Here is a 144,179-nt window from a genome sequence, read left to right on the forward strand (position 1 = left end):
CGTCGGGGACGTACCAAACAGACGCTCAAACACTAGCACTTCGTTGTCGGGAGTCACGTCTTGCGGGGCACGTCCGATGCTTCGATGGTAAGATTGGTTGTACGCTTGCACCAGGTGCGGTAAGATGTCGATGTACTTCAGAGTGTGGTGATGCGTAAAATATTTCCACATGCGTTCTTTCAAAGTGCGTTGAAAACGTTCCACGATGCTGACTTTGGTTTCGGGATTCTCGGTGGTAAAAAAATGAATGTCACGTTTCTTTAATTCTTTTTGGAAGCATGGTTCAGAAATTCGGTACCTTTGTCCGTTTGCAATCGAAGAGGGTGACGACCGCTTTGTTTCAACACCCGTTGCAGGGTTCGCACTAACTCGCTGCTCGATTTGGAAGTCAAGGGTACGACCCAAGCAAATTTGGAAAAGACGTCGATGACACAAAACAAATGTTTGTAGCCACGATTGTAGCTGGCCAAATGAGAGACATCGGCTAAATCGGCTTGCCATTGATGATCGATGCCTTCCACTCGGGTGCGACTTCTGGCAAACTTGCGTCGAATGGGTTTGTGTAAAGTGTAGGTAGCTTGTTCTTGTAACCATCGTTGCACTTGAGGTAAACGGAGACTTTTCAGTTGCGTTTTGGCAGCACGATACAATTTTTGAACTCCTGCGTAACCTGCAGGATGGGAGGGATCGTAGTAAATGCTGGCTAAGACTTTTTCCATTTTTTTGTGTTGGTTGGTGTGTTAATAAGGCACCCACTCTTGGAGGAGGCTACTCTTTTTCTCTTGGGGTATTTTCTTGGATTGCAATGCTTTGCGTGTGCGACCGGCAGTAGGTGTTGAAGAGGAGGAGGATGTCTGAGCGGGGGATATCGGTTCTTGTTTCACTTCTGTCTTCACTTCTGTCTTCACTTTCTTTTTCTCTTGTGATGAAGAAGGGGTGGCCATCATCTTTTTAATCCATCCAATTCTGGAGGTAGGTGGTGTTGTTAACTTGCGTACTTTTTCTGGTGGAGTTTGAAACCCTTCTTCTTCTTCTTCTTTTCCTTTTTCTGTCTTCGTCACTGGTACTGGTGGTACTGGTACTGGTACTGGTGATGGTGCTGGACTTTTCATCAAGGTCTTCAAATCTTTCAGAGTGGGTAGAGCTGTTTCGTCTAAAGCTTTCTGGTGAAAGAGTTGCAGTCGTTGCAAGAGTTGACCGTACTTTCGCGATTTTTCTGTTTCGGACAAATCTTGGCGATCCATCAAGGACTGCAATTCGTGTTGTAACTGGGACATCTCGCTCAAATGGGGATTGGGAGGTAAATGCGGGGTGTGTTGTTCTTGCCACCGATGGTATTCCATCCATCGTTTGTAAGGCACTAAAGCTAGTTTTCGTCCTTCCATGGGGTTGTCAGGGGTCGATTCTGAGATCTTGGAACTTCCGAGGCCTTTTTATCTTGCTCCCACCAGTCCTCCCAACATGGTTCCCAAGACTCCTTTCAGTATGGGGCCTAACAAGAGAGGTAAAATACCTCCACGTTGTACTAACATCTTCTTTTTTTGACGAATGGGAATTTTCTTTTGAACCATTTGGCGAAGAACGTGACGATGTTTGCTTAAGCATTGTTTCTGGTGTTTGGACAAAGGGATCGTGCCTTTCAAAACGTTCAAACAACATTCGCACACGGTATCGATGACCTCTTTGGAGGCCGTTTGAATGAGTTTTTTTCGTAGGGGTGGAGAAGCTTTGGACAGGACAGCTAACATGTCCCCATGTTTGGCTAAACGTGGTGGCAGTCCTTTCCTTTTCTTTCCTTGGGGTTTTCTGGAGGGTGACATCTTTGAGTCTTCAGGAGCACCAAAAAACACTGATACCCGACTTGGTCACAGGCCTTTTTTATACTGGAACGCGTCGCCACTGATTGTCTTGACGTCGTATTAGTTTGAGGACAGGAATGACACGTCGTGCAGGGGTACGTAACGGACTAAATCGAGCCAGTTCTTGCTTGGACAAATCCAGTAAACCTTGTAACATGCCCGATCTTTCATGGACTTTGATTTTGGGAGAAGGTACTTTGTGAGCAGCAGCCACTGCCACTAAATTGGAGGGTCCTGCCACTGGGGAAGTTCTTTTGGGGGTCATTAACGGAGAAGTTCTTGGTGTGATCAACGTCTCCACGTACTCTTCAGTTCCTGGTGTCATCAACGGAGAAGTGGATAAACGTGAGGATGCCGGAGACGCAGTCACTGCCGTGGCAGATCGTGGTTTGCGAGTGTAAGGTTGCGTCCTGGCCGAAGTGCCTCTCTTGCGACTAGTTTTCTTCTGTGGACTTTTCTTTTTCTGGGGACTTTTTCTCTGTTTCTTTTTCTGGGGGCTTCTTTTCTTTTTCCGGGGTGGTGGTGTCTGGTCAGAGGAGGGTCCTGCCACTGGAGAAGTTCTCCTTGGGGACCTGGTCTTTTTCTTCTTGGGGCTTCGTTGGACTTTTGTCTTGGGTATAACTTTGGGGGCATTAGGATCCCATCTTAAGAGTGAGCGAATGATGACCCCTCCTAGAGTACCGCTCCCTCCAGGTTTCAAAATGATTTGTTTTTTGGTTTGAGTGTCGATGCGGGGATCGGCCAGTTGGACCAAAGCGACTTTGTTTCGATCAAAAAAGCGTTTGGTTTGATGAGGAATCTGAATGATTCCTTGGAGTAATTGATGTGCCTCACCGTGAACCATCGTAAGACTTCTTTGAGACTAGCTTCTAAGACACGAGCTCGTGTTTGTGGATCTTTTTCTCGACTGATGCCATACAAGGCACGAATCAATTTGACGGGAAGATGCGACTGAAGGGACGTCATGTTCACACTGTGTGAGACAGACGAAAAGGGTCTGAGGTTTTTTATAGATTTTTTTTATGGGGAGTGAAATGAAGTCGAGGACGGAGACGTGTACAGGACAGGCCCTCCGTCTTGGCACCAGTGGTGAAACAAGTGGGTACGAAATCGCAAATCCTCGGGAGTCGTAGGTTTCAAATCGACGAGTAAATAGGCGTGTGGCGTTTGAGTGGCATCGTCGTACGCCTGAGTCAGCCAAGGCGTTCCTAACTGTTTGGCTAAGACTTGCACTTGCGATTTATCTCGAGGGCTTTTAAACAAGACCACGTAATGCGCATTGAGACTGATGGTGCGATGGGCTTTACTTTGTTGAAACAAATTTTGGGTGATGTAAACGACACTGGCATTACGGTGATGCCCTTTGCGCGTAAACCACAGTTTAATTTCTTCTTCGTCTTCTCCTAACATGTCGTCGAAAATGACCAAATGGGTTTGACGGGAGTCAGAGACGATGCCGTCGTCTTCTTTAGGAATGCCTTCCACAAACACGATGGAATCGCCTTGACTTTCTCGCAAGAGGCTGTACGCCTATTGCCACTCTTTGTAACACCACACGATCCGTTGAGGTGGCCGATCGATCAAATGATGTTTATGTTCGATCAAACGTTTGACGAATTCGGTTTTGCCTGAAACGCTAGGTCCAGCAATGAGCATGTTAAAGGGATGGCGAAGATACAAAGCCTCCCAACTGGCACGATCTAAGTGTTCGTCGATGACTTTGACAGTAGAGGAAGAGACAGCAGAGGTAGCCATGGTGTGAGAAATGTCACTTGTGACACGAAAAACAAACAAGACAAGAGTTTATATACTTTTTCAGAACACGTTTATTGAATGTTTTTTTCAAACATGGATACGAAAGACAAAAATACATAAAAGCCAAAGGCTTAAGTACAAGAATAAAAGGCACATGATAACCATGAACGTGGAATAAAAACAAGTGTCTGTACAACAACCACATGTTTTGGGTAAAGTTGTAACCAGTTCTATAGTAGGGGGTAAGGTCACACAAGTGTCCTCCCGAAAGGGTCTTTCAGGCCTGTCCACGACAGTCCTGTCCTCGGTCACGGGTTCTTCTGGCACCGTCACTAACACGGGTTGAAAAGTAACTTTTTTCCTTGAATAACTCTCGTGCATACTGGGCCACCTCTTGTGTCCAAGCCTCAAAACCCTGGTCTCGGTGATGTCCAACATTTGACTCCTAACCAATCTGGTTTCTTCTTCGTCAACGACATGGTAAGTTACTTCAATGAACAATGAACTATCGATCTTGCCTAGGGTTCCTTTTTATATACAGACCAATACCGACGTGACCGTACGGCAACGTAAAGTGATTGGGAAGTCGCACTCGCTTCTGGTATACAATTTGATAGACTTTTTCCAAGGGTCGACTGACGATGTGGTGAGTGGGTAAACGTACAATCTTGTTCGGTTGATAGGTGGTCACTTTAAAGTTTCCATCCTCTCCCGATTGCAAGGCTTCTTTCAATACCCCAAAGATGACCACTCGACTGGTACGATGATTCAGAGTCAGTCCTTTCACTTTGCACGTCGTGTGCACTTCTCCTTGTTTGTCCCGGTATTCGTAGCCGTAATTTTTGGGGCAGCCACTGACGAAACTTAGAATCTTGTCGTCGGGATGCTCGTCTGTCCAGGCTCCTAAACGGTCTCCTTCGATGTCAGGGTGCTGTTGACTCGGGTGATGGATGTAAATGCAACTGTCCGTGTCAAAGTACAGGACGCGATCCCCTAACAGTTCTAAAGCTTCGTACAATTTTAAGCGAGCATGAGCTGTCACGTAAGCCGCAATGATGACATTTCCAAAAGGGTCGTCTTGTACAAAGTCCAGATCTTCTTCGTAATTGACCAAGATCAAATCCTCTCGAACGACGTCCACGTGTTTCATGTATTTGGTTTTGTCGTGAATCATCTGGAAGTAGCGGGAAGGTTCTGTCAAATATTCCGTCTTGGGTAAACACGGTCGTTGTGCCATTTTACCCCACAAGCAATTTAACATCACTTTGGCAAACGATCGCCTGCCTTCGTTTTTTTCGATGTGGTCTAAAGAGATGCCTTCTTGTTCGTAGTATTTCTCTTTGAATTGTATTTGGTCTTCGGGAGTGTGACACCAGGACGGATAGCCGCTGGCTTCTTGTTTCAGTTTCAAAAAGGCATCCACGTAGTCGGCGAAAATGCCTTTCTGAGTAGGGTCACCCTTGTGGTACTGTTGTGTCTTGGGAAAGTGGCAAATTTCGTACACTTCTAACAGTTGGTATCCCATGTCCAGAGCTTTGAACAATTCCACGCTGACCCAGGTTCCCGTCAAGGCACGTTCTTCCTGGCTGTGATGGCAAGGTTGGTCCTGGTTGCACGTTTCGGCACAAGTACGGCACAAGGGAAACATCAGTTTGCCTTGACAATGGTGAGGTAAGACGGGATGGTATAGGTTCGTGGGAGGCAAAACTTTACACTTGATCAAGCCTTCGTATTGTCGAATGTTTTTCAGGTCGATGTGTTCCGTCAGCAATCGCGGGTGCCCTACAGGAAAGCGACAATATTTGCACACGTAGGGATACAGCGAACACACATCCAAGTATTTGATTTCTTCTCCTTTCTCTTCGTCGGCTTGGTACAGCAAACAGGTGGCATTGGTCCTTCCTCCGTACAAACTATCCCTCGGGTTCAACGGGTCCATGAACTGGTAACTTTCCACGAGGCGTTTAAACTCGGGATTGGTTTTCATACGGTGATCGTACTCGTGTTCCCACATTTCCACCACTTGATATCCTTGCTGTTCTAACTTTAGGCGCCGCTGACAAGTGTCCTGGTACAAGTCTTCCATGGTTCGTTGTAAAAACTGATTTTTAGTGCTACGGTCAGGGTAACAGACGGGACATCCGTGAAATAAGCAGCCGTTAAACTCGTACACGATCTTGGGGTTTTCTAAGTCCCAGCCATCGACCGAATACGTTCCGATGGTCTTTTCGCCCCCTCCGTTGCGGGCATGCTGAATCCACTTGTCTTCCTTGTCGCACAAGTAATGTAATCAACATAGGGCTTTGACCGAGTATTGACGTTTGACAAAGTGGGTCGTTTGAGGACTGATGACAGCTACGGTGTTTTCAGGCATGAATCGTTGTCGATACACTAAGGAACACGCTTTGGCAATGGTGCAAGCTTCTTTCAAAGGATCGACCCCTCCGTGTTCCATGAACAGTTCTCGAAATTTTCCACAGCAACGCCGTAAAATGTCCACGTCGGAACGACAATACTTTAGCATTTCTTCCTGAAAGTCGAAAGGGTCCGAGGCGTGAGCTTGGTACCAAGCGTAGAAAGCTTCTCGTTGTTCGGTACGCATGTTGTCGGGGTCGTAATAGTGAGCCTCAGGTAAATGGGGTAGAACGGCATGTTGATTGGCTTCCGTATTGAAAAAGTGAGGAAAGTACCCTTTAGCCATTTCTGTCATTCCAAACGTTTTAGGCATTCGACTCAAAGGCATGGCCAAGTAACTGATCGAATCTTTAAACTGCACTTGTCCCACTTGCATGATAATGATTTTGGCTCCGTTCAAAGTCACTTTAGGACGCTCGGTGCCTTGTTCCGTATAGTATCTGAGAAGAAACTGTCCATCGTATCCGGAGAAATTGTGAGCCATCACTGTGGCATGACGATGACAATCTCCGTAACGTTCGATGTCCTCTTGGCTCCACGTCTTGTCGATGGGGTTTAAGACCCATTGGGCAAAATCGGCTAACGTGTTCGGTCCTCGAAAGATTTTTTCACGCCCTCCAGGAATCTTGCTGCAGTGAGGGCAATGACTGAAGATAGGTTCTTGAATGGACTTCTCGCACGCTCGATGAGCCACGCAGAAATTAGGAATGTGAATGCCGGTCTCTTGCATGCATTCGAAATCGAAAAAGATGAAATTGCCTTTCTTCTTGTGACCGTCCTCTTTCTCTGGTGGGGGTTGGTATTTTTGCACGTAGCATTCGTGTTCCAAGTCCACGATGTGGTGACAAATGTGACATTTTTTCTTTCCTCGACATACGTGTGCCTTGGTACTGTTGGTACGTATGCCTTGTCTACACGTAGGGCACAATCTCAAGAGTTGACAAGCACATTTCTTCTGTGAACCTTGTGTTTTCAAATGTTGTTGGTAACAGGTAGGGCTGACAAACGTGCGCAGACAAGTCGAACAAGGCACTGGTTCTTCGCTCAGACAGGGTGGAGAGGCCAAACATCCTGGGCATTTCCATCCACAATGCTTGTGTTGTTCTCGATTATTATAACCATAGTCACATTTCTCACAGTAATATCTGTATCCCAGGAATCCGGTGATACTGGTAATGGTATCGAAATGGTCATCGTGATGATTAACATGAATGTATTTTCCGTCCTTAAAGTCTTGGCCTCGAAACAACAGAGGTCCGCGCATTTCTTGAGGGTGCACTTTCAAGGTGTATCGTGGAGCTAGGGCATCTTGCAATTTTTGCATCTCAGAAATGCCACAGGTTGTGTCTTTGGACAGGCCAGCTTGTTGCAACAGGAGTTCTGCTTCGTTTCGTTGTTTGGTTCGGTTCGATTTTCGAATGTTCTCCCAGGTTCTTTTCCATTCTACCGTGTCGTTCTTGTTGGCATAGGTTCGTCCCACCACGATGGCACGGGCTAAGCACATCTGGTCTTGAGGGTTGTTAATTCGGACGAAACTTGTTTTGGTGTTGCGAAGGTCGTCCACCAATAACATCTTTTTGCGTCCTGTCCCTTGAGGAAGAGAGACGTGAGCCATTTTCAGTGTGGCTTTACCATCGGTGATGTCAAACTGGTCATTAGATTGTTGTACGTGTTGAATCTTGTCCATGATTTTGGAAGGGGTTAGTTCTGCGGGTCTGCTAAACTCGATCCAAACAGGGGATTTCAAACCGTCGTGATCTATGGATAGTGTCAAGCGATCGTCTTCTTTGGGTTGACATTGTCGCTTGAGTGAAGTGAGCAAAGAATCCCACATCTCGGTGATAAACCCTTCTGCTTTCTCCAAGGGTACGTCGGCCTTGAAATCTTTAAACTTCACCGTGTAGGTGTAAGCCGTGGTTCTAAATTTTCTAGAGGAGCGCTTTTCCGTCTCTCGAATGGAATAGTACTTTTCAGGGTTGACTAAGGGTGGTGAACTTGGTTTAGAGGGTTCGGATTCTGGTTCACTCATGTCCTCTTCAAAATCACTGGCATGAATTTGTGCCAAGATTTCAGCCCTGGTACGAGGCGATAGATCACGTTTCTGCCTCTTACTTTCTTCTTCTTCTTCTTTCTTCTCGAATGAATAGGATCGTTTCATCTTGAGTGCAAAACGTCAAATGACTCAAGTTTAAACACCATAGACTAATTTATAGTCATGACAAACCAGCGTATATAAAAGGGCGTGTGTCTTGTCCTTTCACTATTCATTTCACTCTCAAACCGAGCACAACGATGGAAGAGACTACCCAGATGGAACGTTTCGTCAGAGCTTTGCGAGGGGTCATTAGAAAATTCTCTTCAGACCAGCCTACGGACTACTCTCCTTCCTTTCGAGATAAAAGTCAGGATACTTGCTATATCTGTCAGAAGAAAGGGCATTGGTCTTCAGAGTGTCCAGACCGTCAAAAAAGAAAAAAAAACAGGGGCTAAAAAAGACAAAAGTCAAGATACCTGTTATTATTGTAAAGAAAAAGGACATTGGTCTCCAGATTGCCCAAAAAAGAAACAAGAGGAGTCAGAAGAAAAGAAGGATTCTTCAGAAGAAGAAAGGGATTCTTCGGAAGAAGAGAGGGATTCTTCGAAAGAAGAGAGGGATTCTTCAGAGGAAGAAGAGGAAGAAAGAGGACAATTCTATTTAAAAGAGGCAAAGTAACAGGAGAAGAAAAGAAGAAGGGAAGAAAATGAGGAAAAAACGGTGAAGATTTTCAAAAAACAGAGAGACTAAATAATGAGAAAGAAGAAGTGTACGAACTTTTTAAAGTGTTCTGTGGTGAATTGTGAATTGGATTGTAAAAATTGGATAAAAGAATACATGAATGATATAAGGTAAGTGTCTTTGAGTTTTGATTTTAAAATAAGAAGCTACACTCACGCACTCATACACAGACACGTACTATAAGGGTAAAATGGGTGGGTTTTTTTTTTTTTTTTTTTTTTTTTTGAGTTATTGGCAAATTGAAATTGTATTTCTTTTCGAGAAATGTGGGTGTCCCTGAAAAGGGCCTTTTTTCTTTATGGTGTAGGAGTGAGTTTAACCAATCAACTTTAACTGCCTTAAGCCTTTGCCACGGCCAAGGCCTACTTCTGATGATTGGGTTGAAATCACTAAGGGTGGTACGACAGGCTTAGTCACAGGGTTGGTGTGTTTAGCTCGGGAAGGTCGTATTCTCTTCGGTCGTGATAAAGAAGTCTGATACATTTGTTTCAGACTTCTTAACTCCGCTAAACTGTCCAACAGTACCGTAGCCGTTTGATTTTCACCTTCTTGTTTCTTTGCTGCTACTTCTTCTTGCTGTTGTTGCTGTTGTTTTTTTCTTACCTCTTCTTGTTGCTGTTGCTGTTGCTGTAGGAGAAAAGCTTGTTCCGCTTCCTTTTGTCGTTGCATAAATTTCTCCAATTCTTCTTTCTGTCTCTGTCTTAAATTCTCCACTTGCGGTAATGACGAAGGTTCCGGAACAAATTCTTGCGAGGTAAGAAAATCCACAAAATCCCAATGTACCTCTTCTGAAAGTAAGCCCGGGTTCCCTTGGGCGGTCTCCCCTGCTGGTGCACCCCAATGGATCGTTTTCTGAATTTCCGTCATGTTGAATCACTGTCGCATAGATTGACTGCACACAGGCGCTAGCCAATCTATATAGACCAACTGACGTCACAGACTAATCTCTTCGGATTGGATGCGGGCTGACTGAATTTTGTAACGCGTGTTTGGATTGGAGAATGAACTCAATCCGTTTCAATCCTACCTCTACCTATAAATAAGCGCAGTTCAGTGCATTGATTCACCTGTTCTCGTCGCTTCAAGATGTGGACCGATGTGCAATCTTCTACGCTTGTGTCTTCCATGATGTTCCGGACGGACATACCCATGTATGTCCGATCCAAGTGGACCGTTGTCCACAGGACAAACACCAGTCTGTGGATACGTAGGATCTACGTAGAAAGTCAAGGATGCCTGTAAAGAGTCCTGATTTACGGTCCTACAGTGAAACGTAGCCTAAGGACAAGAAGAAGACCAATGCGGTACCCTTTATGTTAATGGATACATTAACATAAACCCAAAGGCCCTTTTCAGGGCCAGCCATATTTCTCGAAAGGAGATAGCCTTTCCATTGCCTACCCTTTTTTAAATTTAAATTTAAATTTAAATTTAAAATAGCTTTTAAAAAATAAAATCCCATATTCAATTCCCCTTGTCCCTAGACAAACCCAAACTCTGTTCCCATGTTCAATTCCCCTTGTCCCTAGACAAGCCCAAACTCTATGTTAAATTCCCATTGTCCCTAGAGTGACCCACGATTTTTCTCCATGTTAAATTTCCATTGTCCCTAGAGTGGCCCAGGGGTGTTTTTAATGCTAAGTCCCATTGTCCCTAGGGTGGCCCCATTTACTACTAACGGAGGATTCAACAGTAGATGGTATGGAAACGTTAATGTCTATGGGTGACTTCAATTCACTTCCGTAGGCTATGAACTTGGGTATGGTGTTGGGTCATACACGTATAATAGGTTGGGATATGGATATCGAGTCCTGAGTCTCTAAGCATATGGTGGATACGGTTTTGGACACGGAATTGGGTATGGTCACAACGGGTACGGAAGTGTCCTAGGATACTCGGGACTTGGTGGGTCGTATTCCGCTTTAGGCAACTACTATGGTAATCCTATTATATAAAAGAAGCACCACTGACCAAATAAAAACGAAATATAATAATTTAAGAAATAATTAAACTCTGTATCTCATATTTACATATTTAGACCATATATATGGAAAACAAAGAAAAATACAGAAGCTTATAAAGAAAATCACAAGTGGTAAATTGAAGAAGAACGCAACTAAAGGCAATAAACCAATACACATCTGAGCTATTGTCACATTCAATATTGGCTGCTGCGCACCAATACAGTTTGTGTGTCCATATTGCATACGTATGTAGATATTAAATTTCATCATGCAATTCACTAGAAACAGTGAGAGGAATAATGGGTTAACATATGTCTATTACATGCATATATTTATACTCTTTCAGGTAGAAAGACTGGTTACTAAATGAAGATAAGTCAACGGCTCATATGGTCTCCAACGTAAAATAACGCAAATCTAACTACCGAATTGTCAAGTGTGTGTTCTCATTCTCTGATATTAAGGACATATCTGTTCAGTTCTTCTATATGTTTATTTTAATTTCTATGTTAACAAGTAAACAAAATTATGTCGACGTCATATGACGTATTCTATCTCTCTCTCTCTCTCTCTCTCTCTCTCTCTCTGTATTTGTGTAAATACACAAATAAGGCAATTTTTTAGATGCCTGTAGATGTATATTTGTGTTACTAATACTGATTTTATCCTTACTCGCGCTGCCTTACGTCACAGAGGTAGCAAACGTACCTCAGGGTTGGGAATGCAATCCAAGCAGCATTAACAATATTTGCATTCTGGAATAAATACTAATGTTTTGTATTATTCTTGAGACATGTACTGCTTTTGCTGAAAATATTATAACCATTAGCTACAAAAGGACTATGTCTGCTTTTCTTATAAGAAATTTTAAAGGGTTCTTCTATTTCAACAAACACCCTGAATACACAATAATTTCGACGTTTGAATATTACTAAATATGTTCGATTTTGATCAGTCATTTTTCTCAAATAAGTCCTCTCATCAAGAGAAGTATAAACTATAATAACAATTTTAATTCGAAAGAGTTCAACTTAATGATTGCCTGCTTTCCCATCTCTTTGTCTCTCAGAGAGTTAGTGTCCCAGATTTGAAATTTGCATTTTGTTTGAAGGTTATGTGTCATGCTTGAATTGTGATACATCACAGAAAAGACATTGATATACGTTTTGCAGTATATTGTAATATACTTTCCACTACCTTGGAAAGCGCGGCAAGGATATAGCAATATGTGGTTAGTACTATTCATCGTCATTGGTCTAACGGAACCAAACCACCGACAGAATCCGCAATGTCAATCACTACCATGAGGCTGTCTTAGGTTCGATTTTTCCACTACGTTCAATGATCTCAATACAACCGTTGTTGTCAGCAAAAGGGTTCCAAAGCGCACTAACGCCATACATATTGATACTCCAATAAACGACAACTACGCATTTCCGAGACTCTCATAGTACACATGTATCTTTTGTTGTTTCACATTCGTATGATTTAACATTACCAGTTTCAAGTCTCCTGATCAGGTAGTTCTTGCTAAATACTCCACAACATAATCCAAACATCTAAAATACATTCTCATTCTTATCAGAATTCACATATTTATATTAGAAGATTTGGAGTGATCCCAATCTTAAAAGAAATTGTAGGATGTATTTAACGCAAGTAATCCATGGTACTATAAAGTCTCTTACATATTGGGTATTTTGACGTATCCGATTAAACGAATTGTCATATTATTCGGTTTGAGAAATATCGTTCAAAAAAAAAAAGATTCCACATATTCTGAAAACGTTGTTAAAATCTAACAAAACTCTAATGTTATAGTTATAGTCATGAATCTCAATTGATTGCTTCCTCAAAATTAACTTTATCGATACAACCCTTTGAATAGCATTGAGTCGTCTACACCACAAACGTTCAATAGCCAACCCTTTCTTTTCTGCTGAGAAATAAAAATACTATGTCTATTGAATTGTGCCTGCTGATGATTACTATTAAAGAGTTAGTCAATATATGTGGGAGCGTTGTCAGAATTACAGGGCTTTGAAAATACAATACGAAAGTACTGAAACTTCCACTTAGAAAATGAGGGGTGGGTGGTCGGGTTTAGAAAAAGTCCTTTGAAATCTTCCATGGATGAAAAACTAAGATAATAATGTTTATTCCAAGTCCAGATTCAACTTCAATATGTTGTGGATTAAATTGAAAATGTAGCGACAGCGATACAAGTTCTACCTTCGGAGGACTAGAATCGTATCCGGTTATTCTGTCTCTCACCACTTGATCACTTGATCAAAGGTGCGAAACAGCCAGACTGGTAATTGTTATCACATATGTCACCTCTATAAACGTCTCCACTCCCAACAAGAGTCGACACCAATTCTCGACCGGATAAATGTTACTAAAATAGAGCCTAAATATAGCGCAATCATATGCAAAGTCTACTTGTGACAGCCGAGAATGGAAGCCAGTTCATCTGGCTCACATTCGCGCGCACAGATCAATATTTTTGAAAGTCTTGACAAGCTTGGCTGCCTTGCAAATGTTCATATACTGGACGACCTTAGTATATCATTGCCACACCCCATATTATAAACAGCTGTTCGTCATGTTAGAACGTATTTCTACGCTTATAAAGTTGGAACCCAGTTCATACCTGTTAAGACTTTTTGGTCTTTTACTTAGTTACAGAAACCAATGAGATTAGAAAAATTAAAACTACTTTATATCTCTATGTTACAAGGAGAAAATTTAAAAGGACCTATCAGCGTTGTGAACTAAGTTCCATATCTTCGTAACTGTTCTATCATAAGTCCAAATGCTTGGATGTTTCAAATGAATTCCAATATTGAATCTGCTGAAGCACTAATAGTATTAATGTTCTAATATAATAATAGTCTTCATGTATCACTATGATATAATCCAGAATGTCTTTGAATTCACAATAATCCGAAAGTAGTGTTTTAGTGTCAAACGTTAAATTCAATAAAGATCTTTCAAAAATGACAAGAGCTAAGTATACAAAACCTTCCGTCATGACATTAGTCAGGTAGGCCACAACTTTACCTCAATCACGTTCAAAAGAAAAACGCATACTATAAATAAATATACAAAACAATATATTTAATACATAAATGTTGTATTTTTAATTTACATCCAGAGTCATCTAGTACTTAGGAGCAATTTACTGTTCATACATTAATACAATTAACAATGCATGCAGATTATGCAGTCCTCTCTTGCAAAAACGAAATTCAGAAAGAAATTTAGATAAACGTAGTAAGGGACTTGTCACGTAGTTTCAATAAATCCCAGCATGAAAAGATAAACGGTATTCCTATCATGTAGTGTTCTTACGGCACATAAATGTTGAAGTTTTTAAAAGACGGGTGTAAATGTTGTTACATGGAGCCATATTTTAAAATTATTATTACTGGTATTATTGTTAGTATTAGTATTATAGTAATATTCTTATTACCGTAAATAAATACTGCACGCCATTGTTTCAACAGGGTCATTTCAAGCATAGATTGAATTTCATTTATCACTTATGCCATGCTGATGTAGTGTAAATTGATGAAATTCAATTAATTGACATGTACGCAATATCTCCGTCACTTTTAAATTCATTTTCTAAGGCTGTTACTAATAACCATCTTGCTTTCTCTCTCTCTCTGTCTGTCTCTCTCTCTCTCTCTCTCTCTCTCTCTCTCTCTCGTGCGATACATCTGTAAACATTCTTTGCAGCTGGTTGAATAAATACAAATGTGCCATCCGAAAAGGAGCAAGATGATGAAGCATCCATATGTCGACTAAAGGGTGAGTTAGTTTAAGAATAATGACAAATTTTACTTGTAATCGTAATGGGCAATGGCAAAAATTTGGCAAAAAAAGAGAAAGTCTTCCGGCACAGAAAAGAAAAGTGCGATTGCAAATCTAAAGGAAAGGGAAATCAACCCCATAATAGTCAACCACCTTCAGATTTAGAAATACAATTCTTGAATAACAAAGACCGATGGAGACGGACGTATCTGAATATAGTGATAATACGTTATTGCTTATACCTCAGTGCAGAGTTTTCCGAGAAGGGGGACCGAAAGTGCAAATGAAATAAGAGAATATTATACTAAATCACAGACGTGAACACGGTGAAAGGCAGAGAAAGAAACGAAATGAAGACAATTTGAAAGACATCATGGTTGTTACTCTTAGACTGTGCTGAAACAAAGCGAACCACAAAAAATATAAATTCCTATCTCAGAAATGCACGCAGAGCCACCGGAAGCTTTATTAAAGCTCCCTCTATATTGCATCCAATCCTTAGCTGATCACAGATAGAAATCGAATGGGTTAGGAAAAAAGTCGGAATTAACAAAAAGTGATGCATGGTGAAACGAATGCAATAAAAATGCTAATATAACAGATGTAAAGAAATTGACAAACATTAGCAGGAGGAAGTAGCTAATTCAATCGTTCATTCACAAAGGTATTCCACAACTGACAGTTTGCAAGTTTCAGACCACACTGAAGTACATTTCATATATAGCTACTCAAATATCATTGATGAACAACAACAATATATACTCTGCCGGGGAATGATGATGTCAACATCTAACCTCGCAACAAAGATATTTCAAACTGCACTGTGACATTCTAGGCATGTAATATACCACAGAGGTATATCATGAACAACACATTCTATAGTTCAACTAATTTATTAAACATGTTATGAAACTCCAAAAGAACAACGTAAATGAGATTCCTAGAAGGGCAACATGTTTCTACATCCGATTACTCATACAGAGGAACTACAACCAAAATATAGAAGAATTAGGGAAAAGCACAATGTCAGTCAGTAGGAAGAGTAAAAGATAGACAGTCACGACATTTATAAACTGTAATTATTTGAAATATGTTCTATTACGTCTTGTTTCTTATTTGCCTTTGTGGTTTCTGGTTCCAATCTACAAGCCTTGCAGCTCGATACAGATAGAATTGTTATCATTCTTTTGAAATGCAGTGCTGTAAGTTCAATATTTGCATTTATTAAAACAATTTCAATGTTAAACATCAGCCGTGTATCTTTAGTAAAATTATTAAATGCACAAAATCATTACTGCATTTTTACATTTTGCAAATATATTAAACAGTTATATTAAAGCAAGTGCCGGCGTTTGGGTAATTTTGAAGTATCTTAACATTATTCTCCTAGCAAAGGTGCATCTTTCCAATTCTGCGCAATTTTTGTTAAAATTATATTTCATTACAATAAGATGTTCAAATGTAGTCTTCAATTTCTTAATCGACTCAAGACAAGATTGTCAAAATAACTGAAAAGTACATATTGAAATTGTGTACCATTTGGGGCCAAACATTCAAGTAGCTATGTAGAAGTAATTCAAAAACTACATATAAAAAACGAAAATAATTTAGATTTAAACTATCTACAGTGTCATTTTAAACTACAGCTTGCATATAGCAAAGCATTGAATTTTGTCCGTTTAATCACTGATCAATATTGTTTTATTATGCTCAGTATGTCGTCTTTCATCAAGACGTATTCAGCTCTTCACCAGCACTATGTCAATAAGAATTAGCCTCAAAGACTTTCGTCTTAGTTATATTTGTTAGTTAGGAACACGAATTTCTTATTCAGAAGATTGCTTTATTTTTGCAACTGATCATTAGAGACCTACATTTATTACAATGCACACTCAGATTAATGGTCGTTTTGAACTGCTGGCTGACCACGTGAACAATTTAATGTACAGTTTACAGATTAGGTGGCTGCATGCTTTCCAAATACATTTTTCAAGAACCTATTGGTTATATCATGACAAAAAATGGGCGCAATTTACGTTTCCGAAGAACACACTGAGTCAGCCGACGCTCCGTGGCCTAGGTGTTCTCCACAGATTACGATTCTGGCTTGGCTGCTGCCATATTATGGTTCCCAGTTCACTTGAACGAAGCGGCTGCTTTTACTTACCTATGCACCAATAGCACGATAATATATCATAGTACAACCGATTATCATTGCAAAACGTAATTAAAAATGTAACCGAATTGCATTATTGGAATATGCGTTCTTACAATTATCGAATTCCAACTGAAAATGTATGGGGCTCAAAACAGATCTTCTCATATCTATTTCTTAGATTTAACTCAAGAATTGCTATAAAGTACGGTATGCTAACATCATTAAGAATACATTCTGAGACCTTCACTTAATTGATTTAAAGACTGGCCGTCTTAAATATTTCCTGAATGATTTTCAGTAATGATTATTTCCTATTTATATGTAGACATAAACAAAGATATTTTGTGATATGTATGTATCACCTTGATTAAAACATACTCAAGCTAACCCACACATGCGTACTGGCACAACCACTGAATCCTCTAATGCAGATAAGATTTGTATGTACATTACTAATAAATTACTGCCATATGTAGCTTGTTGTTGCGAAATAAACAATATGAAGTATGTATGTCAATTAATGTAGCAAACGAAACAAATGCATTTTAAAGACCCAGACATTTCCTTATTTTAAAAAAAATCATTTTTGTTTTAAGCGATTTAACAGGCTTAGACATTTTAGCTTCATTCTGAGTCATGAAGTTATGTGCAAACGGGGTAAACTAATAATAGGAAGATGATTATGGATGTCTCTTTCAAGGTTTCATGGAGTAAGGTCCAATAAAAAGAAAAGTGAAATGACCCCTGTAAGCAAAGAAATTTAGTTGAATATCATAAGATTTCCAGCTCTTAACCAGGAGAATCTATCATTAAACATGTGCTCTCTGTCTGTATGTCTCTCTGTCTGTCTCCCACCTGTCTTCGTCCTGCAGGATGCAATAAAATACACCTGAAAATACAATGCACAATGTTCATAGTATCGGTCAATGGATAGTCCACTGCAAAACCTAAATCATTTTGTGTGTGTGTGTGCGTGTGTGCGTGCGTGTGTGTGTGTGTCCGAGAGAGAGAGAGAGAGAGAGGCATAAATAAAGAGAGATAAAAAGTAAATATTAACAATTCCAAACTGAGGTGTCTCGCCGAATCAAATCAAATCCATGCTGCATTTATATATTGAAAATAACAATGAAATATACATTTAAAAAACTATCTTGACCGTCTAAACGAGGTTTGTATGCCCACATCTGCAACACAATGGAGACATTTAAGTTTTTCATACAAAGGTAATGTTGTTTTCGGTTCGTGTAAATTACAAAAATGCTATCATCTCCAGGCCCCCATGCCACGATAAACAAATATTGCTCAGATTAGGTAGTAACGATGAGGATTTGTGTTCGGTTGGCTTTTATACATTTCCTGATGATAATAAATAATAATTCATAACAACTTCTAGTTAAGACTAAGTGGCAGATATACAATACAAACACAACATCTATCTTAAAGATGATTCGAAATTCAGGTCTTACTGATTTCATCTCATATCAATATTAATGACACAATAAACATTTTCTGGGGTTGTTATTGAAATTTTTGTTGGAAGAGGTTCTAAAGCAATCTTGACTCCATTATTACTCTGTTCTGCAAAAAGTGAAAGGAATAATTATGAAACAGATGTGTGTCAATCATACATTATTCCCTGTTGTTTCTGCAGAAAACAATGCTTTAATTATTTCCAGACCCACGATCAAGATGAAAACGGTTGCCGTCCTTTTACTGCTCTTGTTTTCTGTTGCTATAGCAACACCTGGCTACTATGGCGGATAACATTCACGCGGTGGCAGTGGATACTCACGAGGTAGATATAGCCGAGGTAGACCTGGTTATTCTGGATACAGTAGAGGTGTATACAGTGGATATCGTTGACTTGGATACAGTGGATATAGTAGACTTGGATACAGTGGATATAGTAGACTTGGATACAGTGGATATAGTAGACACTATTATTAAGGTAGCAATACAGCGATTAATTTATGGATTACAACATAATCAGGTATGTGATTCACCGCATATATTTTCTTTCTCCCAATACAACTAAGGGTATATCGTTATTTTGTTTGGTTCATGATAACTGTTCTAAACAATTGCCGCTCTTATGTACTTTATAAATTGCATATCAATCGATACAATTATTTGTGGGATCTTAACTTAAAAATGTCATTTTTAAACTTCCTATTTGGCAACCATTTTGCCTTTACAATATCATATTATATTTCAAAAAGCAAAAACAAACTTTTAAGAACATATATTTAAGCAATCTTGATTGTTTTGTTTTCTTTGTATCTATCAAACAATTAGCATCATCTGAACTACTGAAATAATGTCGACCTTGACGATATTTGAGGACTTGTAAATTTTCATCTCCAGTGTTATTTGCCACATACCTAAGTCGACCAATATGTAATTGTCTATCTTCTTGGATTGTTTGAATTACACAATTATTTCACATGTATTATAGTTCAGTTTAATTATGGTAAAAGGAAGTAGATCCCTGTAACCTGGAAGCTTATATTATATAGCTAAAAATAGATATTTAGTATTCTTATCGTAGAGATATACAATAAACACTTTAAAGTGTCAAAATATCGTATCGGTATGGAAATCATAACATAGGGAGAACTTTATGTACGAATTTTTCTCATGTAAATATTTGTGAAAACGCAACGGTTAAAATGCTTCAAATGATGTCATAGAAAATATGACATCCATCGAAATGGCAATGAGAAATGTCTGTAGTATTTGTTATATCTTTCAATGATATTTATTACCGAAACACCTGATACATAGCCAGATGTATATGTATATATCTAGTATGACTCACTACCTGTCATGTTCCCACAAAACAATTTGAATCATCAACCACTGTGCGTGTACTATTAAAGAACCATATGAATAAAATACTCTGTTGACTTCTTTCTGCTTGCGAACAGAACTACCCACTTAGCCACTCATAGCATTTATATTCCTATTTATTATCTCTCTACGTAAATGATGTTTTATATCAAGATTTCATTTTTTCATATTCCCGATTTCCGGATGTTAATCATAAATCAGAAACCTTTATCCTAATTATTTCGAGCACACAAACTATTATCAGTCACCAGTGATGTAAGCTAAATTAAACAATCACTTTAAAATTAAATATTCAGTTTATTCCTTTAATTGGTGTCCACAGAATACAACCAGATCGTCTTTTATATTCGTGATTGCTGGATGGCGAAAATTCTTCTTTGTTACCACTTCGAAAAAGGGCAAGGCTTATATTAAGGTTTCTACGTGTTTGAGATTAATGCCTAACCCTTTCATGTGATTAAAGGATTATCTGGGTTAAAAATTAAGGTTATCTGACAAAATAATATGTGTGAACATTATATGTGCATACGGCTGGTCATCCATCCAAACGTAGAATGCATAGTTCGTTAAAGTCAAACTGTAATGCCTATGTTTCTAATATCTATCTTAATATAATTGAGACTAATAAGGAATTATATCAGGCAAATATAATATTCCTTTAGAAAGGGTAAGATTTTGCAAAACTGCATGTAAAATGTATGAGCATTTATTTAAAAAAAGGTTTTTTTTTATAGTGGTTAGAAATTACTAAAAATAAAATTCACGGTTCGGTAATAATAATTAAAATGCAACGTTTAAACTCTTGATAAACTGGATTTCTCCTCCAGTAAAATTAACATTTTATTTGGCCTCCTGTGTGTTTTCCAATCAGCAATCATTTTGTTCACGATATACGACTTTCGTGTTGGTACCGTTGACTCTATGGGTAAATCTCAAAGTAAAGAAAACTATCATGATAACGAAATTTATTATTCTTCTAACGTTTTTAGAGAAAAGAAAAAATATAATGTTTATGGGGTTGTATAATATTGCCTTTCATGAAGTAAAAAGGCAAAATAATCAAACACATCTCATAACAATATTCGTATTCCTATGTTTATGGTTGATAACAGGTATACTCATAGATATTTAACCTTATCACAAAGTTTTCAAAAGATACCGATACAAAAATAGTTCAACTATCTAAATTTCCGTCAGCTCCAGCTCATTCTTGCATGCATTATACAATATAGTCTGTAACACACGAGGAAATATGAGATTTACTTACTTAAGCTAATAGGACGACGTCTTGAAAACTAGAGGAAAGTCAAGGAATTTTTTATGAGATAGTTTGATTGAAATTTACAATATATTTCCTATATTTAAATACCGGTTGATGGATCGTTTCCGACATGTAATCCAGCATGTGTGAATTGATGCAAATTCTGACTCAAGATTTAATCTGAGAGCTCTAGCATCTGCCATTGATAATTAGATAAGCAGATGCTATGCATGATCGAATGATAATATCTGAGGAGCAATTTCATTCTTTGTTATTATGCACATTATATGGTTCCTTGCGCATTTTTGTAGCCGTGCTTTCAGGCACGTCATTGACATATTACTGCATCATTTGTGTAAGTGAGACAAGCTGTTGTCTCAGTGTAATCAAAGACCAAAGATCTCACCGGCGAAAGATTATTTGAGGTGTGAGGAAAGTGATCAACGCCACTCGATTTTTTTTACAGCAGAAGGACAAACATGTCAGGTGAGAAAGTGTGTCTAGGTTATGGACGGACAATAATGTTCCAGTTTGCATTTTCTGGGCAGTTTTGTCATACCTTAATTGTATTTGCGGACAAGTTATTTATGTAATACACATGATAATCACATTTTACGTGTCTTTGAATTTTTGGTTTATAGCAACACGATGGCAACGAAATTGTTGTTAGACAACTATCCTAAATCTGCAGTAGAAGAACAAACTAAGAAGTAAATACCAGTCGAAGGTATATGCAATCTCTGTTTTTAACATCACTTCACATTATTCGGAAGGTTTATCCAAAGAGTTATATTTGGTCTATGCTGCTGCACCAATAGAAAAATGTATTTTCCAAAGAACATGCTCTTGACACAAATTCATACATCTTAAACATTTTAACTTAAAATGTTTTGCATATTTAGAACATATGCTTATGCGTATCATCTGCGTATGTGAAACTTTGGTTCTATTTTCAATGATTTTGTATTATTCTTATTCTGAAAAGTTCTCAGGAAAATAATTTTTTCATGTGATTAAACTACAAATTAAAGATTGAAATTAAAGGACAGGTCATGGGTACATTCTCATAAAATAATCATAGCAAGTGAAATAGTCTCATAAAAAATGCAGAAAATAAATGATAATGTATTTTAGTCTCTTATAGAAATGATTGCATTATGGCGACATAATGAAAATAAATTATAGTTTCAATTCGGTTCACGTTATTTTTGTTGTACTGATAATTGTAACTTTCAAATGGCAGAACAGCTATTGAAAATCTCATTGACCTAAGATCAAGCATAAAAAGGTGGGTTAACACTGCAACTTTCCATGCCATTTAACACATTATAGCCTTCCCAGAAAAGTAGGTTCATCAGCTACAGTAATGATCGAAGCACTGGAACTGAGCACTGCGCCATGATAACAAATATGAACAGGTACAAAAAATGAAGTTCACTTCTATCCATAAGATTAATCAAACCGGACAAAATTATTGCAATTGTCCTCAATTCAACTTTGATCTAGAATTGATTTACCTTTTAAACATAATAATGCAAATGTGAATATGTAACAATTACAACTGCTTTTTAAAAAAATTGAAATGGACTAGAGAAACCATACATATACTGTTAAATAGGTCAGTTAGTGGAAACAGCCTGTTTGTGGAACACCTGCTCATATAGTACACAAATGTGTTACAATTACTTTTAATCTTGATTATTGTGTAAGAAGGTTCAAATGATGATTGAAATTTGGAAATTTTTGCTACTTCGTCAACAGTATCTGTATGTTGGAAGCTGAAATAGTCCACAAATCAGGATAAAGGTTACGTGTGCAGTCATGATATAACTTTCCACACTGCAAAACGTGATCAGATATTTTTGGGTGACACTCAGAGCATAGTAAAATATTTTACATAATCTTGCTGTATACTTTCAGGTCATTTTGCAGCTTGACTAAGTCGTTCTTTATCGACTTGATTGAAATTTGGTATATTGGAAGGTCAAAACGAGGATCCAGCAGCAAAATAATATACGTTCTTTGATTGCAACTTGCAGCTTGCAAGTATCTAGTTGTAACTAGATTGCACGAAAACATAGAAGCACATCCGAGACTGTGGCCTGGTTCCATCCGCTACTATGAATAAATACTCACCAACGTTTGCATGCTAACTATATTTAAACTATGAAAGAATAATTGAAATAAACCCATGTTTTAGATGAGCTGAGTTTAGAGTGGGGTGGGGGTGGGGGGACATAAAATGAAATGCCAAACTCAAATAATGACTTCTGTTTCAGATTTCCAAACTCAACTGTAATGTTTCTATCTATCTTAGTGGAGTGAAGGTTATCGTGGATAAACAACTTGAAGAATAAAAGTTAATTTGGTCAACTCCGAGAACTAAAGACCTTTGTGGCGTTTTGTTTTAGGATCAATATAGGTCACTGCTACATGCTTAATAAGAATAAACACGTCTGTATATCATGGAAAACACCTCTGTGACTGGTAGAATCATATTTTATTTGTTGTTTTTTGTTAGTTTGTTTTTCTTGCTATTGATTAAGAACTTAACGTAAAATTCACAAAATAGTACAATATGTCCTTGTGCGATGATTGTAAGTTTTATGGGACGCGTGTTAATACTTTGCACGTTATGATTAAGGGGAGATAAGCATGACATATCATTTACATTGTCACTTGTTTGCAGTTGCTTCCTAATATATCTATAGATATGCTGCATTTTTTAAATAACACACCACAAGGAAGAAAAATAGAACAAAAACCTTTCTCAAAAGTTTTTATTGTAGCAACAAAAATAAAACGTATCTATCAGGACAAGATTTCTCAAAAATGAATTTTTATTTTTCATCCCCACTCCATCAGTAAGACAGTAAATAAGCAAGTTAACAAAATAGCTTTGATAAAATCTGGCAGCTGCGAAAGGACTTATCTGATCTAATAAGGAACGATTTCAAAAATTTCTATAAATTCTGGGAAAGCATAACCCTGGCTCCTTTACTCCCAACACAGTGATGCCATCAAACTTTAGTAAGACTCGGATTGTTTAAGGTGTGTGTGTGTGTGTGTGTGTGTGTGTGTGTGTGTGGATACACTCCCAGGATACCTCACTACTTTAGAAAGGCTCCTTTTGTTTGGTTTGTTACATAACTGTATGGATTAAGAAAATATACATGCCTATTATATCTTAAGTCATTATCTACCAAACGTAAATTATATTTAAGCGACTATTCAATACAGCCTTAAAGAATGTCTGCCACTAATGTACCTATATTGAGAAGTTTAGATAACCGACGATGTTTCAAACTGAGACTGCAGAACACAGTCTGTGGAAACCAAAATTGTAATGTTAACTCCAGCGATTTAGTTTTTCTAAACCCATCAAATAGGTATCAACCTTTTAACACCCAAATCAAAAGATGTCTGCCTCTTCGTATGTATGGTTCATCGTTTAAATTAGAATTGGATCCAGGATCTTTAAATTAAAATGCAGAAGCACAAATCACTGCTTACAAGCTGGGATCTAGTAATGTTTGACTATATATCTGTTTGGTGCTGCCTCTCCGTAAATGTTGAGCAACTTTAAAAGTTTCGAAAAATGGTTCCAAAAGGCATTCCTATTATTGTCCAAAACAATATCATTAATTGAAGCTCAATTTATCTTCATCTTTAACTTTTTTGCTCGTCAAATCAAAAACATCTTTTTCAACTCAAGTGTAATCTACTTGGTAAGTCAAATGATATTTGGTAAGCTTAATTTATCTACCTGGAAACAGTAAACACTATGGGCTTCTGTGACTGTGAATCTCTCTCTCTCTCTCTCTCTCTCTCTCTCTCTCTCTCAGTAACATTGTTTCCTCAAAGGGCTAACTACCTCTGCGGTTCAAGTCAACTTGGCGACAGGAAACTCTCTCTCCAAAGATTTTCACGTGAGAATGAATGATACTGCTATCACTGTCCCCTTTGGGTCGGAAGTATTAAAAAGCATGTATAATAATTATGATAATAACAAAATCACCATCATAATATGCTGGAGTCTTTCCTATCGAATGCGTTATTTTCGTTGAATTCTATAGCACCTACAAATGTGGTAATAACAAGATGGTTGGATTGTTTCTAGGCTCTGTATATGCCGTGATTTGCTCAGTGCAGAACTTGATTTGCGTAGCGCGGGATTCTCAAGTTTTAGAAAGGTCTACCTATCATTGAATGAATTTCTACATATAAATTAAGAATTCTACGCTTTTTTAAAAATTTGTTTTCTCATCCGATGCAGAATTATGAAAGGAATTATGTCTTTTTGTGACTCAGGAAGATAAATTTATACAATCAAGGCAAAATATAAATGTATACTACAGCTATGTCGATGGAATCGAGTCCCAAAAACTGGTTGTGGAATTTACAAAAGAACTAAAAGTAATGGACTCAAGAAATCCTGGATTATGTTGGCAATTCCTTGCATCTTTCGCTTTCAATTTTCTTTTGATGATTTATATTTTTGGTTCATTGTTTTCTGTTCATGTTTTTTGTTGGTATCCTTTTCTTGGGTGTTTTCTCCTCTTTCCGTTCTCCCTTTTTCATTGGTTTTTAATCTCTATTATGATTTTCATCGTTTCTTTTCTTGTTTTCTATCTTTTTCGGTTTTATGGTTTTATCTTTATCTTGTCTTTCTTGTTGTTTGAAGTATGTAATAAGATGTCGTGGGGAGCGGTCCTTGTCAAGAGGAGGATCCCTCACACTGTCTTGTTCAGTCCTTGGAGTATTGCGTGGACCTCGTTGTTTCCAGTATGCCTCTCTGTTCATGATTGTTTCGCCATGTTCACTTTCGTCTCTTTTGTGACGTACGAAGCCTTTAACCTGCAAAAAGCAGCATGGATATTGTTAACATTTTGATGGGAATGGACCATAGTTTGACAGTGTTAAGTTTATTTCTGTTCTGGCGTAACGACTTCCTTTTGAAACATCTTACGAAGACGAGAGAAAATCCATATGTCGGAGAAAATTATCACAAACATAAAAATAAAGCGTTTAATTTATGACTTTTATTTGAACAAACAAAATCTGATACCGAATTGCAGATTATGTTTGATCTAATTCTATGCAGGTGGTACTTGGGCCATTTTGGAACTTTTCTGATATTGTGAACAGAAAAGGCAAATCAAGAAGACACTATCAGGTCTCCAACCAAAATTTTCCAAATGTGATAAGAAATAATTTCTATTAACTTTTTTTAAGTTTTATAATGGATGTAGAATTCCAAATAGTCAAAGCTGTTATAAAAGGACAAAAAGGCACGTTCATAGAAACGATGCTCATGTTCCCAAAATCGGACGCGAATCTCAGGCCTGTTCTATGTACACAGTGCATATTCGCACCACCTTCGATGGTACGCATTTAAGAATGCGTTATGTAATTGTCCAGGGACTAAATTAGATCTATTCAATTAAGGGGGGGGGGTAAATCTGTAGGTGTTATATCAAGTACAAATCATGAATTATGCCATATTCATAATTTTAAATGCGAACATCGTATCAGACACAGACGTTTTTTTTTAATAAAAAAAATAACTAACCCATATTAAAACCCCAACAAGTTCTTTTAGTGTTTTCATGTTAAAATTAGTATGCAGGAATCTGTTGCTCACATTAAAATTCTTTACACATTATCCATAAATAATATGTTTGTCTGTATACTTGGCATTTCCCCATCTTTAGATTACAGTTGTTAATATTTCTTTGAAAGCCATGTGATAGATTTCCGCTAACAGCTATAGTTACATTGATTTGACAATGTCGGTTGTTGGCTCATTGACGTATTTTATGTAAAGGATTTATTATGACTAGAACCCTTCCCCCCATGGCATTATTACAGGAGTCTGCATTTTCCACACACACACACACACACACACACACACACACACACACACACACATTTACAATCATTCCACTCTAAGATAAGAAAACGTTCAGAACTTCAGATGGGTAATCTAGGATTTGGTCCGACTGGTAAACAATTGAGGGCATTTTTAAAAAGCAAACACGTTTACGTTTACTCAGAAAATGAAACAAGCTTCGCGTTAGGCTGGGCTCAACGCTGCTAAAATCAGAATTCTTTCCGTTGACCGCATTAGCGATGGTGGCCGCAACGTTGTATTCGATATAGTCCGATGTTCACTTGCGTCTTTGACGAACATCATAAGCGAGCCAGTAGAGCTGGTGTAGTCATAGCTGTAACGTGAGAGTCCCAATATCGTCGTAGCGACGTGTCATTGTCCAAACAAGCTTCGATTTCCTTGCACTGTTGAACAATAATATGATACCGTTGTTGTCAAATCTGATTTCGTTGTTGGAGTCGTATGCAGCATCGATACTGGTGCGTATAAGCTTTCCTTGAACTAACAAAAATGCTTCCGACGGAAGAAAATACTGAAATTTGTCCAGAACCTAGAGTTATATTGGCTCTGTTGGTTTGGCTCCACAACCTCGTGCGTGTAATACTGGTAATCTTTAAAACTTCTATCTCGCAACACAGACGCAATTCAGTATATCTTTGAATTGAGCCATTGGTTATACATTAGTGGTTTCGTCTAATACTTTGTTCTGAGACGGCTTTGTCGTCCATACCATATCCACAACCGTAATCCACTCCACAATGACATATTAGCAATCATCGCATTGGTACGTGCTTGTGCCAGACGTTGTTGAGCGGAATTCATTGATAACTTTACGAACCGGAGTTGACATTGTTGCTGTCCATGGAAATTTAACCACCTTGGTTGTCAGGTGACTAATCGTCGTAGCTGTTCTCGAACTGAATCGATCGCATGCAATCCCAGATTTTTCAACCGATCATCAGCAGAGATTTTGACTGATATCAAAGACTCGCATCGCAAATTGTTTAGCCATCGGTGCAGCGCGTGAGTCCAGAACCACTACAACTTTTGTCGCTCTTGCGAACAATCTCCGGACGACATCGGTCATTTCCGTATTATGTAGCGTAAGCGGGTCTTCGCGATGAAATACGGCATTATTTATCAGCTTGAAGAAATCCTTTTCAAATTCGTTCCTGGCGAACCATCGAAGATCTATATTCATTTAAATGTAAAGAGCCATCCACGCACCTAAGCGAATGAACATAAACCGGTGCATTTTACACACGCATTTTCAACAGCAGATGAAAATGATGCAACTGTGAGTTTCATACTTTGAAAGCATAGCTGAGTTTGCAGCGCAGGCTTGGGACAAGTTTGATGCATTTGGTACGGTAACAACCATTTGCAGGGCACCAGCAGCGCTTTCAGAGCTAGTGGATACTCATTGTGGATGTGGTGAAGCTCGCCCGGGTACTCCAGGTCAATTTTGAAAAAATATCCATTGTCGTTGTTTCTATAGTACACGTGTTTGTGTATTGTACTTTTAGATCTGCAGGGTCGATCTACTGTAACTCGCCTACAGGCATTGGTTACATTAGTGCCCTAATTAAGTGAAAATACATAATGTAACTATTCGGAAGGGCATGGTCATTTCCATAAATGAGCGAGTTATTTGCACGAGCAAAACGCAAAACGGTGACTCGCCATAGAAATCCCATCACGGGGATATATATATATATATATATATATATATATATATATATATATATATATATATATATATATATATATATATATATACCACACTCAAAATTGTGTACTTTACATACATATATTTACCACACTCAAAATTGTGTATTATACATATATGTATTTACCACGCTCAAAATTGTTTACTATACATGCATGTATTTTCAACACTCAAAATTGTGTACTGTGCATACATGTATTTACCACTCTGAAGTCTTTAGTATTCATGGATGTATTGACCACACTCAAAACTGCGTAATATGCATTCATAAAATTACCACACTGGAAACTGTGTACTATGCATACATGTATTTACCACTCAAACTGTGTAGTATACTTACATCCATTTACCACACACAAAACGTGTACTATGCATACATGTATTTACCACACTCAAAACTGTGTACTATACAAGTTTACATGTATGTATTTATCACACTCAGAATTGTGTAATATGCATGCATGTATTTACCACACTGAAATTGTGTGCTATACATACATGTATTTACCACACACAAAATTGTGTGCTATACATACATGTATTTACCAGACTCAAAATTGTGTACTATACATACATGTATTTACCAGACTCAAAATTGTGTACTATACATACATGTATTTACCACACACAAAATTGTGTAATATGCATACATGTATTTACCAGACTCAAAATTGTGTAATATGCATACATGTATTTACCAGACTCAAAATTGTGTACTATACATACATGTATTTACCACACTCAAAATTGTGTAATATGCATACATGTATTTACCAGACTCAAAATTGTGTGCTATACATAGAAGTATTTACAACACTCAAAATCAATAAGAACTTAACTCGAATATCTGTACAGTATATTTTAAGAATTTTGTCTGCAGTCCTTTTTTTTTGGCGTCTTTGTGTCATGTGACAGAGCAGGTCATTAGTGTCTGGCTGGTCGTGTGAACTAAAGCCACTAATTTTCACGACTACAGCCGATTTCGAGTGCGTGCATGCAGGAGAGGCGTTTATGAATACTTATTTATGTTAGATATGAATTGATACACGGAAATTAAAAACCTGGATTTAAAAAATCCTTTGGGTCTACAAAACACAGGAAAATATATTGAGATTTTACGAGCTGTTGAGTTTTATTTATGCGATCGCACGCTCGTGTGTGTGTGTTGGTGTGTATGTGAAATCGAGAGCAGTGATGGAAACGTTTATCCTAACTCTCCTGTGAGATTTTTTAAAATTTCTAATGGTGATACACAACATTTCCGGTTCGGCTAATCCCGTTTTAAGGTGTTTATGTACCCATTATGATCAGTACACTATATATTTTGGCCGAATAACTTCAGCGGAATACAACAGAAACTGTATATTGTTTTAATTATAACTGCTTAAAGTACTTATATTACTAAATCGTAATTTCCCCCCGAACTAATAATTTGTTCTCCTTTGTTTCCAAATCTTCACAAAAGCTGTTTCTGTTCAAAATATTTACATTTATTTTTTGTCTGAATCCTAAAACATGAAGTTGTAAAGCTGAGGTTGGCCACACATAATATCATTGTCCACTACAGTTTGAATGCATGGCTGCTATTGTATGACGACATATGTGCATGTTTTCTCCTGCTCATTAAAGGATATCGTTTCAAAATAGTTTTTAAATGTTTTGAAGGTTGTCATTTGTTAGTAAAGTTTTAGACACCAAACCCCAACAATCTGATTATTCTTGTGGCAGACTATTATATTTTTGTACCTATCAGCAATTAGTATACTGTAATCTAATTACTCCTGTCGGTAATAATGACTTACAATTGTAAGTTTCTGCAGTGCTCCTTTACCACACTCAAATTTTACATAAACCGTGGACTGTTTTATCGAGTTGCTTCTGTTTAAAGTCATATGATCCAAACGGGTACATAAACCATTAAGTGTTTTGCCCAGTGGATTATGTTCTAGTCACATGACCCAAATGGGTACATATACCTATATGTGTTTTGCCCAATGGATTCTGTTTATATAAACACACACACACACACACACACACACACACACACACACACACACACACACACACAGAGGTTCCAATATTAGACGTTGTAAAATTTGATGTTGGAGTCTGGGTATGACTAAAATTGATACAGTGTTCGTGATTCATTGTATATGCAATGCAATTTGTGTAAATGTATCACGTTCATATATATATAGATAGATATATAGATATTTAGATAGACGGATGAATGGATGGGTGGACGGATGATATTTTTGGATCATACATAAAACCCTAAGAATAAGACCTGATTGTGCTATTTTAATTGTTTCCTCACTTGTCTCTTTTCTGTGCTTTACTATTTTTTTTTATTTCTCACTGAAAAAATGTTGCACATAGCGATATTTAAGACTAAAATGGTCATTACATATATTTGTATAAATCGGATGGAAATAATTTTAAAATTGTGCCACGCGATTTAAAGTTGTCAAACAGAGTAAAAATAATGGTCATTTTCTGTTCACGATGCCAGTCATTTGATTATTACCTATCAATTTCCTACTATATATTGGTGTTTTAATTATTTAATTCTTGATGGGGGAAGGTCTTCGATTTGTTTTTATGTTCTAGTGAGAATTTTAAAATACAGAGGAAATAAATTAACTGGTATGCATTTATTTGTTCATTTATTTATATCATCTATTGAAATTTCTCTCAACACATTTAAATATTATTTATCAATTTTGTTTTGTCAAAAAGTATTACTTTACGGACTTTTCCTGTATGATATCAACAACCGAATGTCAAATGTTTTATTGCAAGACACGTCACGATATTTGGGTGAATTTAACGTTCGTACTTGTTTAGATAAAAAACATTGTAATTTTTTAAATACATGGAGACTGATAATAGAAAATTGGACTCGTATTTCAGTATAGCCACGGTTCATTAAAAAAGGAAAATAGATATGCAGTTAAAAATATTGCCTCTCTTGAACGATTGCATTATACAGAAAGTAAACTTTTAAGGAAAACAAATTAAACTTGCACGTACACATGCACACCTTGGCTTCTCCGACATCGTTGCTACACCTTTGTCTTTTGGCCGTATCAATTACAGAAATATATTCAAGATACGTAATATATGACAACATTGTCCTAAGCATAAAACACAACAAACTTCGCACGTTTCAACTCTTTAATAAACAACTAACTTTATATAATTTATGTAATGTAAAAATAATGTAACATAATAAAAAACAAGAATAAAATAACAATAAATGTATATAATTGTATAAGTGAGTGTATACAATATTGAGTCATTAGCTTGTCGGGCAGACATACCCATACACGTATAACTGTTGTACAATATCACAGTATACACAACAACAAAATGATTATTAGTTGACATGTACACGAATACACATTTGCTGAATAATTCTGTGATATTCCGTACTGACGTTTTCTTTATAATTCTCAATCATTAATTGGTTGTCGTGTCCGAATATCTATTAAAAAAAATTTGAAATAACAAAGAGAATAAAAACAAATATTGAAAGTGTAAGACTAAAGTCCCAAAAATGACATACCCCAATTTTACCAATATAGATGAACTAGTTCACTTTTTAGAATCACATCCATAAATATATATATATAACAGGAATGGTTTAGTTTTGTTGTTTTAACGCCATTTTTGAGCACATGACAGCCTATACATGACGACTGGTGTATTTAGTGGAGGAAGAATTCGGGTACACCCAGGAAGAATAAGCAGCCCATGGGAAGCTACTGGCAAGCCTTTTCACATACCCACGTTGGCCGAGCTAAAACTCTAACCTAAGTGGACAGAGGTGAGTTGTGACTGATCTGTAAAGATAACGGGTATGTATTTGGTATGGCATGAGATCACAGACTTCGAAGAAAAATAGCTTTATTCTGAAATTTTAGTCCTTAAAAAACCCAGATATAAGATTATTACTATTTAGTCTGCCATAAAACCAATAAACGAACATACATGTAGACGGACATGTGAACGAAAAATACAAAAACTAATATGTGAAGCAGAAAGTCATGAAATATCCTTTAGACCTTAAGAAGTTAAGAGTTACTTAGATATACACCCCTTTCAATCAAACTTGTTTGAAGATTATTTGAACTATAGCTTAACATAAGTTGACAAATCTTCTCAGCAGGAAGCAGATAAATAAAACTATAAACAACGACAAACTACAAATTTGAGCAACAGAAATAGCACCCTGAAAGATAATGAATCTGTCTGTCTGTCTGTCTGCATGCATGCATTATGTGTGTGTGTGTCTATGTATGTGTGTGTGTGTGTGTGTGTGTGTGTGTGTGTATGTATGTATGTATGTATGTATGTATGTATGTATGTATGTATGTATGTATGTATGTTTGTATGTATGCATCATTATATAGATTATTAACTAAGCCCACATAAAAAACAACTATAGCAACAACAACGAAAAAGATGAAAACAAACAAAACAGCTACTGTCTCACAAAGCAGGTGTCACTGAATACTGTCAAGTTATGCATACTGGTAGACATTGACGGGATATGCAGACTGGTGGATGACTGTCAATGTATGAATAGTGATGGAAAACTGTCAAGTATGCAGACCGATGGAAGACTGTCAAGGTCTGCATGCTGGTAGACACTGTCAAACTACGCAGACTGATGGACATCTGTCAAAGTACACACACTGGTCGAGTCCGTCATACTCAAACGTACCGATTTTGCTTTTCTTCTCTGTAGTGTCAGCTAAGGAGTCTTTTTTTTATTTGCAGAATATGAGAGTTCATTTCTTGTCTGTAATATGGATATATCGTCACATCTTATATGGCCGCAAATAGAAACTCGAATCATTGATAGACCTTGTAGCATCCATTAATGTCATAAAATTGTAAATTGTGACAATTAATTTTTTATACATTTTAATCTCGTTGGAATTTCCTTAATAGAAAGATGCTGTCGTAATAAGGATTGAAATCACATCCAATCGCTACAACTGTTTGAATGAAGAGAACCTTATTAAAAATGCATAATGAAAGCAGGCGATTGTAACCCAATTGTAATAATTAATACAGTTATTAACTTTAGTACAATATAGTACGGGCTGATTCAGTGATTCTTCCAACATGTTACTTCATTCTTACTCTGAGTAATACATATGTAATAAGACTATTTTGCCTAATGTGTACGATATATTTTGTAAGCACCGGCTAGTAGAGATCAAAGAAGTAGTAACTGTGCGATCGAATTGGTGCAGGTTGATCCTTTTCTTTCTCTGACTTTTTCTCACTCTTTTGTTTTTCTTCCCTGTCTCGTTTTTCTTTTTCCTCTTTTTGTTGCCTCTCTTTATCTCTCTTCTCCTTCCTTTCTGTATCTTCTTTTTCTTTCTTTTGTTTTGCTTCGTTTTTTTTCTTTTCTTTGTCCTCTTTATCTTTCTTTTCTTTGTCTTCTTTTTCTTTCTTCTCCCGTTCCTCTTTTTCCTTTTCCTGTTTCGCTTTCTCTTTCCTTTCGTTATCCATTCTTTCTCTCTTTTCCTTTTCTTCCTTTTCTTTTAACTGTTTTTCTTTCTCTTTCCTTTCTTTCTCCTCTTTTTCTTTGTTGTCTCGTTCCGCTTTTTCTTTCTTTTCTTTCTCTTTTTTTTCCTTTTCTTTCCGTTCCATTGCCTCTTTATCTCTCTTGTCTTGTTCAGCCTTCTCTTTCTTTTGTTTATCTTCCTTATCTTTCCGCTCTTTGTCCTCTCTAGCTTTCTTGTCTGGTTTCTTATTTTCTTTCTTCTGCTTCTCTTCTTTTTCTTTCCGGTCTTGTTCCTCTTTTTCTACTTTGTCTTTTTTCTCCCCGTCTTTCTTTTGTCGTTCTGCTTTCTCGTTCCCTTCATTTTCCTCTTTCTCACGCTTGAGCTGTTCTTCTTTCTCCCTCTTTTGACGTTCCTTTTGTTTCCGTTCATTCTCTTCGTTTTCTTTCTTGACTTTTGCATCTTTCGCAAGTTCTCGCTTTTCCTTATCCTTTGTTTCTTTTTCCTCTTTTTCTTTCTTGAGCCGATCTTCTTTTTCTCTCTGGCGTCGCTCCTGTTCTTTCGCTTTTATCTCTTGCTTATTCTTTTCTCTCTCTTCCCTGTCTGCCTTTTCTTTCTCTTCCATTTCTTTCTTCAGCTTTGCTACTTTTTCTTTGTCCTCAATCTTTTGTCTTTCGTTATCTATCATTTCTTTTTCTTTCTTCTCTCTCTCCTTTCCATATATTTCTTTATTTACTTTCTCCCCTCTTTCTTCATTTTCTCTTTCATCTTTCTTCTTCTTTTCCTCGCTGTTCTTCATTTCTTGTTTCTCATTCTTCTTTTTATCTTGTTCATCTCTGTCTGATTTTAATTTTTCAACCTCTTTCATTTGACGGTCATCCTTATCATTCTTTTGATTCCTCTCTTTTTTCGGAACATCTTCTTTTCTCTCTCCTTTTTCCTCGCTAACTTCAGTCTGTATCCTTGGCTTTGCTTCCCTGTCCTTTCTGCTCCCTTCGTGAATTGGCTTCTTAATTTCGTCCCGTTTTTGGGCAGGTATAATTGGTTTTTGTTGCAGTTGGTCTTTTTCTTTCTGGATTTTTTTCTTTGCTGTCACTTCATCTTTTGTCTCTGGTGTTGCATCCCTGTGCTTTACATCCTCACCGTTTGGCTGTTCGTCTGTTATATCCTCTATTTGTTTATCTACCGTTGTGGGGTTCTTCTTTTTGGGATATTGTTTCTGGTTACCAGTGCCATCAACTGATTTATCCCTTTGTTCTGGTTTTAGTATTGATACATTCGATTCTCTGTGAATAGGTTTTTCATCAAGCGAAGTTTTGGGCGACAGTTTATCAGTCTGTTTGCTTCTTTTTGATCCAGTATCGTTGTATACAGGTGATGGTTCTGGTTTCCTGTCATCTGGTGTCACCTTCCTCTGAAATCGTCGCGGAGAATGACTCTGATACTGCGTATCTTTAGGTGCAGAACTATTTTCCAAATCGTGGTTTGTATTTGGTACTTCGTTCTGCTCCTTTGGATCTTGGAGGGATGGCTTCTCAGTCTGATGAGCTTTAGTGTCTTGTTTGCGCTCAGGAGAACGACAAGTGTTCAGGGTAACTCTGGGACTGTCGTATTTGTGCCTTTCGAATTCTATGTGTTCATGATGCCTATTTACTGAAATACCGTATGTTTCTCTGTATGTATCTTTATCCAGAATACCTTCTTTGTGGTAGGAATTATCTGGGGAACGGGTGAAATGTATAAATTCCTTCGCCTGAAAAAAAGGTAATAGAGACTTGTCATTTACTGTCCCAGACCCAACATGTTTCTGGCATATTTAAAGGACGCGAGGCTTTATTACTTTGATTTATTTTACGATTATGGCTTACTGCGGCCAAAATCAACTTCACAAAGTTGCAAAGTTGGGTGTTTAATTTTTGGGTCTGTTACATGAGCCGACTGCACAGTAGATCATTCATTATGCATACATTTTGCAACGTAACTCGTTGATACGTTGATCCTGTTTACATAAACCTTTAGTTATTCAAAACAATACACTGGTATTTTATGTATTTGACTATCTTTTATGTCAGGCTATTATCATTAGTTGTACACCTATACTTTTCCTTTGATGGAATAGGTAGGGGATCTTTTCTGCCTTTGCTTGATGATTTGTATCCTCTCACTGTTAAAATTAAAGTCGCGGGATATTTTATCTTTCTTACGACATCTCGAGCTCTGCAAAAGTTACTATCTTGGCTGTCATCCGCATATTTACAAACATTCCCATGTCCCCAGTTTTATTATTATAATTGTCTTGTGCATTTATGGGATATAATAATTCTAAATTTAGGGGATATAATAATTCTATATTTAGGAGATATAATAATTATATATTTAGGAGATATCATAATTCTCTGTTTAGAGAATATAATAATTCTTGATTTATAGGATATGATAATTCTGTATTGAGCTTTTGCGAAAATCGATTCTCCTTTTCATGTCACATATTCAGTTGATGATGCTGACATACCCAAGACGGCAATGAGCTCATTCCCCGAAAACGAGCGAGCAAGGTCAAAGGTAAGGACAAGGGGTGTACGAAAATTCACTCGTAAGGCAAACGGAGTTTAACACGAGAATTCACTCGTAAGGCAAACGGAATTTAACACCCAGCTATAAGCAAAATCCACTGGTTTAGAATTATAATTACAAAGTGGCACATAAACCAATTCGCACACAGAACGATACCGTTATGGAATCATCTGCATAAAGCACCTTGAAATAATGTTCTTTATTCAGTTCATGTTTTACAAAAGAAACTTGTCATTATTTGGGCCAAAACTAGTCAGCTCAGTCTAGTCCCCAGTGATGAAAAGATAAAATAAGAATTTGTTCTTTAGGCTGCATGTTCTATACGTCTAAATTAAAGAGTAAATGTATCCTTAAACATAACATATCATAGATGTCTTATTCACAAACATTGAAACACCTATAAAACTAATGAATGCGTCTTTCGTTCTTAAGGAGATTAATTCGCTCCATCTATCTATCATACCTCCAGATTTCAAGACAGAGTTCTAATAATATACTATTCTCGTCATCATTTAAAACACATACTTTCCCATTAATTCTTCAAAATCCAAAAATATATATAATCTACAAGCATTTTATATGCATTGTTCCATTTTGTAAGGTTGAACAATAAACGAACACAAGTGTTATAGCCAATGACACTGATTGTGTGTGATGTGCACATGACGTCATTTGGCACGGAATGTACGCATGTATATAATGGCGGATACTGTATTAGGTTCCACTCTACAGTTAGGCCAGAACGGCCTTATCAAACGCGGGGCCCGATTTGAATCATATTACCCCACCCCCACCTCTGGATTTACGCGTGGGGTCTCCTGTGAGCACGGCATTCGGAAAATAAACTTTTAGACAAGTTTTATATGATACTGAACTTAAAATTTGTCTTCCATCGCTTTAAAATTACTTTCTCTCTATAGATATATTTTTAGAAATAACTAATGCACGGGGCTCTTATGAGCGCGGGGCTCAATTGGGCCAAGTCGGTGCGATCGGCCTAAGGCCGGCCATGCATTTAGGGCGTACTTTAAAAAAAAAAAAAACCGACAGCAATAAGGTGTAGTTGCTTGCATTTGCGATATGCACATTTGAAAGAATGTCGGTATATCTTTATGTTGTTTTCGTGTACTTTGACTGAAACTTCTTTTCAAGTGGTAATTATAGAAATGATGCGCTACCTAAAGCAGACAGCTGATCAAAATTGCCAGCCCCATGTGCTCGAAAAATTAGCTTGAACTAGTCCAATATACATACACTTGCGTTAGCACTTATTGAGTAGTGAAACTTCGTTTTGCCAAAGTAGCAATACCGACATCTGAAATTGCAATAAATGAAATATATATATATATATATATATATATATATATATATATATATATATATATATATATATATATATATATATATATATATATATATATATATATATAAATTTTGACGTTTGACCAATACATAGAGCATGTTATGTTAGTATATTACAACTTGATATATCTTTGATATTTCAGCACTTGTTTTATTTTCAACCAAGCCATTACTGTAAAAAGTTCCACAGCAGTCAGGAACATGTTTGTGTTTGTAGTATAGCATACTACGTTAGGGCCGCAACATACGAATAGGCAAGCTTTATAACCGTGGCTGCAAAAACCAAGTTGCACCGTATGTATTTCCCTTTTACTCGACAAAAAAAAGTCCAAAAGTTGCAGGCTTTGCATTTTGGAAAAAGACATGTTATATTTCGTAAAGCAAAGCGTACAAACCTTGCTCTTTGAATAAATAATATAAAGAATGGAGCGGAAAGGTCAACGGTTCATGAACGTAAAATTGCCACTCAGAACAAGGAGGGCGCCAAAGAGAAGAAGGCATAAAATATACAACTTCTTGTACCTAGTAAACACGCAAAGATTATTATTAAAAAAAATGATTAATACAGCAAGGTTTAAAAACTATAATCTCTTGTATGCTTGTGGGTCTTGGAAATACCGTATTTACTAGTTCGGTCTTCTGCCCTAGCACCTTTCATGATGCGGGAAAATGGATTTGACAGAGAAATCGCACGTTTCTTAAACCTCCAAAAGTAATACATGTCCGTAAATGTAATAGTACATTTAACAGTACCTGTAACAAACTCTCTCTCTCTCTCTCTCACACACACACACACACACACACACACACACATATATATATATATATATATATATATATATATATATATATATATATATATATATATATATATATATATATATATATATATATATATATATATATATATGCCAATCGTTAAGGTAATGAACATCACCCGTAAATGTAATAATACTACTAACGGAAAATGCAATAAACGTTCTTCGATATAATACAATCAATCGTAAATATTATAAATCATATCAACCGCAAATGCAATGAACGTCATGTGTAAATGCAATAATATCACTAAGCATAAAATAAATAATATCACAAACCTTTAATGTAATAATATCACAAACCGTTAATGTAATAATATCACTAACCGTAAATGTAATAATATCACTAACCGTAAATGTAATAATATCACCAACCATAACAGAAAAAATATCAAAATCGTAAATGTAATAGTATCTCTAACTGTAAATAAACATGATATTATCTTAATTCGTTAAAACTTTCCCCGACTGTTCTTCCACTTCAATGTCATAATTTAAAATGTATTTTCAATCTTATTAAAATTCTTGGAAACGAATACAAACAGTTGAGATTTCATGTATTTTGGATCAAAGTATAAGTAAAGAAATTACTCTGATGGTTAATGCATGGATTTAATCTCAGAAAAGGCTATTTTCGGTATAAACGTGCGTGCGTGGGATGAATTTTGGAGTAGATTGTAGACCTGCACAATAACTTTAGAATTTTTTTCTTGTGGTGAAAATTGTAAGATACGGAAACTTGTGCATCTAAATAATTATATATAACGTGTGGAATAATTATATATAACGTGTGTAATAATTATGGAGCAGCTTCTCATACACCGTTCAACTGAGAAACCTCAAAACTTTGGACATGGTTTAGGTTTTTTTGTAGATGAGTACAACAGTTTCGAATTTAGAACAATCCCTGGTGTATATGGTCCCTTTCGTCACAACTCAGAAACTACTGAGGTGCGGTCTTTAATTCGATAAGTTTATCTCTACACCGGTTTCAAAACTTAGTATCATTCGATGAACATATAATTTTTTTAGGACGTTGTGGATCAACCAGTCATATACATACCGAAAGATATGGATTCATAAGCTCAAGCGTGCTGCAACGACCCCTATCATCCTGATAAAGGCTCTGGGGACATAGGCTAGGCTGAATGGAAGACATCGAAATTTAAATACCCCTGGCTGAGAAGAAAAAAAACCGAAATATTTTCTGTGTGGCGAAAAAATGGGGGTGTGAAGGTACGAGTTCTGATGACCATCCATTGCAGCACCTTATGATGTTCATAACCGATGCGTTCTTCCTGAAGAAATCTGTTTAAAGGGTAAAGGTCAATAATGAACCGATATTGGACTCCTTTTATAACACCAGAAATATTTGGGGGAAAAAAGCCAGAGTCGGGTTGTTCTCCACCCTCTCGACGGCGTAATTCCAGAAGGATCTATCACCCTTCCCTTAAATGAGCCAGTTTGGGCTGGTGTAAGAAGATGGGGTTCCATAATAGAGGAGAATATTCTTGGGAACGAAGCCGCCAGCCATCCATTTTGGTGGAACTGACGCATGCATCATCCGTGATACCCGACCAAACCATTATAAAAGCTAGACAAGCAGCTTCGTGGACACTGGGAAGTGGAAAACGCTACATGAGAGGGTGCGACTAATTAGTGCGGATCCCTCCATCGTTGGGGAAGAGGAAGGATTCCGGTGATTTTCGCCCTTGGTCTCTCCGGACCGCCCCACCTAGCGAACAACGGACGGGAGGGAGGTTTCAACTGAGGTTGCTTGTGAGAATGAAAGAACGCTTGCTATACATGACGCAAACACTCCTTTACAATAAGAGCACTAATTGCCTTAAAATATAAAGCAAGGACAGAGTAAATGAACACTCCATCGATAAAAAAATGTATGTGATATGCCAGAATGACCTTGAAAGACGAACTTGATGAGCGATATAGCACATGTGTAATGCGTACGTTCTCGAAGGAATAAACAGAAGACGACATTCCATATGTTGGGTGTGACAGAGAAGACAGACTGATCGTGTTCTTTTCAATTCTGGCCCTAAAATATCAACTGAAGGAGGGGGATAATTAGCTTGGAATGGGGACTAAGTCTATATACTGACTGAAAGTTATATCATTTTAGAGAATCTCTTAAATTTACGGACTGAACGAGTATGCCATATTAACTGTCACGGAGTGTTATGCTATCAAGGGTATGCCATGTTAGATGTCATGAGTATGAAATGATAACTGTCAAGGGTATGCCATGTTAACTGTTATTGCATGTAATCTAACTGTTACGGGTATGTCATGCTAGCTGTCACGAGTATGCCATATTAACTGTCACTGGTATGTCGTATTAGCTGTTATGAGTATGTCATGTTAATTGTCATTCGTACTCCATAGTAACTGTCACGGCTGTGGCATATTAATTGGCACCGTCATGCCACGTTAGCTGTCACAATTATGTCTTGTTAACTGTCATGAATATACTATTTTAACTGCCACATATATGTCATGTTAACTGTCGTTGGTATGCTATATTAACTGTCACTGGTATGTCCTGTTATCTATCACTGGTATGCCATATTAACTGTCACAGGTATATCATGTTAATTGTCACGGACTTGTCATGTAAACTATAGGTCTGCCCCTTTTGTATTAGCCTTCCACAGCTTAACCTGTCTTCGTAGAAGAGGCGTGGAAGAGTAATAAATTAAAACAATTGTTATAAATAAATAATAATTTATTTTGACTACCTTATATCAGGTATGATACATTAAGAATGAAAATGTACACGTTCCAATATTATATACATGTGTTAATTATGATATAGCAGGTAATTTGTCTAAATGAACAATATTCATATGAAAGACAATTCTGAGGTTAGTAATATCACAGTAAGCGTGAAAAAATGTATTAAAATTAGGACTTATCAATGCCAAATAAAATATCTGCTATAATTGTATTTTTGAAATCTAGATGGACTGCACCAATTTCCCCAAAGATGTTGTGTTCTATCATACAAGCAACACAACTGTACTGTTAAGTACCAAGGCAATTGCCTAAGGACACACAATGGTCGCCGACAATGGCTGATCAGATGATAGTGGTCGAACACGCAACATTGTGTTCCCGAGTTCGGCCCGCTAACCAATGATACATCGTAGCTCCTGTCTCTATTAGTTGTCTCTTGCGCCCCTGGCATATTCTACATCCTTGAGCATGTAAATGGTCTGCACCAATGAACAGGTTACTGCACAATTTTAATTTATTGTTGACTCTATATATTTTGTTTTTGAGCCAGCAGTGTCAATATGTAACATTGAAATAAAAGAGAAATTCTGTACATGCATCTTATATTAAATTCTGGACATAATAAAAAATAAATAACTATGTGCGGTAATTGAGTCAGTGCGATAACTGGTTCCGTGAGGTAACTTATTCCGTGCGAAAATTGTTGCAGACCCTCTAAGTACTTCAAAATCATACACAAATACAACACAGAAAAAACCATAGGCATGTTTTTATAATAAGGTTTTCTCAAAATGGATCTTTTCTTCAGAATTATGTTTCATTGTTGTTTAAAAACCAGAAAATATAATGAAAGATGAAAAAATTATTTATACATATGTATGTAAAGATAAAGAAAAAAAATATACACATATATGCACCGTTATAAACAGTATTAATCTTACGTTGAAACTCTAAAATCATATCAAGGTGAAGTTAACATTTATTATTAATCGTTTTTTCTGTATTTGAGACACAAACATTTGTCTTTAAATATTGTTCCATTCAATATTTGCACAAATCCACTTTGCTTACTCGTGACTAAATGTATATTTTGTTACCTGGCTCGACCGACATTTTTGTCTATCGAAGCATATCACTGTGCACGAATATAACATATAAATAAAACATAGTAAATGTAAGAAATTATTTCATTCTTTGCAGAAATGTGAGTTCTTGTGCAACTTATAAAATTATAGACTTTGAAGAAATAAGACTGACTTTCTAAGATAAGTTTCAAATAATATAATGATCAAGGTACATTAGGCAAGTTGCTATGAAAAGAATCTGTTTTAGTCCATGCATTTCGAAACAACTCGGAATCAACTAACTCATTAAAAAAAAGCACAAAACGACGGAATATTACGTTACAATTTATTTACGTTTATATCATTTGTAATACATGAAGGATATATACCGGTATGTCTTTCGAGTCAACATATGGAAATATTTCACGAGTGAAGTGAAAATAAAAGTATTGTCAGAGTGACAAAGCCACAGGTGAAACTACAGAATGTTTCTACATTGCGAGGGAAATAACTCCTTGTATCTACTAAAAACGTAGATTTCATATATATATATATATATATATATATATATATATATATATATATATATATATATATATATATATATATATATATATATATATATATATATATATTAAAAACCTTTGAATTTTTTGTATTTGTTTCTCCGTTCTCTGTCAGTTTGTTTAACGCCTGAATTACTATATCGTTGAAAACAAGTTCCGAAGTTTTCAAAAATTTAGGACAGGGACCTTTTTTTGCAAATTTGAATTGTACATATAATTGTGTATATTGTCAAATTAATGAATATTTTCATACGAAAATGATTAGAGTTTTATTTTCATTCAAATATTTCTTGCGCGGATTAATAATATAGTCATTACAATAGAAACGTGACAGAACGCTCCGAGAATCTTTAAATAGTAGCAATATTAAACAACATATTTCAGTGGTTGTGAAGTTACTTGCAAGGGTTTTGGTTTCTGTTGTCTGTGTCTTGCTGCATTCAGACATGAATGGTGTGTGCTGGTAAGCTTGCAGTCTATTTCGCAAACAGACGCTGCACCCAAATTTCGATAGTCACTTAACTTCGGTTTGCAATCGACACTAATCAATGCCTAATTTCTCCATCGTTTGTAGACACGATTTTAGTTTCATGGCAGTTAAAATCGTTACTTAAACAATGTTTTTACTATATGCAATCAAAAGAGTTTCTTTAAAATATTGTCGTTGAGTATAACAGGTATGATAATGTATAGGTGAGAAAGGAAATCGAATGTAAGTTCAGTCACTGACAACTTGCATGATTCAGGTAGAAAACTAATTATATGAAAATTAATACTTAAAGCCTGATTTTCGTTGTTTGTGGCTTGTTTTTATGCATCGTTGATTGCGTCCTTTCATTGATGACATAACTCTATTCTGGTGGGTCAAGAATGTTGACACATTTTAAGATATGCATGATCAATTTGGTTTAAATACAACAAAGCTTAGTGACCTGTGGCAACCAAGGTCAGGAGGATAACAGTCTGGAATCATAACGCGTGTAAATTAAATCAGGCTCGCACTAAAGTCTGAAGCGAAACAAATTTTGGTGAATTTATCAATGTCACAAGTACGAGCATTCAAGTGGTTATAACTCTTCTAAACGAGACCATCCCCATATAATGGCACATTAAAGTCTATCAGGCAATGCTCCTTCAAATTACACCAGAATATTCTGAATGGTTCCTCAGCTATGTCGGTTACAACAACAGCCTTTGTGAAGTTATGAATTCAATTGTCAAGGGCCATAACTCTATCCAAAATGGAGATGACAAGACAAAACACATTCAAGGCACATCGAGATCAGTGAGACAATGTACACAACATACTGCATACGAATATGTTCAATGGATCCTGATCTATGCTGGTTTAAACGACCTCCTTTAGTTTATACCTGATTTCACATTTAAAGACGAAAATGTTAATCTATAATATAGACAATATCCCCGTATTAATATCAAAATTAATATAAATCAAACAAAAGTATACATTTTGGCAACACAAACATTTACAATAAGTAATATATGATAGCAATATATATGTACCTATTTCAACTATCAGAGTATGAAATGAGACTGGGATGTATAAAAACAGAAATATCGTCCGACTCCTTTTGAGCCAAATATTGCATAATCTTTTTAAAAAACAAAACTAATCTGCTCAGTAATAATAACACTACGAAATCATGCATCACATACTAAAACAATTGAGTGACAAAAGAACAGAATGAAAAATTTGGTAAAATATTTAACACAAACATCGATAAATACACGAGGCAAGATGTCGCAATAGAAGCGACCCGTAGCCTGTAACGAATATGTTTTGATACGAGTTGTCTATGAATTAACCAATAATGTAATTGATTTATATTTTCTTTTCTTCAATTTTCTATTACTCTGCCAAAATAGTTTAAAATTTTATATAACAAACAACAACATAATTAAGAACGGTACTTTTGTTCATCAAAACAACTTACGAAAAAACTCGACCTGCATAAATATGTCTGAAATGAATAAAAATAAGAAAATAATTTCACATTAAAAAAGAACTGACAAAAAATGGGATGATGCAGGTAGAATTGATAGAATAAGTTTCTGAATAGTGATTTCCATCATACAATGAGAATTTACTTTTAATAAAGAATTTACGGTGGGTATGTAACAGCACGTATCAGGAGGATAGGGTCATTGTTTGGATGTATTAAAATGCGCTGGGATTGATATGAAATTTACACATTTAAAAGTTAGAATTATTCGCTTTACAAATGACATACAGGACTCGATAATGTACTTATTTAATTACCTAGTTGTTTTATTTATAATTCATTGTTACAAATGTTCATGATATGTATAATGGGTACCCCAAAAAATATAAACTTTTAAAATTTCAATAGCATTTTTACGTCTGTTGGTTTTGTAGATTCACTTATTACGTTACTAATTCAGATAAAATAAACAATAAATATGCGGAATTTACAAAATTCTGAAACATAAAACTAAAAAAGCAACAGAAACTTACAGGGCACGACACCACAACCATTATATTTTAAAACACCGAGACAAACTTTCGAACGGAATTAGATATGTGCACTGAGTCGAACGTATCTTCCTCACAAAAAAAAAAGAAAAACAAAATTCCGCCTACCCAACACCGGTTTTTAGTAGACTGATTTGTATTAGAACATCCAAATCAGGGCAAACTCAACTCAGGGCATTTATAAAATTCATGTTCTCCCATTAAACATAAGAGTAATTTCCCAATTTCATAGCTAGTATTTACCTAAATGAATGGAAAAACATTTATTTTAAAAGAACACAATTAAATTTTACAAAAGATAAAATGTTTCAGATTAAAGTACCCTTTAAAGCTATAATGAGCCTTTCTTTGACCAACTACGGTATCCCCAAATACAATATTTATATCAGCCCCATATTGTGAAAAATGTGGTGGGACTAGATCATTATTGTGTACCGTGTGGTGGTACTAGTTACATACTGTAAACCGTGTGGTGGTACTAGTTCCATACTGTGACCCCTGCGGTGATTTTAGTTCAATATTGTGAACCGTACGGTTGTACAAGTTCCATACTGTGAACCATACGATTGTAGAAGTTCCATATTGTCAACCGTGCGGTGGTACTAGTTTCATACTGTGACCCTTGCGGTGATTCTAGTTCCATATTGTGAACCGTACGGTTGTAAAAGTTCCATAATGTGAACCGTGCGGTGGTACTAGTTCCATATTGTGAACTGTACAATGGCACTAGTTCCATACTGTGAACCGTACGATGGTAATAGATCCATACTGTGAACCGTACGGTTGTAGAAGTTCCATACTGTGAACCGTGCGGTGGTACTAGTTCCATACTCAGAACAGTGCAGTTATACATAGTTCCATACGGTTAACCGTATGGTGGTAATTATCCCATACTGTGAACCGTGTGGTGGTACTAGTTCCATACTGTAAACCCGTGATTCTGAATAGTGAAAAATGGTGCCAACATAACAATTAAATAAGATTACATCCAATTAAAGTGTCATCCCATAACCATCACGTCAATCATATTCAAGACACACACAAAAACCAATCATACGCACATGTACTTAATCTTCTGTTAGATCTTTAAGCTCTAGATCTGATTGATCGCCAGGTCCTTCACTTTCAATTTCACCTGTCAAAATTTGATACAAAGGGTCGTCATTACCAGCTTAGTTTCAAGATACGTATGTAATATCGGCAAGGTCTTTTCATCAATTTACCGCTGTCCTATTTTACAGTAAAATATAAAATTGTATGCGATGTAGGCTTAAATTCACTGAACGATAACTGACAATTTATTTTCAGATCTTTATCTGAATGAACTAAATATTGATGGAAATATCTACTGTAGTACAGCAGCATAGCTAAAGGTTATAATAATATGAGCCTTCCGAAATAAAACCGGAAACAGTATGCACGCATTATGAGCCATTGAAAATACGAAAATCTACTGTGTCTGAAAAACATTGACGCAGCTAATTGATACTTTAACTGCAATATTTATAGTTTTCAGATTTTCAGATTTTCGAAACTTATGTTGGAGTCGAAAAATAACACAATTATACAATTTTAAATTCTTTTTTAAATTCGCTGTATACTCGACCCTTGAAATCTTGCTATCCGGGTCTTTGATACGTTTGGATATGCTTCTTAAAGACAATATAGAACCTAAGACGTTTATCCCAAGGTTGTTTTCAGATAATGGCACAAATTTAAAGTACATACAGGTAAAGATTTTTTTGGTCGATGTTATTATAAATTATTGTTATTTATGTGAAATGCAACCAGTCCAAAAGTCCTGAGATAAATCAGCAGCATTATTCCTATTCATTCGGCTAGACTTTGCTGATATACTCCGTATATTATGCACATAAAAGAGAGGATCCAAACGCATCGATAACTAACGTTATATAGTAAATTATTTGCGTCAGTTTTATGTCTTCTTACCTTTTAAACACTACAGTTTTGGAGACCGAAGTTTGTTCTCCAAAATTGTTAAAAAATTGTCGTCTGCATAGTTTTGGGGGTTTCGCAAGACTTAACATTGCAGTCGCCTCGTTAACGGCTAATTCGTTGATATATTTCTGTAGTACGAAGTTCATGATAATGACATTTTACGAGTGTGTTTTAGTTTTAGGTTTCTAGCGATCCGATATCAACGAAAATTGTTGTTCGGCAACAATCGTAAATCTGCAGTAGAAAAACAAACTAAGAAGTAAATACCAGTCGAAGGTATATGCAATCTCTGTTTTTAACATCACATCACATTATTCGGAAGGTTTATCCAAAGAGTCATATTTGGTCTATGCTGCTGCACCAATAGAAAAATGCATTTTCCAAAGAACATGCTCTTGACACAAATTCATACATCTTAAACATTTTAACTTAAAATGTTTTGCATATTTAGAATATATGCTTATGCGTAACATCTGCGTATGTGAAACTTTGGCTCTATTTTCAATGATTTTGTATTATTCTTATTCTGAAAATTTCTCAGGAAAATATTTTTTTCATATGATTAAACTTTAAATTAAAAATTGACCTGAAAGGACAGGTCATGGATACATTCTCCTAAAATAATCAAAGCATGTGAAGCAGTCTCATAAAGAATGCAGAAAATAAATGATAAGGTATTTTAGTCTTTTATAGAAATTATTGCATTAGAGCGACATAACGAAAAGAAATTATAGTTTCAATTTGGTTCACCTTATATTTGTTATACTGATAATTGATACTGGATTATTAAAAAAAAATCAATACTTTACAATCTTTAAACTACAAAACAAATCAGGAAGGAATCAAACAATAAATGTTTAGAAATTATTTGACTTCTAAATCAATTCTTAAATCCTTTTCTTGATTCAGGTTCCACTTGTCTTTTTGGCTTTGGATGTGCCGGTTTTTGTGGCTCAAAATACCTCAGAAGATTTCTCTGTGTCTCTAAGTTGTCAGTACCTTTAGCTGAAGATGTATCATTAAGATGGCCACCAGGTGTCGCCGACGTATTCTTGGAATCCACGTCATACGGTTCCCGGAATGTTTGTGACTGATAATCTTTTGATTGGCGGCTTGTGATACTCGGAGTTTTGGAATCCCTGATGAAATGCTTCGCCTGTATAATGAAACGCTGCATTGTTTTATTCAGCCTACGTGGAATATACCGATGGACTGAGGCTAGTTCCTCACTCGCAAAGTGTGGCCAAAATGACGTCACCACTTTGGCGTTCAAATGGGAAACAAGCTGAAGGTATTCCATTGAACAAATTACAAATATCCGATATGATGACACTCCAGTGTTGATGCGCATGTGTCAATTGTAAGAAAAACGAATCTTCTTGTGATTTGATCTTAACATTTTCACATCATACCAGAATGTAAAAAAGTATACATACTTTTGCTATTTTGGATGCCAGAAATGCGTGTATTTTCTTTTTAAATTTTGAAAGAGATTGACAGCTATGGTTTTCGATATGATGGGCATCAGTTCAAAGTCCCGTGTGATTGATCGGTGAAATGATTTTTGCTTAAACATATTTTACTTGCGAAATTATGCAGAAGGGATAGGGTGAAATGATTTATAATCTAGACCAGGCATCCTCATGAGTATAGATGCAAAAGAAGACAATGCATTTCTTTTTAACTGACTGTGTCTATAGAACAAAACTAATTTGTTTTTATTTGAGCCTTGGATCTCTGAAATTGCGTGAACTTACATATTTTCACATCAGAAAAGTAAAAGTCACTTCTCTGGTCATCACTCAGCACTTATTCTGCACATTAAAGCTGGTAAAATATGAATTGGGGTTTTAGTTTCGCCTTACTAGTAAAAGGTGATATTAATTGCATTTTATCGATATGAAACCATGTATTTGTCTTAAGACAAATGTTATACAAAATGTATCTATCTAAATAATTAATATTCTGCTTTGAAAGATTATCACGGGATGGGGATTCAATAATATCAACAAACTAATTTTTGTAAATGCTTTGAAAGGTATGTTTCATTGAAGAATATTGTTTCAAAAGTCCAAATGGAAATAGTTTGTACCAATTTCAGTATTACAAAACGATAATTTGTGTTATAAAGAAGAGATTTTCTTACCTCTATTAAACAAATCAGAATCCTTTATGGATCGACGTTTTAGAAGCATTTGTAGAACTAAATATATCATAAAATATTGCCACAGTCGTACATGCTTTATAAACATGGTTTAATCCTTAAAGAAATTGAAATAGTGTGCAATATAAACCTAGCTTCTGGAAGGCATCCGATTTGCGAACGCGTTTGTTAACGAATGTGGTTTGTAGATACATCTGGATAGTTTTAAAAATATAATTTTGTATTATCGTTGATTTCATAATTTTCAAAGAATATTTGCAACAATTAAGGTAGTACTAAAGTACTAATAAAGTAGTACTAAAGCGAATTAAATATCAATTATTACTCTAATTTACAGCAGTCCTTTCATATATATGGGTGTATGTGTGTATGTCTGTGTGTAATATTTACAAAATTAAGAAAGGATATGGAGTTACATGTGAAAACAAACTGTTTAGAAACAATGACATACCAAGCTATAGAAGGAAATAATTTAAGTTCGTGCTTCAGAAAATAAAAACTGGCAGCAAATTTTTCTTCCTAATAAATTAAACCACATGATGTCCAAATCTTAGATGGTTCCAGTTTAAAATAGTGGGTCCCGAGTGGCAAAGTGGTCTAAAGCGCTCTCCGATACGGATCACTGCCATCTCACCTCTTTCTGCGCCCGTTCGAGTCGCGGATTCAGCCAATGTGGGTATGTGAGAAAGCTTGCCAGTAGCTTCTCGTGGGTCGGTGGTTCTTTCCGGGGTTTTCCCGGGTTCTTCCTCCACCATTAATACTGGCCGCCATGTATAGCCTATTGTGTGCTGAAAAATGGCGTTAAACCCCACAACAACAACAACAACATCAAGTTTAAAATATTACATAGACATTAAGGTAAAAAATATTTTCTACAAAAGAATTAGAATACTTTCAAAAGAGATATGTTCTTTTTTTAATATGATATGCACAGGAAATAAGTCGATCGTACATGCACAGGATATAAATCGATCTTACATGCATAGGAAATAAGTCGATCTTACATGCAGAGGAAATAAGTCGATCTTACATGCAGAGGAAATAAATCGATCTCACATGCAGAGGAAACCCAAAACCTGACAAACAGATTAATTGAACAGTAGAATGGGCAAATTAATTGCTGGAGTTCATATCTGTTGTGTAAAGTTATGGATTTAAACACGCCCGTGAAATGAAGTGGATTGGAATTAGTCGAGTTGGCTAAATGATGCAAGCAAGAGTGTGTGATTTGGATTTTTAATGTAGCTTTAAAACAAAATTCAGTCATATCGCTACGATGTCTGCAGTGTGGCAGTTGATAGTGATGTCTAGCACTGGGGCAACATGCAACAGATATGTAGCATGATGTCCCACCCAGTCACATTATCATGACACCAACACCAGGCCGACCTAACACTAACCTCTTAATGCTGAGCGCCAAGCGAGGCAGCTGTTAATACCATTTTTGTAAGTCTTTGGTATGACTCGGCCGGGGATCGAACCCACGACCTCCCGCATCCGAGGCGGACGCTCTAATCACTGGGCCACCGGACCGGTTGGAGCAAGCAATAACATATTCCATTCCTATCTGTTCAAGTGGATAAATAAAATCAAACCTTTCTTATATATGCCTCATTTCATTTTGGGACAATTTTGACTCACACTCAGATGGGCAAGCTTGAAACACAGATCTCAATATTTTTCTCCATTCTTCTGCTATGTGCCAGATTTTTTTATTTTCTTTTTTCGTTTCAATGGGGCAGTTTGATTAACCTTTCCTCGTCTTTTTTCTTTTATACGTTTTTGTTATCTCTTTTCTCATCTATTTTTCTTTTCTTTATTACTCTGACAACATGACATTAATTTCTAGCAACCACTAAAAAGATAATCAACAATCACTCATAATTATATTTACCTGTTAGTTACAGAGCTTTTCGCAACAGAGGCCATTTTCACAATTTCGTTCTTTTTATATCGTGACATACACATCAAGCCACGATTTCACCAAGATGGTAGAAACTTTCACCTTAGATTTAAAACATTCTGATGGTTGAATGTAAGTCAAACTTAAATTTCATCCAAATAAATAACGAGATTTTATATTTTCTCGAAATCTTAGCTTCAGTTGTGTTACTAAAATCAAGGCATGATTTATGTTCCTAACAGTTTTTTCCCCATTCTGGTAAAAAATTGTCTCCCCCACAAACAGAACACCATTTATTTCTTAGATGGTGAAGTTTAAAAAAAAACAAAAACAATGTAAGTTCAAAGAAGTATCAGTGGTAATTTTATTGTTGATAGTGGTTAACATTTATCTTCAAGACGTAGATAAATATGTATTATAACCACAGTAACTTATATTTGCATGTTTAACCTTGTATTAAGTAAGTAAATAAAACATGGTCAAAAGGCATAACCGACACCGTAAAACCTCATAACGATAATCAATACAAAGTAAGATATTAAACAAATACGTCCCGCCTGGAAAATGAAAAACGATAAAACAGAACAGCATGACATTTTTTGGGCAGTTACCAACAATTTGTATAGTCTATCAATATACACTACAGCGAGGATTCCCAGTCTTTATATTTCATAAAATACATAAAATGTTTTTTCAAGGTTTCCTGATAAACAGTGCAAATAAATTTGTAATTCTTACATCATTCGCCTCTACGAAAAACGGGAATGAGTGGGAAATGCTGAAAATAACTAAACTGTTAGTCAATCATTTAAAACCTAATTTTAACTATTTTGGGATTTAAATGTATTTGATTTTGTGAGTGGCAAGTTTGGTGATTGATTAAATGAAATCGCATACTATTTACATTCTAAAAAAACTGGTTTAACACCTACCGTGCGAGAATTTTCCTTCTTCATCTCAGTTACAGAATGTGCAAGTGCAGTAGAACGGAAGTGACCTCATACAAATCACTATGTGCAGAATGCTTCACTCTTGTTTCATTCACTCCGAAAACGTGTGACATCAAGTGACGCAACCGTCGGTATATGCTAAAACGTCAGCTGCCTGTGTATAATGGCTGATGAACATAGATACTACGGTAAAACAGATTTAAACTCATTTTTTTCACTTTTGAACAGCACGTGCGTGGTATTTTGGATTGTTTCTTATAAATTTAGCGTGATTCATTCACGGACCTTGTGCAAAAAGGTCTTTAAGTTTAAGTTAAAACAATGTTAAACTTTTCGCATGTGTCAAACATTTCTCAATCTGCATACACGTTACGTGTATATGTACAGGTATTGTTCATTATTCACCGTGTTATATTTCTTATGTAGCAAGTAACCACAGCTCTGAATGAAATGCAATTCTATATCTTTAATCAACCCAGACAGCCAAATCAGCAATCTATAGGCGGACCCGATTTTTCTTAAAATCGAATTAAAACTCAAAATGAACAAATGACACCATATAAATTAATTCTGAATGTACGATCATGATTTTCTTTTTTCTATTTCTCTTCTTTGTCTGCACCATATAAATGAATTCTGAATGTACGATCATGATTTTCTTTTTTCTATTTCTCTTCTTTGTCTGCAACATGTCACTGAAATAGATGGGGGGGGGGAGGTATGGAGTTCTTGATTGGATTCTTTGCTTTGTTCTCAAAGTGTTTCAAGATCAGATCTGTTATAACACATAAAATGTCTGATTGGAAATTGACATCAAGTAAATACTACGTTATACAGAGAATACAGAAGATTATGAAAGCACAGAATTATATATGATGATGTAATTATAAAAATGATAATTGCAATTAGTGAGTGTCATGAAACAATCCTTACTTAACGTAGTATGCATTTCATAGATGGGCTTTTACTACACAACATAAATCACACACACACACGTGTTGAAAATAATGTATGTATGTATGTATGTATGTATGTATGTATGTATGTATGTATGTATGTATGTGTGTGTGTATATGTATGTATGTATGTATGTATGTATGTATGTATGTATGTATGTATGCATGCATGCATGCATGCATGTATGTATGTATGTATGTATGTATGTATGTATGTATGTATGTATGTATGGGTCTGAATGCTTTTGGATAGGCAAGCATATAGGAAGTAGTAGTTGCATAGGTATTTCTCAGCTCTTGGAATATTCAAGAGTAAATAATAGGAAAATTACGAATCTAAAATCGATTATCCGAAGATATTACATTTGATAAATGCATTTTCGTCTAACCTCTGAAGTGTCATATGATATAAGACGTTATTGCCTCTTAACATCTGGAAGTACGACAGCGTGAACAAGGGGACACAACCATCATAGGTAAACATAGCATGGACAGGGGACACAACCACCGAGGGTAAAGAACAATGTCACGACATAGAACTGTTAGAAATAGTGAAAGACAGGGTGAACAATTAAGCGATACGGATGTAAAATTTATAATAGAACATTATACTGTGGAAAATAGTGGGTTGATGAGACATTCTTTAAAAATATTACCAAAGAAGTCAATGGCGAATGCAGAGTGCATTAGAAAATGCATATTACATAAATTTGATTTGCATTTTATTTTTCTACTGAATGATCAATTCCTTTACCTTTTACGCACGTTTGTCAAATGCGTCAAAAGAACAGCTTCGATAACTTTGTTACCCTTTTAACTTTTTCGACTTTTAGTTTCTTCCTTTCAAAGTTTCAATACAAATCATTCCATGTAAATCAACATGACACACTACTTACCCATCTATAGAACGCGGCGGTACCGGCGCTGGCCTCACGTGCCTCGTTAATGTTGTGGGGCTCCAAGATGACGTCAGCAATTTCCACGTCTTTCTCGTTTACATCTTCCGGTCGTCGGTCCAAGATCCGCTTCTGCAGGCCGTCCTTACCCGTCCTGGCCATTAATACCTGAATATTCGTCCAGTCCTGACAAAATAAGAAAATTCTAAATTTAGATTTTTAAGGAAGCAAATCAAACTAAAGGCATCGTTTCTACATATAACTAGGTCCGGCCCTAGGGCAATGCAAACGAGGCAACCACCATGGACTCCGCGCTTTCAGGAGTTAAATTCCGGAATGCAATTTGTTTGCTTGGGAGGCCCCGCTCATTGCTTGCTGTCTTGGGCCCCACATGCTGCCTTGGGCCCCGCACATCATAGGGCCGGGCCTATATATAACTTGTCTGAACAAACCTAGTCGACCTGTTTCATGCATTCTGAGCAAACGTAAGTATGGAAGATAATGTCTTGGATCGTTCATACTACGTTATGTAATGGCGCTGCACATTTTCCTGTCATGATATGCGATGAACCTCAGTCTACAGGTGCGCTCAGAAATATCTTAAAATCTTCAATTAATACCTCGCAGTAAATCGTGTAAGCAGTGAGTTTGGTTAACATTCCTATTAATAATAAATGATTAAAAAAAAACCATTAAACTATCTTATTCAGAGGTACGCATTGAAATACAACGAGTTTAAAGAAACAAATTTGTTTCTTCGTTTATTTTTAGTTTTGAATAAAAATGACGATTAATCTTTGGTGAATTAGTTAAGAGAAAAGTGAAACTGATCCATCTTTTACCTCTAGTCCATTCTTTTTCTCACCCAAAAGAATATAAGTGGCGGTCATGACATCTTTGGTGACAGGTTTGGGGTGCTGATAGGTACGTATCTCCTGGATTGTTTTGGGCTTCATTTTCGCGATTGGGTGCAGATAACCGTGTAGCTTGCCGAGCTTTTCTTTCATATCCTCCGCTTGTCTGATGTCTTCCTTCAACTCTGATTGAAATTTAGAGCTACGTCCAGCCTTGATCCATTTGTCCAGGACGCCATTGTTTCGGCGGCGGCATGAAAAATTAAGCTCTGCAAAGAAAATGCGAATTGGACTTTGAACTTCTCTTTGTCTGAGTAAACCTTACGTGAATAACAGTAAAGTCTAAAAATGTTTGATAGTGTTTTTTGTCTTGTCAAAGAAACTTAATAATAAGAGATGTCGCAGAACAGATAATATATAAATTTAAGGAAGGACAGGTAGTCAACAGGTGTAAACCGTCTAAACACGCTTTCTACGAGAGGACTTCTTTTTCGACACCTGAAGACAGGTATCATATATAGTATATGGAAATGAATGAAAACGATATATTACACGTAAAATCACTGTAATATCTCCTTTGTTTTGTAAGAAAGGTAAAGAAAATATAGCAAGAAAACATCACTCAAAATTTAAAAATAAATATCTTTAGACCTTAATTGTTTTTATTTTTATTAAAAAAATTATTTAATTTTATTGCCTGAAGAATTATCGTTTAAATAATAATTGTCAACACATTTGATTTTTTGAGCATCTTTTTATGCATACTTACCCCTCTTAATAGTCCAGTAATGCTCTAGTCTTTCTTGAGCTTTGGCCATTTCTCCCTGGTCTGGTACATTATAACAGTCAAACATATCCATGGCATCTCTCAAAGCCTTCTCTGTGGGTCCATTTTCTATAGCATAGTTCAGTTTGGCTCTTAACATCTTGCTTCGTACTTTCTAAAAGAAGGAGGTGTACACTGAAACAAAATGTCTGAACTAACCGTGTATGTTGCTTCTATGACGTAGGGCGTTCATCCATATTTATTTCAGTTCAAGTTAATATGATAATTATGTGCATAACTCTACCGGGATATAATTTTAACTCTACCGGGATATAATTTTAACTCTGCCGGGATATAATTTTAACTCTACCGGGATATACATTCTTTAACAAATCTTGTATATTGCGTTGATCTCTGGCCACGAAGTGTTTACATCCTTTGTTCACAACTTAGAATTAGGTCCAAGCATACTGGTTCACTATGTAATAAGACACAAGAACCCGCTCGTCTATTATTTTCGCACAACGTTTTATTGTTATATCTCTAGTTATAAATTGCCCCTATTACTTCTAACATGTAGGAGTCCAGAATTGTTCATACATTTTGTGTCAAGTGTTTGTTTTATATTTATAAGTAGGGGTTATTTCCCTGACGAAGAACCCGAAACGTTATATATATATATATATATATATATATATATATATATATATATATATATATATATATATATATATATATATATACAAACACACATCAGATGATCCCATTTCAAGAAACTTAAGTCAGTGTGTCCAATGGTAACATAGGTGACCAGGAGATGTTATAACAACATCTACATAGACTACGAATTTATTACAATGAAGTACAATATCATACTGCACCAATTGTCTTAATATATATTTCTTTATCAATCTTAAATATAAATATTCATACGTTATGTGCATTACTTCAGATTTGAGAAACCAAATTTCGTATCGTCTTTCAATGGCTATCCTGAATCACATTAGCGTAGTTTACCCATAAACCGTATTTCAATTCCATCATGCAATGCACCTCTAGGGTTCGTTTGCATGTGACGTTATAAAGACATAGGTCTATTTGCATTTCTTTTTCCTTATCAAGGTAGGAATTAATAAAAACTTCTGTCCTTTTTGTAAAATACAAAGAAACTATTGGTAAAAAAATTAAGCCAAAGTCCAGTCTTGTTTGTTTAATTGTTTGTTGATTTTGATTTTGTTTTTATTTTGGTTAATCCAGGCTTTTATGCTTACGATATATTTTCCTTGATATTGTCCTGCATGTGGAACCTCTTCTTATTATTCCCCAAATACACCTTTTTAGGGTCTTCAGAGATCGCTGTTTTTAGTCCCCAAATGTAGCCCTGTAAGGTTTTTGGTTTATTCCGCAAAGATTATTCTGATTTGGAGTTAACCATTTTTATTTCCAAAAATACCTTTGCAAGGTATCTGGAGAGCGCGACAACTTGAAACATATATCTGTAAAAGAAGGACACCTTAGGGACCATACACCTTGGCCAATGTCCTTAATGAGGCAGTAATTTCACTTTAGGGACCATACACCTTGGCCAATATCCTTAATAAGGCAATATTTTCACCTTAGGGACCACACACCTTGGCCAATGTCCTTAATAAGGCAATAATTTCACCTTAGGGACCATACACCTTGGCCAATATCCTTAATAAGGCAATATTTTCACCTTAGGGACCATACACCTTGGCCAATGTCCTTAATAAGGCAATAATTTCACCTTAGGGACCATACACCTTGGCCAATATCCTTTATAAGGCAATATTTTCACTTTAGGGACCATACACCTTGGCCAATATCCTTAATAATGCAATATTTTCACTTTATGGACCATACACCTTGGCCAATATCCTTAATAAGGCAATGTTTTCACTTTAGGGACCATACACCTTGGCCATTATCCTTAATAAGGCAATATTTTCACTTTAGGGACCATACACCATGGCCAATATCTTTAATAAGGCAATATTTTCACTAAACAAATATGGATAATAAAACATTCAGACCAAAAGCGAAAAGGCCGATAGTTTAAACAATTGCACATCTGGAAATATTTGTATTCTTAAAAGAAAAGCACACGAATTCATCAAATGAGAAAATAATCGTGTAACTCGTAAGTTTATAAAATAATATTCTTTTAAGATATCATAACTGCAATGTAATCATTTCTGCCTCCTGCGTGTCCAGTGAAAAATTAAATGTTGCCAACCAACAATAAGAACGATATTAATCAAGTATCCAGTTGAGGAAGAATATTTGAAATTTAAGAAAATTTTGATAACTCAATCATGTTAAAAATCACTATAACATTCGGTATCACTCGAAAGGGTCGTTCAGTCCCGCGGTAATAAATTAGCATGTATATGACTTTATAAAGCTAAAAACTACCAAAAAGTTGAACTTTGTAATTTTTCAATGTCATCTCAGTTCATGTTGACCAATTAATACAGTTCTCCCTTCTATCTAAAATTTTATAATTGCGATAAAACAAGAAAGATAGAAGGTACTTATATTTACATTTATTTGTCAGTTCAAGATACCAACAAACTAATTCAATAAACAAGACACTCTTATCATTTAACAATGATGTACACCTCCACCTCCACCCCAAACCTGATTCACACATGTCTAAAATAAAAATATGGTAAGTGCCACACGATTTACAGGGCGTGCAGACGGTCAACGTGTAAGTGACAAACAATTCTGTGAAACCTTACTTACCCTCCCTTTCGATTGCTGCAATGATGAAAAACTAGAAAATACTAACTGAACACCTGGATAGAGGTGAAAATGTCTATATATATATATATATATATATATATATATATATATATATATATATATATATATATATATATATATATATACCAATTAGGCTACCTGTCTTTTTGCACATGGAAGAGGTACTAATGAAAAATTATGGGACATCAAAAACTTTCTATATTCTAAATAAGGACTTCAAATCTACCTTAAGAACGTTATTCTATATTCTTACTGGTGCATCCAATATACTGATATTCAACACCTCTGCATAAACTATATACATATTAAGGTTAGAATGCCCTCTGTAATCTTGAAATGTACATTTATTTAGTCACCAAAGTTGCAAATCATAAGTGGTAAGAGAGGGGAAATTACACCCGTAGCTATATTAAGCTATCCAAACATTTTTGCAACAATCGTTACATACTTTTCTTGAAATGTTTTGAATATAACATAGTCATTATTAGTGAAAATGACCAGGGTTGTTTTGGTTATAAATTTCCATTTCAGCAGAAATGCACTCATAAGTCGTTCGTGCATTGTTTGAGATATAAAAAACGAATAATATCTATTCAGTTTACAACTTACATAAGAAGAAAATCTGGATTATTGCACAAATGGAGTTATTGCTGCAGAGATTCAAAAAAGTTGTTGATTGATCTATTTTTCCTAGGATCCTCCACATGAGAGGAACTGTATGCCTTTGACTAGGATCGTGGAGTTTTTAGGTCATATTTGATCAGAGATATTGCATCTATTTTGAATGAGAAAGGCTTTTAAGGTATCACCAAACTAACTGAGACAAACTGCTGTTATTGCATTGAATTTATAAAGCGTTTAACGTACATCAGAGACACCTCCCCTGCTGTGCTGCCGGAGGAGATAATTGGCAATTTCAAAAAACTGCTCTGAGTCTGCTCTGGCGGCTTCAATCTTTAGACCGAACAATCCTTCCTCGGGAATCTCAACCGTCACAATCATCTCGTCATCTCTGGGTTGCCTCCAGCTGCTCATGTCCTTTAGCTGGTCATATGGGAGGTAATTGTGACAGAGGGATGTCCTAAAGTCCAAGTCTTCAGACAATCGGAACTTGATGTCCTTCTTCTCCTTGGGATTGATGAAAATGATTCCTTCTAAATGCGTGATCGGAGTTATCCCTAAGCGAGCACAATGGGGTGTTGGACCCCAGCCAAATTCTGGGGCATCGGGATATGGTTCACAATCCTCATCGCAGGGATCATTCTCTGACAAAACTCGAAACTGGCATAATAAAGTCTTTGCAGCACCATAGTTGTTACCACTCTCTTCCTCTTCCATCTGGTTTCCATTAATCTCAAAAATATATTTTCCAGCGACTGGAAGAGTCAACGTATAATGGAAGCGGGACGACTTTCTGTTCAGAAAGACATAGCGCTCAAGACGTGGAGGAACACTTTTGGGTCTTTCAACTTTTCCTTCATCCTTCAACGAAGAATCCATTCCCCTGGAAGACTCCATGGCTCTATTAGAATCCATTTCTCTACTTGTGTCGTTTTTATCTCTGTCCTTCTTTGAAATAGCACCTTTGTATTGCAAACCATAGCCAACCCTTATTTTGTCCATCATATTTGGGGGTACTGAAATCTCTACCTCAGCCTTGCCTTTTACGGCTTTAACCAAGCCAGACTTTGGCTTAACCAACTGCATGTGTAAGTCAAAAAAGGCAGGTCTGAAATTTGGAAGATTTAGCCACTCATTCTTGGTTAGAGGATCGGCTAGTAGTTGCCATTGGTAGTCATCTGGGAAACAACTGACTACAAAACGGTCGGGGTCTGTCAGAAAGTAGAAATCATCCTTCTGAAAATAATAATAATAATAATAATAATAATAATAATAATAATAATAATAATAAGTGTAATCTCGCTGATTCAACAATTAAGAGTGCATGTACAATATAAGGCATGTAAATAACCTAAGAAGAACCCCATACAAATGAAGCATGTACTGATCACAGACAATCAAAAATTATATCGAATAAATGTGCCTGAAATACTTTTTGTTGTTGATCAAGTTGGTAAGAATTGTAACTGCTGACATACAACTAGAATTTGGAATCGACAAGTGCGAATCTGTAGGTATCAGTCATGTCAGAACAGAGAAATCAGGAGGCATCAAGTTCAAAGAAAGGCAATCATTGCCTTTGTTTTGAAGAAACAAACAGAAGTCGAAAACTGCAAATACTAAAGAGTTCTTGATGCAGGTAGTACAAAACAAGATGACATGGTGAGTAAAATCAGAAAAGAATACTTTGAAAGCAAAGAACAGTACCTATCTCAAAATTAAATGTGGCAACACTGTCATTGATATCAGTACATAGGCAGTCTTATTATCATCTGGAATATACACGGTATAGTGGACTGGGTAAAAAAGAATCGGGAAGATATGTATATGAGGGCCAGAACGTTAATGTCCATGAAGATTGTGTTGAGTCAGAAATATGAAATCTATTCAAATAAGTCAAGGAATGTGATGGAGAATTCCTACATTTAGTCCAGGAAGAGGGCATGTTAAATAGGTCAAGGAAAATGATTGAGGATTCCTACCTTCAGTCCAGGAAGAAGGTATCTCCGCGAAAATGAACGAGACAAAGATTACCAGCTGAGAAAAGGTAAAGAAATGCAGAATGGATAATAAGTTAAACACTGACAACTTTATAAGAGACGCAGAACAACAAGCATGAATATGGATGAAACTGGAAGAATTTAAGAAGAAAATGTAAAGATTGGTCATGGAGGCGCATTATTAAGCAATTATGGCACACAAGGTGAAAACCATCGTGTAAAAAGCAAGACGTTTCCTCTCTAAGTACAATGTGCAGGATGAGATAGTCATTGGTTTGAACAGCGAGGACCGCGTGGGTAAAAATTCACCATGATAAATTAGCTGTACACCAGCATCTGTCTAAAAAAAACCAAGAAAGGTATGAAAGATGCATACAGACAGTGTACCTACTGTGATAGGAGTGCAAGGAGTACGATTCTACACAAAGAAGACACAGCATACAAAGCCTACGAGTAGCAGTCAAGACATGCCACAACATAGTGCTGTACACATAGGAACAGAAAGGCTACTAAGAAGGGTCATTGAGATCTCAAGACACACTAAAGATAATTATGGTAAAACGGAATCTTGTGCTGAACAATTTCATTTTTTTGAAAGACAGAATAAAATGCACAATAAATTGGGGGTCTGCATTCGCTTATTACATGTAAGGTAATAACTTAACAGAGAACACAATGTAGGCACATATGAATGGCAAAACAGATGCAGCATTGTCATTTAATATTTTAGTATTGTACAAGTCAAAGCCTCGGAAGTTCAAATGAAAACAAAATATTTTAATATCATTACCTTATCTTTGTTCTTGCCACCATTATCCTGATGGCCCCATTCAACGTGGACTGGTCTCCAATTGTCGTTGACATGGACAGCATTCCATTTAGACCGCATGTCCTTTTCGCTCATGCCAGGCACGTAGTTTCTCCCCTTGCCAAGTCCATCAAGGATTACACATGGAATACCTGCACGCCTAAAGGACACGAATGCAGACATTTATAATGTTGGCATTTCCTAGCCATGATATATTCTAAACTTTGAAAGAAAACTCAAAGTTGCAACTAGTCCCACTAGTACGTGTAATTCCTTGTATGTATACAGTCAAATGAACAGATTTTGTAAATCCGTCATCAATAAAAAAATATATATTTACGGGAAAACCTATCAACAGAAGACAACTTAGCAACCGTCGCAGAGGTGAAATTCCTTTTGAAAGTAAAATGATGGCATTTTTATTTACAAACTTCAATACAATGAATTACATTCTCCTTTCGTGGCAATAACAATAAAATATTGACAGCAATCGGTTTTTTGAAAACAATCCTGCAATACGATTTTGTCAAGTGAGGTAAATCTTGCTGAAATAAATTTATAGGGAACTGTTCATAAAAATGCTAATGATCATTTGAAAGAAAACTAAAAATTCATACCTTTCACTTAAACAAAGATCGAGAACACTTTTAATGCATATTAATCTAAACACGATTTCATATTTTTTTTACATGTCTTTGTCTACGTGTGTACAAAATATACAGAAAAGATATGAACACAAATATATTAGGCCGCAAATTTTTGGACGGGTCAACTTTTGAAAGCGAAAACCATTAAGGATCAGACTGCTTCGTACTTTCGAGAATATTTGGTAATACTAGAAATGAGAAAAGCGCTTTAAAATTAAGATGTTTCTAAGATAATTTTTTTTTTTGAGTTTTAGATAAGAAGTGCTTTTTAAAATGTTTTTCTGTATTTAAATGAGTCAGTGAACTATAGAAAGATAAAATAAATGAGTATTCCGTCCAAATAATTACTTGTTTTATGTAGCTCAAATGTCTGAGTAAGGTCAAATCGCTGTTATGAATCATTTCAATTGAATGTATTATCCTTGTTGTTAGTGTGTTATAATGTTATACCCAAACTGCCGTTGTATAATGCCTTAATGACTTGACAGCATCAAAGCAATTCTGTTAAAATTTAATTGGACGAAGAGCGTAGATCCAGAATCTCAACTATAGACCGATATTTCTGGCTAATTATCTACGTTTTTCAAAGTTGAGTGAGACATGGATTTAGGTTTTTTCTCAGTTTTCATTTGTATTAATAGCAGAGCAGTAGTAATGCTTCCAGGAGAATGCGGCTTCCTGGTACGAAATCTTTTATAACAGGCGCATCGAGTGCATGTGCTCCACTCTCAAAGCGAACTGTGATAACGCGGATATCAATAAACAGATATTCCATAGTGTACGCTTTAAAAAAATTGTCGTCAGCCAAAAGTTTTTCGTGAAATCAGAACAGAAATTGTGCGTTGGAATATAGGCCAAATATCTCAGATCAATTAGACTGATTTCAGTCTCCTCATTCACAAGACCACATATTGAGTTGCTTTAGTACGTTTAGGTAACAAGTACTGTCATATCGATCGTATCAACTTCTAAAACTCGCTACCAATAGTTTGTAAAATTACAAAGTATTTTATCTTTACTTTAAAAACATAGAATACTAAAATAAATCAATATATATGCGTAATGTAATATAATTTCCTTTCCCAAGGCTTAAACTCTCTCACTTCGACACATCTCCGATCTGTCTCATGCGTGGTGTCGGTCATTGACGTCACTCGACTCTTACTGCTCTGAGGTGACCCCTCAGAATAACGTGATCATTACAAGTTGCCATCATCGTTATGACGTTACTTGTTCCCTAAGCATAATGACGCGATCGGAACTGTGCGAGAACTTTCAACGTAAAATGACATAGTTGCGGTTTGTGTCTCTTGTTTAATAATGAAAAAGAAAATTGTTTATACAATTTTAAGAATTACAATAACATCCCAGTGAAAGAAAATGACACGTTAACAAAAAGTATACGAGACCACCGGGAACCTTAAACGAGTTACGACCTGCCATAAATCGGTCGCGCAAGATTTACGTTGCAGAAAACCACTGTGATTGCTTTAAATAGTGTCTTACTAAAAATATTCACCCTGCTACATACACTTCTCTTTGCGAATAAGATGAGTCATATGTCTTCAACCTATTCAAAGTGTATACACGTATTAATACTCATGCGGCTATCATTCAAAGGACAATTAATGACAAGGTATTTTCCCCCCACACTTTCTATATTGAGTCCCTAACTTGGGGATCCACATTCAACTAATTGCGCACAAATCTATGGGATTGTAAATGATGTTAGATTACTTTGATCCTTAAAGGAGGCTAGAAATCAGTGGAAATATACAATAATAATAAAAGCACTCTAGAAGAAAACCTTATTCCGAAGCATCATCTGCAACCATAATGCCAATATTTGGTGACTCGACAAAAGAGCTCACGACAAAAGAGCGCCGACATAAGGGCACCGATAAAAGAGCGTCGACAAAAGAGCGCCGACAATTAAGCGCAATAAAGTGTAGTTTCTTTCCAAAGTTTTGTGTAGAAGTTAATTATTGAACTAAGAATCAACGATGTCATTTTGCATATATAGCGAAAAGTGTAGTACAAACGTTATTTGTAAAATGTTTATTAATAAAGAAACATGGATAAGATCGAATCACAGAAAGGAAAGATTATGTTATTGGTCGACGGCTACAGATATTGCAACGACAATGAAAATGCTGATGGAAGTACGTCATGGAGACGCTGCAGGAAAGATGGTTCCGTGGAAAGATGAAAGTGTTAAACGACAACGTTCTGTCATCATTGGGACACAATCACGCTCCGGATCCAGCTAGAAACGAAGCAGCGAAGGTTGTGTCTGCTATGCGAAGACGAGCAGTGGAAGGGGTGGAAAAATCAAGGCAGATTATACAACTAGAGTAGGAACTTCGATGGAAGTTGTACCTCATTTACCATCATATACCGCATCGCAACATGCTATAGATAGACAAAGGAAACGCAAACAGCCGCCATACCCTAATCCACAGAATGTTTTAATATTATATTATTTGTATAACCTGCACTATTGTGTCTGGCGCTATTTTGTCGGGGTGCCCCAATATTTAAATATTGGCATATCTTCTGGGAGCTGATTTTTCGTGACCTCGTATGCATAATTTCCGCGCCTATTCGGTTACTTTCGTAGCGACTCCAGCATCCCGACTCATTCATGTAAGAGACAATACCGGTTTGCGTTGCTTACGGGTTCAATACCACACTAAGAAAAGGATGTGGACTATATTTTTTTCTTCTTAAAAAAAAGAAAGGCCTAAAGAAAGCATGGATACATTATTGCAAGTGAGCTGATTTCAAAGCAACACCATACAGCACTCTATGCTCATTACATTTCTCAAATTTATGTTACGAGAGGGATCCTGAAAAATGGCTTCTCTGGATACGTAAATGCTAGGTCGAGACTAAAAAGTGGCGTAAAAATATAAATTTGTAAACAGTTCAGATGCCGCAACATGATCTATAATCCTACAAAAAACATTTATTTTCTGACATGACTATTTTGAAAGATATGGAGGTTGCTAAACTGTACACGAGCAACTGTCAAACTACGACTTACCTGCAAAGAATGGTGAAAAACGTGGGCACGTCTCCTTTCTTCTCCTTGATCATCTTGATGTAGTACGTGGGCGTGTCCCCTTCCTTGGCCTGCATGACCTGGGGGTCGTTATAGTTGATGGATCCCGTGTAAGAATAGATGGCTCTTACTTTTTGTACGTCATTATTTGTTCCCTGCAGCAGACGTGGTAACAAGGTCTGGTAACGTTCTTTGTCTTTTGCTGGCACCTGTTCCATTATATTGAAATTTTCAATATAGTAAGGTACACTTAAATAAAGCGTCGTATTGTATGCAAGAGAAACGTTTTAAGTCATAGAAAGGTCATAGATGGGCCAAACTTTGTCGGAAAAAGTTGAAGTTTAAACTTAATCTAAATCTTCTTAACACTGGGCCAAATTTTGAACACGATGTCAATCCATGAAATCATGAAAAGGTTATTCAAACGACAATTCGTGATGGACGAAAGGATGGGACAGACAGACAGACAGACATGAATATATTGTGGGACATAAAGTCTTGGTGAACTCAACGTGCCAATAAACATTATGGTATATAACTGAGTTCGCTCCAGGCACGTGCCAGCCCGAGTCGGCTGCCTCATCTTTTATCATTGAGAAAACCACTTAGCTCAGATTTCATCAATACTGCAGCAATATAATGTATTAAACGTACCGCTAAAACTAAAAAAATCCCCCAGAAATGTTTGCTGATGGATACCAATGACGTGCATTTGTGTAGGAATACATCTTTTTATGTATTCAGATTATAGCTTGAAATTACAAGGTATAATAATAATAATAATAATAATAATAATAATAATAATAATAATAATGCCTTAATTAAAAAATAAAGGATAAGGCACAGAACTATATCCATATGCTCCGATTGATGCAGAAAGGCGGTGGGCATAACGATCGAGGTATTACATCTAGTTAATGGATATACCATTGTTCAGGGACTATTTCTTGATAGGTGCAGTTCAATCGAAGCTAGATGGACTTTGTTACAAGAGTGGGGCGACCATGGGGCAGTAATTAGGATGTAAATTCATAATTTGCGAAAGATTTTGAATGGCCGCCTTTTGACGCCCTTGTGCATGGAGGGGGATTACCGCCATACTTATATGCGTGTATTTCCCAATCTTCCTTGATGCATTATTGTAAATGGCTGCTTGCAAGTGCTTCTTTCATAATTCTATCAATGTATATTGTAATTTTATTGATGCAAATTGGATGTGGCAGTTTGCAAGTGCTACTTTCTTTCTGCGTGATTGTAAATGACTGCTTGCAAGTGCTACATTCATAATTCTAGTCATGAATTGTTTATTTTTCATTGATCCAACCTGTAAATGGTTGCTTGCAAGTTTTTCGATCTTCTTTCCTTCTGCGTCATTGTATCTTGCGATTTGCCAACTATTGAATTTGTTCTGTAGTTGTCGTATGATAAACTCTATGTCAGTTATTACAAGTTTTGTATATGATGTTTACAAACTTTACAATTACATGTGCATCATTCAAACTGCTGTTTTCATACTTGTTATCTCGTGTAAGGGTATGCGTATTACCGATTTAGCATTGTTGTCTATTGGTGTGAAGTCCTCGTGGCCACAAAGCTGTTCCTTAGTGTCATCTGGAGGTTTTGGAAATGGGTAGTTCGGGTTGAACGGAGGGACATTCTTCTGTAAAACAAAACAAACAAAAACAAAACAAAAAAGCTATAAAGACTGAAGGTATTGCATTGCATTTATTTAGTCTTCTGTCGCCTTTTTTAAGAATATTATTAAATTTTCAAAGACCACTACTGCCGTTACATAATCGTTTTTGTGATTTTCATCCAAATGAAGTTTACTCTGTCTTGGAAATGCTTTCTTAATTTGGCTATTTTTTTTATAATTGAAGGAAAAAAAAGATAATGCACATAAATTAAGTGAGGGCTTAACTCAAGGGCTAACCTCCATTTAGGAAGCATTAACAATAAATACGTATGTCGACTATTCGTCCATCTCTAATTTCAGACAGTCGCTCCACTTCAGCGAGAATTTTTCGACAAATCGAATTTATTGGATTGCAACCAAAGACGTCTTCTGATTTTTCAGGCATTTTAAAGTCCCACATATGTTCATTAATTCCCGCTAGAATGAGCCACCATTTTTTCCTCGTTTAAAAAGATGTACCGTCTACGTAGGAAGATAAGAGAGACAGGATAGCTCTGTATACACTTCGCATCGCAAGATATGCCTTGTCCACCACTGGCTTTGGCCACATTTGGCAACTTTCGTCACGTGGCTCGGTCTAGAAATGGTACTTCCACAACCGTTTGTCTACACTGATCTGGTTTTGAGATTATGCTGCCGGGATCACATGAAACCAATATATTCAGAGTGGATTTTTTCTTTTCTTTTCGGTCTCTTTTCTTAAACTAAGTTCTTTTCCAAATCCTATTAAACAATTAATGTAATTTTGACTTCTTACATCATCCTGTCTCTTATATATGCTTCACGCCATTTGTGTAAAGATTTAATTTTGACGTATCTTGGGTTTCTCTTCCATCATGGCACCTTACATTTTATTAATAAATCAAGCAAACTCTGCTTTATTCGTTAATTTCTCTCTGATGTTTCATTTTCTGTTTCTAAATCTTGATATAAAAAAACCCCGGTATATAGTATTCGCAAGTATCAGCGAAGCGGAATCTCAAACCCAGGTCAAAATAAAACAGCGGTTGTGGAAATAGGAAACGTATATGGACTGAACGACCTAACGAAAGTTCCCAAGTCTCTGGGATATATATATATATATATATATATATATATATATATATATATATATATATATATATATATATATATATATATATATATATATATATATATATATATATATATATATATATATATATATATATATATATATATATCGGCCAGTGGATCTGGTGCATTGTGCAAGGGCGATCTGGGTCTAAGTTATTTCATAATCGAGTGAACGTTCTATATGATCAACTACGAGGCCTAGCCCAGATACGAGTTTGTGTTGTCAGGTAAATATTTGCATCAGTAGCCCGTTTATCAAGTGCAAATAACTTTTTTTTACGTCCTTCAAATTAAATAATATATATGCACTACTTCAATGTCATAATTCTTAAGGGCGGAGAGCATATGCCTGAATGAATAATATAAATACCAGTTTAAGAGACATTCATCAATAGAAATAATATTTGGAAATGGAAAATGACGTGAAAGTCGAAATAGAAATGGAAATCAATATGTATTTAGCCATCTATAACGCACAACTAATTGTAAAAAGCGTAGACTCGTATCCGGCCTGATATAGCTTGCCAGCAAATCTGCTCTGTGTGTGTGTGTGTGTGTCTGTGTGTGTGTGTATGTGTGTGTGTGTGTGTGTGTGTGTGTGTTTCGGATTTAACATAGCTTTACAGAAACTCAGTCATATAGCTATGATGTCTGTAGTGTGGCAGTTTCTTTAGTGATGTCTATCACGGGATCATGCATGTAGCATGATGTCCCACCCAGTCACATTATCCTAACACCAGGCCGACCAGGTCGCACACTAACCTCTTAATGCTAAGCACCATGCTAGGCAGCTTTTAGTATCATTTTTATAAGTCTTTGGTATGACACGGCCGGGGTTCGAACCCGCGACCTCCCACATCCGAGGCGGACGCTTTAACCATTAGGCCACCGGCACTGTCCAGCAAATTTGGGTTTCGCGGGATTTTGTACAAGGTACGCTGTAAATTGTTGGAATAAAAACATATACCCTGATTTACGGTCGCGTTATGCGATGACCGATCTGAGTCTAAGCTGTTCGCGCGTACGTGCGTCTTATACACCAACAGTACGGTGATTAGTGTCTTTCTTTTATTAAAAAAATGGCATTTGACATAGTTTGATAATGTTTATCATCCATTCAGCAACAAAGGATATACCTACATTTTGGATGGCAGATGGATGATTGACCGATTTAATCGAGTGATCGGCAAGATTTGTACATCGCAGCAGGGCACTGTGCTATAGCTTGTACCATTCAAAACGAAAAGGAATCGTATAGCTGCTTTATATTGGATATCATTTCTGAAAGTCTATTTTGCGCGTGTGTCAGCTAACTAGGTAGCTATATAAGGTAGCTAGCTAGCTAAAGAGAGAGAGAGAGAGAGAGAGAGAGAGAGAGAGAGAGAGAGAGAGAGAAAGAGGGAGGGGGATAGATAGATAGGTAGATAGATATATAGACAGACCGATAGATAGACGGACAAATGGATGGATGGATGGATGGATGGAGAGAGAGAGAGAGATATTACTACACATATGTGATCCGTATTTAATTTAAAATAGCATCCCATTAGCTTGATTCAAATACATACATTATGGTAGGTAACAGGTTTTAAACTGACTTTAATGCCCGTATATCCATACTAGTTTGCCGAGCACCGGTTTCAAATTATTGAGCACAAGGGGAGAGTTGGAGTTCAGAGCATAGTGTTCTGGCAAGCCAATGAATCTATCATACTTTGTAAGATAATTCTAAGAGGACCAATTACAAAATGTGCAATTATTTACTGATTTCCCACAAAAGTTTATCTAATTTTTTAAAATAAAAATACCAAACAAACAAAAGATAAAATAAAATGTCCCTAATCGTCGCTTAAGATTCTGATGTTTGAGTACAGCCAAGTCACAAACTTGCACGCATCAAGGGAACCGCCCTGGTCATACAATACCGTATATACTCTACTAATAAAGTAGAGTCAAAATGCAAACAACAAAATCCTGATATGCCGTAACATAATGCAACTGCAGGTCAGGGTCTACATGGTTTGTTTTACTGCTTACTCTTAATAAACTGCACAGACCCAGACATGTCGGAGTATTATGCAACGGCAGATCTGGGTATATGCATCTTGCAGTTACTCGTGATATAAGCGAGAACAAACGGTAATATGAACTTTTTTAGCACGAGAACTGCTGTATAATTTGATATGCGATTATTACTCGCATTTGGAACCCCTCTTAAGTCGACATAATATACCATGTGGTTTTCAGGAAAATGTCAACACTTTAAACACTTGGAACATTTTCTTGTCCGTAAAATCTGATTCTCTTACAAATATAAATTGCACAGATTCTCTGCAGAACACGGATCAAGTGAACAGTATATATACTTTGCCATATCATATATAATCAGCCATAACAAGAGTGAATTTGAGGATGGGAGAAACTTGATCAGCTCTGAAAACCACTGTAAAGTGTTAGAAGAAGAAAAAAAAATCATAAAGTATAACCATGTTTAAACGAGCTTTGTTAATTCGTATTTTTTTTCCTCCATTCCTAATATATAATAGTCTCACAAACGTGCCTAGATAACACACGTGACATTACTAACCCATGAAGAAAAGTTTCTTTCTTTAAGGCCCATTTAACTGAAGCTCTTTCTTCAATCAAGGGAACAATAATAAAAAACAGAAGAAAGCGGAGGTCAATTACATTAACTCTAACTGAATTCGATTACAAAAATATGACAAGCACTAGTCACTAGATTGGCTAAGGGCGGATAAGCCTTTTGGCCTAAACTGAAACAGAACTGTCAGATTCTATCACGTACAGGAAGTGACATATTTAGAACAATAAAATGGCGACTTACGTATCCACAGGTTAGAGGAATGTTGACATCGAGTGGAGTGTTTTCTAAGCACTTGTTACAATTTTATTACCTGATTGAAGGAGGGCGTCAAGGGACCTGTATCTAAGTTAACTTATAAGAGACTATTCCAGCTGTTTCAACATTGATCTAGTCTAGGGCTACCATAATTGAACTTTCTAAAAAGAGGACACTCCAGAGAATGTGTGTATCTGTATGATTTATTTGTGTAGATTTAAGAAACGAAAGGGGATGACTTGTCTAGGTTAAAGAGGGCGTATGGCAACCATAATCTAGCTTTTTCCCGATCGATCGACACCTTTTTTCTTTATGGTTCAAAACACTGAATAATCAGCTTGAATATTAGTCCATCAACTGATATGTTACATCATTTGCTGTATAACTTATTATTATTATTATTATTATTATTATTATTATTATTATTAACTTAGCGATACCTATTAGAAGTTGCAGTAATAGTACAGTGATGGAAACTGAAGAATCAAGAAAGATGAAGCACAAAACTGTAGTACTGGTGGCAAATATTTTCATCGCAATTGTAATTAGTGTGCATTGAAGATGTTTTTAATCACGCACAGGTGTTTCTATGTTATCGATAAAATTTGACCTTACTGGCGATTGTTGTACAATATCAGTATAAACTTCAATTAATAACAAAAAAAGCAATATGCTCGTGAGAAACAGAATCACAGTATATAATAATATTTTTAAAAACCAAAGAAAAGTTCAGATTTATTTAAGAAATAAGCTACTTTACTACTGTGTTTTAGAGTACAACGTCGAGCGCGACAATGAGGCAACAGATCAACTAAAGGGTATACCGTTAACGCGACAATGAGGCAACCGATCGAGTTAGGGGTATACCGTCCAGCGTAATATCGAGGCAGCAGATCGAGGATTCACACCTCTACAATAACTACAACGGTTCCCTCTCCTCCGCGTCATCCTGTTAAGAAGACATTGATAACGCTCACTGAACTGTGATTAGAGTAAAACTAAGATATGTCGTCCACAGTGTACCGCTGAATCAGGGTCTGGGCTGCTCGTCTGATATGATTGCTTGAAGATTCCATATATATACGATTGCATGAAGACACCATATATATGATTGCTTGAAGACTCCATATATATATATATATATATATATATATATATATATATATATATATATATATATATATATATATATATATATATATATATATATATATATATATATATATATATATATATATATATACGATTGCTTGAAGACTCCATATATATGATTGCTTGAAGACTAGATATATATGATTGCTTGAAGACTCCATATATATGATTGCTTGAAGACTCCATATATATGATTGCTTGAAGACTCCATATATATGATTGCTTGAAGACTCCATATATATGATTGCTTGAAGACTCCATATATATGATTGCTAGAACTTAAGTCAGATTTATTTAGCTGTACCCAATCAGATTTCTGAACTCTTGATTCGTAATCTGTCGGCGAGAACCTGGCCATAATTCATAAATCACTTGAGAATGATCCATTTTATGCGCAAGAAAAGTACTTAAAGACTAATAAATTAAGTCTGTCACTGAAAGTCTAAAATAGGTCAAATATGCTTTAAAATATTGGACATACCCAAATTTGAAGAACCAAAAGTAAAGCAAAGAGGAGTGACACCCACTTAACACCAGTATATTCTATGCCACCTTAAAGCTACGAATTAGCCTTTCGCTGTACCTCTCAGCCATTTTCAAAAGGTAATAGTTCATTTCCGTTAGCTACTCCTCCTCTGTTTGACATGTGTAAACATATGCTTCTTGACCGAAAATGTAATAATTTACAGAAAACTTCAGGTATATCCATAGACAAGGATCCGCTAAAATATATTATCTTCAAATAAGGTTATGCATTTATCAGAAAATACCTCGTGACGTGCATTCTAACAACCATTTTACACAGTAACGTCATATAAGGAGACTACTGTATTTCGTCAAAGATAAAACTCGTTGGTTTTTTTAAAATAAAAATCCGTTTTTCTAGGGTTTTAAAAGAAAATGTTCATATTTGGCATCCAGATTGTTTATGCTGTTAGTATAGGACCCTGAATTGGTATTTATCTTTACAACGTTGCAATTGATTAAAGCTCTTACTTCGTAGAAATAAAGAATAATTGACCATCTTTGTAAGTCGATTTTGGATGGATTTAAAAGATATAAGTCTTAATAAGGCATCCCATCAATCGCCAAATGTTATTTCTTAGCGGAACTTGGCGCAAATTAGAAAGTTCTCAGACCGGTCAGTCTAGGTTTGGAAACAAAGGTGATTTCAAAGTTTTTGTCTATTGCGTTATTTACGTGTATTATTTCCTCGACAATGCTTTTGAAAGACATTGTGACTCTAAAAGCCTACAATTGATCACCGGAGAGAGAGAGAGAGAGACAGAGAGAGAGAGAGACAGAGACAGAAACAGAGACAGAGAAATCAATACATATAAATACAAAGTTGATAGTTATTAGTTTTTTCGCGGGAAATCCATTGCAAGTTTTTAAATGGAATAGAAGGCCATGGTAAAAATCAAATTTATTAATGATAGACCACTCCACTCGATTTTAACTTATGCAAATTAAACAAAAGTCCTGATACAAATTCAATGACCATTCATTCGTGACATTAAAAGAAAATTATTTCTCAATATTTGTTCGTTCTAAATCGAAATGAAATTGAGATGAAAGCCTTGAGTTCTTGCCTCACTTGCTTGCAATTCTAACGCCGTTCAAGCGGACCTTCTATATTTCATTAGGCAAAACATGTCTACTTGGAAATTTCACCATGAAATACCGAGAAACTGTTAAGGAGATATCACCATGAAATACAGTGAATCTATTAAACGCGTCTTAAGATCATATCCATTTATCCAGTCAAGTAAATAACCGCTGATGATGAATAACACTGTCAATGAAAAGCTATATTATTTTGTTTATTTATAAGATTCATACAAGTCCATTACTAGAGATTTTTTGATAATGGATGTCAGTCCCTTCAACCAATTTGTATGCTCTCTCTCTCTCTCTCTCTCTCTCTCTCTCTCTCTCTCTCTATATATATATATATATATATATATATATATATATATATATATATATATATATATATATATATATATATATATATATATATATATATATGTGTGTGTGTGTGTGTGTAGTCTGACCTGTGGACATGTCTATGTCCTATGTTTAATAGATAAACATGGCTGAATTTTCAGTTCAGTCACTGACGTTTAATGATTCACTGACACGCATATATATATATATATATATATATATATATATATATATATATATATATATATATATATATATATATATATATATATATATATATATATATATATATAGACAAGGGTATGATTTGAGATTCTAAATCAATTATATTTGCAAATTTCGTCACCTAGTCCAGGTGCTAGTTCATGTCAAATCTCCAATCTGATAAATAAATGGAAAATTAACAAGGCACAAATGTGGTCAATTTAAATCAATTTATGTACTTCCAATATATCCTCGATTTAGAAGTAGAATCTGATGGCTAGACATCTGAATTTATTTGATTTAGTCCTTGATAGGGATATGTATGTCCCTTACTACATTTAATTGAACCGGTCTGGTCTGGAATAGAAGAGTGAATTGTCCTGTCAAAAAATTAACTATTTTTTGATGTGATCAGTGGAGAGAGAGAGAGAGAGAGAGAGAGAGAGGATTTTGCTGTGGCTATGGTACTATCAAGTGATTGTGTTTCTCAAATTTATGTTCCTCACTAGGAAAATACAACAATACTTAATTGATACGATGTATTATTGTTTCATTGCACAGAAAATGTAATGTAATGGTCATCTGTAATGTAATGCCTCCTTTGATAAGCGTCTGTCTTTATTTAAATAGCAACGTATGTATGTGTGTTTTGTGGATGGATGGATGATTCTGTATATGCCTGTATAGATGGCTGAACCAGTGCATGCACGTTACGCCTGACTGAATCGATGGCAGTACTGATGTTTGATGGATGGATGGTTGTATGTATGTATGCATGAATGGATGGATGGAAGTACGCATGTTTCATGGATTGACGGATGTATGTATGTATGTATGTATGTATATATGTATGCATGCAAGCATGTATGTATGTATGTACGTACGTACGTACGTACGTATGCATGCATGCATGCATGCATGCATGCATGTATGTATGTATGTATGTATGTATGTATGTATGTATGTATGTATGTATGTATGTATGTATGATCTGTTAGAGTTTGAAAATCTAAAAGCGTGTGGAAGACAGACAGTGGTGAGGATATACTGAAGTTATCGTGAACAGATACAGTTTAAGCATGCCGTGTCAACACGATACACATACAATAAAAAAGTAACCTGCTAACACGTGAACAATTAAAAAAATACATAGAATGTGTCTTTATTATAAGAGATGGTACAGCATATCAATATTTTTAAACATGTTTAGGAAAAGTGTTGGATCAGGTTAATGAGTACACGGAGAGTACTTATGTGTTATATTTAACACAGTTGCGGGATTTCCTATTAGGCAGACAGGGCAGATGGTGTGGACGGCAAAGTTCGGGAGTAGGCAGGTTTGAAAGTACAAAAATCTAGCATTGTTAACAATTTTATTTTTTCAATGAGAAGGCTAAAGTTAAATTTTGTCATTTTGGCTATGGTTGCATGGGGGGGTTGGGGTTGGGGTTGGCGGGGGGGGGGGGGAGGCGGGGGCGGCAACTCGTACAGCGCCTAGGGGTGGTAAAATAATAAATCCGTCACTGCTTTAAAACACAGATGATTGGTGAAAACAAATTCCGAGGCAACTACAAACCATTCATGTACATAAACCTTTTCTTCCTATTCTTGTATAGTAAAATACCTTTGCAACAAGACACACAAACGTACGTATAAACACACATGTGGTAGAAAATGGTATACAGTACGCGCATGATATAATCGTAGAGTATGAGAAATACCCGTCACTAATGTGGAGGAGCAGAATGGTCGTTGGTTTCAGCTTAACTAGATCATATATTCCTTTGATTTACGCTCAGACCCTGAGCATAATCAACATGTACAATGTACTATTATGTATTCGACATGTCCGTTGCGTAACATTTTGTCAAATTAATCCGGCTGTCTGACAAACAAATATTATCAAATAAAGTTTAAAATATTGCATTTATGATTATACTTGTGCAAATATATTAAATAAACGTGCAAGCTCGAATTACTTGCAATGTGTTTCGGTTATCAAACACGTGCGGTTGTTAAGTGTCGAGATCACGAAGTGTATCATAACACATTGAACGTATTGCTACTAAGTGTCGACATCACAACAAATAACATATCGCTCGGGTACAAAACAGGTATGCAGATTAGACTAATTTTATATTAATTAATGAATAACGTGTATTTCAAGCATTTCTTATCAAAATGAAGACGTCATTGTTTATTACACAAATCCCATGAAAACACTTTGTCATCGGCTGATATGACATGATTTGCATTAGTATATGACATTGCATTGTCGTCACTCCGTAACGTATTTTTTATGGTGTCATGAGTAGACATGTCTTTTTTTTAAACTATACAAAAGAATAAATTTAAATGTCAAAATATTGCATTCAGTCATGTAATTAAACAAAAACAGACCTTTGTTCAGGTGAATATGAAGTTTTACGAACCTTTAAACCCAGGACATTGATCTCCAATTTGCGTCGATCAATATAAAGTTGACTAGTTCATACAACATATGCGTATTCAATCAAGCAGGGTCAATACTTACGTGATATAGATTCTTCCTCAAATATACGCACGCACTGTCCCATCATATATACAATGAAATGAACTAAGATGATTTGATTTGTACTTACACTTATATAAATGAAATTTATCCGTTCTGTAGCACAATAATGCAGTTTCTTTTTCAAACTGTGATTATGTTCGTTAAAACATTCTATGTACAAATAGGTTCAAAGCAAAGCTGCATTTTTCAAAACGAATCTTCTGTGTCTTAAATTTGCTTTTAGATTTTTAATTCGGACGTAAATAACTTTTTATTTATACTTTATTGGCTATTTATGTGCGAGATCGAGACTTTGTATTCATTGACAGAAGCGCTCTTGCTCGTGCACACTTCGTGTTTAAAGCAATAATGTGTTTTGAAGACGGCATAAACTAGAACTTACGTAATCCATGGCCTCTGGTGGTTTTGAAGGATTACACCCCATTTCTCTAGCATTAGCTGTCCTTTTTTCCGTTTTTATTGGTCTGCAAGGTAAGAGTACAGACTGTTATGTTAAATCGGTGATAAATCTTTGACAAATAGGATAAAACACGTGCTGCAAAACATTTTAGAGCATCGACCTATCGGGCATAATTATCTTTTGTAAATTTAATAATAGAGATAAATCAATATAGTACCGAAATAAAGAATGAATGGATGAGAGAGAGAGAGAGAGACAGAGAGAGAGACCGAGACCGTATTTTGGATTTTGAATGTAGCTTTAACAATTTCTCAGTCATATCGCTACGATGTCTGCAGTGTGGCAGTTATAGGGATGTCTAGCATTGGGGCATCATACCGCAGACATGTAGCATGATGTCCCACCCATTCACATTACCCTGACAACAGACCGACCAATCTGAACATTAACCTCGTAATGCTGAGCGCCAGGCGGTAAGGCAGCTTGTTAGTATAATTTTTATGTATGACTCGGCCGGAGTGAAAAGTAAATAATAGTGAAAAAGTCTTTACTCATATTGCAAAATTTGTATGAATTTGAATATTAAAAGAAAACAGTCAAGAACATTGGAATACTGCATTTCAGGTAAACTGAGCACAAATGTTCAACTCGCAAAGGTCAAAGCTTATAATTTCCGTTTTTAATTATTTAGGAGTGTGTATATGTATGTGATTTGGATTTTTAACGTAGCTTTAACAATTTTGCAGTCATATCACTGCGATATCTGCAGCGTGACAGTTTATAGTGATGTCCAGCACTGGGGCATCATGCCGCAGACATGTAGCATGATGTCCCACCCAGTCACATTATCCTGACACCAGCCGACCAGTCCTAACACTAACCTCTTAATGCTGAGCGCCAAGTGAGGCAACTGTTAGTACCATTTTTGTAAGTCTTTGGTATGACTCGGCTGGGGATCGATCCCACGACCTCTCGCATCCGAGGTGGACGCTCTAACCACTAGGCCACCGGAGCGGTCAATTATTTAGGAGTAATATTTCAAAGAAAATAATATATACAGGTAAAATGCAAGCTAGATGTAAGCAATAAACAAAGTGGATAAAATGTGTTAATAATAATTAACAACATTGCCATTATCATTGTCCTAGTAGTCTTCGTCTTCGTCGTTATTGTTAGGTTCTGGAGGAAGTTCCACGCCGTTTGATAAGGACTCGAGAAAGCATAATATGGTGCAAAAAGAGTTCTTTTAAGTTGAAAAAATTGTCTAATAAAGATCTATACATAAAAATTATCAAAAACCAAAAAGAAGGCCCAGGAAATTACTGTGTTGATTGGCAATAGTACGGTTTCATTACACACTCAGTAATCAGGGGGTTGGAGTGGGATGGCAGGCCCAACATTCACAGCAAACAGCAAATTTTAATGGGAGAGGGTCCCATACTTAACTTGCGGGGGGTGGGGGGTGGGCACATTTCTTGCTACGTATTATTACGTTCGTTGTATGTTTCGTCCTCTTAGATATGAAAAATTTGCAGAAGACAGCATCAGTGTTGTGGATTGCAATAGGACACGATTCAGTATACATGCATGGTTCATTTTGAATTTCCTAATGTCTCGAGCATGTCGAACAGGCCCGATGCGTGCTCCTGCACGCCGTAAGAGTCGAATAAGGGAGACTTGAGCCGTGGTGGCTCAGTGGTTAGCATTCTGAAGTCACGATCGAAGGGGTGCAGGTTCTACCATAAGGATCAGTTTAGGTCAACTGTCATGGTGTATCCTCGGACAAGGCACTTTACTCCAGTTGCCTGAGGGGGTAAATAACCAGCTTGTGCTGCTGTGCCGTTAAACGTCAAATAAAAACCAAATATTACAAGCCTGCTTCTATTATATTTTGGTAGGTATTAGCAATTCTTTCACTTGCTATTTAAGATAATTAAACTGCATTAAATATTATCCATTGTGGAAAATTGGGCATGCTATATGTGTTCTCTCTCTCTCTCTCTCTCTCTCTCTTGTATCAAAAATGCTGTGTTCAAAAAGAATGTTACATAATGACATACTACAAGCAGATGAAACTTTATATTGAACTGATCGACATCGCAACTCTGTATATTCAGAGGACAGAATTACTGTAGCTGACGAGTAGAGAACATTCTTACATTTTTAGCAGACTTCCATACTATTTTATGTTTCGTCACACACACACACGTACACGCACGCGTTCAGGTACGCACACACACTATGACTAAATCGGTCATCATGATAAAGAGATACATATATATCTGGAAATCTTACTTGAACCCCACCCAAGTCCACCCACAAAATATGCGTCAATTATTTCTTATAAACAAAATTTGGATACAACTATGTTATCATCTTATTTTATTTCATTTTATATGACTGTTTTATATTATTTCCGATTGTAATAGACTGAATAGATCAACGTAAATGTATTAAGCAACAACAATGGTAGAATTTATATCGATTGAACCTGAACCTCAGTCAGAAAAAAACCATACACATTCATGAGAGCCTACGATAAACTTGTTGAACAAAACTCACTATTCATAGACATAATAAACTTGAAAATCAAAATAAGAAAATAAAAAATAAAACCATTATACGATATGTAATTAACCATGCTTATCTTATTGATGAATTAAATAACTTTCAAACTAGTACACATGTATGTCTGCAATGGAAATAAACTTTACTTACATAACTTCCAAACTAGCCATCTCTACACATGTATGGATGTGGTGGAAGAAAAACTTTACTTACATAACTTGAAAACTCTGTAAAGTAAAAATCCCTTATGCAAACCTGAGCAATATATTCTCAAACTATATTTTCGAATGACACATTATATATTTACTGTGTAGATCCACGTCGCTAGGTGGCACAGAATCTCCGATTTTTTTACCACCTAAAGTCTTATTCAAATCCCGTGGCAGAACGGAATGGTTTTCACAGCAGTCTTGTCATTTAGGTATACTTCCAATATCACAGTAGGATCATGAATATCGATCGATCGTGAACTCCGGACGAAATATTTGAACTAAACAACACATCGTTTATGGAAATATAAGCTTTTTTAATTAAATATATTTTAATTTAACCCTCATCAAGTCATTTACTACACAAACGCCAGCATCCACATCACCTATTATACAGGATTCACAATGCGATTATCAAACTGTACATAAGTCTCCATGTTAGTGGCGGACACATGCATGAACAGGTGAGAGGAGAATAAATTGCAATTGGATGAAAAAAATTTCATGCAAGACACAAAATCTTATCAACGCCGTTCATTGTTATTGAATAAGAATGATACATATTGATGAAGGTGAAATCACTTTAAATCTTCCGTTGTGTGGACAGTGGCAGACATGTATTATTTTAGACATTAATAAGTCAAACGAGTTCTGGTATTGACACAATATTTTTGATCATAACTAGAAAGGCACAGAGAGAGAGAGAGAGAGAGAGAGAGAGAGAGACAGAGAGAGAGAGAGACAGAGAGAGAGAGAGACAGAGAGAGAGAGAGGTTGCAACAGGTGTTACTTAATACGGTTGATGAAAGTTAAAAATGATGAAACCTTCATAATCTATTAGATCGAATTATGTATGTGTATATCTATACAAATTTGTTTTCTTTCTCTTGCTTTCTCAAAGATATTAAAGAAGACAAAAAAGTGTATTAAATTGCCAAAGGGTCTATTATAGATCTTAAAAATAATATTGTTAAATTTGTCACTTTTGTTTTTGTTGCAAAGTCAAACACGTGCACAAACAGTTTGAGGTCAGATGCGCTCATCAAAATGAACTCATCGATCTCTAACCTTCATTATTTCTCCACACTATAGATCTGTAGATGTGAACAGCATAAATTTGGGCTGCTTATCAAACAGGACAAGTTGTTTCTTTGCTTTGCCATGGTAGTGTGACAACATGCGTCGCGGGCTCGCCCATTTTTATTTACTGTAAACACCGTTACACTTAATAAACCATTTGTGCAGTCATAAATATTTCATTAGTACGCATGTTGCATTCAACGTTATTATGGAATATTATAGTCCTAATATTTTCCATATCATGTGTATGTGCGTGTTTTTGTGCGTGTGTATGTATGCGTTATATTATGGAAAAAATGTCAATTTCCTTTAGAATGTCGGCGTACAATTATCCAATTTTCTGTCTATCCTTAAATCAGCTTGTCTGCCTGTCTGAAAGGATATGTCTGTATGCATGAATGCGTGTATGTCATGCATGCATGCATTTAAGCAACACTTATACCTATGTGTTTGTGAGGGTGTGTGTGGAAGCGGTAAGTATACAGATTTAGTTGCTAGGTGGACAAATACATGGATAAATACAGATGGTAGGGAGAATGTAAAAATGATTCTGCAGGCAAATACGTAAATAGTCTAAACTGCGTGGACCCGATCACCAGGTAAATTTGCTCGAAGTGAAAGCAACCAGTCGGACAAAGTCAGCTTGAATAAAAAGCAAAAGACCTCCCCCATATCAGGTCTTTCAAATGGTTATGTAACTCTATGTATTGATAATGGAAAAAACATTTTCTCTGAAAATGTAAAACTTTAATCGTTTGCTTATTCTTATTAATATATAATAAATGAAAAATATACACATGGACTTCAAAACGCTATATATATTGAGATCATCTGGAAGAAAGTTTAGAAGACGCTTTTTTTTTTTGTTTTTGCCGAATGAATTGATTTTTTGATATTTGCCCAGAGAAAAAGACGACTCATTAACATAATTCTACAATTTATTCAATAATCGAGCCAGAACAAGTTTCAAAGGTAAAATATGCAGTCCTAAAGTTTGAAAATCCTTGAATACAGGGCGCTCCGGGTAACATAGAGCGCCACAAGGACCACTGAGTCAACAATTGAAAAGAAACCGACCAACTTGACACAGGCATCTAAAGCTAAGTCAAACACTACAGATAACATTTTTGGGCGCAATCTTGCTTTCTAACATCTATGTTTTTACGTTAAGCTGGAATGATTCAGTGTAAATTATTCTGTTCATTTCACGACTATTCTTGAGCAAATTGTGTGATCAACAAGATCGTACAGTTCCTATATATTAGGAAAGTGCTCAGGGTTTAGTACAGACGTCCTGCTCACTAGGCTCAACATATAATGAAGCAACAGTTATTTATACACAGCAGTCACGGAACCTGCAACACAGAGGATATGGTGTTCAATGCCTTGCTTCGAATACCTTGACGTACCAGAAATGACGCAAACTTTTTCCTACATCAATGACGTAATTCACCAAATAATCAAATAGGTTCTGCATATGTCGAAGTGTAATTTTTTGCCCAATCACTCACAAAGTAAAGTCTAAATGACTTCATGTTAACTTTGTGAGTGATGAAGTAACAATTTACACTTCTATAAATGCCCAGCCATTATCAATGCAATACTCATAATTCCAATTGTCCTCCTTTCAATCGTTAAATGAGTGAATTTCATGAACAAAGCATTCAATTTTAGGTAGCTTGTAGTTTATTCTTCTCATTAGCCTCTTCACAGTGCATAAATATACCGAACACCATCTTGGCTTGCCAAGGGTTGTTGACTCATACAGAGTATTTTAGATAGGGTAGAACGTCATAGCTAATCATAGTTGTGATCGGAGAAACTTTGTCACTCTGTGATTTTCTTTTACCAGGCTAGTGCTTTTTCCAAACGTTAAGTGTGCGTAAGGCACGTGTTTTCTTAGCATTCGTTGTTCTTGCTTTGGACGATTCGATCTTCCAAAAACAAAACCGCGTCCCAGCTTTAGTTAGATCCCATGCGTTCACTTCATTCACTTCATATGACAATGACCTTCAATAACAGCTGACGAAGCGAAAATGCAGTAATTTATGAATGTAGAATAGTTCGTAAAGCCTGCAGTGCTTTATTTGGCTACATATGTGAGTGCTGGAGTGGAAGAAGGACTGAGTAATTTCATTATTTGATTTGGTTTGGTTTGGCTGGTGTTTTACGGCACAATAACACTTGTAGGCTATTTAGTGCCGAGTCACATGTGTTGGGGACTTGTTGTTATTAGTATGGTATTTTTCTATTATTAGGATGTAAGGAGTTGGTATTGACCAAGCTTGGCCTAACGTGCACAAGAAACTGATTGGGAACCGAAATGAGTCCCCACAATTTACAAACGTTTAAACATATATAATTTCCATGACCGTTTATATCCAATCATATTTCAGAAAAATAAGTCAATTTGTAACACTTGGTATTATAAGCAAATAATTTGTTATATACTTATCTTCATCAGCAACGTAAAGTTTTGTCACTTGACAAGTGTTCAAGGTATTCTTTTACCAATGCACTGGTCAAAAGTGAGTGTGGGGGCCCCGAGTGGCCGAGTGGTCTAAAGGGCTCTCCGCTACGGATCACTGCCATCTCACATCAGTCTGCGGGGGTTCGAGTCTCGGATTCAGCCAATGTGGGTATGTGAGAAAGCTTACCAGTGTTTGACTCCGTGTTTGACTCCGCAAGATATATGTCCCAATGTTTCATATCATATTTCACTGTCTGAGTGAAAACTCCACATATTTCATTGTGTGGAATCATTTCGAATCGTTAATTGTTGTATCTTTTTACTACTTAGGTTTTGTTTCTTGCATATCAGTTCAGATTTCATTTAAATCGCAATACATTATCAGTTTCGTGCATATTTTGTTAAATATCCAATATTTGGATTTTGTGGGCGCATGAATCAGTCTTTTTCATTGAATCATTCATCAATAAACATTGTATTTTTGTCACCATCAGACGTGTTCCTTGTTATAAAACCACCCAAAAACCGGTTATCTTCTTACATCTGATATTTGATGTAGTAGTCTTCTACCCAACATAACTTTCCTCTTGCACTAAACTATGGGTAACGTTTACGAGTAGGCAAGTGCGCATGATGAGGACAAAGTCATTTGAGGTTGAAGGATGTGACCTAGATCAGTACAAAATATACCCTCCTTGCCATAAGTATGCTTGGACTCGTTCCTGGGAAAGGAAAAACATTACTGACATCTTCAACGACCATCATTAGTAAATCTGACCTCGCCATCATTAAAATTATTTTCAAAATCAGACTTAGAAGATATCTGCATTCAGTTTAATCTTTCCAAGATCTTGTGAAGGAGGTGTAGGGTATCTGGACATCTGTCACAACATACAATAGTCCTACATCAAAGCTTATGCAAAAATATTCACTGGAGACTCAAAAGAAGTTGCAATTCTGAAGGTCCTATTTCAAAATACTGAATACTCCAGGTATGTGTTATATCCAGATTTTGATTTCTTTTGTTCTTATATTGCACAGTAGCACAGAGAACAAATTTTGTGTTTGATTCTGGATCAAATGGATAGCCAGTGTAGGGTACAGAGCAGCGGGGAGGTGTGCTCTGATCGTGGTACTCTATGATTCGAGCAGCTACGATTTGAACTTTTTAAAGTTTCTGAAGTAGATATTGAGATGAACCAGACAAAACTGAGTTACAATAGTCCAGTCTTGAAAGTACTTATGAACATACAAGTGTTTTAGTGGCATCAACTGAAAGATATTTGCGAATGGAGCCAATGCGTCTCAGCTCAAGATATGCAGCCTTGCATATGTTCATGACATGTTGGTGCAACGTGAGAGTACTGTCCAGAGTGACACCTACGTTTCGTCCTGACTGTGTGAATTTAATGTTGTTACTGATATTTATTGCTTGAGGTAAAGGATGTGACTGAGAAAGTCTTGTGATCAGGATGGCCTCAGTTTTATCATCATTCATCTGCAGCTTGTTACATGTCATCTATGATTTCACATCAGAAATGCACCTCTCTACACCTTGGATGGTAGCATCAACTTCAGTTTGGAAGCTAGATTTGTATATTTGGGTGTCGTCAGCGTACAATTGGTGAGACACTGGATGATGATCTATGACACTTGAGAGCGGCTGAGTGTATAGAATGAAGAGAAAGGTCCAAGAACAGACCCCTGTGGAACACCACAAAATAGATTAACTGGGCTGGAGTGTATTCCATTTGCAGACACAATTTGTGTCCATTAATCAAACGATGAACTATCTGCCAACAATTCTCGGAAAAAATACTCTAGAAGACAAACGAAAGGCAGGTAGAATTCTAATTCATTCATATACGAGTTATTTTTATGTACCTAGCTTGGAAATTTCATCCAATCAAAAGATACACTACATCTTTATCTTCATCTACATGCTGGTAATTGTCAAGGACAAGAGAACGTCCATTATCGTGCACCTTCGACGGATAATACTACTTCCTTTTCTTTGACATTCATACCATCAGAAAAGTGGAATTCCCAATGACGACAACGATAATTACCTTTACACATCGTCCAACGCTAACTGTCAGTAGTTTAAAACGTGCAATTTGGATTTTTCTATTTAAGAACTGATCCACGATGCTCTTCAGGCCCTCTTCTTTAACGCAGCAGTGATAACACGTTCAAATGCATATTGTCGTATACGATACGTATATACAATCCCATGTTTATATATATACATCAGAGATTGAAAATATTCTCTTATTTTAGTTGTACAATTCCAAATTAGTCAAAAGACAACTTTTCCTTAACTTAGACATGTAATTTGGATACAAAACGTTTTGTGGCGTATATGTAGTGTAAGAAACCCTGAGTGTGCGCATTTGGTTATACCGCCCCGTTTTAAGGAAATAGATTTTTTTGATTACTTGCTTGAATATTGGAACTCGATGCAGTGGAAATATTCATTAGTCCGAAGTAATTAGCCAATTACTAGGAGCATACGTCACGGAGTGAATCTGTTAGTTTCCATGATGCCATGGTTTACTTTCAGTGAATTCAGGTCAGAACCGCATGAGTGTCCCTTTCGTACCATATTCTCTATTACAATCTAGTGGCGTACATTGATTGTGTGATTTCAGGTGCAGTATTTATGGTTGGAAACGTAACTTACACAATGGTATAAACAAGGGACTCGGCAGATACCGTTTATGTCGCCATGGTGGCAAACGTGGTGCAGTTTTACTGACGAAATGTGGCCCGAAACCATGATTCGACTGGCCTAAGATGGCGTTGTAAAAATAGTTCCCTGTATTTGGGGAAGTTGTATAGTTTTATGGCGTGAAATGCTGCATGCGGCCTGTGGGCCGCGTGTTTGATACCCTTGCATTAACATGTATCGGTTCAATAAAGAGTGTATCAACATGCAAGAGTCTTACAAGTGATGACGAGACACCATACAGATGTGCCGTTGATGGACAATTGGAAAGTAGTGAGATCTGTGGTACTGCATTGATTAGAATAAAATTTATGTATAGAATGAACACATTGGAATTTACAAGTGAAGTTGTATGGAAGTCTTTGGAAATTTGGGGTAAACTTAAGACTTCTAGCAGAATCGCGACAGGGTTTGACACCGCTTGGTCAGCAAATACCCCAGGCTTGTAATATTACTTATGTTTGCTTCGTTGTTTTTTTTTTCAATTCAAACATTTAAAGGAAAAGTAGATAATGTAGCTTTGCATTTTGGTATTCTCATTTTTTATAGATTGCTTTTAATTGACATGGACTGTTGGGAGGAGAAAAGAGTCTTCATGTAATTTAGAAGATGAAAAGGCCTTAACTGCATTAACTGTTAATACAGTTTCCACAAGAATAATCGTAATATAAACTGAGCTATTTGCATTCATTACAATAAAATTTAATTTTCACTTAAGGATGTCAGAAGGAAAGATCAAATCCAAAATAACCATCTACCATGTTTGTTGAAGTGTTACGTTCCTTTTCTGAAAATTTTATTTTGGTGAAATTAATCTTAAAAGGAACTACACAGAAAAGATTAATCTGATCTTTATCGTCACAATATAGTTTAAAAATTCAACAATCATCGCGTTCGTCATCTTTGGCAAAATATGTTCATGAGAACTCCACAAACATCCAACATACTGCTAGAGAGTGTCATCTTTCATTAGTACAAATCGGAGATGATGATGTTGTATTGCGTCTATCGCGATTTCTACCCTGTGAGATTTAAGGGAATGCAGTTTATACAACACATTTTAATAATGTATTTTACGTGTTACATTTAGCTGTTATATATATATATATATATATATATATATATATATATATATATATATATATATATATATATATATATATATATATATATATATATATATATATATATATATATATATATATATATATATATATATATATACAGAATTTGAACATCCTTACGTTTTATATTTTATTTTGGTTGCACTTTGGAAGCTTTATCTCCCTAATATTTTGTCATTCTATTTTACATTTTTGAAAATGACTATGTTGGCATTACATTGCCACTTATGTTTTAGGTGCCTTAAAACCTACCTATCTATCTACGTGCCTGCCTGCCTGCCTACCTACCTACCTATACATTAAAAAAGAATGTCACCCACCGAACTTACAGTAGTAATTACTAGCTCCATGGTCGTTTCGTGAAACCTTGTTTTCTATTTAAGGTGGGATGTGTGCATTTATTCTGAACCTGAAACGGCTAATTCTTTCTATTTCTGGAAAAAGCGAGAATTTAGTGTATTCAGTCATTAAATACAAAATGTTAGTAGTAATATGCTGATTCATCCATCATTTCTCCTTTAATCTGGATTTCTCCTTAAAGATTGATAGTCTACGTAATTTATCTTTCTATATCCATTCAAGTGGATTTAATAGAATCAAGTTCTGTCTCAAACTGTTATATACAACGCTATAATATTGACTATATCAAATGTTAGTGCGCTCGTTACACTGTATTCATCGTGTTTCAATTGATATCTATCAAGTAAATCTATCTTAATTAGAGTGAAATAAACATTCACGTCATGTTATAATAAAAAAAACAGCAGTACAAAAAAACCTATCGATTTGCCTCCATATTTTAACATTCGTCAATCACCTTGTTTTAACATGTCTGTTTGAGCAGCTTTCCATGTGTAATGGTAAAGTGCATAACGTTTATTCAGTAGCGAGATTTTATCGAGTAATTAGGGCACAGTTTTAGATTCTTTCATTGTTTTCTTTTCTACTATACGTTCAAATCTAAAACACACATCTTTCCTTTGTACAAAGCATGCGAGTCAACAGGTAAATGCAATAAAATTGGACCAGACTGTTTAGCGAACTGAAAGAAAATACTAATGAGCCAGTGCAATTATTTTCCCAACAATCATTCTTATGTGCACCGTCTCATAATTGTTTGTTTTTCAAGCCATTAAAGTGGTGTATCACGATCTTTGCAGAGCGACTAAGTGACATTGTACATTTTCCATATATATATATATATATATATATATATATATATATATATATATATATATATATATATATATATATATATATGCTTCTTGTTTTAAATAAATAAAACTATTTCCATTACACGGATGAAATCAATGCATGCACAGAGAGAAAATGTACATATAAAATGCATTCGTGATCTACGAATATCTATTTCACTTTGCTTTGAGGTATATAAAACAGCGAGTGCGTTCATCAAATTTCATCTGGTATTCACTATATGCTTTGCTACTCACATGACTACAATAATGAAGACCGCTTCGGTGGCCTAGTGGTTAGAGCGTCCACCTCGGATGCGGGAGGTCGTGGGTTCGATCCCCGGTCAAGTCATACCAAAGACTTACAAAAGTGGTACTAACAGCTGCCTCACTTGGCGCTCAGCATTAAGAGGTTAGTGTTAGGACTGGTCGGTCTGGTGTCAGGGTAATGTGACTGGGTGGGACATCATGCTACATGTCTGCGGCATGATTCCCCAGTACTAGATATCACTATAAACTGTCACACTGCAGACATCATAGCGATATGACTGGAAAATTGTTAAAGCTACGTTAAAAATCCAAATCACACACACACACACACACACACACACACACACAATAATGAAGCTCGGGCTAGCAAAAAGGTGCTCTGAACAAGTGCGCTCTTGGGTGTGAAGTATTTTTTCGAAAAGACGAGCTCATATTCTCCCATATAAATGCAGTATCCTTTTTATTATATACTCATTTCATTTTCCTACCGACGGCTTAATAATAAAGGAATACATTACAAGAAAGAAAGTGATTGAATGTATGCTGTACTTCAAAATAAATGCACAACCAAAGATTCATCAATGCACATTAACAATATTAGTGCGCACATTGCACAGCCCAGCGATCTTTGAAATTCGTCGCGCGTCCGACTCATTATGGTGTACTTGAAACTGAAATCAAGAATCATATTTTGAATGAATGAATGCGCATTTTAAAACTTTCCAGCTGGTCTGGAATGTATAGACTTTATTTTTCTGTTGATCCAACTCAATTCTGCTTTTCTGGCTATGATGGAATGGATTTATTGGGTAAATTCAGTGCAGTATGGTGAATGTGATTTCAGTTGGAAAGATAGTAAAATTTACGGTATAATTCTGGTGTGTATCAGGTTTTCCATAACATGGGTAATGTCATTCGGATTTGTAGAACTTAGAAAGTACATTTCGAGATCAATTCAAGATGCATAAATGTAACCGTATTTATTGCCATTGTTATTAGCAGCTAAAGAAGACATATATGTATGCCCTGTCACTTGCATGGTCGCTTTTGGAAGGACAGCAGCTGTAATCTGTGTAATATTTGCATGTATTTTAATGCCTGCGTAACATTATATAAAACTAGTTAAACGGGGAAAATCTCAAAGCAGCTGTTGTGTGACAGTTTGTTTAGCCAGGGGAAATCATACTTTTTCGGCGTCTTTGCTTGTTGGCTCTGTTACTCGTACTTTCATACTAAACAATTCAGTTGCATTTTTCTCGAAATTAGTGTTTTGTCTGACTTGTAAAACAATGCATCTCTGTTGAATATGCGATTGCCCTTGGCCTCAGCATGCTTTTCTGTATCTTTATAGACCCTAGAGAGCACTGGTCATAGTCTGAGCCATTCTATCTGCGAAAAGTTACGAATATTATTCCTAAATAACTCTATGGTCGTAAACCTAGTAAAAGAAAAGAGCAAAAGCCAACAGGTTTAGTAAAACTCAAAAAATAATTTATTTCCCAAGAGTAAAAAGTGAAAATTTAAAAATGAAATTATAGTATTATGAATTAAATCCCAAGCAGTCCTACAAGTTTTATCGGAGGTCCATATGTATAAAGTTCCAACTGAATTCCAGTGGTATTCCAAAGATATTCCAATACTGAATGTGTTGATATACCTGTAGTATCGAATATGTCAATATGCCTGTCACCTCGATTGTGATGATGTGCTGACAGTATTTTGATTTATCAAAATAATATAATCAACGAATGTCTTGTCTCAGTTCATATGATTCCAAATAAATGATCCAGTCCAAGGGTATTATTGATGAGCACTTTGTGTTTCCAGTGCATAATAATTTGAATAAATAATTCAACACAGATCAAATACACAAGAATAAGAATTATTCTGCTAAAGATGTTAAAACATGAAGGACTAATTTTTCAAGTAAAAACGATTATATAAAAAATACCAAGACACAAAAACTTAAACCAGGACGGGGGCCAGATGTTCTTTCTAGAATATTGTGCATTGTCAACAAGATATGGTCGATTACTAATATTGCAACAAAGATCATGGCGGGAACGTTTTTTAAATCGGAATTTCAATGTCCTAAACCCAGACGCAAATAAACATGTTTACTACATTGATAATGATCTGAATATTTAATCCACAATCATAAAGAAATTATTAGTTATGTATTCTGCTGTATACAAAATCAGTGTTACTGGTCACGTTCAGCATAAACTTGATTCTGGACGATGTCAAGTCCATAATACAGTTATAAACTAACAAAATATACAAATTAAATATACATAACAATATGACTAAAAAGCAAATGTGTCAACGTTTAAATTGGATAAAGTGACATGAAACAAATGTCAGTATCGATAAAGGACGAGGATCGATGATGACCCATGACTATTGAAGATAATCTGATCTTTGATGAACTCTACCGTATCAATGTGTAATCCCGATCTGCGGGCGCAATTGGCGACAACAATTATTTAATCTGCTCGAGGGGCCCCGAGTGGCCGAGTGGTCTAAAGCGCTCTCCGTTACGGATCACTGCCATCTCACCTCTGTCTGCGTGAGTTCGAGTCTCGGATTCAGCCAATGTAGGTATGTGAGAAAGCTTGCCAGTAGCTTCGCGTAGGTCGGTGGTTCTTTCCGGGGCTTTCCCGGGTTCTTCCTCCACCATTAATACTGGCCGCCATGTATAACCTATTGTGTGCTGAAAAATGGCGTTAAACCCTCCAACACCAACCAACACCTACTCTGCTCGATATTCCCGATCAAAGTTCATACGCAATAACACAGAGGTCTCAAACTCAAATTAGTACGAGGGCCACATGAGGACTAGTACACTGGCCCGAGGGCTACATCACTGAAACCGTTTTGTATAGCAATACAAAAGTGCAGTCGAAAATGGAAACAAAAGATCATTATAGAATGCTATTCCGTTATGCCAAGTGGCAAGGAATAGCCCACTCAAATTTTTATGCCGTTATGCCAAGTGGCAAGGAATTATATACCCACCCGAATTTTTATGCCGTTATGCCAAGCGGCAACTAATTATATGCCCACTCTAATTTTTATCAGAACTAGCTGGTTGTAAAGAAAAAGTCCGCATTATTATTTATTTTCCAAATTATGGGTGTCGTTAAAGACCGCAGGAAATAACTCCACGGGCCGCATGCAGCCTTTGGGCCGCGTGTTTGAGACCCTTGCACTGACATGTATCAGTTCAATAAAGAGTATTTGAACACGCAAGAGGTCTCACAACAATGCAAGTTCAAGAAAACACATGCGTGAGGCTGGTTTGAAGTCGATATATTATCGATTTCCAACGACCTAAAGACAACAGTTGTTATCAAATAAAGGGTTCTTAAATGTGCGATTACCACAATAACTTTCCTCTAATCATCTAATAACCTTACACTCACAAGACCTTAATTTCATACTTAATATTTTTCTTGCTACATATTTATATGACCCATAAGTAAGTCTTCCTAAGCCGAACGTTGGCACTTGATGCCAAGCACCTAATCATCCAATAAAAAGAACACAGACCCAAACACCTAATGCAAATAATTATTCATATCTCAAAATACGAAACACTTATACATTAGAATGTCCCGAGAATTCATAATGTTAAAAATTATGGAGGGTCCATTTTACGAAACTAATCCATGCTACCATAAAGTCTCGAGAATACTTTACATTAGATATTGGCTGACTGCTCAGTTTGAGAAGTACATTCTTAGCACCGATAAATGAATCGCTCGAATCTAACAAATCTGTAAACCTAAACATAAAATACAAATAGCAGCTACCCTTGGTTTATTACACTATGTAGATTGGTGTCACGCCTAAATGACCCCATCCTTCTAAGCAAATGATCAAATATCTGCCAAAATTTAATGGGAAAAATCACTGTGCAACATTAAGTAAGGGTGGGTAGCGTGTGTTCTGGAAGGCATTAAAACATATGTACGTGTTTTTAGAATGGACCTACTTTTGAAATTTAATCCAAAAATCAAAAGAGCAACTAATGGTACTTCCAGCTTCATGTAAATATTTATCTTCACCTACATCAGGGGTGAGCAAGACTTTTCGTAGATGGGCTACTCCACGAATTTTTATATGTCATCCCGGGCCGCACATTTATACTGTGTTAATGAAATTCCCTCATAATCTATTGTATACATACCCCATTATGTTCTTTCCACAACAAAGTAAACGCACTTATTGACGATTAGCTTATAAGTATTAACGATAACAGACGACGATCCGATTTCTTTAGTTTTAATTGAGGAAGATTTCGGAAGTGTCCTCAATTGCAGGGTGTCATGGTGGGCCGGGTAAAAATGTTAGACTGGTCGTATGTTGCCCATCAAAAATTTGCCCACCACTGATCTAGATATTGTTGACTGTCAATGACAAGCGAACGTCGGATATCGCGCACCTTCGGAGGAATATTCGACTTTTACTTTGACATTTATTCCTTAAGAAATTTTTAAATTTCCAATAATCACAATGTTAATGACCTTTTTATACATTGTCCAGTGCTAACTAGCAGTATTGTAAAATTTATGCAGTTTGGATTTTCTTTTTTTAAGATCTGCTCGATGGCTGTCTTCAGATCCTCTCCTCTAACTCGGCGGTGGTAACACAGTAAAATGCCTACTGTCTTCTGTTATAAATAGATACAATTCCATACATCTGAGTCTAAACATGAATCCCATTCAAGATGTACAATTTTAATGGAGACATGGAATTTTTCAGCCATTGAATTGTTTGGCGTTAATGTACTTACGTTGTTTAGTTGTTGTATTCCAGGTTTATTTGGTTGTTGTGTTTTCTTTTAAAAGAAACAAAAAACATTTCAAGCAAAAGCGTTCTTATATTTTTTTAATTTTTTTATATTTTTATTAACAGGGACCCTGGCCGGAAACAAATAAGAGTCGATATCAGTTTTAGGGGGTGAGAGACCTTAACTGTTAACACATTTTCAAAGAATAGTTACAAAATATAGAAACCGATTTGCATTCACTAAAATCTGACTTAAATTGCACTTAAGGATGTTAGAAGTAAAGATCAAATCCAAAATGACCATCTACCATGTTTAACATAGTGTTACGTACCTCCTCTGACAGAAAGTGGAAATTAATCTTAAATTGAAGAGCACAGAAACAAATTACTCTATCCTTATCGTCACAATATATATAGGGACATAGGGATGAACTAAAAACATTGATAAAAGGAAATACGGGCATTTTTGACGAAGAACTTTTTAAAAAAACGGAATCCAAAAAAGACGAACTTTTATCAAATCAACTTAAAAAGTTACAGAATTTACAGAGAGAGAAAAACAATTTTCATGGACAAAGAGAAACATCGGCATCAAAAATAACGAGAGGAAAATCTAAAAGAGATAATCAACAACCTAATCAACAACCAAATAAATCAGCAGATGAAATTGACTGCACCAATGTAAAAAAGAAACGTGTAGTAACTAAAAATCACACACGGAATAACCAACAACCAAGACATGAAAAGAAAATGAATCAAGCATCACTAAGAGCAAAAATTACCTATCAACCAAATCACATTGAAAAAAATGATACATCCATTCGAAACAATTGCAAAAATGATCAAGCAAAAAACGTAACAGCCCCAGGCACACAAACGGCGACCTATGCAGATGCAGTAAAAAATGGGGCGAAGAAAACTACACAAGAATCCAACAGAACGGTTATAGCAACAATACAAAGTCTAATGGAAACCCTCAAGGATCTGTTGAAAACTACACAAACAGAAGAAAGAATAGGAGATTCATTAGAATACAAAACAAGAACAGATGGAGGAAAGAAAAGAAAAGAATAAAGGAAATCGAAAGAGGAAAAGAAACTGTGTTAAACCTTTCTAAACGAATTCTAACTAATAGTGATTACATTCTTCTAGGTAAGGGATTATCATATTGTCCTAGAACCAAAGTGCATGATAATATTAATTTAGCAGAAGCATTTTTTAAATACACAAGATCGTTAAAATTAAAAGAATTTTTCTCACAATCATGTACATCTTCACAGTATGAAAATAGTTTCCATCTACAAAATAAGCCCTTTTACAATAAAAAAGAATCAACATTTACACCTTCTAGTGGACGTGATATTTATCTCGATTTTTATATTGAAGCAACTAAACAAGAAATTTTAAATAGCAGTCCTAAAAGAAAACTTTTTACAAACATATCTAAAGAAGAATTAAATTCTTTACGTAGCTTATCGCAAGATGAAAGCATTATTATTAAAAAAGCGGATAAGTCTAGCACCATAGTAATTATGAATAAAGAGGATTATATTAAAGAAGTGGAAAGACAATTAAATGATGAAGAATATTACACAAAACTTTCCTATATTTCTTCTGAAGAAACGAAAGAAAAAATAAGCCAATGTATTAATTTAATCTCTGTACACAACTGTTCTATATATGATGAACTAGATATCTTCCCAAATAAAATACGCACACCTCAGTTTTATATTTTACCAAAAATACATAAAGCTGTTGATAAGTCACTACCTTTAGGATATCCAGGTAGACCCATTATTTCTACATACAACTCAGTTACAAATAATATATCGCAATATATTGATCACATTTTACAACCACTAATGAAATCACTACCTTCATACGTCAAAGATACTTTTGATTTCATTACCAAATTGAAATCTTTACCGAAACTAACGGAAAATTCATTCCTTGTTACACTTGATGTGGTTTCACTCTACACGAATATACCACACAATGATGGTGTCGAAGCGTGTAAATATTATCTTGAAGATAACGAATTTACGTATAAACTATCCAAAGAACATATTTGTGATTTGATAAAACTTGTGCTCGAAAATAACTTTTTTCAATTTGGTAATACAAACTATCTCCAAAAAATGGGAACAGCAATGGGTAGTCCTATGGCACCTGCTTATGCATCTTTATTTATGGGAAAATTAGAAAATGATTTTCTAAATAAATGCCTCTTAAAACCGGATGTATGGTTAAGGTTTTTAGACGATATTTTTATGATTTGGAGTTATTCATTAGAAGACCTTTATTACTTTATAGACAGTTTAAACAAATTACATCCAACAATAAAATTTACATTCAATGTCTCTAAAACTAAAGTTTCATTCTTGGACGTTGATGTCATGAAAAATGAAAATAATGAAATTACTACCATGGTTCATGTTAAAAACACGAATATTCATCAGTATGTTGAATATTCTTCATGCCATCCTAAATCATGTAAAAATGGGATACCATATAGTCAAGCAAAAAGATACAGAAGAATTATTTCGGATGATGCTGTTTTTAAATCATCCTTGACAGAGCTAGGTCAGCATTTTTTAAATAGAAATTACCCTATTGACATCATTAATACTGCTTTCCAAAAGGTATCTTCTCTTACACAGCTTGAATCTTTACAATATAATATCAAAAATAGAAATGAAGATATCATTCCTTTTGTTATTGAATATAATCCAAGTTTGCCTAATATAGGTAAGATTATCAATAAATATTGGGATTTATTAAACTTATCATGTAAAGCAAGTGTTAAATCGCTACACGAAAGCAAACCCACACTTGCTTATAAAAGGACTAAAAATCTGAAAGATTTCCTAACTAATTCCAAATTAGAAAAACCATCATATAAAATAGGATCATCAACTAAATGTAATAGACCTAGATGTTCACACTGTTCATTTATTAATGAAAATACTTCTTTCAATAGTAATAATACGAAAGAAACTTTTAATATGCGTTGTGACATTAATTGTGCAACATCAAATGTTATTTATTTGATAACGTGCAAAAAATGTGGCATCCAATATGTTGGACAAACCAGTCAACAAATATCTAAACGTATGAACCAACATAGATCAGATATAAAAAATTATATCGATCAACCATTTTCATCTCATGTTGCCGCACATTTTAACAAAAATTCCCATACATTGCAAGATTTCTCCTTCCAACCTATTGTTAAAGCTGATTCTGAAATGGAACGTCTACTAAAGGAAACCTATTGGATTCACCGTCTTAACACGGTATATCCAAAAGGTCTAAATTCAAAAACACTATATGACATTTAGTAATTTTTTATTAATTTTTTTATTTTTTTTAATTTTTTTTTTTTTTTTTTTTTCTGAATTATGTCCCCTGTTTACAATTAGATATGAATATTTCATATTATTTTACTTTGCAGAAAATCTTAATTGGTAAAAGTATAATCTAATAACATAAAAATAAGTTTACTAATTCTTTAAAAAATGAAATTGAATTTGTAATTAATTATCAATATAATATGATTAATTATTTATAAATACTTGATTAATTATTTATAAAATACTTGATAGTAACCGTAATGCACACCATATTTTTATCATATTTTTATTAAATAAATTGAGTTCTGATAACCACTTTAACAGTTATAAAGATTATACTAGTATATATGTTGATTACATTTATCTTTGTAATTTTTTTTTTTTTTTTTTTTTGTAATTTATTTTCTTTTCTTCTAATAAGCGTGTATTATACATAATACTAATATTACTAAAACTGTTTATCTCTATTTGTTAATAAATCGTATATATAGTTTTCAGTAGAGATATATGTATCTTTAAGATCCAGTTTTATATATATATATTTATGTATTAAGATATCATTAATCTTTGCTGTATATGCACATCTCCATGTAAATTATTCGTTAAAGTATTAGATAATTACGTTAAAAATGTAAGCTATGACGTCATCTTGTTTATATCATTGTTTATTTCATTGATCACTTAGAAACAACATATTTAATGACGTAGGCAGTGATATTGAATTCAGTTTGAATTCAGTCTGATGAAGCATTAAAGCGAAACCGGTCACACATTCTACGTGTTGGTGTTGTTTATTTTATAATTTATATATATATATATATATGTAAGAACCAGCAGTTTCGTCATACTTGGAAAATATGTAAATATGTGGAATGAGAACTCGACAGTAAACTTAAGAATATCCAATCCACTACTGTGGCATCGCATGTATCGTACAAATCGTGGAGATGAGGTGTTGTGCCTATCGCGTACCAGGCACACATACCCAACTCGTTCGTACCACCTAAAGAGTGAACCTCGACCGCAATGTGTACCCTGTATCCTATCAGTGTCTATTGAGAGTGGAGCCCAGTCCTGTCGAGTGTCAATTTCTACTTTGTGATACCCGAGTATTTTGACGCGAATTGCTTGAAGAAACTGTACGAGGACGTGCCTCTAGAAAATGTTAGTCTTTTTAAGGACATGCGGTTTATTAAAAAATGACATAATGTTTAAAGGATTTTTACATGTGTTATTACCTTTAGCTATTATTTTATATAAATTTTATAGAATTTTAACATCTTTAAGTTTATATTTGATCTCGTTGCACTTTGGAAGGCTTTATCTGCATACTGAGCAGTTAAACTTACCATTTACGAACATGACTTTTGTTGGCACTACATTGTCACGTTTTTCTGAGGAACCTTAGAACACAACTACATACATATATACACACACACATACATAAACACACACACATCCATCCATCCATACACACACACACACACACATACACACACACACACATACATACATACATACATACATACATACATACATACATATGCATATTTAATTTGCATTGTGTGATGGATTGTCTCCAAGGATATATGATATGCATACCTATATCGAGTGACTGACTTTGGTCAGTAATTCACATTAGGGCCTACCTGACTAATGTCTTTGTAATTTGTGAATAACATATTACATAGCTAATATTTCGCTATGATCTTAGGTTATATATTAAGAGCATTATTAATTGGAAGTAAACATGTTTACTGATATTGAGTTCTATGTATTTTATTTTTAGAAATGAAGACTGTTCTTGAAAAGCATGTTGTTTAGCGAATTTGATGGAAAAATGACCCTCAACTTGGCTCTGCTACTGTGTCTTAGCTTTCAATATAAATGTTGTTTATTTAAAACTTATTCATTCCTACATTAAGATTTAAAGTGGAATCAGATTTATTGTTGTGTTCATGTTTTGTTTGGAAGTCTTTTATTTATTTAAATTATTCATTGGAATGACAAATAACTCAATATTTTCGGACTAGATCAATATTATTGTGAACTCTTTCAAAAGACATTTTTTTATGATATCATTGCGATACATTAAGACTGTTGGCACATTGACACATTCGAGGCTATTAACACATCATCACATTCAAATTTGGAATTAATTCGGAACACCACTGGAATTCATTTGGAAATCTATGCATTTAGACTTCTGATATAATTGTTATGACTATTGCGATGTAATTCACAATACTGTAAGTTCATTTAACATTGCTATTTTGTATTCTGGGAAATCAATTATTTTTTGAATTTTACAAACATGTGGGGTTTCGATCTTTTCTGTTACTTAGTTGAAGATCACAGAGTAGTAACAACACACACACACACACACACACACACACACACACACACACACACATACATACATACATACATACATACAAATTAAAAAGAAAGTCAACCACCTAATGTGCTGTAATTACTAGCTCCATGTTTGTTTTTACGACACCCTGTTTTCTATTTACGGTGGTGTGTGCGCATTTGTTTCACAACCTAGAACGACTAATTCTTTCTCTTTCTGGAAAACGCGAGAATTTAGTGTATACAGACATTAAAAACAAATGTAAGTAGTAATATGCTGATCCATCCATCATTTCTCCTTTAATCTGGATTTCTCCTTAAAGATTGATAGTCTACGTAATTTACCTTTCTATATCCATTCAAGTGGATTTGATCAAATCCAGTCAATCAAGTTCTGCCTCAAAATGTTATAACATTGAATATATCAAATGTTAGGGCACTCATTACACCGTATTCATCACGTTTCAATTGCTATTTATGAAGTAAATCTGTCTTGAGTAGAGTCAAAGAAACACATTCACATCATCTTAAATAAAACAACAGTAATAAAAGGTCTATCGATTTCCCTCCATATTTTAAAATTCCTCAGTCGCATGGGTTTAAAATGCCTTTGAACAAGTTTTTGTGTGTAATAGTAAATTACTTAACGCTTGGATACAAAGAACTGACACCGTTTAAAAAATCTGTCGGAACAATGGGGCAAAGTTTTACATTTTTTATTGCATAATTTTGTATTAGATGTGTAAATCTAAAACTTTAGGCTGTACCTGTGTACATAATATGCGCGTGAACAGGTAATACAATCAAACTGGACCAGACTGTTTAACTTGCCGACAGAAAATATCGATAAGCCCGTGTAAATACTTTCCCAACAGTCATTCTTATGTTCGTTGTCTAACGATTTTTTTATCTTTAAAGCCATGTATCACGATCTTATCAGAGCATCCAAATAATAACTGCACATTTTCCTTTGTAAGTTTGAATCTAACTTTGCACACACACACACACACACACACACACATTATATATATATATATATACAAAGTATGACCATATCACAGGGAGTTTAATGTAACATAAAACTATAAAACATTAACTTAACACATACATACATACATACATACATACATACATACATACATACATACATACATACATACATGTCAGTGTCATGTACTAAACATACACATACTTATACTGTTGAAAGCAACGCTTACACAGAGAACAAATGTAACTGCAACCTACTTACGTATTGCAGCCATTTTAGTTTGCCTGGGAGGCATATAAACACGGAGAAAAAAAAACATATCATCAACAACAATATAGCATATAACAATTATATACAGGGAGGTATGATGGGGTGGAGGTGGGGAAAATTTCTACAGAAAAAGGAAACACGTCCGCACCCCATAAGGAAATTAGCTCAACTGACGCTGCAGTCCCTATCAAAGAGAATCTCTCCGCGCGCTGCCGGAGCGAGAGTATTGCGATTGGCTGGGAAGAACACGTGATTGAAAGCTTTAAACATATTGGCCCTTGACAGCGCGTTACACGACAAATCTGGCGGGAAATTGTAGACCCAATCATACATCCCATAAATGTCCTTATGCGAGCGTAAATAGTTTTATGATTTTTAAGTACAGTTGCCATACATTTCGTGAGGAGAGATATTCTAGTACACACGATCTACCCAGAATACACCACATTCAGACCATTTGAATCTAACTAAAAAAGCAAAATGGCAGATGCAAAATACGAGTTGATTAGGTGACGAAGAACAACTGATTTGTCTGTTCTTGTAGGGCGCGTGCCCAACTATATATCGCACCGCAAATCAAGTCTCATCCGCTAGCCATGGGTCATCCATCTACATCGTTCCATTCGTGTAGCTAAATCAAAACATAGTTCGTGTTTCCTCATAACCTTCCCACCCAATCCTATATATTTTGGCATTAATGTTGGAGTGTGAGGTGAGAGCCCATTGCGTATCGAGAAGTTGGAATTTGCTGGCCCCATGTGGTGGGCGGCAGAGAGTAGTCGCCCACTAGCAGGCCTTTAACTTAAAACCCCAATGCCATCGTTACGTGCAACTAGTCATATAAGCCAAATTATCTGAATAATACTGAATCTTGAAAGACATTGGTCCTGAATATCGTTGAGTACCATTAAAACTAGATAATATCGACGTTTCATCACATTATGAGCCATGTAATGCCCCCCCCCCCCCAACCGAGAAACATGACCATTTTTCACATGCGTACGAATTAATCCTATGTTGATCGGCGACATCCGTGGGTAAACCGATTTCAGTCTAAAGCTGAAACACAAGATTTGACAACGTCACCGTTGTAAACATAAGAAACCTAAACCACGCTATGTCGGATACGGTAGGTGATCCTTATGTGATACGCTATTTTCATTTTGCGTTTGATATGATGTTGTACTTGGCCTATCATTTACGAGTATTTTTTTCTTCAAAGGCATATCTAATGTACATTGTTTTCTGCAAGTCCGATTCGTATGCTAACCAATTAAGAAGAAAATCGGCATCAGCTGGGTCTATCTTCAGCCCAAGTTCTTCCTCCAAAATATTCCACTGCCCCAGCCGATCATCAATATTCACCCAAGTCTTATTTTTATCTAATGCACGCTTTTTCTTCTCAGGTCCACTTAAAATAAGCGGACCTGCTCTCTTCATTCCCTCTCGAATAAATTTGTCCGTGCGAATATTTTTTATTAGATTAGTCACTAACGGATTTTGTCGAGTATATCACATCTCTACTTTTGGAGCACTCCCGAAAAATAACGGAATTACGAGCGACGTCGGGGACCAAATTAAGAAGTGGCACATATTAGATCTAAACTTAATATCTGGACGTCGTTTAAACCAAATATATTGATAATTTCGAAGAACGGTTAATGTCATATATTTTTATTTAACAAATCATTTCCTTCCATCCAAACTTTAGTTAGATTGGAAGAAAGATGAAATTTATAAATAACGGCGGCATTGGGGCTTTAAACGACCATAAGTCCAGTTATACCTGCATTAAATCGATAGAAAGATTATTTATTTTATCATAAATTTCTAGTATACATCTCGTTATCTCTTTAATCCGCTGACAGACGAGACGAAATCACATCACGTATTCGCTATTTGCATTGCTACTCACTTGACAACACTCATGAAGCTCGGCCAAACTAGTGCTTTGAACAAACTGCGCTCCGGTGCATAATCACCTGATCAAAGAGAGTGCTTTTTATTGCTGTTAAGTAATCAATTGGTGGCTTCTATTATATTCTGCGACTCGAAAAAAAAATGTGTATGACCGTTTCAAATTTGAGAAACTGACATGTAGTTAAAGTGTCAATGTCGATAAACGAAGTGGATCGATGACCCTTGACTATCAAAGATGATCTAGTATTGCTGAATTCAAGCAAACAGCGTAAACTCCAATCTGCGGATGCATTTGGCGACGACAGTTCAGTATTCACGCTGTTCTCAACTGAGCGTTTATTAAAAATGTGAAAAACTAGGTATTTGTTGTTAACAAAGACACAAGTATCATTCAACACGAGGATAGATCAAGCGACACTTACTTAGATCAGGCGTGGGTAACTTCCCTCAAGGTACGGAACGAATAAGTTATTTTTAAAGCCACACCCTAAGATGTAAATTAACTGATAAAACCAGGTCACGTGTGGGTCGTATTGTGCCCACCTCCGTCTTAGCTGGTACTTCAATCACGAAGGTGCGCAAAATTAATACTTACAAAGATTCATTCTAGTATATATAGAGCGTATGTATTAAGGGATGTAGAAACGAACTAATTTGTGACAGTGACGAAAAATCAGATGCATTGGTGATTGAACATCTAAAGTTTTATATATAGAAGTGAAAATGAGAACATGCTTATCGAGTGGGATAATGTGAGAGTGTGTAAGTGTTCGAGTGTATGGATTGGTCGTGCACAGTTAAAATGCTGATAAAAGCAGTACACTACCGAGATAAATGGATCCATATAAGTCTGATCTGCTTGACAATTCAGACACAGTGATGCACCACATAATCCAGTGACTGGGGTGCTAATTGTAATTTCGTATCAACCTAGATGATAACGCCAAAAATGAGAATATGGACCCGGATGTGGGTGCCTCAGCCTAATACACTTAAGTTCCCGGGTATTCTCGTTTATAAGTATCGCATTCGAAGTTGAAGCTAGCAAATTCATTGTCACCAGCAGTAAATTGTGAACCAGTTGTTGACTTTAGTAGTTTGTAATGGTACATTATTGACACTGTAAAATGTTGATTTGGCCCTGTACTGTGATGATATAGTCCTGTTATGTGATGATATAGTCCTATTCTGTGATGATATAATCCTGTTATGTGATGATATAGTCCTGTTATGTGATGATATGGTCCTGTTATGTGATGATATAGTCCTGTTAAGTGATGATATAGTCCTGTTATGTGATGATATAGTCCTATTCTGTGATGATATAGTCCTGTTATGTGATGATGTAGTCCTGTTATGTGATGAGATAGTCCTGTTATGTGATGAGATAGTCCTGTTCTGTGATGATATAGTCCTGTTCTGTGATGATATAGTCCTGTTATGTGATGATATAGCTCTGTTTTGTGCATTACCTGAGGAAAACATAATTGAGCTTGCTGTCTGGAAAAAAGCTCACCCGCAAGAACAAGTTGAACATCATTTTGATGCACACGACGACTGAGACTGCCCCAAAACAAAATCAGTACACACCATGTTTTCCACTTCATTGAGTAAACCTTTCCTATGCCAGTGGCTGCCCAGCACTTCAATTCTAGAACAATCTTTATTGATACTATTGCATTCTCCCTTAAAAGTTTATATTCTTCTTCAAATCAAATAGGGAACCTACGAACCAACCTACGTACCAACCTCAGGCTTTTAGGTGCTATCTCAGATTATCGTGTCGACACAGAGTTATTCAACGGAGAAAAAGATGGGGGAAATGAAGTTACTATGTGACAAAGAGGTTTCATCGCATGATTTTGGCACAGGAACGCTGACAGTACATAAACGGAATTGTTGCAAGAGAAAATTGGACCATAAGGCTGGCTAGCATACATTTTTTTTTAACAGGCACATCTGATATGAAACGAGAAAAGAAGGATCATCAATGCATATTTCATGTTTCTATGTAGCAATATGTTGAGACATGACATTCATTAGTGGGCTCCAGATAATTTTGATTCCGATTTCTATATCGGAAAGTGTTTCTTATTTGAAGGTATATTAGTTTGTTCGGCTGACTGTCTCATTCCTGTTATGTCATTTATTCATTTCATTTGCATGATTTCACAATAGCCCGTCCTTTCTTATGTCGCGTTCCGTGTTCTTTCCATACGTAAGTCCCTCTCCTCTATGTCTGATTGCCTTTCTCTCTTGTTGTTCGACAAAATGGGTTATACGTCCTCACAATTCAATTACATAGAACATTTATGTTTTAGTATGTGGTTGTGTTAAAGGAGTACGCACGTCTACAAAAAGTCCATTTTAAATCGATGTAAAAATTTTTAATCACATTATGCCAAATAATTTCTAACTCTAAATATTATTAAATACAAAAATGAATACATAATACATTGTCGTGATCCTCGTTACATTCAACATACCGCAGATTTATCAGCTTAGACTGACTTCTAGAAATTAAAAAGCAACAAAAAATAAAATTAAAAAAAATAAAAAAAATAAAACCCAAACAAACAAAAACAAAAAAGAAATCAAATTTCAGACGACATATTTAAAAAACTTGCAGCTTTGTTTCGGCCATACCGTGACTTGCGCTGGCTGCCTTGTTTTACATGCCTTATGTTTGAGCAAGTTTTAGTTTGAAATGCTTTAATACAAAGGGCGGCTACAAATTGTTAGCTAACTATGAATATTTTCTAAATCTAATGACAAAGACTCCAAATCATTTTACTTGGCAACATGGACAGACTTTTGATTTCAAATATAAGGTCAAAGTCCTTTGAAACTGTAATAGTCCGATACATTATAATTAATGGAATTTTAATATTACCAGTGCAAGGCTTTCCTCATATGAAAAAAATTGCTTTTATTAATCGTTGAAAGATCCTTCCAAATCTGATGTAACCGTATGCATGAATACTTACAAAGGATATATGTAGAAAACGCGGGCTTATCCATTCACACACACGTAATGTATTCCTGTGCAAAGAGGGTCTGTATTCAAGAACTTCAAAAGGTTTCTCATCGAAACAATTTATTAATGATGAGTGAGAATATCACGTTTGAGGATTTAAAACGCAGGCTTACTTAATCTTCTAATCTCATTTGAAGATCTAGTAATTTCAATAAGATACACTAAGACGTGCTTACGTTCAGTGGAACTCACAAAGATATTACTCAAATTTATTGGCGTCTATTCGATTGATTTATTCTTCAGTAGTTATTGGCATAAGCACCTGAGATACACGGTTGTTACATGGAGAAATCACCTCATACAGTACTTAATTTAGATTTAATATAAGCTCGCAATTCTAAGTTCAGACCTCTGCTATATTGAGACGCTGACTGAACATTACAAAAGTCAAATAACTTAAACACGAGGCTTGTGAAACAAACCGGAACTGATCCATTTCTACTGTCTATCGTTAGATGGTGGAAGTCTATTTTCATAGATATTCTGACCGAATCTGCTATTTCTACCACAAAGAAATATGAATCGGATGTATGTGGTCGTAGTTATTGAAAAAAAAGCTCATATATTTTGTTCGCCGGATATTTCTTCACCACAACGGAATAGCAGTAAGTTCCGATGACATCGGCTAATTCTACGATTGGATTGACCTCAGGATTGACATAGAAGTTGCAAATGAAAATACATTTCGATGCATTCGCAACTTTTCGGTCAATAATTATTTCGTGAAAAATTGAAGTGGTCCGAACGGCAGCTAATGGCAGCTGTTGGTATGCATTCAAGGTATGATATGTAAGATTGACCCCGAAGTTGCCAATGTACAATGAGACTACCAATACAAAATTCAGTAAGAAGTTTCAAACCGTAGACCGGTACTTTACACCATGCATTACGAAACACGACCCAAACACCTAATACAGAGAATTATTAATATTTCAAATAACTAAGCACTTATATGTGAAAATATTAAAAGAATTACTAATGTTAAGAAATTGGTGACAGTCTACATTACGAAACAAATTCAAGCTACCATAAATTCTCGTGAATGCTGTAAATTATGACGCCTGCTCCTAGAAACTGGCTACTCTGTCGGTTTGAGAAATATCTATCCAGCATCGGCTCCTCATAATCAAATAAATAATCAATATAATCTAACAAAGCTATAAGCGGATACATCAATACAGATAACACACACACACACACACACACACACACACACACACTGGGTATATTATAATATCATTGAAAATCGAGTGGATGGAAATAAGGTGGTGGTGCGACCCTCCAATAGTCAAAGCCGTTGCTGACAGTGTGGCCTTCGTCATACCTAATTTCAAAGTGTTAAACGAAATAAAGAAAAATAATCCAATAAACTAAGGTCTAAGTTGCCTCCTGCAGAGCCGATTAAGTAAATCAGATAATTACTTCTCTTACGCATTTAACGATATTTGAGACAGATATTGCAGCCTTTTACAACAAGCTCTTCAAGGCACCTGATAACAAATGGATAGTTTCGTTTGGAATGAAAAGCATTTAGCAAAATTATTTTGCATATTATGTAGACTTTCGTATGCTATATAAGGAAAGTCTGACATGAAAACGACATTTGTGAGATATACAGGTATGCAGGGATGTCCTCATTTTTCATGAGTTGGCGTAAACAAATTTACGTCATCAACAACACAATGTAACAAAAACACATCAATAAAAGTGCCCGTTATATAGACTGATAAGTGACTGTCCGGGAAGAAAAACTTTGGCTTATTCAAACAGCATACACGTTCATGCTGGATCACAATGGCGAGAAAGATATACTTAGTTCGCAGTTATTGGTTAATCAGGACTGTGCTTATTTATGATAAAACGAGGAATTCTCTGCACATGCGGCCACGGTTGATCAAGGAGTAAACAATCATGGCAGTCCTCTCCTAATAATATTTCCAAGTATTTTCAGGCAGATCTGCGTTTAGACCATTCTTACACTGAATATAATTAGTTTTATACAAAAATATTTTCTGTCCTTTTCTGAATTCTGTGAAACAAAACGGATAAATATACAGTTAAACAGGGAGAGAGAGAGAGAGAGAGAGAGAGAGAGAGAGAGAGAGAGAGAGAGAGAGGAATAACGGACTATTAATGAAAACTGCATGAAAAGAAAACAAGTGAACGGGTAGAAAGTAGTACTCTTTTTGTAATAGGTATATCGTTTAGCCCTGTGATAAGTTACTTTTGAGACAAATAAATCAACATTAAATAAAATCGTTTGAAGTTGTGAAGTTTACCACTCTGAATTTGACGTCGACAGCTATTGTAACACAATATATATCCAGTTTTGAGTTTGAAAAATTCTCCTCTATCAAACGCTACCCCCACCCATCTCCTGTAAAACAAACGGGCTTTTTTAGCGACCACCACGAAGAATTCTCATAACATTTCTCCTTCGTTGTCGTCATGACAGCCACCGTATTTATCGTTATAGTGCTAACATCGTCATCAATGCAACGAGTATTTTCATTATTGAAAATATACACGTATTAAAGACTGACAATACTAGATGATAATCGGATACTTATTGGATAGGATGTGACTGTGCACGCTAAAATACAGTCTCTTTGTGCGAAGAATTCTTATAAGCAAATAAATAAACTTATCATGAATAATAGCATATTCCATTTTGTCCATTAACAAAGTATACTTTCCAAGAAAGAAGTATTTTCCTTGCACAATAGATGATATAATAAAATGTAGGCCTAACTATCTGGTTGCTAAATCTTGGCGAGTTACAAAAAAAAAAAAAAAATAAGAGGGGGCCCCGAGTGGCCGAGTGGTCTAAAGCGCTCTCCGTTACGGATCACTGCCATCTCACCTCTGTCTGCGTAGGTTCGAGTCTCAGATTCGACCAATGTGGGTATGTGAGAAAGCTTGCCAGTAGCTTCTCGAGGGTCGGTGGTTCTATCCGGGGTATTCTCGGGTTCTTCCTCCACCATTAATACTGGCCGCCATGTATAGCCTATCGTGTGCTGAAAAATGGCGTTAATCCCTACAACAACAACAACAAAAAATAAGATATTAGTCTTTGAAAGCAGTAAACTTACCACTGATGTACGCTGTAATCGTTGTTATTGCAGACACTACGTTTAACATAGACGAGTCGTAATTTTCCACTTGAGTGTAAGCCATTTGAATTCCATTAGCATATCAAATGGTGCAACACCTAATATAAAACCATACATATTTTTTTGCCTGTCAAACCATCTTCATCCTCCTGGAACTAAATATTTTTTTTTCTAATCGAGATCTAATACAAACAGCTATGGTCCCTATTTCACCTTCTGTGTCCATATGCTTATCGGGATGAGAGGCTCGTGAAAAGTTGTTTCGAACAATGGTATCTTACTTCAAAGAAGTATTGATTTCAGGTAGGAATAACGGCTAGCGAGACACCAATTGTTGAAAGTGACAACCTGATTAAAGGAGTTTCATTCACTAAATTATTATTGTCAAGGCAAGTGATTTGTATAGATAGTACGGGTCTACAATATACAAATGTATCTCGGTAGACTGAGGTGCCTGGATTTGCCATGAAATGAATGAATGAATGAATGAATGAATGAATGAATGAATGAATATAACAAACTATGCGCTACTCTCCACATTGCGCTGTTTGTCATCGTTGTTATTTATTCAGGTACAGTATGTCACTCACCCTCCCGCATGTCCACTTGTGGATATCTGTATTGTTATTTTTTTGTTTGTTTTTAGAACATCCAAACTGAGCAAACACCGATTGGTGCAAAAGCCATCACCAAGCCTATTTAACATTCTGGAGTAAAATCTGAGTGTAATTTACAACCACCTTAATTTTAAGATTCAAGGTGAATGAATTTAGACTTGTTTTAGTTCAATGGTTCGTGACTTCAATTAACATAAATATCAGGTTATATCGCCGTCATCATATTCAACATTGTATCAGCAATAGTCATTTTTGTTAAATGGAACATTTCATCCCGGTCTAGGTTCGGAGCCAAGAGCCAATTATTTAGTCAAGTGCTTTAGCATCATTATATAATATATTATTAGGAATCTGGCGTCACTGAGAGAAAAACAAACGAAGATTATTATCACAGTTTACTCGGCGAGTCCAGGGTAAGTGCTTGGGAATTATAATTTCCAGTTAAAGAACATAAAGGCAAATTAAAATCGAAGAGATGCTCAGATCATTTAAATCCTGAACGAAGAAATCACACCAACAAAATAAAAGCAGAAAAAAGACATCAAAAAAGAGGGAAGGAGACTTAAAACCGACGTAGTAAATCGCAAACTTCCAGTCACACCGGCCTCATCGTCTGATAGCCATCGGCATACCACGTCAACATAAAAATCTACGGAATAGTTAGGAGACAATGCTTTTTGTTGATAACGCACACACACTCAGGGATTCTGCTACCTCACATAAAGTGTCCCAAAATGGAGTGATCAATCCACCTGATCTGTTCCGAGTTTACTCTGGCTTGATGCAAAACTGCAATGTGTCCCCGACTGAGTAATTTAGTAGAGCGTGTGGCTCGTAACTCATGGATTGCGGGTTCAATACTTTCTCAGGTTGGCTGCTTCGGAGTGTCCTTGGGTATTGTTGACGGTGCTGTTAAAAATCATCCACTCTTTGATCGGAGATGTATAATAAATAGGTCATGTGAGCTCTCGTGTACGTTGTAGGAGGTCATTAATGGAGGCAGGAGCCGCATTGGCTCAGTGTTTAGTGTCCCCGACATGCGACCGAAAGAGTGCGAGTTCGAATCGAACCATCGGATCAGCCAGGGTGGGTTACTGTGTTGTGTCCTAGAGCAAGGCACCTAAGTTCAGTTGTATCTGCACTAAATAACCTACCTGTGTTGCTGTATTAAGCACAACCGGCACCCTTTCTACTGTTTCACGTGCCAACGTGCCAAACGGGACGTGTGTGTGGCGTGTCCTTGGGCAAGACTCTTGATTTCAATTGACTCGGCACTAAAACATCTACCTGTGTTGCTGTGTCATTAAACACCAAACCAAAGCCCCATCATGAATGTCTTCAAGATACTGTATCTGAAGACATGGTTTTATATTAAAATAACATCTTACCTCTCTCATTCAAGATCATTCTGCCATCTTCTTTACGATTTTGCCATTTTTCGAATATATTGTCCGGTACTTCTAACAAGAATTGTATTCATTTACTGAAATAGCTCTGTATAGCACTGTTCTTTGCCATTCACTCCATGTTCGTTGTCAGTTCTTTATGTAACTACTGAAGTTTTCACAAAATATTACGAAAACATAGGAAGTTAAGCAAGCTAGATAACATACATAATCCCCCACGTCAAACTTCAAACAAGACACTTGTCCGATTTTGTATAACAGTAGCTCTGTCATGTCATAAAACCCCGAACTGCGTTACCTGGGTGTTTATACCTGGACAGCACACACAAACCCCTGGTTTTAAACGAGTCGTATGTACCCCTCATTTAGATCTTTTTTCCATACTTGTTTACCACAATATAGAGCATATGTATAGCGTGGAGATCTGTGTCAACGGAATTATGTAATTAACAAATTTTCTATGCATAATTGCAAAGTAAAAACGGGGCATAATAGTTGTTGAACTAAGTTGTACACTTGACATGAAATAGTTTACCACAATAGGGGTACACACAATTTTGTTTTTGTTAAATGCTTTCTAAGTTGTCAAAACACGTCAAAGTGAAATCATTCGTAACGTTGGAGGTCATTGATGTCATTGTTTTTTGTGTAAGTTCGAAATTTGTCTACTGATAAATGTAAATATACGTGTACACATCTAGCATAATACTTCCTTGGTTGTGATAAACATTTGGAGAAATGAAACATTCTTTAAAAGGTTCTAACTTGCTGGGAAAAGTTTCTAAAAGTCAACAGGCAAAATTATATTCGGATTTGTGCAATTTGTCAAGATCAGACCTGAAAATCTGTCTACAGTGAGATTCCCCAAACCATACCTATGAACTCTCTCTTACTCTGTCTCTGTCTGTCTGTCTCTCTGTGTCTCTGTCTGTCTGTCTCTTTCTCTGTCTCTGTCTGTCTGTCTGTCTCTCTCGTTGCACATAGGCTGACGACCTCCACCCACTCCAACAGACGTACACTATAGATATACAAACCACGGTCACGAATTCCAACAAATACGCCCACACCCATCCTCACACACTGAAGATGTACCGTCAGACCTGCCACAAAGTTGATTCGTATCAAGCCACCATTTTTTGTTGAAAGAACCAAGTTAATAAAGAAGTGAGCTAAATTGTCTCCCGTGTAGATGTCGTGACAGGAAGAGTCAAACATTATTCAGAAAACCTTAAATCCTATCATTACTTAATTCATCATGAAATCGCCTATACTACTTTATTTATCAGAAATGTGCATGCCACATACAATAAAATTATAGGATTGTTATTGTAATTCATTTTAATGTTCTGCTGTCATCAATAACATGATCTGAGATTTTGAATTGCTTTCTTTTTTAACTAAACTAAATTTAAACTTCACATTACCGAGTAATGATTCTTCTAAAGGATTCTTCTTACTGTAAAAATACTTTAAAAGGTAAAGGGGTAAAAATACTTTATAGAGTAAATGGGTAAAAATACTACATAAAGTAAAGGGGTAAAAATACTGTATAAAGTAAGCGTAAAAATACTGTATGAAGTAAAGGGGTAAAAATACTGTATAAAGTAAAGGGGTAAAGATACTGTACAAAGTAAAGGGTAAAATACTGTATAAAGTAAAAGGGTAAAAATACTGTATAAAGTAAAAGGGTAGAAATACTGTATAAAGTAAGGGTAAAAATATTGTATAAAATAAAGGGTAAAAGATACTGTATACAGTAAAGGGTAAAATACTCTATAAAGTAAAAGGGTAAAAATACTGTATAAAATAAAGGGTAAAAATACTGTATAAAGTAAAAGGGTAGAAATATTGTATAAAGTAAGGGTAAAAATATTATTTAAAATAAAGGGTAAAAGATACTGTATAAAGTAACGGGTAAAATACTCTATAAATTTAAAGGGCAAAAATACTGTATAAAATAAAGGGTAAAAATACTGTGTAAAGTAAAGGGGTAAAAATACTGTATAAAGTAAAGGGTAAAAATACTGTATAAAGTATAGGGCAAAAATACTATATAAATTAAGCGTAAAAATACTTTAGAAAGTAAAGTCGTAGAAATACTTTATAAAGTAAAGGGGTAAAAATGCTGTATAAAGTAAAGGGGTAAACATGCTATATAATGTAAAGGGTAATAAGACTGTATAAAATAAGGTAGAAATACTGTATAAAGTAAAAGGGTAAAAATTCTGTATAAAGTAAAAGGGTAAAAGTACTGTATAAAATAAGGGTAGAAATACTGTATAAAGTAAAAGGGTAAAAATATTGTATAAAATAAAGGGTAAAAGATACTGCATAAAGTAAAGGGTAAAATGCTCTATAAAGTAAAAGGGTAAAAATGCTATATAAAGCAAATGGGTAAAATACTGTATAAAGTAAAAGGGTAGAAATACTGTATAAAGTAAGGGTAAATATATTGTATAAAATAAAGGGTAAAAGATACTGTATAAAGTAAAGGGTAAAATACTCTATAAAGTAAAAGGATAAAAATACTGTATAAAATAAAGCGTAAAAATACTGTATAAAGTAAAAGGGTAGAAATACTGTATAAAGTAAGGGTAAAAATATTGTACAAAATAAAGGGTAGAAATACTGTATAATGTAAAAGGGTAAAAGTACTGTATAAAGTAAAAGGGTAGAAATATTGTATAAAGTAAGGGTAAAAATATTGTATAAAATAAAGGGTAAAAGATACTGTATAAAGTAAAGGGTAAAATACTCTATAAAGTAAAAAGGTAAAAATACTGTATAAAGTAAAAGGGTAGAAATACTGTATAAAGTAGGGGTAAAACTACTGCATAAAATAAAGGGTAAAAGATACTGTATACAGTAAAGGGTAAAATACTCTATAAAGTAAAAGGGTAAAAATACTGTATAAAGTAAAGGGTAAAAGTACTGTATAAAGTAAAAGGGTAGAAAAACTGTATAAAGTAAGGGTAAAAATATTGTATAAAATAAAGGGTAAAAGATACTGTATAAAGTAAACGGTAAAATACTGTATAAAGTAAATGGGTAAAATACTGTATAAAGTAAGGGTAAAAATACTGTATAAAGTAAGGGTAAAAATATTGTATAAAATAAAGGGTAAACGATACTGTATACAGTAAAGGGTAAAATACTCTATAAAGTAACAGAGCAAAAATACTGTTTAAAGTAAAGGGTAAAATACTGTATAAAGTAAAAGGTTAAAAATACTGTATAAAGTAAAGGGTAAAATACTCTATAAAGTAAATGGGTAAAATACTGTATAAAGTAAAAGGGTAAAAGTACTGTATAAAGTAAAAGGGTAGAAATGCTGTATAAAGTAAGGGTAAAAATATTGTATAAAATAAAGGGTAAAAGATACTGTATACAGTAAAGGGTAAAATACTCTATAAAGTAAAAGGGTAAAAATACTGTATAAAGTAAAGGGTAAAAATACTGTATAAAGTAAAAGGGTAGAAATACTGTATAAAGTAAGGGTAAAAATATTGTATAAAATAAAGGGTAAAAGATACTGTATAAAGTAACGGGTAAAATGCTCTATAAATTTAAAGGGTAAAAATACTGTATAAAATAAAGGGTAAAAATACTTTATAAAGTAAAAGGTAGAAATACTGTATAAAGTAAGGGTAAAAATATTGTATAAAATAAAGGGTAAAAGATACTGTATAAAGTAAAGAGTAAAATGCTCTATAAAGTAAAAGGGTAAAAATGCTCTATAAAGTATATGGGTAAAATACTGTATAAAGTAAAAGGGTAAAAATACTGTATAAATTAAAGGGTAGAAATATTGTATAAAATAAAGGGTAAAAATACTGTATAAAATAAAAGGTAGAAATACTGCATAAAATAAAGGGTAAAAATACTGTATAAAGTAAAAGGGTAGAAATACTCTATAAAGTAAATGGGTAAAAATACTGTATAAAGTAAAAGGGTAAAAATAATGTATAAAGTAAAAGGATAAAAATACTGTATAAAGTAAAGGGTAGAAATACTGTATAAAATAAAGGGTAAAAATACTGTATAAAATAAAGGGTAGAAATACTGTATAAAATAAAGGGTAAAAATGCTGTATAAAATAAAAGGTAGAAATACTGTAAAAAATAAAGTGTAAAAATACTGTATAAAATAAAGGGTAAAAATACGGTATAAAGTAAAAGGGTAAAAATGCTGTATAAAGGGTAAAATTGCTGTTTAAGGTAAAGGGTAAAAATACTGTACAAAGTATAGGGGTAAAAATAATGTACAAAGTAAAGGGGTAAAAATACTGTACAAAGTATAAGGGTAAAAATACTGTACAAAGTATAGGGGTAAAAACACTGTATAAAGTAAAGGGGTAAAAATACTGTACAAAGTATAGGGGTAAAAATAATGTACAAAGTAAAGGGGTAAAAATACTGTATAAGGTAAAGTGGTAAAAATACTGTATAAACATATATTCAAAAGATTTGAATGGTTCTATACCAAAATATTTTCTTATTTACGGCCATTAATACAAGCGTATTGTTTACATATTTTGCTACATGTGATAACAATATTAAACAATATGTATAAGAATAAATCAAATTATAAATATATGCCAATCTTAAAATTATCTTACATCTTGCAGACGGTCGCATAAATGTTATTAAAGATGCATTCTCACTTAGGCATATCGAGGAAGAATTTTATAATTTTCGCAAAGCTTCATGATTAAGACTGAATCATTCTAAAACTGAAATACTCCCTATAACAGCTTTTCTCCCCAGCATACATGGTCGTTACCCGTGAGTTTTTGTGATCACTGTCACGCCAGTGGTACGCAGAAAGTAGCCGCATACAGCGCATGCACTCTACGGATAAAAATTTAACCCCGGTAAAACAAGAATATATTCATGTTTTGCTTCATGACCTACGCGGATATGATGGTCAACTGATCATGTAAGGTATCATAACCATGTCGAACGCAGTAATAAGTTTATTGACTCGCGTCAGTTTCTCAGTTGCTGCCTGGATAAACTCGTCAACAACTTTATGCAAAGGAATCAATGCCTACCAGTACATGAGCGACTGGGAAAATTTTCTGAAACTCAATTGCCACCGATTGCGGCCTTTTATTCGTCGCTATCCCTCGAAGATATTACGCCAACAGGTAATAGAACGCGAATACTGTAGATTCGGTGTTTGGTCATCGAAATCTAGGCTACTCACAAGATCTGTATTTTCGCAACGATGTGTTGTTTTCTCGCACATGTCTTTGAGGCGTTTAGCGATACCGTGACGAGTATGCAACCCATCGGATTGTTTATCATCACAAGGAATGGTTTATAACGCGTTGCTGTCGAAACCCTCCTCAATTTAAAACTGTTCACTGATATCGACAAACATTTATTTATCAAATGTAGTATTCGCGGCGAGATTTCCTTGGCGAGTTATCGCTACGCTCACCCGAACGTGGATGGATACGACCTTTCCTTTCCGGACGGTTACATCATGTATCTGTACAAGAACAGCCTCTGCTGCTGGACGATGATGTAATCGATGCACGTCGATGAGTTTACGTGGATCTATCCCGTGGATGTAGACATACAAAAACACACGCGCGAGTACGACAGCAAACAGCGATTATGGATATTTCTTCGAAGTTGACTTGGAATAGCGTGATGAGCTTCATCCCCCCCCCAATGATTATCAACTAGACCGTTGTCTGTCCCAGTGAGTGTTTGTTACCATATCAGTGTGCCCTCGTGAATGAGACTCAAATCTTCCACATGGTGTAAGTTCACCGGATGCATCAAAATGGTTCATAATCTGCGCACGAATCTCAACTATGCTGTTGACGTTCGAAACCTACTATAGTATATGCGGTCTGGATGCATGTGTCAGGAATACATCGAGTGCTAAGATTTCATGAACGCACGAGGATGGACCCTTACATCTAGATGAATACGGATGTGCGAACGGTAGCCATGAATAAATCTGAAAAGGACTTCTTTAAGCTGATGAACGATGCTGTGCTGTGTTAGGAAGAACCATGGAAACGTTGCTAAAACGAATTCGAATCGACCCTGTACGCAGGTCCGTAGAGAGCGATCACGGGCCCGGGGGTAAGAAGCACCTGACCCTCTCCTAGGTCTTGTTTAAACAAAAAATTTCATTCATCCCTGGTTGCCCCACTCCCCTCTTGTCGGCCCTGCCTGTACGTAATAGAGAACAACGAAAGTGTTACAGGTTGATTGCCGACCCGCATTCGAGTGACGCAAGGTATTCGACGGTAGGCACACTGCTGTGCACATAAATAAACGCAAATTGAAGTTAATGAAACCTATTTACGTCGGCGAGTCCGTGTTGGATCTGTCAAAACTGCTGTACTAGGAATCGATCAAGCCGCGTTACGGTGATAACATTAAGATACTGTAAATGGATACGAACTCATTGCTGATACACTTTGCCATCAACGATGTCTACGTGGATATGGGCTCGGCATCAACCGCATACGAGTTTTACATCAGTGGATACCCGAAGGAACAACCGCTGTTAAGCAAAGTTCACAATACATTCGTGGAGGAAATTCAAAAGTCCAACACAAATCTTGGCGGTAATTTTGTAGTTACAGGAACGATTTGTAATTCCTCTTGCACATATGCTTTACTTGCAGTCTTCATCACTCGCCACAGTGACTTTATCCATTCTGGTGCTAAATAGTAGTGTATTGGTTGCCCTGGAATATTAACTCGATCTGAGATCGTAAAATATTAACATACTCTAGCGCGTTAGTTGCAACATGTTGTCCTCCTTCCAGCTTCCCGGTGCATACAGATACCGAACCAAACTTTTTTTGAGTGAGTCTAACACGGGTGGCTATGAAACCGCTTTGAGGTTGCGAACGTTGTCCGCTTTCATACAGCTACTGAAGGAAATTGTTCCTAGTGGGTCTAACTTACGTGACTGCGCCGTTAAACTACTTTGACGATGACAGTCTTTTTTCGAAACACGTTTTTTTTTCTTCACAACCCAATTGCACCTGCAATTACACAATTCAACGCTTTGATTTAAGAGTTTAATGTTGTTTTTTCTGAGTTTATCGTGGTATAAACTGTCAGTTGCTGACTCACACATGTAAGCTGTGTGAGTCGGCAACTGATAGTTTATACCACGATAAACTCAGAAAAAACAACGTTAAACTCTTATAACTGAAATTTCAATTATTCGTTATGTTATGTTGTTTGCTTCATTAAAAAATCTTAATTGAGTGTAGTAATAAATGTTTGGGGTTTTCTGTTACGTAGCTATTGATAGCACTTGGGATTGTCCTGCTGGATCGTAATATATTTTTCACAGTTTCGACAAAGAAAGAACGCTTTTATTCATAAAAGATGAGAAATATCGGTTGCTTTAGTCTTTCCGATTAAATTTATTCAATCAGTATTTTTTAAAATTGTTAGAATGTTCTTTTTCTTAAATGTTTACTTCCTGTATGCCTTCACTGGCAGTGTTTATCTTATGCTGAACACGTGACTCTATTTGTAGAAGTGGGTATTATTAGAAAAGTAGTTCTCTTTACAGTTCATACAGAAATAAACGCAATTCATTTTGATCACGTGGTAACATTTTGACCAGTGGAAATGTTACTTACCTTTATAAGCTACTGGCATTGCAATTATGACCAATTAAAGCCTTGAATTAAATATTCAAACGCGTACTGATGACTAAAATAATCGTTTCACAATGGTTTGATAGCGATTAATGTTGAAATGTCACGACGAGCCGACAGAGAAACGTCTCTGAAGAATAATTTGCCTGGATCCACTTGGAGAACCTGCGACCATGTTAACGTATATACGTTCGAATGCATCAGCGACATTTGCTGAATGTTCAAACGTCAGCGGCTTGGTTTCCTTGTATCTGCTGCTAACATCTACGACGGTTAGCGCATATTGGTATGTTTGTTCACGTCAAATACAGATCATATTGGAGAAACACTTTATTAGCATGTTGAACTTCGTTGGGGTTCGAAACAACAATCTATCCAGAGGAAATGTTTCTCTGCACGGGTAAATAAATTTCCAGAACGATTATCTGGCCTGCCATGCTCTGGAGATATTTCAGGTAAATTTGCCGGGTTAGTTAACTTTCATCGGCCTCTTCACCCTTAAAAAAACCGAGGGGCTATAATTTATTGACAATTTTTCATCCATATTTATTATATCGCGGCTTTAATGCACAACTGCAATTTTGACATTCATGCCTCCTTTAACATTCATCAGGGGATTCTCTCTCCGACAGTCGGTCCCGCAATCACAATCAAGTGATGGATGAGATTAACGTTGTCTTTTTGACGCATATGGATATCGCCTTATGTTTTATACGCGGAAATATGTTCTTCTTTGAGTCCATTTGTATATCAAACCGTGTTCCAGTCCCGAATTAAATGTATCTGGGTCCCTGAGGTACCCAAATGGTTTTCACCAGGATATTTATTCCACGGTACCCACTGTAGTTTTGTTAATGCAGTAACGATATCACCGTTGAGTTTGTATGGACCTGGAAAGTTTGGAACCGTAGGCTCTCATGAATGTAAGTTTCTTTGACACACACCGGGAGCAAGTTCCAGAATTGCGGCTCAGACATTATGTATTACAATCTGAATTGGATTTACCTGGTCGAGACTTTGGTATAATTTACCAAAACATACACGGATGTTTAGAAGTCTGCGACATAATACTATGTTGATTCAAAGGTGCCATGCCGATACGTTTAGTATCTTCATGGAACATACTTAACCAGTGAAGGCTAGGGAAAATAGATGATGACCGCGTAACAAGTGGTCGACTTAATTTCATTTTTGCCGGGGATGGTTTTGATAGAACTAAACCCCACATATTTACGGTGCGCTAATTTGGATCGTATTTGTTCGTCATAGAATATTTCATCACATCTGTTATCGAGTAACAACACTGTTTGCTAATCACCAGCGTGATAGGCCATCTGTGATTCATACCCCCAAAGATAACAGCGTTAAAATATTTTTCATACATGCGATATAAACATCGTTGGTCAGCTGAGATGAACTTCAGTTCGAAGGATTCAAACGACTACTCGTACAGACACTTAACCGTTCATATCATCTGGTTTTAATATTTATTACAGCATTCCGTAAGGCCACGGTACCCCAACTTGAAACACCTAATGTGGGCTGCAATCGCGGATGAACGCATGTGCAAATAGTTCCCAGTTGGGTTAAGTTATGGGTGAATCTAGAAAGGGTTTCCGGTTGGGAAAACAATAATTGGAATGCAGGTCTGAAGCCCCATTATCTTTCTTCTTGGTAATTTTGTTAACCATAATAGTCTAATACGACTGAATTCTAATTTTTTTATTACTTGCTAGGATAGCAACCATTTTTGCAAGAATTATAATACAACTTTTAAAAGCACGTTTTTAAATCGGACTTGGAATTTGTACAACTATTATATATATATATATATATATATATATATATATATATATATATATATATATATATATATATATATATATATATATATATATATATATATATATATATATATATATATATATATATATATATATATATATAGTGTAGGGTACATTTTTATTTCTGGAAGCATTTTGATATTTATTAAATTTAAAAACATAAGAATTCAACCATTATACTAAAACATGCCGATGTGTTAATTCTATATCCATTTTACTCAGCTGGTATGGACTCTATAAATAGACGTATATTGAGCAGAATGTCGTCCAACAAACCTGTCCCAAACACATATAGATTTCGCACAACCCAAACATGTTCATCAAAGCTTTCTTTTATGTCAGCTTTTGTTTTCTTTTTCTTCAAGAAATTGCTTTACAGCACAAAGGATTCTTTTTATAGATCTGCTGCTAAATATTTGACACCTCCCCCCCCCCCTTTCTGTGCCAGCTTCTTTAAAATACTTGCTCTTCAGACTATGGAACAAGGGCTTTAACTCTTGCAGGAAATGCCCTTATGCAAAATTTAGTCTTTAGCGGCATTAATTCCCATATATTTATTTTCTTACTGAAACGTAATCTTATTTAAGCTGTGTCGCTGTCAACCATTGACTATATCAACGTAATGGCGGTTTTATCTTGTTTCTCAACTGACTGCCGATAATGAAAATTAATATTATTTTTTTGAAATGTATTCTTTTCAAGCCTGGGATTGAAACACATTGGAAGAATCGTGTGACATTTTGAAAACGCCCAGCCGCTGTCGGTGATATTTCCAAAGATAGCATCCATTTCAACCTAATCAAGGGCGTCTAGGTGGATATAATAAATTATTTATATTGAAAAGATTTATTTTCTTTCAAAAATCAAAATTAATTCTGAAATGGCTGTGTGCAATATGTAAGCGCGAGAAGAGGATACAAATAGACTGCTATCTCGACACGATTGTAGACGATAATAGAGATTGGATGACTTGACCTGATATTTATAAAATTGTACACATATAAATATCAGTCTCAAACACAAAATTAAACAATAGCTTTTATTCGACTAAAGGTACAGGTTTATCTATCTAAATTATTATAGGTCTTTATGCACTGACGTTTCAAATTTTTATTAAAGCAAAGGCGTATATCTCTTCCGTGTACAAAATGGCATATCTCTTCCGTGCACAAGAAGCTACTTCGCCTTTAGCTGGTGTAATTAGGCATGAAGAAAAAGTAAAGCAAAGAACTTTCGTATGGTATTTTTATAGTAAAGTGAGGAGGGACATTACTAGTGAGTGGGGGGGGGGGCACTCTACGGACAATGGGACTTCCATGTTAAAAAGGGTCCCGGCACTCTACAGACAAGGGGAATTTAGCATGGGAAATTTAACATATATAGCGACAATGTATTTGACCTGTCTATAGACAAGGGGATTTTATTAATGTGGTCTGTTCTGTGGACAAGGGAAATTTAACATAGGGAATGTAGAGTGACAATGGATTTTGCTTGTCTACGGACAAGAGGAACTGCACAGGGCTGACGTCATGGTACTGGATACTGGGGAAACAATGACAACAATGTTGCAAGGGATAGAGAGACATGGTTAGAGACAGGATTAGAGACATAGACAGAGACATAGACATACATAGATTTATGGACATAAATCTATCACAAAAAAATCGGCTAAACAATTTTTTAGGCAAGAGAGATTAGGTATCTTTTCCAGTGATATGAGTAGCCATGAAAAAGGCCTTTGGGTTTCTACTTCTTTTTCTAATGTCTCTCTTGTCTTTTTCTTTGCCACCAGCACCTTATCTTCTCCACTACATTCTTGTTCTTCTTTTTCTTCTCATCCTCATCTTCTTCCTTCACCTCTATCTTGTCTTTTTTTCTTATTATTTTCTTCTTCTTTTTCAAGCTTATCATTGTAAGCTCCGATTTGTTCTTTTTTTCTCCCTATCCTTCTTTTCTTCGTTTTTCTTTCTAATTAGTTCTTTTAGTCTTTCTTTGGCTCTTTTTAAATTGTTGATGTCCATCTTTACACGATGGAGTTATAACACACATACTCTACTTTCACCACCATTTCCTCCACCATTTCAAACTCATCTAATACCTCCTGCAACTTGTTCCTTTTCTCTACGATGTTGCTGGCCATTTGTGTTATTCAATGCTGAATGGCGCAAATGATGAACGCTACACTTTATAAAAACGGACGTAAAGGAAAACATTCTCTCTTACCAACCACCCATATCATCTACCAAACAACCCATAGTGATGAGAGTGCTAACCTAAATTAAATTTTTATACAAATCAACACACTAATACTAACCGATTTCACTATAGTTTCTATCAATACATGTTGAAGAAGGAAATTTTTATTTACAAATTACATCATCACCTACAATCACATTAGTAAAGGCGCCATTGTTTATAGTGACATAACTTCACTTATTCTTTAGTGCAGGGACAAGGGTTTTGTTAAGGGAAAGACACACACACACACACACACACACACGCGCGCACGCACACAAACTCAGAAACTACATACACATACACACACGTACTAGCACGCACACACACACATCTGGAAATGAGTTAGTGTTTATAGTCACACTACTCCACATTCACACAAAACAAACATTCATGAGTGTAGGGACAAGGGATTTATTAAGGGAAAAAGACACACACATACACACGTACGCGTACACACACACACACACACACGTACGCGCACGCACACAAAAGCAAACAAAAATGCACTCGCACACAGACACACAATACCAACAAACACATATTTTTTGGTAACTTGATCAGTCTCTCTTTTCTATCTGGTTAGCCCACAGCAGGGCTGTTTTTTCGAACTCCAAACGCACCTGCTTAATATCTGCACCTTCCAGGCCGGGCATAACACGCATATTTCCTACTCCAATCTTACTCCTAAATGACAGTTGTGGTTGGGAGCGCAGAGGCCACTAGAATGGTTGAGATCCCCAATCTTCAGTTTGTGGGATTCTGAAGTCTCTCTCCCTCACGATCCTTTGTCCTGCCTGCTGGTGGTTGTGGTTTCCTTACTTTCAGGGCTCTAAGAGTCTCCCATTCTTGCATCTGCATCTCCAATTAATCTTCCAATTTTCGATTTGAGGGATCACGGGTGTCTGTGCTGCTAGTGGTTGTTGTGCTTCGCACTGTGGTGGTGGTGGTGTCCTCACCATAGGCTTCACTTCATAGCTTTGCTTTAGCATTAGGCGAGGCTGGTTTCTTTCTTCTTTTTCTTCTCCTCTTCTTTTTTCTTTTTTCCACCTCCTTTTCTATCCTAGCACTTTCCTGGATCGTCTCTATGGCCAGCTCATACAGAAGACGCCTGGCATATTCCAGGTGCATTTGGAGTTCCAACAGTTTTGAAATTCTGCTCTTTTTGATGTTGACTAGTCAACAATAGGTAGCCAGACTGACGAACGCTCCGCTTTATACCCCTGAAGCACAGACGTGAAGGAAAACGTCCCCTTACACAAAACTAGCAATAGCCACATGACCATCAAAACATGGAACGCGCGGACCTTAAAGAAACACTCACGTTTCTTTCCTTTAAACACACTTTATTACCATCCAGACATACAACCCTAAAACAAACAAACACAAACTATTTTACAAACTAGGGAAACGAAATGTTTACAGGCACACTTCTATCCCATTACACACACACACACACACACACACACACACACACACACACACGCCATCTTACAAGCCAGGGAAAGAAAGTGTTTATAGTCACACTTCTACTTTTGTTACCTACAGACAAATAAAAATAAACAAATTTTGTCAATTTGACTACTACCACTTTTCAAGATTTTTGAGGTAGTCCTGAAAAGGTCTGTTTTGTTTGGGGTCGTGGCAATCTCTTATTGACTAAGACTGCGTCCCCGTCTGGCCGCAGGCTTACCCACATCAGAGGGTCTGCTTCTTTGGAAGGAGAAGGAGAACTCCTTAGTGTTTACACGACAGTCCACAAAGCCTCTGTCTGCCTCTTGCGGCTGTTATTGTAGCTGCTCTCTCTGCTGTTTTAGAAGTCTGTACTTCCCGGTCCATTCTTCTTGCTCCTTTTGTTTTCTTCTTTGGAGTCCTCTTATATCAGGTCCTGGGCCACTTTCAACATGCTGACATTTTCAATCCCATCAGGTTTTGTCATCAGGGTTTGCCTGACACGATGCAAATGGACGTGGGCTTCGTTAAGCTTTGCTAGTTTTGAAGACATCTCAGGTTGACGCATTAGCAATGGATGGTCAGACTGGAGACCAGCTCGCTTTATATGTCTCAAGAGCGGGAGCGGGCGCGATAGAAAACATATTTGGGAAGGAACCCTATAGTTTATCTCATGGTGAAGGATAGAGATAAGTCAAAGAGCATATACAATCTTTTTGATAACATTTTAATGCAACCAACAAACAGCCAATAATATAACATCAACACAATTTGGACAAGGTTGACAAAGTTGTGAAGTCAAATTAGATTTCTACTGATGGAGGTTATCTGGCCATTGATGTACACTATATTTCCTAGCTAAAGAAATATGAGATATCCATGATGGTCACAAAACCATATATCTAACTTTTCATCATGTCTAAAGGAGTCACGATCAGAATAAGTCACTAAATATTCTAAGGGATATCCAAGAGTGCGTCGATGAAGAAAATAACACAATACTGTCCACACACCATGGAATCTGTGCATTGTATTTTCATATTATTGAATCGTGTCGTCTGGGCATTTTTTCTCGTGAAGTCGATGATGTCGTCTTCCAAATGAGGTAACACAAACGAATCAAAATGCTCCACACATGAATCATGTGGAAAGTAGACAGCAGCCCAGTGGGTTCCTGAGAGATGACTGTCATCCGTGTTGATGACATAAGCTTGATGGTCTTTAGGTTTGCGATGAGAAAGTTCATCTTTAGCGCACACGACAGGATTCCAAGAAGCGGTGTACGAACTGTTTTTCAAAAGATAATAAAGTTCCCAGGTATACATTTTGTTTTGTTTTTTCATTTTTTTCTTCACAGGTAACGATAAATCATCAATTCATTCCTGACTTTTCGCTTGAAAATCTCTGTCAAGTAATCGTTTCTTCGCTTTGTCTCTGTACTCTGTGCCAAGAGAGATTCAATACAATGGATCTCTTGAGCAGTCAATGGAGGGGAAGAATGATTACGCAAGTCTTTATACCGCTGATGCAACACTGCTTCTTCTGAGATGAGACCCAAAGCGTCATCCAGATGACTCATCCTTAGGCATTTATCGTACTGAATTTGATTGGGATGATCGTTTTCACATCCATAGCAGTCTTTCTTGTTCGCCCATTCACAATTCAAAGAGGGATAAATGTCTGCATTAGCTTCTAATAGTCCATAATGACTTCTCTAAAACTGTTGACTTCTAGAGGGTTACCGAATTCGGCATACAAGATGACGTTCACCGTGTTGGGTAGAGTTTCAGCAAACTGAAGTTTCACACGCAGTTGACCTGATTTTATAGGGTGGAAATGTCCTTCGTCACTGCATTGATCTGGAGTGAAATCGAAAGCCCACAAAGTGCAACATCCTGCATAATCATCGTACGAAATACCATGGCTGGTGTTGGTCCCCACCTATCCCGTGGCTTCGTACAGAGACAAGTACGATCTCAAGTAGTTCTTCTCGGTAAACACTTAGTTTCAAAGGGTCTGGTACACATGATTTTGCCATCGTGACTGACTTCGATCTTGGACGCTCTGTAGTGCTTAACCTCGAAAGGAATGGCAGTGACGGCTCCATTGAGGTATTAGTTGCTGATGATTCCAACGATTAAACGTTTGGGTAACTGTCCCTTAAACAGATGATCTTTGATCTTGGATCAGCTTCAATGGTGGAGATTTTCACTTCCACACGGCGTATCGGATACTTGGGGTCGTTCTGCTCAAAGTGTGGCTGATGTAATTTCCCATTCTAGGTAGCACTTCCACGCGTCTCACGTAGAGTCTGGCTTCTTGGATGATGGTTTTGTACTCGTTGGCATGAGCCATCAAATGGAAAACAGTACTGATGAGATTAGGCTCAGGCGGATATCCACTGGGTTCAGCGAATACTTTTCTTGCAACCACATATCCAAATGAAGACAATCCATCAGTTCTAAACTACATCCTTGCAAGATTTTCTTTCGACGGTCGTTAAGGCCCATATTGTGAGGATCTTCAGCTGCTGTCACGACTGTGTCGTTAAACCTGTCATCGACCGCTGTATCAGGTTTCCATACCACGCAAGCATCCAGATGAGTATTCTTGGTGTCTTTCCCTAATGTCAAGAGTGGTAAGTATTCATGCTGCTGATGACTAGTTTGTTATTTACGTACAAATCCACTTCATTGAATAAGAAATGCATTAAAGTTTTGACGGGAGCTACTGTATCATCAACTCCCGGAGCAGTTTCGTCCGTTTTGATCACTTTGACTTTCAGGTACAAGTAAATGTTATTCAGATTTATGTAATCTTCGGGCTGTACTTTGATTTCAAATTCGATGGGGGCTGAGGTCCTCAAAGAGGAGACGGGATGAAATTTTATCCATTGGGATTTTTACATCGTCATTATAGTGGGTGGCATGGCAACAGATCCAGTTCCGACTTGGAACATTCGCAAGACTCTCGGTGCATAATTATTTATGTTTAATAATCAAAAAACGTGTACTTCTCGGACGGTTCTTCTTTTCTTGGTCTTTCTAACTCTGTGTGTGTGAAGTCCTCTGGAGGGATGCATTGTCCTTGCTGTGGCATCAGGGAAGCTGGAATGTCTGGCTCAGCAGCGTCCAGGACATTTATAAGAGTTTGTCATCGGTCCAAAATGTCTTTTCCAGTTTGAAGCAAGACATTTATGCCTGCTCTCAAGAAGGCTTCTTTGGGGTTTTGTTTGTCGATGATGACATCTTGGAGAAATTCTTTTTCGTGCGTCAGGTCAGCATCTTTCAAGGCGTGCAATCCTCGTGTCGCCGTCGGTTTCAAACCGGGGGCCACCAAAAGAAAGACAGATTTCAGCATATCTCATAAACCATGTCATCGCTGTCGAGCAACTCCTCAGTACACATGACACTTGACCTACAACTCGTTAGAGAATCGTTTTCGAAAATGGAGTTTCTCTGTGACTTTCCCTTTGGAGAATGTACTACCTTGTCCGAGGTCTCCTTTTGTAGCAATGTTGACACTGTCGAAAAACGACTTACTGACGCGCAAATAATGAGGATGTACCAGTTTGCGGAGAATGTGATAGGTGTTTCCACCTTCCTCGTCATTAGCCCAGGCAGAATCCACTTTGAAAGGAATGACTCGCGGTGACGGCACGGATGTGTGTCCCTCAGCGTTGTAGTAGACCAAATCGGAGTACATAAAGATCATATTTAATCCTTGGTTCAGTTCTACAGGGAAACAAGAAAACCTCGCAAAATTCAAGTTGTTGTCGATCATCTTGAGATCTTCACCCAAAATGCCAAACAATTCAGGACAAAATGTATTGGACAACGCTTTGCCATACAACAATTTCACAAGCAGGCGACGAACCACTTTATGGGACTCAATGGTGACACTTCGTTTGGTTTTGTCCAAGTAGCCTCGTACAGGTCTTCCATGGTACGTTGAAAGTTGAAAAAAAAACTGATTTTGGGTGAATCGTTGAGGGTAGCAGGTCGGTCATCTGCAAAATAAGCAACCGTTAAACTCGTACACGATCTTATGGTTTTCTAAGTCCCATCCATCCACCAAACATGTTCCGATGGACTTTTCACCTCCTCCGTTTCGGGCGTGTTGGATTCGTTTGTCTTCCTTGTCGTATAAGTAATGTAACCAGCGTAGGGCTTTGACCGAGCATTAACGTTTGGCAAAATTGGTTGTTTGAAGGCGGATGACAGCCAGGGTGTTCTCGGGCAAGAATCGTTTGCGATACACTAAGGAACACGTTTTGGCAATGGTTCAGGCTCTCTTCAAAGGATCTATCTCTCTGTGTTCCATGAACAATTCTCTACATTTTCCACAGCATCGCCATAAAATGTCCTCGTTTGAACGACAATACTTTAACATTTCTTCATGAAAGTCGAAGGGGTCAGAGGCTGAGTGTGTTACCATGTGTAAAATGCTTCTTGTTCGGTGTGCATGCTGTCGGGGTCATAGTAGGGAGCATCAAGCAAATGGTGTAGAACGTCCTGTTGATTGGCTTCGGTATTGAAAAAGTGCAAAAAATAACCTTTGGACATTTCTGTCATTCCAAATGTTTTTGAAATTCGACTCTGAGGCATGGTCAAGTAACTCATCGAATCTTTAAACTGCACTTGTTCCACTTGCATGGAAATGAGTTTGGCTCCGTTCAGAGTGACTTTAGGACGTTCGGTGCTTTGTTCCGTGTAGTATTTCAGAAGAAATTGTCCATCGTATCCCGAGAAATTGCGAGCTATCACCGTGGCATGGCGATGACACTCTCCGTAATGTTCGATGTCCTCTTGACTCCATGTTTCGTCGATAGAGTCTAAGATCCACTGGGCCAAAATGGTCAGCGTGTTCGGTCCCCGAAAGATTTTTTCACGTCCTCCAGGAATCTTGCTTCAGCGAGGGCAATGACTACGGATCGGTTCTTGGGTGCACTTCTCGCACGCTCGACGAGCCACGCAGAAAATAGGAATGAAAATGCCAGTCTCTTGCATGCACTCGAAATCGAAAAAGATGAAATTGCCTTTCTTCTTTTGGTAATCGGCTTCCTTGTCATGTTGGGCTGGTAGGTTTGAATGTAGCATTCGTGTTCCAAGTCCATGATTTGGCGACTAATGTGACATCGTTTCTTTCCTGGATAAATGTGCGCCTTGGCACGTTTGGTACATTTCAGGAGTTCACAAGCACTTTTCTGTCGTAATCCTTGCGTCTTCAGATGTTGTTGGTAACAGGTAGGGCTGACAAAGGTCACAGACTAGCTAGGGAATGCACTAATTTTTGTCCTTCGTCAAGACAGGGTTTAGAGGCCAAACATCCTGGACAATTCGACGGACTACTCCCCCTCTTTTTGAGATAAAAGTCAAGATAATTTCTATATCAGTCCGAAGAAGGGGTATTAGTTTTCTGGATGTCCACAACGTCAAAGTAAAACAAGCGTTAAGAGAGACAAAGGTCATGATACCTGTTATCATTGTCAAGAGGAAGGACATTGGTCTTCTGCCCTAAGAAACAACAGGAGCAGGTGGAAGAGAGGGGTTCCAAACAGAAAGAAGAGGTACACTCCGGAAAGGAAGAACTCATACACGTCCAGAAAGAGAAGAAAAGTAGACGAGAAGAAAGTGAGGAAAAAGAGGTGAAACCTGTGCCAGTGAAGAAATTTAAAACACGGAGAGAGTGAAAAGACAAAGAAGTCTATGAAATTTTTCAAGTGTTATGTTGTGACATCAGATTGTAAATTTGTACAGAGAATGTAACAAAAAGAAATGTCTCTTGGGATTGATTTTGATCATAAGAACATACAATCATGCACTCACTCACTCACGTTCATCAAGGGAAAAATGGATTTGAGTTTTATTTGATATTGGCAAACATTGAGTAGTCGCTTTTCGAGAGAGGTGTATGGCCCTGAAAATGGACCGTTGGGTGATTGTTTTTTAAAAAACAAACTAGGAACGGGAAGTACTAATGAGCTTTGACTGCCTTATCCCTTTGCCACGACCTAAGCCTACTTCTGGACCTGCTAATGTTGATGATTTGGTAGAGATCACTAGCTTTGGTATCTCAGGCGTTGTGGGACTGTGGACGGGGTTGGAGTGTTTGGCCCGCGAATGTCTTTTTCTCTTGAGTCTTATTAAAGAAGTCTGATACATTTATTTCAGACTCCTTAACTCTGCCAAAATGTATCAGAGTATCGTCACTGTTTGACTTTTACTGCCCTCCTCTCCTAGACCTTGTTTCTCTGCTTCTTCTTCCTGTCGTTTTCTTCTTGCCTCTTCTTCTTCTCGCTGTTGCTGTTGAATGAGAAAGGCTTGTTCTGCTTCTTTCTGCTGTTGCTAAAATTTATGCAATTCTTTTTTCTTCCTCAGTTTAAAATCATCGACGTACGGTAAGGAAGGAGACAGTGGAGAAGGTACTGGTACCGGAACAAATTCTTGTGAAAAGAGAAAATACGTTAATCCCAATTAAAATCGTTCTCTTCTGGAAGTAGAACTGTGATTATTTTAGTATCCGCTACTATGCCATCACTCCTCGTCTCCACGGCCGGTCCACCCCAATTAATCGTCTTCGTAGTTTCCGTCATGTTCTCTGCGCACCGACGCTAGCGCACCTATATAGGGAATGTGACGTCACAGGTAACTCTCTTCGGATTGGAAGAGAAACTCCGCACTGTGACTGAAATTTGTAATCCGTGTTAGGATTGGTGAATGGAAATGGAAATAGAGCTCAGACCAGTATGGCAAAGTTTTGGATTGTAATTTTCTGTAAGGAAGACAATCTCCATCTAAATTACACAAGAAGTCGATCAGGATTCAGATGCTGTATAATATTTATGAGTCAATAGAAAAATAAAACTTAATATTTCCTCAGTACTTCAGTACACATGATTACAAAAAAAAAGAAAATTCCGTACAACACACAGAGAGGACATACTGTAAATGAAACATCAATACAATGTTGGAAACCTAATGTTCTCGGTTTGTCATTTGTGCATTAAGAGGAAGGGGAATAGACAGAATCTTCTCTAGTCATTGGTTTGTTATTGTCAGATTTAGCGGGTTTCATTGAAAGATGTTGATTTAGAAAAAAAATAGTCTTGACCGGAGTTTATTTTGCAAAACATAACTCTCTCTCTCTCTCTCTCTGTTTCATTATAAAAGCGTGCATACAAAGTTTAATGTAAGTGTTAAAAGAGCCACAACTGTTGCTATACAAAATCTTACGCATCATTTTTTCCATAGGACTAGAGGCCCTTTGCATTTTTATAGACAGACAGAAATATTATTTTCTTAGCAAGTACATGCACTCCATGGACGATGCATACGTTTGATGCCACAGCCGTATCAGAAACTTTAGATCAGAATCCAAATTCTGACCTATCTTGTCAATGCGGCAAAAGGAACTCATCTCGTTTCAACAGCTCCTAGGTCATAATGCACTCAATGTATTTAATATAAGGCGATACATTTTGTAAACCTCACTTGGATTCGTACAACAGTGAGGCCAATGTCAGATATTTTTGCGTTTATTCTTCTGCCCCTAATGTTTAACATGTACAATGCATAACGTCATTGTCAGAACCTTGTAACTAACCATAGCTTTACGCCAGATTCTTTGCTAGGCAATGTTACAAATATAACTCTGTTACCTTATTTCACTGGTCACATTTCATTCATTGTATTAAAAAAAACAAGGCAGATCTGTACCGAAATGAATGCCATTGGATAAGGTCAGTTAGTGTACGAAACTCCATGGTAGAACAAAACTTAAATTTGTAACAAACTAAGAAACAAATCGGCCTCACAAACATTGCAACAAATTCTGCTGTCAATATGTTTATCAAGCGATATTGGTTTTTAGTGAAGCAATTAAAATAAATGACTGCAGGAAGATGAATACAGTATTTCAAATTCAAATAGTTTTGTTAAAAAGGAATCGTAGGAAACTTAGAGGGTGATGAGGTTTTTACTTTGCTTATGAGGGGATAATAGGGAATTTATAGGGTGATAGGGAGTTAGGTTTATTTATAAGGATTTAAATTTTATAGCATAATCTCCTTCTTTTACATCCTACCCTGTGTGGTCAAAAACTTAGTGTGTTGGTCACTTCAAACGGCATTTTGAAAAGTAAATGTGGGGATATTGGATAGTATGTTTCGGGTGTTGGATGATATATCACTGGGTGTTTGTCACTCCAAAAAGGTATTTTGGATAATACTACATTTCTTGTTAGAGGCCAGAGAGCCCCACTTTGTTAAATTCTCATTGCGGCCAGGCTGTCATATCCATTTTAAATTTCCTTACAGGCCAGAGTGCCATCACGGTGTTAAATACCAGTTAAAGGCCAGATTCCCTTAACTCCATAAGTATAAAAATGTCCGTATGACCTCATAATGTTAATTTCCCATTAGAGGCTAGAGCGCAATATTTGAAATCATACATTATAGCCTCGAGATTAAATTTCTTTGAAGCTATATAATCAGGTAAGATTAAACCTATGAATATTTTTAACATTAGAATTCTGGTTGGAGACCAGAGTATCATCTCCATGTTAAATTCCCGTTAGAGGCTAAAGTGTCATTTTAAAGGCCAGGAGGCCATCTACTACAACATACGTTTATGGTATATTCTTGTGAATAACAATCTCAATAAAATTTGTAACACGTCACAAAAGTTATTTCTTTTCTTCTTACCATCATGGTACTTTGAATATTTTCACTGGAATAGGCTCTTCTTTTGTTTCTTCTGTTTGTCTTGCCTTACATTTCTTCAGTGGAATGTTTTTTTTTCTTCTTCTTCTTCTTTATCTGAAGCTCCACCTTGTCATCTGTCTTCACTTTCATGGGACAATCTGAAGACTACGTTCCTATTCTTGACAGACATGACACGTATCTTTACTCTGGACCCGGTTTCTCCTGTCTTTTAGTTTCCTTTTCTTTGACTTTGTAAACATTCTGTAGACCAGTGTCATCTCTATTGGCAAACATAACGGTTATCTTCACTGTTATGCCTAGAGTCTGGAGTCTCTCCATAAGACCTGTTCGAGGTGTATGTTTGAGTGATTCTCTGCAAACATCTGACTGAAAGTGTAATGCATTGTGGCTCTTTCATCTTTATAGTTTGAAATTGAATGGGCGTATTCTCTTACATAGTGGTCTTGGTGGTGATGGTAAGGCTATGTATAGGAAGAGATGTAGCCTTAGTCCAATCAAATTTGTATTGTCTGCGGTCATGAAACTATCACACCAGTGAGAAACCAGAAGCAAAGCGAAAACGACGTTCTGTGTCGAATAATACACCGAGAGAAGATTTATCAGAAGTTCACCCTAGCGACTTTGAACAAGAAATGATGGATCCCCCTACTCTTCCCCAAAACCGAGAGTATTAAGATCAACTTAAAAAGAAAGTAGTTCGGTAACCACTTAATCGCAAACTGACTTCCAGAAAATGTACAAATGCTCACACTTACACTGTCAAATGTTAAAGAGTTCCAGTTTTGAATTCCGACAGAAAAAGTAGTTGCATTTATTACTGAAGTATTGGCATCTGTTAGAGGATTTGAAGAATCAAATTAAACTTCAAGATAGTTTAAGAATGTAGACGACTCACGCTAGTTTGATATCCCTAGTCTGAATCGAGTTTACTACACCCGCGGAAATAGCCTCTTCGAAAATCTTAAACAAAAATTAACACGTCCAACTGTCCAGTGATGAATTTGATATAATCAAGGGGATCATATGATGACTGTATGATCATACCCTTCATACGACTCACGTCAGGCAAGAGACGACGCCAAGTGTTATTGTTGGATCAACTAGTCACTACCAATCGAAGTACAAGTAAGATGAATACAACCAAGTTCAGATGTGTTTAGCCGGCACCATAGCAAAGAAAACTGACACACTTGAATGGAAACAATTATGGGAGAGTATTAGAAAATCGGACAGAGTTTAATAACAGAGAAGCAAAAACACTTTCAGAACAAAAATAAATTGCAAATCTGACCGTGTAGAGTCTCTGAAATGCAGAAAATTCTATATGTACTTGCCTCTCGTTATACGTTGAAAGTTTACTATCAAGATCTTGTTTCGATAACCTCATTTTCTAGATGGAACATACATTTACATCTAACGTCACGAAAATCATTTCGATGCCATTACCATTGCCATTACCATTAGATAATTTCTCAGGCATCCCAATCTACTGTGACAAACGTGACCAAGAATTTAGCTATGGGAACAAGAGCTGTCGAGGCTGTTGAAGGTCTAGACCCTTTGTTCCCGAATAACAGAGCGTGATTCGATGGTCTACCTGTGGGCAACTAGTATCTGAGTTTAGCGTGTTAAGAGTAACTTCGCATCAGACAATTTCAACAACAGAAAAGAGTGTGCGAAAACTGCATGTTTTTACAAAAAACATAGTCACAAGTTTTTCGAAAAACAATGTCGTATTTGTGTCTAAGTTGCTGAGCTAGATCATGAATCATATGTTCAGATATATAACAATGAAACTAGAGGAACTTATTAATGACCAGAATATGAATATAAATGGTACACAGTGACGAATTTATCTTTTTTACTCCGAAAGGACAGGGATTCACATTCCAAACTGTTGTGTGGCCGCTGTCACGACTGTACAGTATTCATAAGCATTTATTTTATCACTGTCGGAATTGTATCGTGATTCTATTGTAACGGGAAAAGAAATCTCACAGAACCTACACTCATTTTGATTTCGCGGACTGACTTTCAGGCCATATGGACGAAACCCTGGAACGAAGAGGAAGATCATCTTTACGGCAACTGTCACCAATACACTACATTCATTGCTCACAGTTTTTCAGAATACGAGGGACAATTTCTTTGAATTATTATTTAGAACAATGAATAGAAGTTTCACAAGTCACTATGAACGGAGCAGCATCATTTACATGAATGTGTGTCACACACAGTTAAAAAATTCCGGAAGTTATTTGAATGCGTCTTTAAGTAAAACTGCTTCAAACGTCTGAAATCACGGAAATGGCTACATGCTATTTACCAAACAAGATGAGAAAGCTTGCCAGTGGCTTCCCGTGGGTCGGTGGTTCTTACCGAGGATTTCCCATGTTCTTCTTCTATTACGACTCAGTGTTCTGTAGATAAGTAGTAGAAAGAATGACAAGCTTAATAAAATTGAACAGATAATTTATTTCCTTGATATATATAATTTAAGAGAACTTTCGGTATTGCATTGCGAATTGAATCTCAATTAATCCTAGAATTACCAACACAGGTCGTAATGAATAAAGTTCCGCAAAAACTTTAGTGGTCTTCCAAAAAATTTCAAATGCTGAAGGTGTTGATGTGCCTGGAGTGACCTGTGCTCCCTAATGGACTACTGACAAGAATTATAATGATGCCACTAGTCATTTCTTGAATCACATTAATATGAGCCAAAGTTTTTTCTTTTGAATTCACTATAATTCGAATTTAAATGTTTCTTTCCAAGAATACTATAAAGCGCTTTTTATTTATAGAGAATAATAATTTGAATTAAATAATTTCAACCCAAATCAAACACTGAACACAACAGTGATTCTGCTTTAAGATCTTACATCACGAACGAGTAATTTCCTGATCATATAAAAAAAAAATAGGACACAAAAGAAGAGCCAGACTGAAGGGAAAAAGTTCATTTCCAGAACATTTCAAACTATAATTAAACAAGGTCTGTTACTAAAATTATCATAAAGTACATGGTAAACAGAGCAAGATAAATATGCTTACTTCTATTGATAATGATCCTAATATTAAACCCACACTCATAGAGAAAATGCTTGCTATTGTATTAGTTGTTTACAGAATTAATAAAGGTCAGTGATTGTGTTCAGATGGACATTGAACTTGATCTTGGACAAGGTCAGCTACAAAACACAATGTTAAATAACTAATAGCATTAAAAATAAATAAATAAAAAGTTAACAAATAATGCAAATTAAATATACCTAACGCCTCCACCAGTTATAGTGGCTGCAATGTATAGTCTATCTTGTACTGAAAAATGGAGTTAAATCCTCAACAACAACATTCCACATAACTTTGCAAAGAACATGGAACATGGCGAATTTTATAATATTTAAGGTCATTAGATGGAATCTTCCATTCAGAACCGGGAGAGTGAAAGGCCAGGTTTGTTTGTTTCATCTACCCTTTCATACCTGTAATACCTATTTGTTTGTGCAGCTAATAGTACATAATTCTTTTTCCAAATCTTGTCGGCACATATTGTTTCTTTACGATGTGGGATATTAACGGGTTATCGATTTTAACGTTTTGCAAAGCTCTTCGTTGGAAACAGAATACGAAAGGATGACTAAATATGCGACGTTTCAATGTAGTTGAAAGATACGACTATGGCTGTAATTTCTGCGATAAAATTCGAGCATTTTTCAGTAACCGGCATGAGATGTTACCATTTGGTGTTACGCTGGTAGTTCCAACATGGTCTCCATCTATTGAAAATTCTGTATGCAGATACAAATTGACGCGATACGAGGCTCTGGTTTCATTTAATTGACTCTGAGAAAGGAGAGGATTTATTAAGTACTTTATGGACTGGGACGGTTCAAATTTTATTTCGGAAGGCTTTGGTAAGCAAAATAGAAATTTGGAGTATCGGATTTTGCGGTATTTCTAACAATGAGTTTGGTATGTTTCTATGGAAGGACGAATACGTATGCCTAAATGTGGAATTAAATTTGCATCCTTAGCATGTAAGGTTTGGTTCTGAGACTAAAGACAACATCGCACGTAGGATTGGATGGATTGGAAGATAACAGGTATTGATCCATTTGATTCATCAAAGATAAAGTGATAGTTCATGTACCTTAGTATAGAGACTCTCTGAAGGAAAAATTCTAAAGACACCCAAACGAAGTTCCTGACTGTGTATCAAAATAAGCTTTTGCAGGAAAGATTATAAGCTGACCGGTACACACTCGGGACAGAGTCAATTTTGGGTCTTACCAAAGAGCTGGAGCAAGACCAATCAATCTGCTCTCAAATCAATGTCTGCCATGACTCATATTAAGTCCAGGGCTTTTTCACACCTGTCCTCGAAGTATCTAATATGTGAAAGGAGAATTAGTTTACGCTAAATAATAACCTTACATACTAGGTCTCTCTTATAAATGGGGTAAGAGGACTGTCAAGATTGAGGTAAACACAAATGTAGACATACTCGGCAGAAGTGCATGAAATACAGATTTAGATTTTCAAAATATCAACCCATTTTCTTCTGCCAATTTCTGAGCTCCGTTTAAATTAATGCGTAATCGATGCTCATTATCTGTGAGGTACATATACATCTTGAGGTACATTCACATCCTGAGGTACATATACATACTGAGGTACATACATATCCTGAGAGTAGTTAAGTGGGATACGCTAGCGACAATGTAAAGTAGCATTACAGACCCCCTTGCGACAATCTGGCGACAATGGAAAATTAACATGGAGAAAAATCGTGGGACAATCTGGCGACAAGGGAAATTAACATGGAGAAAAATCGTCGAACTGTTGAGCGACAAGGGAAATTAACATGGAGAAAAATCGTGGGACTGTTTAGCGACAAGGGAAATTGAACATGGGATTTTTTTTAATTTTTTTTTTAAAAAAAATAAAAAATAAAAAATAAAAAAAGGGTAGGCAATCGAAAGTCATTCTCTTTTCGAGAAATGTTGGTGGCCCTGAAAAGGGCCTTTGGGTTTATGTTAATATTAATATTAACATAGATGGCATCTGTCACATCTTCTTCTTCTTCTTAAACTCCTTCTAACTGCAGGTCCATACACAAGTACCCTCTTGAGACATCCTTGTCTTTCTATGTAAACTCTTCTCATCCATAGACTAGTATCTGTCCTATCAACAACAGTCCACTTGGACCGGACATACATGAGCATGTCCGTCCTAAACATCATTGAAGACACAAGGGTGGATGATTCAACTGTGGTCCACATCTTGAGGCGACGAGAACAGGTGAATCAATGCAGTGAACTGCGCTTATTTATAGGTAGAGGAAGGATTGAAACGGATTGAGTTCATTCACCAATCTGAACACGCGTTACAAAATTCAGTCAGCTCGCATCCAATCCGAAGAGAGCAGTCTGTGACGTCACGTGGTCTATATAGATTCGCTAGCGCCTGTGTGCAGTCAATCTATGCGACAGTGATTCAACATGACGGAAACTCAGAAAACGATCCATTGGGGTGCACCAGCAGGGGAGACTGCCCAAGGGAACCCGGACTTACTTTCAGAAGAGGTAAATTGGGATTTTGTGGATTTTCTTACCTCGCAAGAATTTGTTCCGGAACCTTCGTTACCTTCTTCATTACCGCAAGTGGAGAATTTTAGACATAGACAGAAAGAAGAATTGGAGAAATTTATACAACGACAAAAGGAAGCGGAACAAGCTTTTCTCCTACAGCAACAGCAGCAAGAAGAAGAGGTAAGAAAAAAAATACAACAAGAAGAAGTAGCAGCAAAGAAACAAGAGGGTGAAAATCAAACGGTCACGGTACTGTTGGAAATTTTAGCGGAGTTAAGAAGTCTGAAACAAATCTATCAGACTTCTTTATTACGACCGAAGAGAATACGACCTTCCCGAGCTAAACACGTCAACCCTGTGACTAAGCCTGCCGTACCACCCTTAGTGATTTCAACCCAATCATCATCATCATCAACATTACGCAGTCCAGACGTAGGCCTTGGCCGTGGCAAAGGCTAAAGACAGTTAAAGTTGATTGCTTAAACTCACCCCTACACCAAAAAAGGCCCTTTTCAGGGCCACCCACATTTCTCGAAAAGAGATACAATTTCATTTGCCAATAACTCAAAAAAAAAATCCATTTTACCCCTATAGTACGTGTCTGTGTATGAGTGCGTGAGTGTACGTTCTAATTTTAAAATCAAAACTCAAAGACACTTACCTTATATAATTAATTTATTCTTTTATCCATTGTTACAATCCAATTCACAATTCACAACAGAACACTTTAAAAAGTTCATTGACTTCTTCTGTCTCATTGCTTACTCTCTCTGTTTTTTAAATTTTTTCACCGTCTTTTCCTCTTCTTCCTCCTCACTTTCTTCCCTTCTTCTTTTCTTCTCCTGTTTCTTTTTTTTTGCCTCTTGTAAATAGAATTGTCTTCTTTCTTCCTCCTCTGAAGAATCCCTCTCTTCCTCTGTAATCCCTCTTTTCTTCTGACTTCTCTTGTTTCTTTTTTGGGCAATCTGGAGACCAATGTCCTTTTTCTTGACAATAATAACAGGTATCTTGACTTCTGTCTTTTCTAGCCCCTTTATTTCTTTTTTGACGGTCTGGACACTCTGAAGACCAATGCCCTTTCTTCTGACAGATATAGCAAGTATCTTGACTTTTATCTCGAAAGGAAGGAGAGTAGTCCGTGGGCTGGTCTGAAGAGAATTTTCTAATGACCCCTCGCAAAGCTCTGATGAAACGTTCGATTTGGTTAGTCTCTTCCATCGTTGTGCTCGGTTAGAGAGTGAAATGAATAGTGAAAGGACAAGACACACACCCTTTTATATACGCTGGTCTGCCATGACTATAAATTAGTCCATGGTGTTTAAACTTGAGTCATTTGACGTTGTTTTACTCAAGATGAAACGATCCTATTCATTCGAGAAGAAAGAAGAAGAAAGTAAGAGGCAGAAACGTGATCTATCGCCTCGTACCAGGGCTGAAGTCTTGGCACAAATTCATGCCAGTGATTTTGAAGAGGACATGAGTGAACCAGAATCCGAACCCTCTAAACCAAGTTCGCTACCCTTAGTCAACGCTGAAAAATACTATTCCATTCGAGAGACGGAAAAGCGCTCCTCTAGAAAATTTAGAACCACGACTTACAAATACACAGTGAAGTTTAAAGATTTCAAGGCTGAAGTACCGTTAGAGAAAGCAGAAGTGTTCATCACTGGGGTGTGGGATTCTTTGCTCACCTCACTCAAGCGACAATGTCAACCCAAAGAAGACGATCGCTTCAGACTTTCCATACAACACGACGGTTTGAAATCCCATGTTTGGATCGAGTTTAGCACCCCAGCAGAATTGACCGCTTCCAAAGTCATGGACAAGATTCAACACGTGCAACAATCTAATGACCAGTTTGACATCACCGATCGAAAAGCCACACTGGACATGACCCACGTCTCTCCTCCTCAAGGGACTGGACGAAAAAAGATGTTATTGGTGGACGACCTTCGCAACACCAAAACAAGTCTCGTCCGAATTAACAACCCTCAAGACCAGATGTGTTTAGCCCGTGCCATCGTGGTGGGACGAACCTATGCCAACAAGAACGACACGGTAGAATGGAAAAGAACCTGGAAAACTATTCAACGATCCGACCGAGCCAAACAACGAAATGAAGCAGAACTCCTGTTACAACAAGCCGGACTGTCCAAAGACACACCCTGTGGCATTCCTTAGATGCCAAAATTGCAAGATGCCCTAGCTCCACGATACACCTTGAAAGTGTACCCTCAAGAAATGCGCGGGCCTCTGTTGTTTCGAGGGAAAGACTTTAAGAACGGAAAATACATTCATGTCTATTATCACGATGACCATTTCGATACCATTGCCAGTATCACTGCATTCCTGGGATACGGTTATTACTGTGAGAAATGTGACCATGGTTATAATAATCGAGAGCAACACAAACATTGCGGATTGAAATGCTCAGGATGTTTGGCCTCTCCACCCTGTCTGAGCGAAGGACCAGTGCCTTGTTCAACTTGTCTACGTACGTTTCTCAGCCCTGCCTGTTACCAACAAAAGTTGAAGACGCATGGTTGACAGAAGAAATGTGCTTGTCAACTGCTGAGATTGTGCCCTACCTGTGGACAAGGCATACTTACCAATAATGCCAAGGCACACGTACGTCGAGGAAAGAAAAAATGTCACATTTGTCATTACATCGTGGACTTGGAACACCAATGCTACGTGCAAAAATACCAACCCCCACCAGAGAAAGAGGACGGTCACAAGAAGAAAGGAAATTTCATCTTTTTTGATTTCGAATGCATGCAAGAGACTGGCATTCACATTCCTAATTTCTGCGTGGCTCATCGAGCGTGCGAGAAGTGCATTCAAGAACCTATTTTCAGTCATTGCCCTCACTGCAGCAAGATTCCCGGAGGGCGTGAAAAAATCTTTCGGGGACCAAACACGTTAGCCGATTTTGCCCAATGGGTCTTAGACCCCATCGATAAGACGTGGAGCCAAGAGGACATCGAACGTTACGGAGATTGTCATCGTCATGCCACGGTGATGGCTCACAATTTCTCCGGATACGATGGACAGTTTCTTTTGAGATACTATACGGAACAAGGCACCGAGTGTCCTAAAGTGACTTTGAACGGAGCCAAAATCATTTTCATGCAAATGGGACAAGTACAGTTTAAAGATTCGATGAGCTATTTGGCCATGCCTTTGAGCCGAATGCCTAAAACGTTTGGAATGACAGAAATGGCTAAAGGGTACTTTCCACACTTTTTCAATACGGAAGCCAATCAACACGCCGTTCTACCCCATTTACCTGAGGCTCACTATTACGACCCCGACAACATGCGTACCGAACAACGAGAAGCTTTCTACGCTTGGTACCAGGCTCACGCCTCGGACCCTTTCGACTTTCAGGAAGAAATGCTAAAGTATTGTCGTTCCGACGTGGACATTTTACGACGTTGCTGTGGAAATTTTCGAGAACTGTTCATGGAACACGGAGGGGTCGATCCTTTGAAAGAAGCTTGCACCATTGCCAAAGCGTGTTCCTTAGTGTACCGGCAACTATTCATGCCTAAAAACACCGTAGCTGTCATCAGTCCTCAAACGACCCACTATGTCAAACGTCAATACTCGGTCAAAGCCCTACGTTGGTTACATTACTTGTGCGACAAGGAAGACAAGTGGATTCAGCATGCTCGCAACGGAGGGGGTGAAAAGATCATCGGAACGTATTCGGTACATGGCTGGGACTTAGAAAACCCCAAGATCGTGTACGAGTTTAACGGTTGCTTATTTCACGGATGTCCCGTCTTTTACCCTGACCGTGGCACTAAAAATCAGTTTTTACAACGAACCATGGAAGACTTGTACCAGGCCACTTGTCAGCGACGCCTAAAGTTAGAACAGCAAGGATACCAAGTGGTGGAAATGTGGGAACACGAGTACGATCACCGTATGAAAACCGATCCCGAGTTTAAACGCCTCGTGGAAAGTTACCAGTTCATGGACCCCCTGAGCCCGAGGGATAGTTTGTACGGAGGAAGGACCAATGCCACCTGTTTACTGTACCAAGCCGACGAAGAGAAAGGAGAAGAAATCAAATACTTGGACGTGTGTTCGCTGTATCCCTACGTGTGCAAATATTGTCGCTTTCCTGTAGGGCACCCGCAATTGTTCACGGAACACATCGACCTGAAAAACATTCGACAATACGAAGGCTTGATCAAGTGTAAAGTTTTGCCTCCCACGAACCTATACCATCCCGTTTTACCTCACCATTGTCAAGGCAAACTGATGTTTCCCTTGTGCCGTACTTGTGCCGAAACGTGCAACCAAGACCAACCTTGTCAGCACACCCAGGAAGAACGGGCCTTGACGGGAACCTGGGTCAGCGTAGAATTGTTCAAAGCTCTGGACATGGGATACCAACTGTTAGAAGTGTACGAAATTTGCCACTTTCCCAAGACACGACAATACCACAAGGGTGACCCCACTCAGAAAGGCATTTTCGCCGACAAAGTGGATGCCTTTTTGAAACTGAAGCAAGCAAGAAGCCAGCGGCTATCCGTCCTGGTGTCACACTCCCGAAGACCAAATACAATTCAAAGAGAAATACTATGAACAAGAAGGCATCTCTTTAGACCACATCGAGAAAAACGAAGGCAGGCGATCGTTTGCCAAAGTGATGTTAAATTGCTTGTGGGGTAAAATGGCACAACGACCGTGTTTACCCAAGACGGAATATTTGACAGAACCTTCCCGCTACTTCCAGATGATTCACGACAAAACCAAATACATGAAACACGTGGACGTCGTTCGCGAGGATTTGATCTTGGTCAATTACGAAGAAGATCTGGACTTTGTACAAGACGACCCTTTTGGAAATGTCATCATTGCGGCTTACGTGACAGCTCATGCTCGCTTAAAATTGTACGAAGCTTTAGAACTGTCCTGTACTTTGACACGGACAGTTGCATTTACATCCATCACCCGAGTCAACAGCACCCTGACATCGAAGGAGACCGTTTAGGAGCCTGGACAGACGAGCATCCCGACGGCAAGATTCTAAGTTTCGTCAGTGGCGGTCCCAAAAATTACGGCTACGAATACCGGGACCCACAAGGAGAAGTGCACACGACGTGCAAAGTGAAAGGACTGACTCTGAATTATCGTACCAGTCGTGTGGTCAACTTTGGGGTATTGAAAGAAGCCTTGCAATCGGGAGAGGATGGAAACTTTAAAGTGACCACCTATCAACCCAA

The 144,179-nt window shown here is 36.5% G+C and overlaps 1 protein-coding gene across 4 annotated transcripts; it reads right to left on the bottom strand.

The window, feature by feature from the left end:
* Window positions 1-31,642: 31,642 nt before the first annotated feature.
* LOC149801343 (uncharacterized) lies at window positions 31,643-111,712 on the bottom strand. Of its 4 annotated transcripts, none has more exons than XM_089955392.1 (10): window positions 111,421-111,712; window positions 77,926-78,007; window positions 67,579-67,692; window positions 66,015-66,241; window positions 62,304-62,481; window positions 59,760-60,749; window positions 56,106-56,277; window positions 55,325-55,605; window positions 54,483-54,668; window positions 31,643-35,754 (listed from the first exon to the last, which is right to left on the bottom strand). In XM_089955392.1, exons 2-10 carry the CDS (start codon window positions 77,965-77,967, stop codon window positions 33,700-33,702), a joined length of 4,245 nt encoding a protein of 1,414 aa, XP_089811518.1. In that variant the 5' UTR covers window positions 77,968-78,007; window positions 111,421-111,712; the 3' UTR covers window positions 31,643-33,699. The 4 variants fall into 4 exon arrangements, with proteins under 4 accessions (XP_089811518.1, XP_089811520.1, XP_089811519.1 ...); XM_089955394.1 differs by lacking the exon at window positions 111,421-111,712 and adding an exon at window positions 109,395-109,564; XM_089955393.1 differs by lacking the exon at window positions 111,421-111,712 and adding an exon at window positions 80,725-80,801.
* Window positions 111,713-144,179: the final 32,467 nt, after the last annotated feature.

This window comes from Sinohyriopsis cumingii, chromosome 4 (genome assembly GCF_028554795.1).
Source record: "Sinohyriopsis cumingii isolate HCF-2022 chromosome 4, ASM2855479v2, whole genome shotgun sequence".
NCBI classification, from domain to species: Eukaryota; Metazoa; Mollusca; class Bivalvia; order Unionida; family Unionidae; genus Sinohyriopsis; species Sinohyriopsis cumingii.

Bases quoted from the DNA above. Each gene is read 5' to 3' on its own strand.
- LOC149801343 (XM_089955391.1), bottom strand. From the start codon at position 80,681: ATGGCTAGTTTGGAAGTTAT. The intron at 54,669-55,324 runs GTAAAAGATGGA...TTATTTTGTCAG, and splicing joins AGAAAAAGAATGGACTAGAG to GACTGGACGAATATTCAGGT. The intron at 35,755-54,482 runs GTAAGTAGTGTG...CCTTTTTTTCAG, and splicing joins CCGCCGCGTTCTATAGATGG to GCGAAGGAATTTATACATTT.